This window comes from Chamaea fasciata, unplaced genomic scaffold, assembly GCF_029207755.1.
Source record: "Chamaea fasciata isolate MVZ Bird 193981 ecotype frontalis unplaced genomic scaffold, bChaFas1.0.hap1 SCAF_1, whole genome shotgun sequence".
NCBI classification, from domain to species: Eukaryota; Metazoa; Chordata; class Aves; order Passeriformes; family Sylviidae; genus Chamaea; species Chamaea fasciata.
In genome coordinates this window covers 84916035-85059320 of record NW_027094086.1, presented here as the reverse complement: position 1 = coordinate 85059320, position 143286 = coordinate 84916035, and the positions used below count along the sequence as shown (strand labels likewise).

Here is a 143286-nt window from a genome sequence, read left to right as displayed (position 1 = left end):
AATGCCAGGAGTTTAATCACCTAAACTTGGGCCTTTCTAGGTCTTTGACTGCCCCTGTTTTTCCTTTTTGAAAAGTATTTGGTTATTCTACAGCCATTTTTTTAGGATTAACAGGACCAAGCATGCTGCTGCAAGAGGCTAACCCATTCATTCACTCATTCATTCCTCTTACAACAATATGGCCTTTTAGGATTATAGTCGTCATCTCATTGCTTATTTTTGTTTCCTTTTGGCAGGAGTTGGAGATTGAGCATAGAACATGACTGAACTGTGTAGATTTTAAAAATGTGTCCATTTTACCTAATTTATTTGTAAGTTAAGGATTAAAAAAGAAAAATCTGGGTAGAGAAAAAGCCCAGAATTTATTTCTCCCCTACCCACATGGCAGTTTTTCCTGTTCCATGCAAGGTTTAAGGACTTGACCACAGGTGTGTTGTCTCAGTCTGAGGTGTATGCTTGAGATCATTAGGAGCAGAAGTAGAGCACTGGAAGACCTACAGGTTTTTATTTGAAATAAAATCCATACCAACAAAAAAGGCTAAGATAAACAGAAAAGCTAATCTTGTTTTCTCTTCTCATAGTATTTTTTCCCCAGACTTTTATTTCTGTAACTTGGCAATACTGCAGCCAATAAGGAAATCACAGTTTGAATCAAGCTATGGCCAAAAATATAAGACGCAGAATTCTGAAGACATTTGACATCACAGCGTTATTAACGTTTAGTTTCATTAAGACCTAGTGGATAACTATACTTCCAGGATTTTGCATATTGACACATATTTGGACAGCAGAACATGTAATTATAAATTTGTGCTTATACAAATGATTCCAGTGTATCAATCATCCCTTGGATGCTGTTTTATAGTGTCAGAAAGTTTAATGTTTATTAACCATGGGATGAAACAGAAATGTGGAAGCAATACTGCTTCTTGGTAGCTTCTCAGTTTACTGTGCAACATTCACAGGCTAAAATCCACCTGAAAAGAGAGGAAGGCTCATGCAGTATTCAGGATCCAGCACAGGTGAGAAATTACATGCACAACAAGCATGATAGCCTGCCTGAGTTTTGCACAGCGAGGCTTGGTTCACAAGAGCTATGCCTGATGTGGGATTTAATAAGGCAAGGGAAAGGAGGGGGTGATGGAGAACCTCACCTAAACCAGATTAGGATGCTGGGCTCATACTGCTCTGCAGACTGGCACAAAGCAGAGCACTGACCAGAGCCAGCAGAAACTTTTGTTTCGTTGGTGGTTGCCAGGTAGCGTAAGCCTTCCTGAAGGGTTTATTATCCAAGTAACAAAAGAGGAGGGTGAGTTTTCACTGACACACAAAGATTACATTGCTGAGGTTCATCTCTGCACGACAATTTTTTCCCTGTTGTTGCTTTTTTTCTGTCTTCCAAGTACAAAGAGAGCATGTCAGAAGTGGGAGAGGAAAAGCAAAGCTCAGCCTGCAAAAAGACTGGAAACTTGATTTTTAGAGTGATTTCAAGATATTTCAGAACTTTTCAGGGACCAGGAATCTGTAAGTTTGAGCTACTACCTCACACCAGGACTGCATTTAAGATTGCTAAAGTCAGTGAAGCTGTGGACTAGACTCTTATCTGTGGAGAAATATGCATCCCAGAGTAATTGCTTTAATGAAATAGTGCTTGACATGCGATCTCCCAGCTCAAAGTCCCAGTTTTCCAGAGTAAGGGAATGGCCAGCATCTGTATCTTTAGCAAGAGCAGGAAACTCATTTTTACTGCTGGTGCCATCAGTGCTTACAAGGTCATGAGCAAGTTCACCAGGGAAGGGAACGGATCAAAAGAGGTTTCTCTGGTTTTTTATCAACTCCTTGCATGACCCCTTGGCCCATCTATCTCCATTAAGGATCACATTTATAGTTGCAGCAATTTATTTGAGCTGCCTGCTCTCAAAATGCAGCCTCCAGCTCCCAGCTATTTTCGCCTTCACATAGCTCAAAGCAAATATTGGAGGTGGTAGGGATGAGTACAGTACTTAAACCTTACAAAAGGCTGGAAAAAGCCCAATTCTCTTTCAGTCTTGTTCCCCAAAACACCAAAGTTTCAAACTGTGGCTTTTACACAGACCACCTTCTTTATTCTGACTGTTTGCTGGAGTTCTGACCACAGCTGGACTCCTGCACTTCAGAAATGTTCACTCCAGAGCTCGACTGTGTGTTGGGTGAGACAGGATCTGACTGCTGTAGGAAGCAGCAGGGCAGAACAAGGCAGACACAAATGCTGAGCTGGTACCAAGGGCTGGAATGTAGAAATTAGTGCCATGTCTGGTCTAGGAATGTAAACAAGAAAGTTATAGCAGGAGAAATTACTGTAGCAAGCTAAGTAATTATGATGCAAATCAGGAATTTTTAAAAAACCCCAAACATTACCGCACCCCTCCACTAGTTAGTTTTACTTTTAGTTTCCTATCCTTCTTCTGTGCTACACAAGAGTTTCCCATAAAGAATTATTTTTACCGTTGTTATCAAAATTGTTAACAGGGGAGAGCCTAACTTACAAAATATTTTTCACTTCCTCCAGTGTCTTGTTTTGTTTTGTTTGTTGTTTTTTGTGGGGTTTTTTGGGTTTTTTTGGTTTGGGGTTTTTTTTTTGTCCCTTTATGTGTAACATCCCAGCCTGGCCACAGACTCCAGTATAAGCTTTCTGCTTCCAACAGGATTTTACTCTGCCTGGTGGCTACTCCTTCTACCCCTCAATAGCAAGCCATAGGCACTGAATGGCCAAAAGTGGCCCATGCTGCAGTTCATTCTCCTGAATAGATTATACTTGCCCTTGAAATGGTCAAAGGACTTTTGTCTTCAAAGCCCTCAAACCAGCAAGTCCATTTTGACCACAAGGCCCTGAGGGCAAGGCTGCCTCTTGACATTGTCAGATGGCATCCAGAGCTGCATGAGCACACCTGGCTGAGGGATTTCCTTCAGTATTGTGAATGAGTCCTGGGAGGAGAAGGGCTTTTTGAGGGATGAGAGAAAGAACTTGGAGATGCTATGTTCTCTGGGGTATTTTTGCCTGCTAAGAATACTTCCTATGCGGACTGCTTCTCACATTGTGTTTTTTCCTCTCCCTTGGGAGGAACACTGTTTTTCTGTACCAAAAGGAAGGATGTAGTTGCTTACAGACCTGGGGGAGAGGGAGCTTGCCTCTGCTGTCTTTGTTGTATTCATTTGTGGGGTTTGTAGCCTGTTTCTTAAGATAAGCAAAGCTTGAACAGTCATGTTTTCTGTCTGTCTTCCTACACAATTATTCTGGAATTTGTTGACAAATTCAATTTTAACTTGATAAATGTTTTTGAGATATCAATGATACAATATTTCTGTAAGTTTTCAGGATATAGATGGTAGCTCAGTAGGAAGGATTGTGTTAATATTCTAAGGTACAACAAGCTAATGAACTGATTCTTTTCAGCAGAGGATCCACATGGAAAAAAACAGGTGCCTGTAATTCCTCCATCTGTGGAGGAATTGACAGTTTTCTACTAGAGAAAACAGGCTTACATGCCAGAGGGCATACAAAAAACTAAATATTGTATAGTCAAGACATGACCAGCACTAATTTTTTTATATATATATATATATGTATATATGCAAGTGGAGCATACAGAGTATGCTTTGGAGACAGGGTGATGGTGCAGCCACTTCACTCAATGGGCAAGGGGAAACAGGCAGCATTCTGCAGCCCCTCTTGTTCATGCAATGGCCAGCAATGCTTCCTGAAAATGGGAAACCTGCTGAGGAATTTGGGGAAGGACTACTTGCTAATCTTAATGGAGAGCTGTGGGGAGGACTCACCAGCTTTCTGGCTTAGTTTTCGTATTTGAAAGCAAGCTCTGAGCTCTGGTGAGGGTGGTGCCAGAGCAGCATCTATGCTATGCCCAGGCTCCGTGTTGCAAATGTTAATCAAGAGCAACAGCATGAAGGGCAAAGGTACTAGTTGCAGAAAAAGACAGTGGGTCAAAATCATTTTTGTCGTCTCCTATAAATCTCACAGTTCCACCTCTAGGACTGAAATCTAAAACTGCTGAGTGTGCAACTTCTGTGTGTAAGAGCACAAACCTTAAATTGCTAACACTGCATTACCCTGCACTTGAAAAGCCACTGGCAGTATTTTTAACTACACTTAGGTTGCATGCTGTCAAGGAAAGTTAGAAATCCTATCTCTTTGAATTCAATGATATTGATGATCCTTTAAATATCAGCAAGGTAATTTCTCTGCAGTGTGGTAGCTTCTGGATTTTTGTGACTTTCCAGAACATGCAGATGAGGAAGCTCTGTGTGTTTGATTATCGTGGACTTATCACCAGTCATTACAGAATTAGTTCTCAATATTATTCCTCTAATTTGTAACAGTTTAGCTAAGCTAGCTGGAATGTTTTAAAAAATATTTTTTAAAAGAAAAAGGTCATACTGGTAGAATAATTTACCAGATGTCTGTAAATAACAGACAGTTATGAAAAAGCTACTTCAGGGCTGAAAGCAAGTTCTCCACTGAGACATGAGGAAAACGGGAACATCTGCCACTGTCCATGCAAATGGCAGGTCCCAGCTGTGTGTGACAGGGGAGGGAAGGGAAAGGCACCCTCAGAGGATGCACCTGGCTGAGGTGAAGTATCATACTGTTGCAATTAATAAAAGAACAGGCACACTTACTCTGTAGTAAATGTGCTGTGGTTTAAGTTACCTTCTTTGGCAGAGTAAAATACCTGCCCTACTCTGCTGCTCTTTGAATAAGACTATTAAAGCCACTGGAGTAGCTTAAATCTAAAATTCAAGGCTGCTTAATGGGTTGGGCCCCTTGCTGGCTTATGGGGAGACTGATATAGACTTCGATTCCCACCCTAAATCCCTGATCTTACCCCCTCAGGGATATCAGTTCACAATCCCATAGGTCACTTCTAATGAGATACTTGACCTGAGTGAGTGGAATGGGACTTGGCCCTATGGAAAATACTGCACAGGCAGCATAATGTCTGTCAGGGGAGGAAGTAAATCATGTTGTTCCTAAATGATCGCTATAGTCAATTTAATGAGTGCTTATATCCTGTAAAGTAATTGCTGTACAGTTTTGGGGCTTTTTTTGCCCAGCTATGACCAAGCACTTTCTCTCTAGGAGTAGCAGCGCAAGAGGAAGGGATTGCTTGTCAGACCTCCAGTGGGGAAATGGAAGGCTTGCAGAATAAATAATATCAAAAGCCTAATCAAAGTTGAGTTTTTCCTAGTAACACTTCAGGATCCTACTTCATTTTTTGCTGCTTCCAGCAGCACACAATTAGTGATCAAACCTGCCAGCCTCTGAGAGCTGGACCATTTGGATGGAATAAATGGGCTTTATTGGCTGTCTCTTGGGGACTCATTATTATGCTTACAAAAATGGACAGTACAGCACAGTCTGTATTCTCTACAAATATTCTATACAGTATATTTTACTGTAGTTCTACTGTAATTCCACAGCCACTGCACCAATTACAGACTCTTCATGAGTGGTGTGTGAGTACTAAAGTGGCCTGGGAGAAGGCTTTACTCAAACACAGTTCTTGGGTCTGGCAGTTCTTGACTTTCAGAGGGGAAATGAAGTTAGGGAAGGTAGATGGGTGAGGAGAGGCTTGTCTGGTGTGCCTTACACCCCTAGTACTGACAATCAGAATCTCTGCATCCTGTGCCAGACTTGAAACCATCATCGTGTGGGACCTTTGCAAATCATTGCTCTCTGCGCCTCCTCCATCACTCCCTCTGTGAAATGACCCTGGCGAATATATTGTCATGGCAAGCTGCAAAGAATAGGCTTTGAATGCAGGTTTATTATCTTGGAATGAAACTTGCAGTCCATGTAACATGTAATAGTAAGCAGAGTGGTGGTGTGGGGTTTATTTTGTAGTTGTGTGTGTGGTCTAACAGAGAAAGCTTTTATTAACATGAGTTTTGCCTAGTGGTAATTTATTCATGCACTTAACCTTGTTGTTGTAATTTCACACCTTTAGCTGCTGTCTCTGACAGACAATGGATGTCACCCAACTATTCCCCAGCTCACTGCTATGCACTAGTTAGCTCAGAATACAGCTCTGGGGAAACTAAAGCCTAGTCATATGTGGAGAAGGTAAAAAGTGAGCTGAGACAGAAGTCCAGGGGTGTGCCACAATGGGCTCTGCATCAAGGCACAAAACAGCCAGAATTTGTTTACAAAAGACTAGTATTCAGCTACTGAGGATTTAAACTCTTATACATTGTGTAACATACTGGTGCCAACTGCCTACCTGAAAGAGCAAACAACAGAATTCAGGGGCACAGAGACATATGCAATTTTCCTGCTCTACCTTAAAGAAAATAATTTCATGTTCCATTCAGAAAAAAATATTTCATAAAAATAATTGTCTTGTAAAACTGGAATTTAGGGCCAGACCACCACTGGATCTACCATGTTATATTAATATTCACTTGGTTGAAGATTCAAAACATTACATGAGCCTTTTTTACCCTTTTGTTTCAAGAGCTTTTCTCAATCTCCCCAGTATCCCGATCAAAGATGACAGCAATATTCAAAGTCTAATCTATTGAGCCAAATTTATCAGTTTACTTGTGCTGAACTGATAAGCTGCACTTATTAAGTTCTTATGTTTCAAGGAAACAATAGGAGCTTGCTCATACAATTGCATGAAACACCACCTGGCCTGTGGGGACACTCCTGCTGCGTCTACTCATATTGTTTTCATCTCATCTGTTTCAATGGTATCATCACCATTTGCAGACAGCTGATGACACCAGCCTCTTATCAGTCCATTTCTGCTCTTGCTGACAGCTCAGTGTAAGTTGTCTAAAGAAGGATGTGCTGATTTTCTTTGCATGTTGCACCAGCTGGAGAAGTTTAACACAGCCATACAATTACAACACACAGCTACATGCAGCTACTCGGTACATTTAAACATTGATAACACGTTCAGACTCAAACTCCAAAATGCATTTGTGCCCATTCCTTAACTATTTCACAAAATGCCAAAAGCTTGAGTGAGCTATGAAAGTATAAGCTGGGGATCCGTGGGAAGCATTGCTGGCCTTCTCTTAGTTTCAGCAAACAAACAGAGCTTGGAGTGCAATTCACTCCTGCAGAGAGTATCGGCACAAAACATATGCATCCTGAGAACCTATTCTGAGGACTCAGCTAGGACTTAACTGGCATGTTTTGTGGTAGATCATTACCAGTCAAGAATTTCACTTCAAGCAATACAGCTCCAAACTCAGGATTTTGTTTGTTGGATTTACTTTGTTTTAAGGCTTTTACTTTTGCTTTCAAGGAGAAAAGGCTGAGCTCTTTTCTCTGGCATAGCAGGAGAATTGTTCTCAAATTCCCAGTGAATTATGCTGTTCAAATCCTTTAGAAATCCCGAGGTTTCCATGGTGTCACTAAAAGGAAGGCATCATTAAAAGGAATATCATCGCTCTTGCATAAATAAGGGTAGAAATTACTCAAAGAAAATTCACTTTTACCCTCTTCCATAAGGAGTGAAAAAAAAAAAACCAAGAAAGTCCCCACTTGAGTGTAGTGACCTCAGACTATGTCTTTAGCAGTGGCAATAAGGGAAATTATCTTTCAATTTGCTGGGTTACACCATCCCGCTGCTATTTCTGCTGCAGAGTAGAATGATGCTTTCAGATACGAGCTCCAAAAAGAGAGGTGGACAGGATCCAGGGCACACTAAACTTCTATCCAGCTAGCACAAACTCCAGGTGCCCCACTCGCCTCAGGAAAGCTGAATGCACCTCTTTTTGCAGGCTGTGAATGTGTTGGTCCTCTACAGGTTGGCACTGAACCTCACAGGTGAGATAGCATAAGGAAAAGTGCCACTCCAGACCCTGTAGCTGAACTGAGGTTACTCTCAACAGGCCTCTGTGCCCAGCACAGCTCTCTGGAAAACCTGAAAATTCGTGCTTTTTTTTTTCTCATGGATGCCTGGAAGGCATCACTGCTGAAGGCAGTGACTGTCATGACTAGTTTAATTAGTACTTTTGCACTCTATTTCTACTAAATTTAGCACCTGTGTCTGCTAATCTACACTGCAGCTGGAGGGCATTGGATATCGATGGAAAATGGAAAATAATTTCTCTGGCCTGGGAGAGTAAGCATTATAATGATGACAGAATTTAGTAAATCGACACGTTCTTTCCCCTCTCAGAAAAGAAAACAAAGACATGATCAGAAATACCTGGAAACAACCAATGTGTTGTGTAACTGCATTCCTTTAGAGCCAGTAGAATACACAGTATTACTGAATAATTTTCAGATTGTGTCCCAGGCAGGATTGTAGAGACTGATCCTATTAATTACCACCTATTTGTTATCTGGAAGAAAGAACAAGGTGGGTTTTGTATGTGAACTCTGGTGGAAAGTGAAGATCCTTCAGTCCTTATTATCTTCTCATGCTGTACACAGGGACTGGAAATTCACTGTCAGAAGGTTCCTGTGAGTGGGAGGATAGACGTGTCCTCTTCCACTGCTCTCAGGGAGGACCATAGGGTTACATAGTTAAATGTTATTTTTTGCACCCTCTCCAGAGACTCATAAAACTTGTCTTCTTCAGGCCCAAAGGAGCACAGAGGAATTTCAGAGAGATTGTCTCCCCCCAGGGTATCAGCCAAGACTTAGTAGCACAGTCCAAGCTGAAGATCCCTGGGATGTGTCGTGATATTTCTCAACCCCCCCTGGAAAGTGAAGAGGAAAAAAATTAAAATCTGGAAGAGGTTGCCACATCAAATCTAAAAAAGGGCTAGTCTCTCCTTGCTGCACCCTCTCCTCCTGGACCTATGCTCTAAGGAAGGAGACGTGGCCACTTTTCTCCCCACAAATCCAAGGCAAAGTGAAAGGACTGCATATTCTCAGCTCTCCTGCTGCTCGGTGGGAGCCCTCATCTCACCAAGGAGAGTGGGGAAGGAAGGTCGGGTGGGAGTCCTGCTTCCCTGGGGCTTGATTTGGCAGATCGTTACCTAAGACTCACAGTGCCAAGACACAAGGCATGAAGGGCGTCACCTCACTGCCTTCTCGGTCTTTGGGGCATTCGCTTTGTGAAGAACTGCAGAAGTCACCTTTGCAGTACAATCCGTAGCTAAGGAACATGATTTTTGTACCTCATTACATCATAGACCTTGGGAAAAAAATTGTGTGTGTGTTTGCATGCACACACAAAGCCAACAAAAAAAATTCAATACTAGCTGGATATTGCAGATGTTTTAGAAAACACATTTTCCTTAAGATCCCGAAATCCTACGCAATTCTTACTGCTTAAAGAATATAGAGGAAAGCACATTCTTAAATGTGCCCCATGCTAACATGGCTGACTGAAAGGATTAGGGTGGGCAGACAAATAACAACGAATGCAAGGCAGCTTTGTGCACTCTGTGTAGCTCTCTGGAGGCATCCAACTCTTACCTTCAGTTGAAAAAAGTATAGGCTCCTATACTTCTAAGTGTAGAAAGCTCCCACCTTCAGGCATGTGTCTTGGATTTAAGCTAGATGCTGGAAAGGCAAGGGAGATTGGGAAATCAAGTCAAAATTTCCCCCACCACCAGCAATTACAAATGCCAATTGGCTATTGACTTTGAGGTACTTCATGGTACTTTGATGCTACTTTGTCAGCCATAATTTATGCTTTGCTTCATCTACAACTCTGGAAAACAACTTTTCTCTGTTTGCACTGGGGTCTTTTGTTTGGTTTGTTTGGGGTTTTTTTTTTTTCCCAACAATTCCACTATTCAGAAACTCAGTGATTTTTTTCTCTACCCGCAGATTTCGGGTGCAAATTGCTTGTAACCAAGTGCCCAGAAAAAGCTTTTATACTGTTTCTGTGCCTGGGGTTTTTTGGGGTTTTTTTTTTTGTTTTTTTTTGTTTAATTGCTTGAGGTAAATTCTAGAGGTGTTGAGCTTTTATATATCCCTACAAAATGGATGAGATTCTTCAAAATAAGCAAGAAAGTCAGTGATACTTTAAGTTTTCTGAATTCCAGAAAGGAAAAGGGAAACGGTAATGTCCTGAATGAAATACAATGCGCTTTATCTTGGGGGAAAAATAAAGAGAGAGAACAAAGAAAAATATCTTACTGGCACTGCCATTATATGCTGAGCAAGGCGAAAATACATCCTTAAGTAGAGATGTAGACTGGAAACTCTGTTCAGCAGCCTTGTATGCAAGCAGATTGTGACCCTGCTGTTCCAGAGAGTCTCAACAAATACCCAGCCTCATTTGTTTAAAATGAGATAATGGAAACCATGGCTCTTAAAACCACAAGGGAAGTTTTCCAAAAAAAAAGAGAAAGGACTAAACTGTGGTGGGCAAAATTATAGCACTTTATAACAAAGTACAAGTGATTCTGTGCCTGCTATATGAGAGTAACAGCATGAGTGCTCCCAGATCATGCACTGAGTATAGAAGGTGTTTTCAGGATCTGGATTATTCCTGCAAACACTAAGACTTACCAAATTATTGAGAATAATATATATTAAGAATAATAAAATAAAGGTTTTTTCAGTCAGGCTGTCAGGGAGGGCCGTACCCTGGGAATTTGGCATGCAAGGAAACAGTTGCAGAATGTATTTACCCAGTGGATTCTTTTGAAATTGTTAATAAAATCTGAATACAGAACGGACTTAAACATTTCAAGGAGAGGCTAAAAATTAGGACATGAAATGTAAAATGCTACACAGTTTGTTCCTCTCTACACAGTACAACATCCTGCCAGCAACAAAGAGGTTCCTCTTCTGAAAACTTTGTTGCACGCTACTTGTTGTGGGAGGTTAAAGGAGGTTCAGAAGTTCAGTAGATACCTACAGTCAATTCAGTAATGGAGTCCTTACACTCCCACCCTGGAAGAGTGTAAATTTCCCCAGGATATTGGATTAGAGTTAAAAAGGGGGTGGCAAGTACTATGGACTTCATCAAAACCATGTCAGATACCCTGAAAGAAATAGACATATAAATAAAAGAGAGTGAATTCACTCGTTGCCATCAACGATCTGATGGAACACATCCACCAGAACAGTGGGGATCCCAGAATTTCCTTCCTTCTGAGTAACTGTAAATTTCCCAGGAAAATGCATACAGAACAGCAGACCCCCAAATACCCAGATGTTACAGATATATGCCTAAATTCATCTCCTCCCAGAGATTAGGTGTTACATACAGTATCCAATCAAAATCCAATCAGAGGTTCTCCAAGTTCTTTTGAAGCCTGAGAATGTCACAACATCAATTACACTGGCTATATAAGATGTGCTACAGATGTATGGGTTGGATTTCAACCCCGTGCAAATGGTGACTCATCTTTGCCTGTTTCAGGCCAGCTATCAATTTGCAAAAGGTCACTGAGGTCCATTCCAAAATACTTTTTCTTCAGCCAAACCAAATGCTGACTATTTTGCAAAAAGGTGAAGCTGACATTAATGTTTTCCATGACAGTAGCAGCCAGCCCTTAAAACGGAAGGAATACAGATGCTTAGTATCAGTCACAACTCAGGAGCTGCACCTTATGCAATGAAAAGTCTGATTTAGAGTTCACTGGATTTTTAGGTAAATTCACTTAAAGAAAACAGCAGCCCCTGGACTTTGTCCAACTTGGACTCTGTTCTTCTTTTTCTGTTTTTTAAAGAAGTAATTATTAGCTTTGTACCCTTCCTACTTTGTCCACTTTTAATATGGTGAGGAAAAGAAACTTTGTCCTAAATTTTAAAAATTACTATTTGTAGTTCTCTTCACTTTTTAATAGAGGTCAATGCTCCTTAAGCATTGTAGTGGTTTGCTTGGAGGTTTTGGAGCTGTGTGTATGATGCTCCATTCCCAGAAGGGTGAACAACATCCTTTACATCTGCATTCACCAGCTGGATAAAGGTTTGTCCTCAAATCTGAGAATAGGGGAAGGATGTGTTTAAGTAACTAAGAAGAAAGCTTTAAAATAACCAACTCCAGAAGCATTTCCCCATAGCAACATGCTTTTAAAAATAATTGAGGGAGGTTAACAGAGAATTTCTGCATAATTACACAAATGCATCTTCAATTTTTCACCAGAGGGTTCTTAATCACAAAAGGATGTTGCAGAGAAGTTGAAAGGGGCACCAGTCAAGTGCTCTATCTGCTCCAGGTAGGCTTATGAAACTAAGCAGGAGCCAGTGAGGTGCCTCGTCAGGGTAACAGTCTGACACTGGATAAGGAGATTGTGAGTAGGACAACACAACAGCGAAACTAACCTTATAATCTCCCCCCTGCCTAAAGTCCTGGAATAGTGTTACAGCTAATAGCCATACAGAGCCTTTTTTCAAAAGCCAAATGACCAGGAACACTTGATCCTTATGGAAAAGAACTGGAGATAAGAAATGTCCTGCTTAAGATACCTGGCAGGACAGCTAAGCTGCACAACACTGAAGGCTTTTGCCAAGGTAGGTTTGGGCTCACTGCCTATCTCATTCCGACCAGCCACTAAACTGATGGAAGCCTTTGATGTTTTCCCATAGGCTATCACAAGTAGAAACAATTTGCAACATCTGCAATCACCAGTACAGACTTCTTACTTTGTAAATGCTAGTTACTTAAAACTCATTGCCCAGCTGATGTCTTCCTGAGGCAGATGACTGAACCCCTGCCGTGGCAGAAAAGAATGTTTGCTTGACACCAAACACAGGTTTGCCAGCAAGACTCAGCCTCCTTCTTGCTGATTGAGGCCATCAGGATTTTCTGTTGTGCTGACTGGCTATCCATTGACCAGCTGAGTGGGCAGTGGGAAGCAGGGAAAGGCCAAAGGAAAAGCTGCTCATAATAATTCTTTGTTACCTCTTAATTACAAACAGAAAGCTTGTGTGGGTGAAAGTCTAATTTCTTTTTCTAACATCATCCTATACTAGGTTTGCTTCTTCATGCTATTGTTTATAATCTGCTGTTTTCTTTGGGGCTTTTTTAAGCCTGGGGTTTGGGGTTGTTTTTTGCTGTTTGTTCATTTTTTAAGCCAAACCTCTCCAAGCCAGGCATTTATTTCCAGCTGACTCATCCCTTGTAACATTTCTTCTTGATCCAGGTGTAACATCTCATTCTCCGCTTGCTGTTGGCAGGTTTTCCATCCTAGCAAAACTTTTCTAACTAGATGTCTGCAGTAGCAAAAGAACTTGAGTTTCCCGACTGTCTTCTGCATTTTCAGACTTCTCAGACTCAGCATCCTCACTGGGCAGCAGAAGGAAAAAAAAGCTGGGACAAGTCTGCAGTGGGTTATTTGCTGCAGTATACGTGGTATGACTAATGCTCCTTACCTTTCCTCAGCTAGCTGGGTGTGTGCTGAACAAACATCCTGGCAAAGCTGCATGTGTTAGCCAGACTCTACTGGTCCAGAACAAAATTAGCTGGAATTTCACCCTTCACTTCAGATGCACCAGCTCCTGGGCCTCTACTAATGTAAAACGTACAGCTCATTGGATGAACAAAAGGACCCACCTCTCTTCTTCTCTCCCTTTCTCCCTTTCTTTCTCTCTCTCTCTTTTTTTTTTTCTTTTTTTTTTTTTTTTTTTTTTTTTTTTTTTTTTTTAATTTATTTCAGGAGTCCTGAGACTCCTTGATTTCAAGCTGCATAAATTCAAGGGAAAAAAAAAAAAAAAAACAACAAAAACCAAACTCCATTATGATAGAAATGCTTGGCATTTCCAGGGTAGTGGTTAACAGCTCAAGACAACATTGCTAACATGCTGGAAAGTGGGTTTTGGCATTTATGGGGTAAGGTATAAATCAGTGGTTATGCCTGAAGAGACAAAGTCTGCCAGACTGACCACACTGCAGAGCTGTACTTGCACAGGCTGGCTTCCAGATAATTACAAACTATTTAACAGTAGCAGTGCAAGCCTCTTATCCCTCAAATCTTAAAATGTTTATAGAAAATACAACAAAAATATTAAATATCTTGTTATGATTTTTTTCTCCAACCACTTTTTTTTCTCTTTTGTTCTTAAGATCATTGTTTTGTTTCATGACAATTTTCTCAAGGAAAATCAACATGCTCTTTCCACAACTTAAACTAATTAATACTCTTATTTCCCCCTTAAGCCTTATCTGTGCTGCCATACTTGGTTTGCAAGTAGACAAGAGAGAATATGCTCTTCCCCTTGACATTTTGGAAAGGATTTATCAGGAGAACCATGAGCTAACCTGTGAGTACAGGTGTCCTCTGTGGATGGACAGTGGGAGAGTATAAAAGGCTGCAGGAGGAGAGAGGGGAGAGGTGCAAGTTTCTTATCTTCCCTTTCCTAACTGCTCATAGTACTCCAAAGGAGAAAGAGGAGAGGTGCAAGTTTCTTACCTTCCTTTTTACCTAAAAGCTCATCATACTCCACAAGAGAAAGAGAAGAGAGGTGCAAGTTTCTTACCTTCAATGTCCTAACAGCTCATCATACTCCACAAGAGAAAGAGAAGAGGAGTGGGAACACCTTACAACAGTCTGTCCATATCCACAGGGAAGTTAGCAAGAATGCAAATTCCTCTTATGTAGCAGCATGGTAGATGAATGAGAAACAATAGTCCCAGATTAAAAGAGGAAAAGTTCCAACTGGAACAAATTGTCCAAGGATCTCTGTGAGGACAGCAAAGCACTGGGACAGGCTGCCCAGGAAGTTGTGGAGTTTTTGCCATGGAGGCTTTAAACACCTGAGTCAACAAAGCCCTGAGCAACCTGGTCTAAATGCTGAATTCACTCTTCACTCTGAGCGGGATGTTAGAGGAGATGCTTATCTGAGATCACTTCCGACCTGAGAGACCCCATGGGAGGCCATCTTCCAAATTCTCTCATGATTACCTTTGGGTAATGCAAGCCACTGAATATATTCCCATTTTCTTAAGGAAGGTCTAAGTGCAGAACAAATCCATGAAAAGTATTACAAATTATAAGGTGGGAAAAAATGCAACAATTCTGACTGCAAAATTGTAATTGTGAATGTAATTTGTAACAGGATGTCTTGACTGCTAGGAGGAACACTTAAGATTGTGACTTTTAGAAAATCTCTAGCTCTTTTTATAGATCACACTTTCTTTAGGAGCCAGTGTTGATTAAGATTCAAACAGGAAGGGTCCAGGTCTTACAGTCTTGGTCTTCAGTTCATGTAGTCCATATTTTCATTTTAAAGGGCTGTATCTGATTAGCCCATTATGCATTTTTCTATATTCTCAAATGTTTAATCATAAACAATGGAGGAAGCTGCAGGTCAGATTAATTAGTCTTTCTCTCTGTCTGTGCATTAACATTACTGAATGCTCTGTTACTGCTTAATTAAGCCCACAACATAACTCTTTGCATTGATTAGGTACCATGCAGGTGCCTCAAGTTCAGCTATTCAAAGTTATGGCAGACATCTCTATCGGATGTTGCTGCTACTGCTCTTACATTTTAGCAAATGCCCCAACTAAAACAGGCCAGGATTTTTCTAATTAAATAGAATAGGCATGAGAGGTTTTGCTGGAAAAGTGCCACACACTTGATGAAATTCATCAGGCTGAATACTCTTTTTTATTTCCCCTGAAACATAGCAGGAAGACTTTCTGCATAGGGAGTTGGTTGGTACGCAGCAAACCTACTGAAGAGACAAAAGTCACAACAGTAGGCAAGGTGATGATGTGGACTCACTTACTAGAGGACAGACCTCTGCTGGAAGGTTGTGCACCCAAACCTTCCATTTCACCCAGAAGCTAATTTGTGTCGATAGATTGTGTACATTTTCCACAAAGACTGGAAGTGGATTTCATCTCAGGTAGCTTTAGACACTTACAACATGTATGGGATATATCAGAGCTGCTCTGTTAGATTCCCTTTATTGTCAGCAGGGAGAAGTAGGCACCAAGAAAAAGGATTCTTCTGATCTACCTTAAAAATCTACTGAAGGATGAGATGACTCATACTTCAGCAAACTGAGTTCCCTTATATTGATAGGAAAAGAAGTTCAGACAAGTAGCCTGACTGCAAGTAAAGCCCACACAAGAAAACGACACTGATCCATAAATCTGGGACCAAGAGAAGTCTTGTAGTAAAAGGGACAAACTGCCTCGTTCCTACAGAAGAGCCACATTTTCAGTGTACCTGCTTCAGACACCATTAAAATAAACCTAGATAAAGAAGTATTACAGGTTTTTTTATTATTTTATTTGATAGATATTATGATCCAAACTAAAAGTCATACAAGTTTGAAAATCAAACTTTTTCATATATTGAGGGCTTTTCACATTGATAAAGCCATGGGAGATGAGAATGATAGTTTCTTTTTCAGAATGTTTATATATCTGAACCATATTATATTAGCTTTATGTATCTAAACCTTTGTTTGGCCACCAAACAGTACAGTTTCTTCGAAGTATCATCAAGTGTAACTTGCAGCAAGTACCAAAAATAAGAAAAATTTCCTTAAAACTCCCCTTGTTTCTCTCTTGGAAAGTAAAGTTCCTCCAAATCTGCAATCTATCGGGTACCACTCTAACCAACAAAGAGTTCACAATGCGCTAACCACATTCTGTTCCTATTATTTCATCATTATAGATAACTATTTCCCAGAGCCTTATTTGAGGAATTATGTAATTTGATGAAAATCTGCCTAAATCTACCTCCTTTTGTCTTTGTTTCTTTTCCAAATTAAAAAAAACTCAGTTTTTTCTCTAATGACTGCATAAGAAAGTAAAAAAAAAGCTTGACTGGGAGAAAGTGCTCAGCCAGAATCAAAAGAAACAGGGACAGAAGTTCCAGGGCTGCCCTGATGGCCTGTTAAGGCTGCCAGGCAGTGTCCCAACCCCAGAGCTCAGCATCACGCCCTGCCTAAGCCCTCTGTCCTTCCTGGCAGTGCTCAGCTCTGCTGCGATTCCAGTTGCCCAGAGTGACTCTCTGAGTCATCACAATTTCAGCACCACATAATCCTGGAAGGGGTATGGAAAGAGTAAGTTGAGGCTGCAGGAGGAAATGCACACACTCCAAAAGAAAAGGGAAGTTAAAATGGTAGGGACACAGTGAGTGTGGCCACTGAACAAAAACATAACACAGGCAGAAAGTTGGGGAAAGGAAAAATTGTCCTGGGTGCCTCCACAGTAGCAATGCAGAGCCTGTTTTTTTTTTCCTCCTTTTAGCCTCACTTCCGTACTCTTAAGGAGCACACGCATGAAAAGAAACTGACTTCCTCATAGGAATGAAGCTATCAGTAAAACCTGCACTGTTTGCCATTCCAAGACAGTGTGCTCCTGATGGCACTGCACACCTGTATTTTGACATCTGACAATGTTAGTCAAACAGCTTGCCTCCAAGCACAAGAGTTGTAGGAAGAGGTTGAGGAAGACAGACTTGCAGAAGCGAATTACTGGATGGAGAGACAGTGAAGGCTGCACACTGATACTGCAGTTCTGACACTGAGCATCAACTCTTTCAAGGAGTTCTCTTCTTCCAGGTTCTATGTATAGAACAGCTTGCTCTTAGTCCTAGCCTTTGGTTTTTTGCACTTCACCATAAACCAGTTTACTTTGCAAATTATTTGAGAAGATGAGGTATGCCCAATTATAATGTGTGAATGCAGTATGGTTACAGCTGGCTTGAAACATTTGTCTCTGACAGCCAAGCCAAAATTCAGCTTATCAATTTAAATTCAAATAATAGGGGAGGGGAGGGGAGGGGAGGGGAGGGGAGGGGAGAGGAGAGGAGGGGAGAGGAGAGGAGAGGAGAGGAGAGGAGAGGAGAGGAGAGGAGAGGAGAGGAGAGGAGAGGAGAGGAGAGGAGAGGAGAGGAGAGGAGAGGAGAGGAGAGGAGAGGAGAGGAGAGGAGAGGAGAGGAGAGGAGAGGAGAGGAGAGGAGAGGAGAGGAGAGGAGAGGAGAGGCCAGCTAATCTAACTCCAGTCAGGTCTTCCAGGGTGCAAACAGCAATGAGTGCCAGATAGCACAAAAACAGATGAGTGAATATATGTCAACATCATGTGGCTACACAGCTTGGTTTAATTGAGACTTTGCCCCTTCTCAGCCTCTCCATGTGTAACATTCTGTTTGTGCCTGTGTTGAAGGATAGAAGAGGCTAAAGTCTTTCTGTTGTACCTTGAAGATAGCTGCCAGCCCATGTCTCAGCCCAGCATGGACTCAGGGGAAAAACCATTTGGATGCTAGGTGAGTCTGAGCTTGCATATACAATGCGGGAGCAAGCAGGGAAAGAACTCCCCATCAAGAATGCTTCTTAACCAGGAAAGAAGAGGAGAAAAAAATCAAAGGCAAATATTTGATGTGCAAAAAAGGTTCTTGATTATAGGTTCCATTTTTATTAGATATTCCAGTTAGATCCTGCAAGATTGGAAAACCTAGTGATTCATACATTTTAGACAATTAGTCTTTGAGTTGCCATCCTTATGTTTGTTAGGTTACTTTCTGTAGGATATACCTGTGCTTGCATAGTTAATCTTCAAGCGAGGCATAATTTATCTGTCTGAGGACTGCACTCTGAGTCACAGACTTCCCTCAGGGTGTCCTGATTCCTTTCCTTCAATAATCCTTAAGGAATGTTCTGGGTGCTGCTTGGTTTTTGCTTTCCCTTTAGAAACTGAGTTATACAGTGAAAGCGACGCTAGACATCTGCATTTCCCATTATAGGTGAAAACACACCCATCTTGCTCCTGAAAGAAGTATTACTATTTCAGCCTTGGTATTTCTGGTAAGAATCTGTCAGCAGCCTTAGAGGAGGATGCAGAAAATATATACATATATTTGCTCTAAGTGGTTTTTCAACATCAGATGTTCCGCTACCATGCTATGACCAAGGGAATGTAAAATGAATGTTGTTAGAGACTTTGGTCTTTCGAAGCAGAAATCCAGCTCAAAGCCTGTTTAATTTAATTTAATTTAATTGTTCATTTAATTTCATTTATTTATTTCTAGTATTTGAAGTCTGTTTAAAATGAAAAAGCCACTGGAGTGACTTAATTTCTACTTGATTTCACTGCATTCCATTGAAGCATTCAAACAAGCTGCATCTAAAAATTATGTACACTGTAGAACTTGTCTTGTGTAAGCACTCATTAGTTTTTTGCATTGTTTTAATGTATACACACAGACAAAAAGCCCTACATTTAAACATCATGAAGAATGTAAAATTAGGCACTTGAAAGTCAGAAATTACATAAGGCAAAACACCTTGTGTAGGTCTAATTTGGCTTCTCTGTGTCTTCACATGATGTCTGTGTGCTATACACACATGTATATATTTAAAGTGTATAATACTTGTGTATATACAGTGAGAAAAGCCTTTAATTATGTGACTATTTTTTTGTCCACAGAGTGTTTGCTTTACTGAGTGAACAGGATAGACCTGCTTTACATGTGGGTCACCTTACTGGGAAGGCAGCTGCTCCCTGTACGCCACTGCCTTGTTAATTGTGGAGGCAGGTGAATCACAAGTGAGATGGGAGACTGGATGAAGAGTCACTGCTTCTCCAGAAAACAAAACTCATAATTTAGAAAGTCAACTGGCTGGCTGCTGACAGGTATAGAGGTATCTGAGAGAGCTCCTGAACTCCCCTCAGGGAAAATTATCAGCACAAGGTTATGCAATTCAAGTCACTGTTCTGAGAGAACCCCGCTGATTTACACAACTCTAAAGCAGGGGGTCCAAGTGGGAACAGCCCTGAAGGCAGCTTGGAAGGGGAACTAAATTCTAGCTAAGAAATGGTCAGAGCAGCTGCTGGAGGTGAATTCTTCTCGTGGCACCAGTGAGAACATCTTGGTCCAGGTTGTGAATCTCTATCTTGCTGTACAGTCATTAAGGGTCCACATCAGTACCATTGTCTTCATTAGCCAAATTCATAAATTTGTTTTAAAAAAAAGGTAGTATAACAAAGTTTACTTTCTTAAATCCAGGTTAACTGACTCTAATTATCTTACCTAGTTTTAATTCTTTATTAATCCAGTGCCGCATCAGCTGCTCCATCACTTTGCTCAGGAGGGATCTCAGGCTTCTCTCTCCTCCTCAAAGCACTGTATGATGCTATTCCAGTTGCATTTGTCTAATTTTGTGAGTGCATGCCTTGAGGATCTGGGATCTGATTTGCAAAAACAGTGCACAATCACAGTTGCCAACAGAATCTGGGCTTCAAAAATGCAAAATGCTGCACCACACTCTACAGTGTTAAACTGCTGCAAGCTGCAACCAAAACATCAAGGTTTTTACCTTAACCTATCTTCCTCTGAGATTACCAATATGAAAAGAAGGTGATAAACCTTCCCCTTACAGAGACACCACAAAAACAAATGCATTGGTATTTCTGAAACACTTGGATACTTCAAAGGGGAGAATTAAAAGAAGTCCCATGAGGACATTAATCATTAGTTTTTGAGAGCAGGGTAGAAGGTAGTACACTAAATGAGTCATGGGACCCCATACCAAACAAGGAGAAAACAAAGTACTGAAATGCTTCTCATTAAGACACACACTCCCAAAGGCATTTTAAGTGCTGAGAATCAAGCTTCTTAGGTGAGTATCTATTTTCTTTTCATTTATTTTTATTTTTAACTGAACAAAACAGGAGATCTGCAAGAAAAATTGTCAGCAATTATGTAATTATAGGTTGTAGCATAATGTACTATTCATTAAAGTTTGCATCAGAATGCATGTGCACCAGATCTAGGGCACAAATTGGCATTGCCCAAGCAATCTTAGCCACAGCATTTACCAATGTCAGATTGCTTGACTTTGCAACACATACAATTTTTTTCCAATAATTAGTGTACAAATAATTTTCTTTGGTTTTAGGACAAAACATAAAGCCATCCACATTCTTCAGTGCACTCACATCCATAGGAGACAGGAGATAGGAACCCTTCTCCTGCTTCATCCCGACCCATATGGGGTACATACATCTGCCAGCAGAGTAAATGACACAAATAATTGGTTATCATCTTTTATGAATCAGCAACAGGAGGGACAAAACATTTTGCCACTGAGTTTCATCAATGTTTGCTGACATCAGAACAATGGTGAAAGTCAAGCATTGTTGGTTCAATCAGGATCATAAGAGAGCACACTGAAATAAGCACAGACTTTTCTACCTGTTCCCCAGGTGGCTTAGTGCCTTTTACCACTTTCATCTCATTCTTTTTTTTTTTTTCTTTCTGGTTTATCTTACCTCACTTCCAGCTTTGACAGTACTCACCTGACCTTTCTGAGCTGAAAGATTCCTTATAGCATTTTAATAAAGCACTGCACATCCAGATCCAACCCCACAGCCAATCCTGCTTCAGGAGGAGGGGAGACTAGAGACTACCTGATCCTTTGTAAGTTGAATTTTCATATGTTTTTCTCCTGTATATAAATAGTCTTCATTTCAATAGGTAAGTTTATTAATCAGACTTTGTACCAAGTAGCTTTGGTTTATTACACTGTCATAATTTCACCTCTACAGTACAGGATTCCTTTAGACAAAAAAGGCAATGAAGCATGCATCCCATAAAAAAATGAAATATAGCTAGGGTGGTTGCTATGGTATGAAGTTGCTGCAAATTCCACATAAACCAGGAATTTATGCCAGGAGTTCTTCAAAGTACTGTGGCTGGCCTTCCAAGAATGTGAAAATGTTAACACCAAGGATAAGAGAGCTTGATTTTTTTTTTTCCTTCCTTTGTGTAAACATGATAATATTTCTCTGGGTCCTGGCTTGAAACCCTCTTGAGCTGCAATGGGTGCCAATAGACAGGATGTTTGTTCTGCAGCAGGAGGCTTGTTCTGCAACATGGCAATCAAACTGCTCCTGTCAGAGTAGGTCAGAGTCACCTTCTCTGTTCCTCCACCCCAAACAGTTGATGACCCAGGACATAATGGTGCACAATTTTTCTAATGCAACTCAATGAAACTGGATAAAATAAATCAAAATACATTGATTTGTTCTCTTCTTGAATATAACTTATCTTTTAAACTGTATTTTTTTGTATTTCTGTGAAGGATTACCCCAAATACCCTGTTACTTCTCTCTCTGAGGTCTAAGAGGCACTATCTGATGTGCAAATAAGGTTCTTGATTATAGGTTCCATTTTTATTAGATATTCCAGTTAGGTCCTGCAAGATTGGAAAAACTTGGTGATTCATACATTTTAGACAATTAGTCTTTGAGTTGTCATCCTTGTGTTTCTTAGGTTACTTTCTGTAGCATATACATGTGCTACATGTATATGGAGCTGCAGAAACCTTGCTTGATCACAAAATGTAGCTCCTCATGAAGCCTTGCTCAGGAGAGAGAGTCTTGATGCTTAACTTCAACATTTGTTCACATATAGGGACTACCACACATCTGGAATACTCCTTTAAAACAATTTTCATTTCCTCATTTAAACCAAAACAAATTTTTACAGGAATATATAAAGGCATTTCTCTTATTTGAAAGGGGTTTTTTTCCCATAATGTTTTGCTTCAGTAGTATTTATTTAATCAAAAAATTATTTCTTAGCTCATAGAAATGTGTTTTCTTTCCTCTTTTGTCTGCAACCTTCCACTCAGAAACAGTCTCTTGAGGATCACTGTTTCAAGGGCAGAACTCCTACTATGTAAAATATGTAACCCTCAGGAATATTCTACCTTCAAAATTTTTCAGTTCCAAACAAAAACTCAGGATGTAGAAGCAGCCCAGAAATGGTGTTTGGGATGAAAATGTTTGATCAGTTTGAGTAAGGGTTTTAACCTCTCATTACAGGCTTTTCATTGTACTGTATGGCTTTATTCTCTTTCTACAGATCTACTATACCTACTTGCTACTCTAAGGGCTCTTCCTTCCCATTTCTCCCCAGTTTTCAACTCTTATCTTTCTTCAGTCAAATTTCTCTTTCATCAGAACTTCAACTTGAGACCTCCAGTCCTAAAGTTCTCTTCTCAACATTTCATTCTGCCAGTCCCAAGTCATGACGAGGCCTTTTCCCCTTTGTGGGAAAAGACAGTGAGTGGTAGCTGGGAGTTTCCAGAAGACCTGTCACAAATGATCCCATTGCAGAAGAAATTTAGGTATGTTAGGAAGCAGGCAATTGGGCTAATCATGAGCTCACAAAAAGCAAGCACAGACAAATCAGAGATTTCCATGGGATGAATGCAGAAGTGCTGCTTGGCAAGAATGGGTAAGGACAAACACACACACACACACACACACACACACACATATACAAAAGCCAATATAACAAATAAAACTTAACTAGCAAGAGCATCCTAACTAATGAGAAATCGTTTGGTAAGTACATCAGTGGTAAGAGGAAGTCAAAAGCAAGTGGATTACTCATCAGAGAGAGAAAGATATTGACTGATGCCAGAGAGGGCTCAGACTACCTCAGGCCTTCTTTGCACCAGTCTTGGCTAAAAGAGGTCCCTTTTGGTCAGGTGACTAACATAGTGCATATTAATGATAAGGGAATAAGGCTTCAGCCCAGGCTGGGACAGAACCAGTTACAAGAGTACTTAGGTAACATCAAGATGTTCAAAGCAACAGTCTGTCTGCACTTTATGCCAGGGTAGTGAAGGCAGTGGCTCAAACAGCATTGGAAACATTAGTGTTTATCTCTGAGAATCCAGGGAAGATGGCCAAGAAATAAGCAAACAGATGCCTGTCTTTAAAAGTGGCATTTGAAAATAAATAAGCCAGATTTTTGCCCCAGAAAGTATCTAGTACAAATAGACACACAATTTGTAAACAGGTAGAAGGAAACAATAGGATAAGCAACTATTAATATGAACTTGTCAGCTAGAAACTGGGACAGTCTGGGCAAATGCTTCTTGGCAATGAGGAGCAGACCTTGTCATGGAAGAGGGGAGAATGGACTCCACTCATCTGTGCTGTGGTTAGGCTCTATGCACGTGCTTACAAGGAAGGGAGTTCAGTTTATATGAAAAATTTGGGCAGGGGATACAGAAGCTTGGAAACAGCAGTTATCAGTGGTTTTCAAGCAAGAGGGTGGGTTATAAATGCAGTTCCAAAGGGGGTGTTTCATTTGCAGCCTTCTGAGCTGGCATTAACTGGGGAGCAACTGCAAACACGTTGGAGGATGAAATAAGAATTCAAAATAACCCTACGAAGTTCCTTGGAAAGCAAAGAACATGACTGAAAAGCCATGAGAGGAATTGTTTTTGCAGGCAGGGTTGCCCCCTGCACGCACAGAGGCTGGGGCACTGCTCGGCACAGGCTGCAGACACTAGCTGAGGAGAAACCAGCGACCTGCAGGCAGTCAGTGGCCAAAGAGACTGCAGGAGAAGCGGACAAATTGCAGCTGGTCATCTTTAAGAAAGCACAGCACAGGGACGTGATAGCAGCCATCAGATGTAAAAGGACACTGCCACACAGAAAGAGGAGACTTCCCTTGGCAGGGACCACCACATTCACGTTTCAGCAAGCAATAGTTACAGTGGAGGATAAAGTGTCATCTGGAGAGGCTGTAGAGCCTCTGAAGCACTCAGCGTTCCTCAGAGCAGAACCCAGGGAAGCCCCACAAAGGGGACACAGAGCCACACTGAAGTTGTGTAGACGTGAAACCTTTCTGGTGTCCTCTGTAAGACAAAAAGCTAAAGAGAGGTAGATCTAAGGCATTAATGGTGTACGGTAATTTGCCAGCAGAGACCAGATCAAATACATGAAATTCCATCAACAACTTGCTCTTCCATTTATACTTGGCAGAGACACCCATCCTCTTCTAATGCATACAAGCATTTTCTGCTCACTAGCTGTGTTCATGTGTACAAGCGTATATTGATCTGTTTTCTCTCCTTCCCTTCTCACAAAGGAAAAAATAACCGCACAGTTCAGTAATGCACGGGCTGTGCTCCACGATGAAAATAGTCTGAGGCACTTACACGCTGAAGTAAATTTAGCTTAATATAAAAATAACCTTCACAAATTTGAAATGCCTGTTTTACAATTAACGTCAGGTGCTAACAGGATATAATTTTCTTCAAAGTGTGTACTAATGTGACAGGCTGACTGAAGCGATGCAGGCACGCCTCCTCGCCGCCTTCTAGGTCTCAGAAATGCCCCCTTCACCTCTCAGTTCTTCCCTCCGAGTCTCGTCCTTTCTTCAGCCACACAGGGTGCTCCTGCGGCTCGGCGATGCGGTGCACTCCCGCCCAGCCCGCCGCAGCCACGCTGCGTTATTAAAGGCACACACATAGCGTATAAATAATTGATAGGGAGCTAGCGCGCTGCGGAGCCGGAGCGCCTCCTCCTCTTCCCCAGCCCCGGCCCTGCCCGCCCCGCCGCCCTACCTGCCCCGGCCCGCCGGAGCGCAGCGCGGCCGCGGGGCGGCGCGGAGCCCCCGCGAAGCCGCCCCTCGCCCTGCCCGCCCCGCGGCGCCGGCCCGCCCCCGGCGGCGGCGGGTCCCTGGCGGGGGGGCCGGGCCGGGCCGGCGGCGCGGCGGGAGCAGGTGCGGCCGCCCGGCACCTCGGGGGCGGAGCGGGGAGCGGGGGGCGGCGGCGCCGGGCCGGCAGGTGGGGGCTGCCGGGAGGCGGAGGGCTAGGAGAGCCGGGCGGGTTTGCCTGCCCGCCCGCCTCTGGAGGTGCGGCCGGCGGCACGGCGCGGCGAGCGGGCTGCCGCGGGAGGCGCACGGCGGCGGCGGCAGCGGCGGTGGTGGCGGCGGTGACCGCGTCCGCAGCCCGGGCCGCGGAGGGGCCGGCGGGGCCCCTTGCTGCAGAGCCAGATGTACGGGACGCGGGGCTGCGAGGGGTCGGCGGGGAGGTGCTGGGGGCTGCCGCCGCCGCTGCTGCCGCGGCCGGGGGGGAGCCCTTAGCTGTGCGGGAAGCGGGGAAGCCGCGTCGGGAGCTGTTATTTGCTTCTCCTCCTTCCTTTGCCTTCCCTCTCGTTCCTCCTCCCCCTCCTCACCAAAACCGGGAGAGGAGGCGTGTTCGGTGCCTTGCTGCACCGGTTTTGCTTGGTTTGTTGTTGCAGGGTTTGGTTCGCGGGGTGGCTGGGTTTTTTCTTTTTTTCTCTTTTCTCTTCCAACCTCCCCGCCTTCTCCTTTCCTCTCCTTTGGCCCATCGCATGCTCGGATCCGGCTGGATCCTTCCTTTTATTTTCGGCAGTGCCTCTCGGAAGGGGGAAGGGAGAGCTGGGATGAGTGCAGCTTGACGCACAGGCGAGGAGAGGGGGGGCACCGCCGGCAGCTGCAGCGGTTCGTGGCCGCAGGGTGCGGGTGAGGAACGGAGCGAGCGAGGGGCTCCCTCGGTGCCTCCCCCTTTCTTCGCCCCTGCCCTTCCTCCCCTCCTCCCTCTCTCCCTCCCCCATCCGTCTCCTGCCGGGTCCGGCTGGGAGCGTGTGTGCAATATCTTACGTTGCAAGGTGTGCGTGTTGTGTGCGCGGAGCGGAGGGAGGGAAGGACTCGCGCGGGAGCCGGGGCTGCCCCGGCCCCCCCTATGTGAGCCTCCCCGGGCGGCTGGATGGCGATAGACCGACGCCGTGAGGCGGGCGGCGGGGGCCGGCCGCTGCCGGAGGAGAACGGCTCGGTGCCGGGGGCCGTGGGGGGGGGCGCCGCCGCCCCCCCGGGGCCGCCCCCCGCCAACGCCGCCGGGGCCGAGATCCAGGCGGTGCCGGTGCCGCCGCCCGCCGCTGCCTGCAGCCCGCTGCTCCTCGACTACGACGGCTCGGTGCTGCCCTTCCTCGGGGGGCTGGGCGGCCGGTACCAGCGGACCCTGGTGCTGCTCACCTGGGTCCCGGCGCTCGTCATCGGCTTCAGCAAGTTCTCGGACTCCTTCCTCCTGGACCAGCCCGACTTCTGGTGCCGGGAGGCGGACGGGCAGGGCAACTGGAGCGGGACCCTGGCGCCCATCCACGCCAACCACAGCGGCAACGGGAGCATATTCCTCCCGCCCGGGCTGCCCACCCCCGCGGGGGGCAACGCCAGCGAGTGCGGCTGCCGCGAGTGGCACTACCGCATCAGAGCCGGCCTCGTCCAAAACGTCGTGAGCAAGGTGAGAAAAGCGACTTCCCTCGGCCCACCTCCCTGTCCGGCCCTCGCGGACCCTCTCGGCACCCGCTCTTTCCAAGGCAAGGGGAGCAGCCAGACACGATACAGATCTGTCCTTGCGTGCTGCAGCTGGGTCAGTGAAGTCCCCGTGGAGAAAGTGAAGTCTCCCACCCGGAGAAAGTCAATCCCAAATCCGAGCAGCCCTTTCCCTCCCTGGGGTGTCACACCAGGTCTCCAGCCTAAGGACTTGTATTCACACACTGGTCGCAGCACTAAGCTGCAAAGTTATGTCCTGAAAGGGGATCCTGTGTGTCTCTTCGCGTTCCTGGTACTGTCCCTCTGTCTCTGGGTGTCTGTGGGAAAGATGGTGTAGGCATGTGCCCCAGCTGCTAAGGAGAAAGGGCTGCGGAGAGGGCTCCAGTTGATCTTTGTGCACGTATAGTAAAGCAGCCCTATAAGTCAAAAACCAGGTTGACTTTTTGGGGAAGGTGAAGAAGTGGTGACTGTTGTGAGTAAAATAAGACAAAAGTTCTCCTGAGTTCTTCCGGTTTTGTATTTAATCTCTTGAAAACTGTTTTGGCAGAGCAATTAAAGAAATGTCTCGCACAAGTTGCTTTACTCCAGAAGCAGAAAGTGCATTCTGCTGTGTTTTGTGTTTCTCCATGTAATAGCTAAAGTGGAAAATTTCTAGTGAAGAGACTGTGATGCTTTCTGCTCTTGCTTCATATTTGCTGAGTAGTGCAGATCAAAAAATCACCTTCCCTTTTCACCTGAAAGCTTTTGCTTGTTTATCTGGCTGCAGATGGGCCTTATTGATTTTAACAGGTAGCGGGTGCTCCTGGAAATGTACAATGAAATGGTTACACCAGGGAAGTAGTTCCCTTAGTCTCAAGACCCCCTCCTAAGATCAGCAAAAATTACTTCCTGCCTGGGAGCAGTGTTTTGGCTTAAATGTGTTTATCTAGTTGGGATAAAGAAACGAGGCAACAATCAAATGAGCAACAAAACTGCTTTGGTCATCCAGCACACACTTATATTGAATAATTGAAAATCATTTCGGTTTCCCTTTGTGTCCCTTGAAAGAACAGGGAAACAGGGAAAAAGCAAATCCCTCAGTACCTTGAACCCAGAATGGATTAAAAAGGAAGGTAGCCCAGCTACATTCCTTTCATGAGAGAAACATAGGCACATGTTGGATCTGAATGGTTTGTGACACAGAAATGTATAAGAAAATTAGACATTTAAGAAGGTCAGATTTTCTTCTGTTTATATCCAGAGACTGAGCTATTCATATGTTTGGGGGTTTAACACTGAAGTTTTAGCATGAAAAAATTATCGTGAATATTTTTTTTTTTTAGTCCAAACTTTACAAAGTTTTTTTTTGAAATGTTTGAATCTTTTGAAGGTCATCGTCAAGTTGGCCACAAAAGGTCAAGGGAGAGTTAGTTTGCTGTCTTGCATGCTTCTTTAGAGATAATAAAAAAAGTGTTCTTTGGAAGAACTTGCTGTAAAGGGCAGATCAATTTTAAGGGATAAACAAACATCTGTGGCCCCTGCTGTCTTGTTTTCTATTAGAAAGAATAATAATCATCTTTTGAGACTATGGGTTTTTCCAGTGTGGAGTTTTTATTTTTATTGCATGCTCACTTCCAAAAACCTGGCAGCTTTTTTGCTTTGATTTGTAATCCCATGTAATTATAATTAGATTGTTTTCTCGGGGTCAGGATTCCTCCTTAGTTTGTGCTTTGGTTTTGTTTTGGGGGTTTTCTGGGTGGGTGTGCTGCCCGTTTTTATTGTAATGAAGAAAGAGAGGAAAAACCCAGACAGAACATCATGATAGCTTGATTTGGACTTCATTTCTTATCAATCCCCAGGAGCTCTGATACTGTGGGAGCAATTCTTGTAATTGCTGACTCCTCTTACATGCATCTCACTGTCCTTTGTGAGAAAGAGCTGGTCTGGATGAATTCAAGAGACTGGATGTTCAGATCACCCTTAACTCTCCTCAAAAATACATTTGTTTCTGTAATGTATTATGCAATGTTCTCATCTTTCTAAATAGAGTTTTATTAAATCTTAGTCTAATATATGCTCATCTGTGTAGGAGCCAGGGGTTATATTGAAATATCATAAAGAGAGCCAAAAGTATATTAATAAAAAATATACTTTTGTTTGGCAAGTAAATCCTCTTGTTCTTACCTTCAGTGGTCTGAGCTAATAGCTGCTGGATGTTCCATCATTGCCTTGTACTCAGAAACAATCAAGCAATTCTGGTTATTTAGCACAAAGGTTATTTGGTGTATGTGCATGTGAGACAACACTGCTCCCCCCATTTCTCAGGGGTAGGATAGCTGTGCTTAAACTGTGTTAAGTTCCACTGTCTGCATAGCTTCTCTTCTAATAGTACACCTTTCATCAGATACTGAATCCCTGTCCAGGCTTTCTCAGCTGTCCCTTCCCTGGTGCACATTTTCTCCCAGCCTGCGTCATGCTTGGGATTGATGGAGTGGAGGTCTTGCTGTTTGGTGCTTTGTTTAGCCCCACTTCTCTGAGTGTTTGCTGGAGCCAGGGGTGGCCTTGCACCTTTCTTGAAGACTGGCATTGCCGTGTTAGACACTGTCATTACTCTGACCTGCTTGACTGAGTCACTGGGAACGCTGCTTTTTATAGTGCTGCCAGTTATTGGAACTGGAAATGGTAATAAAGGACATAGTGCTTACTATTTAACACTGCTGAAATACACGTAGTGAAGAGGTCAGATGCATAATTTAACCACAGGGATTCCAGTGGCCATATTAAATCATCCTTCTGAGCTAATGTCCTGACTTGGCACATAAATCTTGGTCTTTAGCTTGGTTTGTACATAAATATCTTCCCTTAGCACAATTGACTTGTAAGGCTTTTTCACTGCTAAATTATTCTTTGAAGATTTTCATCTATTCTTTATCACAGCATCAGCATCACCATACTGTTATAAAGAGTGCACCTGTATTTCTTAAAAGGTACATCCTAAACCAGCCCTTAAGCAAAAGGCTAGTTTTAAAAAAAGTCTTTTTAATGGTTCATGTATCATCTCACCAGTGTCCAGAGGAGGAATGCTGAGAAACACTTTCTTTTTTTTTTTTTCCTGTGGGAAAACCTGAGATCTCATTTTAGCCATTTGTGAAGTGGTGCTCCAGGTAAATTATTAACATTAACAAAATGAGCAACATAATGACAACTAAACATATGTAGCCATGAAGCTTAGCAGGAAGCTGGCATGTGTGCTCAGCAAGGACTTTTCTAACTCTTCCTAACTTTAGTGCCTGCATCTTCTGACCAACTGCAAAGCCAGATGTTATCTTGGGACAACAATTTCACAGAAGCTCTTAGTTACAGGATTGATGGTTGTTGGTTTTTTCACTCCTGTTACTAGGATGACCAGTCCTCTGTGTTTGATTGCATTAAGTGGTGGGGTTGTTTGCTGTTCTGCATGCTGATTTGTCTAATGGAGACCAAAAGCTGTTATGGGCAAGGACTGGGCTTGATTAGATTGCAGAGGTTGATGGCACAGCATCCCTCTGTGTGCACTTGTAACGTTCCAGATCATTCCACCTCTTGGGGTTGGCGTAAGAGGGAAGTAGTTAGTTGAAGGCTGCATTTTAATCACTTGGAGCAATTATGTAATAATATTTCATGTCTGGTCACAAGGGAATTCCTGTTGTCACTGCTTTTATGTTCCAGATGCCTTGTTTTCCTGCAATGCTGTTTACTTGGCTCTCAACTTCCCACTTGATTTGGGTTGAGTCATCTTCTTTCCAAAGTAACATGGCAATCATTTTACCAATTTGCCACTGGTTCGAACATTCTCATGCCAATTTGGCTGAGCCTCTAGCAAATTGTCCCTGCCAAAAACTGTGGAGCTGAAGTCAGAAGAGCCAAATGGTCCATGGGCAAGGATGTCTGAACTTGGATTGGTTTGGAATGTGACTGGTGCTCTTTGCTTCTGCAGTGGGGGGTGTCTATGCTTAACTGGTCTTCCTTCTCCTTGATTTTATTTGAGTTCTGGCACTTTTCTGAGCACACCTTCATCTGATTCAGCTTGTTAGCCTGGTAGAAAACTTCCTCTTAAAAGAAATTTTTTCTTCTTTTCCTGAGTGTTCTACTGGGTTAATTGAAGTCAAATTGTTCTGTGCAGTAACACGTGCTTTAGTCTGTGGTGTTTAGTCCGTGGGGTTATTTCTGGTATCTGCAAGTAGCCAGAAATGATAAACAAATTTCTTTGGGATAATAGTGGTGATGAATTTGGCACAGCTTGCAGAATAATATTTCTTGGGGTAGAGATAGGTGTACATTTTAAATGGACTTCCAGAATATAGTTATTAATTACTTTGAAGGGATTGCTCTGACAAGATCCTTCCCAAAATAAGATCTGTGCCACCCATATTTCCTCCCATTTGTGCCTGTAATCTCATTTGTTTCTGCATATTCTCCAGTTGGCTGGTCTCTGCAAAGAGACTTTAGAAATGCTGATGCTCCTTTTTTTTTTCCCTGCAACTGACAGGATTTGTCTTGTCAGTGTTAGTTTCTGGCTGACTGGCTTCTACCTTGTCCCAGATCAATGAAAACCTTGAGTTATTGTACTCACTGCAGTAGTTGGGTCAGAAGTGGCAACATTGAAACTGCTACATCATTTTGTTTCAACTGAACGGATTGAAGGGGGTGTAGGGACCTGCAAGGCAGAGACTTGCAATGGGCAGAAAGTCTGTTCTAAATTTCTTTAAGCCGATGCTTTGGAATGACTCTCAGCTTCTAATGGGTGCTGAAGGATTCAACAAGTCCCTGTGGTCAGAGGTATCCAGAAATACCGCCAGACCAGAGCAAACATCTATTTTATTTCATGGCTTCCTCAGCTACATGAGAGATCCCAAACTATTTTTTTTCCTTCTCCCCTCTGCAAGTTAGCTGATAAAGAGTCAGTGGTTACTGCTCTGAGCCTTCACAGACTTGAAAAATCTTTTTGTTAAAGAGGAGGCAAAGGGCCAGGCTGCAGCTGCCCTGGTGCCTGCTCTCACACACTGAGTGTGGTGACGGAGTCTCCCGATTATCAGGGTGCGAGTGAACAACACCCTGAAAGAACAGGGCAAGTTTCTGGCTGAGTAGCATCAAGGAAGAGGATGACTGTTTTGGGACAGCACCTGCAACTTCCCATGTGAAGACATGTCCTCGGTCTGCAAACAGTAAATTATCTGACATTTGAAATAACCAGGTATGATATCACAAGGCTACTTGCTTAGTGAGCCAAATACTTGGTTTTATTTATTTGGGGGTGTTATGTACTGGCCAAAGCCTTTTAAAGCAGTTGATCTAGATAACGGAGGCTGGAATCAGACCAATACTGATGTAGGAACTCAGGTAGTTTTGGGGTTTTGTCTGGCATGGATTCTTTTTCACTGCAGGAAGTGTACCTGCAGTTCATGTTTATTATCACCCTTAAGATAAAGCATCTCAGTTACAGGAATCTGATTTCAACTTACCATAAATAGTTTGTGGCATTGCTAGAACTAACAATGATCCTTCAGGAAGGTAATTCCGTATTGAAATCTCTTTAAGCTGTTCTCAGCTTTCTTGCTGTTGAACCTTTCATATCAGTCATTTTCTGTGCATATGTTAAAGAACTGTCTTTTTTTTTTCTTTTTTTTTTCTTTTTTTTTTCTTTTTTTTTTCTTTTTTTTTTCTTTTTTTTTTCTTTTTTTTTTCTTTTTTTTTTCTTTTTTTTTTCTTTTTTTTTTCTTTTTTTTTTCTTTTTTTTTTCTTTTTTTTTTCTTTTTTTTTTCTTTTTTTTTTCTTTTTTTTTTCTTTTTTTTTTCTTTTTTTTTTCTTTTTTTTTTCTTTTTTTTTTCTTTTTTTTTTCTTTTTTTTTTCTTTTTTTTTTTTTGTGTGTGTGTGTGTGTGTGTGTAAACCTCCTGGATGGATGTGATGTTTGAAATGCTTGGGGTTCTGTTTGTTTTTGTTTCCACTCCCTAATGTATCCTGTATCTGTATCACGTAATTTAAATATACCGACCCTGCCCATGTTGTGACAGAAATTGCTGGCTGTGATGAGTGTTTACCAGCTGTGCAGGCAGTCTAACCCCGAATTTCTGAGGTGCACTAACGGTTTTACCTCTTCATACCCTGGCTACAAGACTGCAGTTATAAAAGGTGACCTCATGTTTTTTTAAAGCATTTATCAAAGAAAGGAACAGGCACTCAGGAAGGCATGTAATTTGGAGCTAGTTCTGATGGTAGCGTTGATACGAGGTTTACAGGACAGCCAAACTTCAGGGGTTCATTTCTTAATGAAACAACATCTGGAATAGCAGAAGATTTATGATTTTCTTGAACTTCAAAACTTCGGCCATACTAATGGTGAAAAGCCTTAAATTAAATCTTAACAAATCAGTTCTAGAGAGCTGCTAAATTTAGAAAATGCTGAAAGAGATACAGTGCTTTTGTGTACCTCATCTTTTGTTTTCTTTGTCAGTCTATTTGTTCCTGCCTACCTGGCATTCCTGCTCAGGACAGCTACTCTCACTCCCTCCCTTTCATTTTCCTTCCTCTTCCCGCTCTTTCTCAGCTCAGCCAGGCTGACGCTGGCTTACCCGCAAGTAACTGTGGAATTAATTAGGCTGAGATCTTGCTACAGAACAAAGGGCCGGGGTTTGCTGCAGACAATATGTAGAAGATCAGAGTCGCCTGTTGAAGGAATATGCTGCAGCTTTGCAGCAGTACTGAGTGTTCAGTTCTTGCACCAAATTCCATCAAAACAGCTTCTCTCGGGTTTTGGTCACCTCAACTCAAACATGTGCTTAGCTCTTGTAATGTAATTTATTTTTATTTTTATTTTTTTTTACCAGCTCATTTTTGACAGCAGATAACTCTGTGTGTGTTCTGAAATCCTTATTGAAGTCAAAGGGGAAGGAAGTAACCTGAAGGAGGGAGAAAGGAGTTTCAACACCCTTTCAATCCATGTCATCGGGGTGTGTTGCAGAGGTTTCCAGGCAAACCCCATTTTATTGTCTGATAACTGCTCAGCACTGCTGGAGCTGCACTGGTCCACACCCAGTGTTGATGCTGGGAAGCCTGCCCCCACACTAGCCTGTGAAAACTGGCAGGCAACAGGGATTAATGTGTGTGTTGAGTTGTTCCTGCTGATTCATGCCATGTCATACCTGCTGGTAACGTGCAATAGGTTTGTAGCTATTCCCACAAAGAAGGATCAGTGCTGCGCTTGGTGCTGACTGACATGCTTGGGGTGGAACCACCTGCCTGTCCTGTGAGCTGATGAGGAGAGGGTAAATGTGCTCTGGGCATGATGGGCTGGGTAGGAAAGTTCAGTGTGTAGTACAAGGCTTTATTAGCCTTTTTTTTTTTTCTTATAATCTGGGAGAGCCCCAATTACCACTTGTTACACTGAAAAACAAGAACAAAAGATTAGGTAAGTGGATGTATCCTGATGCTCATTTCTGGGATGCCTATCTAGATCCCCTAGGAGCAAAGCCGTGAGAATCAGGAATGCTGCTTGTGAGAGGCAGGGAAGTGATATTTTTGCCTTCTCCAGTGGCAAGTGATTTATAGTTACCGTTGTGCATTGTCTTCAGAGCAGGGTGGTCTGGTTCCCCAAAAAAGGTTCTTTGCCTCCAGACAGTGGTGGAGGAATTCGTTTTGGCCCAAGTACTGTTTCCCTGCTACTCTGCAGCACTCTGGAGCTGCCTGCTATCCTCTTGGCCTTCAGGCCAAAGTCCATGATCATGCAGACAGTGTTTGCAGTGTCCACCCTACAAATATTATTAAGGATAGGGACTGTAAACCAAACTGTAAGACCTTTTCCCTGCTGTCTCTTCAAGGGCTGTGTTAAATGTTGTCTGCTTGAACAATACAAGCTTGACAGACGAGTTTCACCTTCTGATTTGTAAAGCAAGTGGAATATTTTTCTCCCTTCTTCCCTCCCTTAATATTCATTTAGGTCTAAATTAATTCCAGACCCTGAGGTTTTTTTCCCTCTCCTTTTCTTCTTGCCTGAGTTGCAATAGCTGTAGTTTGCAAATGATGAGAGGGCAAGGTCATGGCAGAATGATTGCATGTCAGACTTAAGGTGTCTGATCTTTTTATTTAAGGTGGCAAGTATTTCTCATGAGGAATGAGTTTCTCCTCTTGTCCACCACTTTACCCTTCTGCATTTCAGAGTTTTATGCCATGCATGAGTTTGTTTGGGTTTTTCCCCCCTGGATTTAAAAAAGCCCAGCAAGGTAGTAAGTTAGGTTTTGCCATGTCAGCCCTGTCAAGCCTACAACATATTTTGTGCATGCATGTTTTGGCAGCCTGAAAAATACCAGTCCACAAAGCATTAACTTATTTTTGATAATGAGATGATAGTGAATGTTAATATTTAACTACAATGTTGCAGGTTTTTTACATGTGACTTCTATTTACAGTGCTTAGACCAGTTCTAAATACAAATTTGATTGCTTGTTTAACTTTTTTTAGTTTGGTTGCAGAGTCAGTTGCAGCAGCACGTGCCTTGTCCAGAATAAACCTTTGTTGGCCGAAAACTCAGAAATGGTACTCCAATGCCACTTTTCAGTGTGTGTCTCTCAGTCTTAGGGATGGATGGGGTTGCTCATGGTCTTTTCATGCAACCAGAGGGAGGTAAACAGCTACAAGGTCTTACAGCAAAGACTAGATTGAAAATTGAAGTCAGTTTTGGGGTGAAGTCTTCTAATCATGTCAGAATACATTAGAAAAGTTACTTAGTTGCAGCACAGAGATGTAAAAGACATACTGAACTATCCTGATGCTGCTCTGTGGAAAATTACTAAAATAGTGTTATGAACACTGTGCAGGAAATCTGCAAGCAAGATTTTGTATTTCCCAACTCTTTGATGTTAGATGACATTATGAAGTTGGGAAAAACTAAACAGATCACATCAGCTGAGAAACAGGTTAGTTGACTAATCTGTGGATGGCAAAGGCTGGAAAAGATCTAAATGTCTCAGAATAAAGGGAACTCCTACTGAAAATAAAAGAAGTGGTGATGGAGAAGTGGGTGGTACATGGATGCTACTAAAGTTGATTTAATCATGATGAGTATTCGGAAGATTGTCATATGATTAACAAATCATTTTAATTGTTAGCATATTAGCGAATATTATTTACTTAGCAAACTTCCTTCTTCCCTCTCCCAGTGGGAAAATGAAACAGATCTGTGATGAGAGCAAGTTTGGGAATAGAAGAGCTAATTGCTCCTGACTAAAGTGTGAAGTTGAAGGGTAGAAGAAACTTTTCAGCTCCACGGTGTTTCAGGGGGTATTATCTTAGTCTTCTTTAGATGTGCTCAGTGGAGGGTTTGGAGGGTCTTTTTTGATTATGGCATAGACTAAGGAACAATTTAGTGCAGAACTAAACTAGGTTTAAAATCTTTTCCAAGTTAGTTTACTAGCATTGAAATGGAGTCAATGCGTGTCCTTTAGCATATTTGAAATTCTGAGCTTGTTTTGTGACTGCAGTGTTGCTTGAGCCTTCTCTTAATGCTGGGGATATGTCCCTTAAAGGTGAGCCATGACTGAAAGGCTTTAGAAAGGCCTTTCAGCTGCCTTGGGGGAATGGAGCCACGGACATCCTGCTTGTGAGCAGGACAGCATCTCTCTGTGGGGCACAGGGGGCACAGCCTGCTTACTCCGAGGGAATTACTGTAAGAGGCACTGTGTCTCTGCCTCTCCAGTTTCAAGCAGCTTGGGGGAACCTGTGCCTTAGGTTTCCCATTATGATGATGGAGTCAAAGTTTTCACACCAGGAGGAAGCGCTGTGTTCTGTATTGTTGCTCACGCAGTAATGCGTGGCACCGGGCCTTTGTGCTTTATTTTTACAGCTGAAATACCAGACTACAATTATATGCACTTAAAAAATTAATGCAGAAATTACACAGCTAAGACGTGCATATCAGAAAATTGTGGTTTTGAAGATGTATTTCAGCAATTTAAACTATGTTAAACTTCAGAAACTATTAAGGAAATTTGTGAAGTCCATGGTTATGGTGTCCTGTACTATTTTGTGGGGATGGAAGCTGTTTTCACAGGTTCATATTATGCTGCATAATCTAATTATATCTTTCTTGGAAGACAGCTAAGCACATGTCCCCTGGCTCATGTGCCACCCCCTCTTTTTCTCCCCATTCCTCTCCCTCCCCCATGTCCTCAAAACCTTTGTCCTTGTGGTAGTATCTAAAGTAGTTTCTTTGCTTTACTTTTCAAATGGTGCATTGCCCAGGTGGTCAGTCATGTCCATAGTTAAAACAATCTGACAATTTCTGTGTACATGACCTCGTGTTCACTGTTCACAAGTCATTTTTCTGGACTGCAGTTTTCCTTGCCAGGTGTGGTCAGAAATGGTTTACTGGTTTCTGAGAATGAAAAGTACAGAAAACATTGTTTCCACTGTTAGAAAATCTAACTGATTAAGAAGCTGAACTGCACAAGCCCTCGCATCTGCTGAATTATTACCAAGCTCCAGCATATGGAAATAGGGACCCCAGGTTTGCTAGGAGTGGGAAGAAGGCAGATGTTGAGCTAAAGTTCGTACTGTGGTGCAGCAATATTTCTCTTGACACCTAAGTAAAAGTTCTTGCAAATCTGGATGATTATAAACTCTCAAAATACCAGTGTGTACTTGCTCAGTAAAAATTTTGTTTTGAAGTATTGAGGTTCTAAGCGCTTAGGCACTGGTCAAAGATTTCAGCAAAAGCATCCACTTATGATAAAGCTGCACAGTATTAGATGTACTTGGCTTTTTGAGGTCTAGCATCATACAGAGAGGAAGAAGCTTGAATGTCAGGTGTTGACTGTGTGTTGGGTTGAGGCATTCCAGCGTAGGTGTGGTGTAGGCTTGAGTGGCTGTTCAAAGAAAACAAATAACAAAACTTCTCAATAGCTGGTTTGTTGTTTTTTCTTGTGTGTTGTGTTTTTAGTGACTCTTCTGGTTTCCAGTCCACTTGTGTCTGATTAAAAATGTAAGGAAAGTTGTTGCTTGGAGAGGTTTGGTTTCTGCATGTGGCTGGTAAAAAAAAAGATAAAATTATTAAATTTTATACCTTCTTCTCAAATCTTCCAGCATTAATTCTACTAGTTTTTTACTCTACTCAATGTTCTTATTTTCAAACATGATCTTGATATTTTCACCCAGCCGATTGTACTGATGGTCACAAAAATGCCACGTGTTCTCAAGAACATTTTATTGATGCTTAAAATACAGATGGGGAGTACTTTGCCCAGCTGTGATCTCAGAGGAGAGGTAGGTACCCTTACTCTGAACCCTGAAGGTTAAATAGTTTAAATGCTCTCATGTTGCCATGGCTGAGAAGGAGATACAGAGATATCTGTGGCACTAACACCCCCCCACCCCCCCTCCCCTCCCAGTTTTAAGTGTTGCAGTTGGGCTGGAGCATCCCTCTGGGAGGCTTCTTCTGCAACCTCCCTTGTGTGGTTTTACTGCACACTTATTTTCTGTAGAGTTGAGCATCACACCACTTTCTGGATCTCATGCACTTTCTCTAAGATTAAATGCTGCCAGAGTGTCATTTTTTCCTGGGGCATGAGAAAGGGAGGAGAGAAATTACGACCTTTAGCAGTCTAGAGGGAAATCTTGGTACAGTGGTGTCCTGTGGCTGTAATTATGAGCACTACTCAGATTATTCAGTTCTGTGAAAAGGAATTACTGGTAACTATATTGTATTAGTACTACTGTCTGCTTTGCTTTTCTATTTGTTTTGGGATTTTTTTTAATAGTGCTTGGTCTGCTGGCTTGGAGCTTTTCCTCCAGGAGTAAGTTCCTGGAGACTGTTCTGCCTTTTTTATGTATATTGTATGAGAAAGAGAACTGTATTTTTTATTATTTTATTCTTTTTAAAAATAACTTTGGTTGAGATTGTTGGGGTTTTTTAGAAAAAAACACTCTAAGGTAATATGAAGGCATCATAAATTAAAAGTCTCACTGGATAAGGTGTTTGTGTAAAAGATGGGTTCTAGTTCTGTGCAGGGTAAATTGACAGGATTTGGTTATAAAAAGATGAAACAGGAAGGAGAGGATTAAAGGAAAATGAGACCCAGCATACCTCAGTGATGAAGAATTTATTGGTCCTAAAAGCATTCCCTAATGAGCAGGCAAGCTCGTGGCTTTTCCCCTGGCAGGGTTTGATGCTGCTGTGGCACACATGTTACGTAGAGGGCAGGGCCTCCCAAGTGGGACCTTTACTCAAGGGATTGGGAGGGTATAGGTGCCGTGTGGTGGAGAGTGCAAAGGCTGACACAGCAGCCAGGTGCTGCCTGACTGGGGAGGACCAAGGCTGCAGCTTCATGCCTGGCTTAAGGCCTTCCAAGGCAGCAGTTCTGGTTGTCCTCTGGTCTCCTGTTGCTGAAACCACTGCAGAGAGCAGTCACAGCAAAGCTACAATCCACCTGCAGACTGTTTGGGGAAGGGGGTGCTTTCTTTCAGCAGCAATCTGGGCATTGAGTATTGGAAGCAGACTGTGAAGCCACATTGTGGGAAGAGGGTGTGTGTGTCCTGTTCCCCTCTCGTGGGCTTTTTGTGCCAGACTCTTGGGTTAGCATTGTACCAGAATCTCTCCTGCTTTCTCATTGCTTCGTTGGAGGACAGAAGGGTCAGCCTTGCATATGTCATGATATGGTGGTGAAGGTAGAACCAGCCAAATCCTCAACAGGCATCTTACCTTTTAGCAGTGGGTATTCAGTGTGCTTAGGCAGCACAGATAGCTTTATGGCCATTGGAGCATAAGGGCTTTTTGAGACAAGAGCCCTTAATTTAGACAGCTTGTGTTTGTAATTACAAACATGCAGCAGACTTTACTTTATAACTTATAGCAGTGCAAATACTGACACGACACATGAGCCCTGTCCAGATTTTCACCCCTTGTAAAGAAGTTACATGATGGTTACTATTTGGGTGTGTTACCTTTGGCCAGGTGTCTTCCCAAGCATCCCATGTTTTAAATAGCCCTCCATCTTGCCATGAATTACGGTGAGTCACAGCATGGGCGGTGACTCACGGATACCAGTTAAACATTAGGCTCCTGAAGGTGTGACTCCTTCAGCTTTGACCAAAATATCCTGTCACAACACGGAAAAAACACTTGCAATATATTGCACATCTGCATAGGTGGCAAATTCTCTATGTTGCTGTACTGCTATGAAGAAGAAGCTTTTGCTCTTTAATGTCCCTTTTTCACCAGCGTATTTTAAATATAGTTATTTTTGTTTTGGTGTAACAATAGAGTTCTTTTTGTTTAGCAAGTCTCTTTATCTGCTCTCTTTCTTGTATTGGGAGGATGAATGGAGGACAGAAAGACATACAAAATGCAGGGGCGAACTGAGAAATCCCAGGGAAAGTTTAGAAGTATTCTTTCTTCAGGCTTGGCCCTGTCAACTCCCAAGTGGAATACCAGGGGATTCAGCCAGAGCAGTTACGGGATTTAGTGGTTTCCCTGCTTGTAACAGATTAATCTACCCTTTGCAAGAGGTGGTAGAGGATTACTGTCCAGTCTCCAGCCAAAACAATCTTCCAGTGCAGATTTACTTGGAGTGCCACTTGAACTGTCATCAACTCTGCCCACCCCAGTGTTTTGTTCTGCAGGGCCGTGAGAACTTGTCACTCCTTTCTCCTCAGAGCAAATCTGAGTGTCATCTCTGCAGGATGAAACTACTGGCACTTGGAGCAGGACCTACCATGGCTCTGGGCACAGCTGTGCCGTGTGGGCACACGTCAGCTCTGTTCTGCTCTGCTGAGCCCAGCTGTATTGTAAGGGGAGAGGCAGCACTGATGTTGTTTAAAGGTTCCTGCTTTATTTCTGGCTCTTCAAAGCTGAGGCTTTTCCATGGGGAAGGGGCAACTCAGGTCTCTGGCAAAATCTCTGTGCTTTCAGCATGACAAAGCTTGGCTGGTTTGCTCTGCTGCTGTTAATATATGTGGAGATGATATGCTCACTATTAAATATGTATTTTGTCCTATTAATGTCATCTTTACCTGAGGCTGCTTTTGACTCCAGCATCCATTTTTCTTCTCCTTATTCTCATCTCCCTTTGCAAGTTGAATGCCCTGGTGGCACCTACCACTGTCCTGCCAAATTTATTTTGGGTAACTGCTTCATGGTGACCTCTCTCTGGTTTGTGACAGCTGCCAGAGGAGAAACCAGGATATAATTCAGCTCTTAGTACTGAGCAAGTAATTTGGGGTCACAGCAGATTCTCTGGAATTGTGTATTGATATATTTCACTCTTTGTGTACTTACAGATTTGGAAGGTTTTGCAGAGGGAGATATTTTGGGAAGGTCAGGGGCTGCCTGGTCTGTCAAGAGCCTGCCCGTGTGTGGGCTTGGGGGATTGACTCTGGTTTCTGCTGGCCTGCAGTGTGCGTTTAACAGAGGGCAGGAAAGGGCCAGATGCAGGGTTTGCAAGGAAATACATGTTTTTATTTTCAGAGCAGCTGGGGAGTTGGACAATAGCCTCAAAAACAAACAAACAAAGGATGACTTGCAGATAAGTTATCGAAAGGAGTGGGTGTGTTTTGGGCACCACTGAAGGACAAGCTGATAGACTGACTTTTCTCCTGCTTTTAAACTCTTGCTCTCTGTGCCAGTGTGCCAGAGGGGTTTGACATCTGCTGTCCTGGACTGAAATTTCACAACTGTCCTTCATGCGATTTTGGCTCTTCCAGCCACGATGTAATCTGGTACTGCACGTTCCCTGCCTGGGGCTTGCGTGAGGGCCAGCTATCATTGGCTAGCAGCAGCAAGCTGCAAAAATGGAAAGGCACCAGGATATCTCCTTTTTCTTTTTGCAGTTGAAGGACACTACTGTTCCTCTGACATCAATTAATATAAAAATGAATGATTGAATTTTTAAACCTGTTCTTGTATAAATAAGAATATTTTTAATAAACTTAATTTTTTATCTACAAACAAAAATGATTTCTCAATTTTAAGCAGCACCTACACCTTCTCTATTGTGAAAATGAGCCTGGAGAATTTTAAAGCCTGCCTCTGCCTCACATGTATCTTCTGAATTTTGTTTTGTTTGCAGCTTGTCTGGGCAGATATTTTTGTTTGCTAGCTGAAGATTGGTTCTAGAATTGCTAGTATTAGTAATTTCATTTCCTCGACTTGCTTCTGAAAAGTCAACATTTTTGGAGAGCAATCCGCAGTGCCTTGCTGAGTTCTTTGCTGCAAATTATTCATAGCTATTTAATGGAAAAAAAATCCTTGCTCATACTACTTGCTTACGGTTCTTTAGTGTCTCCGGTCTGTAAGGTGAAAGATGAGACATATACATCCCAGCTTCTACACATAGGTGAACTGAGGAACTCAAAATGCATTTAACTTAAACAAAAGGGCTGAGCCTGAGTGCTGGCACATTTCTTTCAGCCACAAAGTTGCTATACCTCTTGGTGAGATGGTATATTGTAGCGAGGACATCTGTGGTCTTGGACCAGAGGGCTGAGTCTTGCCTTGTTTTTGGAAGGGCTGTGTGTCATGGAAATGTTTAAAAATGCAGTGCACTAACTGAACTCTTTGGAGGGAAGTTGTTTTTTGAAGTTGCAGCTGACTTTTGCAAAGAAGTTGCATGCTTCTACTTTGTGTTTTTGGCTATGAAACTTCAGTCACTGGTGTCAAAAGGGCTGCTACTATTACATTACACATAAACAGCCATTTATTCTGCAAAGTTTCAATTCTGGAGTATCTGACTCTCCAAAGTTAGCTGTACTTATTTGTCATGGAAAGTGTGTGGCTGCCATTACCATCAATATTTGAACACTTCAAAAACCATGGGCAAGCATATCCTCTTACATTTATTCAAAGGTATAATAGTAACTATCCACACTTTACACATAAGAAAGATTACATTGCGTGTCTGAGGGCAATGAGGATGTTGGGCTGAAGCCAGGAATGCTGTCTGGTTCTTCTGGTTTCCTCTTTCTGAGGAAAATGGCTTGGAGTTTAGGGAAGCCTCACTGTTGCTCCTGTCTTTCTCATGGGAATGAAGCAGTGCCCTAGTGACAGGTTGCCTGAAATGGTTCATTTCCCCTTTCTTTGGACAGAAAGGTTAATTTCAGCATTAGCATAGCTTTAATGTGGAGGTTCAGATCCTGTCCAGTCTCTGAGGTGCGAAAATTCACTGTGAGGCTGCTGTCCCAAGAAGTTGCATGGCTCTACTGAGACTTCCTGGTGCTCTGTCTGGCTCCATGCCAGGACTTGTCCTGACAGGCTGTGCCTTTGTTCAGTCTTCATCTCCCTTCCACCACCTAGGGAAATCAAGATGTTTTTCTGAAGGTGAAAGCCTCTTGACACTGCGAGAGCCTGGAGTAAATGGCCATTAGGGGTCTGTGGGAAAGGAGTTAGCTTTTCCCCATGTTTCCAAGCAGCCCTGAGGAGATTAACTGGAGCACTTGCTCTTAAATTGTTGGACTTGCTGCTGGTGGTCTTCCCTAGGCTCTGGTAATAGGTGTCTGAGGCTGCAATGGTGAAGGTGCTCCAGCAGCCAAAGTGGTGCTGCCAGTGCCTCATGGAGATTTTCCCCTTAGGCTAACCTCCTGTGGCCTGGAGAGGGGGGACCAATTAAGTGTTGGATATTGTCATCTTATAATTAAGGATCTGATAAGACTCACTGAGACAAATGAGTCTTTGCTTTGCTTCTTGGGGTCTGGGTTTTGACTTGAGGGAGAAAGCTTTCCTCTGCCATTTTCTTGCACTTGTGCTAGGATTGACCTTTGGAAGAAACTCTGCACTGTATTAGTATGTTTAAACACATCTGAGATACCAATTTATTTCAATTTATCTTTTTTTCTTCCAGTGGGACCTTGTTTGTGATTCTGCCTGGAAAGTCCACATTGCTAAGTTCTCCCTGCTTGTAGGATTAATCTTCGGCCACTTGATAACAGGATGTATAGCCGACTGGTAAGTAAAAAATCTTTTAATGCAATGTAACGATATATAAATAACAGTATTAAATATTGTTTTGATTGCGTTCTGCTTTATATTCATTAAGAACCTTTGTATAATGATTTTTAAGGTTCTGAAAGAATCATGATGGATCAACAGTGTGAAAGTGTGTCAATTGGACCTGAGTAATTTATATCAAGCTAAGTAGCCCAAACTATTTGATATTTGGCTTACTTGTTTCCCACTGACACAATTTATTGCAGCTGTAAAACTAGTCTAGAATTAAGTATTTTCTAATTATACAAGCGAAGCCTTTAGTTAAGGGTTGGTTTTTGTTTTCTTAACCAAGCAAGAGGACCAAAAGAAATTGGAAGCTGCATTGATTTCACTGAATACATTACTAACGTAATGTCAACCCCATGCTTACATGGTAACTTTTGGTGAGCTGAAGGCTGTTTTTTGCAAACCTTTCAATTGTTCTTTTTTCAAGTTCTCGTTAGGCAAACGTTGTGATGTAGTGTAAAGGATTTGCTGACTTATGTGCTGCTAGTATTGGGGTATTAAAAAGAGTAATCACAGTTCCTTGAATTGAGGCAGTTAAAACATTATGGGATACCCCAATGATGCTGAGGGTTCAGCTTTAATTTAAAAAGATGGTCTTGTAGTGCAGAAGAGGGGGGGAAAATTACATGGATGACTCAAGTGATTTCAGTGGAAATTTGAAGCATCTGAAACAATAGCTCTACAATGCTGTCCCAGTCACTTCGGTGCCTTCCAGCACAGTTGCCAGTGTTAGTGCTTTTAATCACCCCACGTTAACTCTTTTACCATTCATTAAGACAGGAGAAGAAGAAGAGTTGCCTGTTAGGGAAACCTTATAAAACCTCAGCCACTCGCCAGTCAGCTGGGAGAGAAAAGGCCCCCTGCAGCTCTGCAGTAATTTGGATCAAGCATTCCTAGCAAAATTGCATCTTAATTCCTGAATAGTCACTGAAAATTTTTGGGCAAGAGACAAATCATGACTTTTCAGTGAAGTAGGGAACATGCATGAAATACAGTTGAATTTGATTAAAATACCACAGTAAAAGGGGGCTCTAAGAACCCATAGAAAGTATAGAGTGAAATGAATGAGGGATTTTGCTTGGCTTTCCTAAAATGGAATCAGTGTGGAGAAAGCAGGCTTATTACCAAGTTAGGAAAGTGCTGCTATAATTGACAAATAAGCCACAAATAAGTGAACAACTTGTTGCCTAAGGCACTGGCTTTAAGAGAGAACTGCAGCAAGAGGATTTAATAGCTCTCTGCCACAAAAAGGAGCATCCTGCACTTCCATCCATTTCTGCCCCCAGTGTGTTCTTTGTGCTGCCACATGAGTTTGTTGGACCCCTCTGCAAGCTGCTTAGCTGAGCTAATGCAGCATAAAATTACCCTGATTTTCAAATATCTAGAAATGTCTAGTGAATTTAGCAGAATTGGTTTCCAGCTGTGGTGCAAAGGAGAAAAAGGGTAACTTGGTGGCTGGAGGGAACAGTGGCCCTTTTGTGGATGACTGGAATGGACGTGATTTGCTGCCACTGAAGTTGGTCCTCATACTCCACTTTGGTCCACATTGCCAGCTAATGCACCTGACACAGCAGGACTCCTATAGGAGCTCAATAGGTTTTTTGCCATTTAGCAGTAGCATTTGGGGCTGGTAAAAGAAGACGTAAATGGAATTTACTTTGCTATTTAATCACAGCTTGAATTTCTGCTAAGGTGTGGGGTTGTGTAAAGAGATGGATAGAAAGGGGTTGTACAGATAGTACCTGGCAGAAAGAGAAAATGAAGGGAAAAGGATGTCAGTCCCAAGTAAGAGCCAGGGAGACCAAACAGGGTAATTCATAAAAAGTGTTATAAAAATTCAAAACCTGTTTTCATTTCACTTATATACCACTCTCCAGTTCAGATAATTAGAAGATGCTTTGGGGTTTTTGTGCCATTAGGGGCTTTGCTTTTCCTCTTTGAAAGAAGCTTTTAAAGCTGAATGAGGCAAAGGCATGGAGTGTATTAAGGCAATTTGCTAAGTAAACTGAGTGCTCCATGTTCAAAACACAGTAGGTGTGCACACTGGGACAGCTCTGTGTGGAAAATCTCTAGGAGGAAGGTCTGCAAACATGCTCGGCTGTGGGAAGACCAGCTGTGTCCAGTGCCTGAATAAGTTACTTGTTCCATAAGCTGAGAGTGCTGCTGGCAATTCTGCCTGTTGAGGTTTGTGTGGAAGGTTTCCTCGTGGAGCAGGTGGGCATGGTGTACATGTAGCACCAAGACAGTAGGTCTGTTCCTCTCATTGCCCTGTAGTGGCCCTGCTTCGCACCTGCTCTGATGCTTTTTGGAGCCTTTGAGTCCATTCCAATCCCAAAAGCAAGAGAGAGCCTGTGAGGAATGGCATGAGAAGAGCAATTTGATCAGCTGTGAGAGCAAAGCGTGGTTATCTCGGGGTGGCAAGGTACATGTGTTAGGAGTATGGGAAGAGCAGGTCCTGTCCTCAGCCCATTCACTCGCCCCCTGCGGTGCAACTCTAACATTAGGAATATCTTTTCAGTGTATTTGCTTATCATACCATGTGGGGGCTGCAGATTCTTCAAAAGCCTGGGGATGCTTGTATCCCTGGTTATTTACCTGTGCAAACAGCATTTAGCATTTGATCTAGATAATAGCATGCAGTGTAGGCTGAGACTTCTGTGATACAGTAATCTCTCTCTGGGACGGTTTGGATAGCAGCAGGATAGCATCCTGGGGCTGTTTTACCAGGGAAATTGTGTATGGTGTAATTTCTCACAAGCATTCCCATGTACTGTTAGACGGATAATTCTGTCTGCATATGAAAGGCTTTTTTTAAATGCTCCAAGACACCATCCTGTCAAAACACTGCTGGATCACCAAATATATGGCTGATAGCTGCCCTGGAGCTTTTTTTTTGGAGGAGTGTGCTGTATGCCTTGGTGAAGAAGATGACTAGTTTTGTGTTTGTGAGGAAATGCCTCTTACCAGAGGGCTTACCTGGCCTCAGTTGGTTTTTACAGGCTCAGGAGGCTCTTGGATTTTCTGATTTTTTTCATTAGCAGCAACCATTCATTTGCGTAACTTGTATAATGGTAGAAGAAATTCTGTGTCCTAATGATGGATAACCTTGAGTACAGAGGAGGGGAGGAAGGGAACTGAACGCTAAGCATGAGGTCTTTTTCAATCAACATCAGGGAATGGCAGGTCAGGCTTGTGATGAGAATTAAGTTCCTAATTCTATGTGTTTGCATAATGCCTTTCATCTGCAAAACACTTCCACAAATACTAATTGGTATGAATTACAGCTTGGCATAGCAAAAATGGGGCTGCGAAAGTCTGTGCAGATAGCTGGTAACACAAAGTTCATAGGCTTTTGTTTTTCCTGTATTCAAGGTTTTACAAGAGATATTTCCCTTCCCTGCCCAAGTGCTGTGTTCCGTAAATACAAAATCTGAAGTACAGACAGCAATCACTGCCCCCGTGTCCAGCGTGTCCCCAGTGTGTTGTGCATCACAGAGTCAGTGATACTGTGTTCACACCCTCAGCCTCACTGCAGCTCATCTTCCAGTGGGCTGTGCTTGTATCCTGCAAGAGAGCAAACTGCTTTGACCTTGCTTTCTTCAGCTTGCATGTTGATTCTGTTTTAAAAGCTTTGGGTGGCTAATGCCAACAAGCTAAATCTTTGAGGGGCCTCACAGGTGATATTATAGCTGAAAATAATAATAAACCTGCTTCTAGGCAAGGAGCTATGACAACACTTTGTTAGGTGTGACTTTGAAAAAGCCTGAATGATGACTAGTGCACTCTTCCAGTTCCCAAAAATGTTAAAAATTATAATGATGTCTTTTTTTCAGCCCTTCACTCCCTATTTTATTTTAAGTACTGCAAAATCCAAAGTTCTAATTGTGAATGCATATGTATAATGCATTTTATAACTGGTGGTGACAATCTGCTGAAATAATTGAATAGAAATGCTACAGCATGTGAAACTGGACTAAGTTGTGAGATTTAAATGCTCTTTATTGTGCTGACATTCAACCTGATGGCTGACTTGCAGCTGACAGTCTGCTTTGAATGGGTCTGTGAAAGCTGCCTACGAAAAGCAAGTTCATGTATTCTTTGTGAAAATGGCATATGGAGCTGACTAAAAGGGATCCTCAGTTCCACTGGAAAACTTGTGGGAGTTGACAAGTTGAAAAATTTTGGAAATCTCCACATAATGATCCAATTCTTGCTTAAAAATAGCCCTGTGCTCTGGTGCTTCATATCATTCTCCTTGCACAGAAAGAGGGGAGAGAAAGGGGAATTATAAACACTAAAAATATGAGTAAGAGGTGTTGAAAATCTCATGTTCCTTGGACATGAAAGAGCCAAACTCTGCAGCGGCTGCCCCCACATTCAGTGGTATCATAACTCTTCCTCCTTGTCACCACTGTCCCAATACATGCAACTACAGGCTGCAGCTGCAAAGGAGGATTGCAAGTCCTCTGCCCCTGTTGCCTGTAATGATTTTTGAAGTGGTTTATTCCTCACTCTACCCTCCAGTCAGGCTGGGTTTGTGGGTCTCTACAACTGCTATGGGGATACAAGCAGGAGGGACTTCGAGCTCACAATTTTCCTGTGAGTGTTATTATCGACTCTCCAAGGCTCCATAAAGTGAACTGAGCCCTATTTTGTGCTCAGTCCATGTTTGTTAGGCTTCCCCTCAACAAATGAGACCAAGAAAAGTAGTTTCCTGAACTGGCTGCTCTTGTGGATGAGATTGAAAAACACACGTCTCTTGGGAAGAGGAGACCTCTGCAGCTAAAAATATGTTATGCCATGCAGCGTATAATATCATATGTAGGAGAAGGGAATACAGGTGACCTCACCCCTGATAAGTAACAGCTGTGTTAATTACCCAGTAGTGCCTTGCCCCCGATGAGTAACAGCTACAGTCAATAAGGATGAGTGTGATAAAAGAGGGGTTTAGCTGGTAAGGGGAGGATCATCATGGAGGAGGAACTTTGAGAAGCATGAAGGAGAGAATTACTGCTGTGAGGTCAGTCTGGGTCTGTAGTTGGAGCCTGTTGTTGGAACCTGCAGTCATAGTCTAGCTAGGTAAAATCCTGCAGTCAGAGTCTGCAGACTAAAACATGCAGTCACAGTTTAGCAAGAAATAACCAGCAGTCAGAGGCTGTAAGGGAAACCTGCAGCAGGAGCTTGCTGCAGCCAGAGTCAGTGAATAGTTGGAGTTAAGATGACTAAACTGTAAAGAGGAATAAACCAGGACCCTTTCGATGCTGTGTTTAACAAGAACTCTGTGCCTGGGATCATTTTTACCCTCTAATAAGAGGGCTCCTGCAACACCATGTATCCCCCTGTGCTACTACAAAACACTCTGAGAAGTTGATTTTCATCTCCAAGGGACTTATTTATGGCCTTACAATAGTTCCTAGATGCTTCCTTGTTTATCTTTGTTGTTTTGAAAATGCTGGTTATATCACACACCAATACAATGTACTGTCTTTGCTTATTCCCTTCTGAGATGGACTTGTCAATGCAAAGCCGGCAGAGAAATCTGAGATTTAGTAAGGAAAAAAAAAAAAGAAGAATGGAACAAACATTAAAAATTGGTGTCAATATTTGGAAGGGATTGCCTGACTTGTTCCCTCTTTGCCAGTTTTAATGATCCATCACTATGTCCATCCTGGCTTTTAACACTGTTTCTCCATACCTCCTTATTTTTAGGGTTGGTCGACGGCCTGTACTGCTCTTCTCTGTCATATTCATTTTGATATTTGGACTGACTGTGGCACTCTCGGTGAATGTGACCATGTTCAGCACACTCAGGTTTTTCGAGGGATTTTGCCTGGCTGGAATTGTCCTCTCCCTGTACGCACTGCGTGAGTATTCCTTTATCGCCCTCACAAATGTGTTTTTATCGAGTATGTGGTTTGCTGTTTTCTGGCTTCCTGCTTTTGTTCAAACAGATCAAACCAGAATCATATTGATTGCAAAAGCTATAGCCTGAATTTTGGTAAGGAGGATTTTGCAGCTGTCTCTTCAGGTTACTACAAAGCAGTCTGTGAAGCTGTCTCAGAGTTAATTTTAAAAGTTACAAGGTGGTTTGGGTTTGTCTGTTGGTTTTTAAACCTAGAAGTTACCTGGGTCGTAACCATAATGTGTAATGGGAGTAGATTTCACCCTGCAATATTGAGCTCAGTGGGAGACTTACCACTTTGGCTGCCTCTTGCAGTTTGTACTCTGGCACTTTTTCAGAACTTCCTCTTTTATTTGCAGAAATATCCTGTGTCCCTGCATCAGGATTGTAAAGCAATGTCAAAAATATGTTAGAAGACCCTGAAGTCCTTTTTTCAACTCTCTTTATTTTTCGCTTTGGCAATTTTGATTTTTTGTTTGGGTGTTGTTGGTTTTGTCTGTTTCATGAGTGGGGGGAAAAATCTCCTAGAGAAACTTGAGGGAAAGCTTGTAAGAAATACCTACGTGCTCCCATCTGGGGTGACTAGTAAACTTGTAGCCGGAACACTTGAAAAGCCCCTCTGGAGGCCTTGCCTTTGGAAGGTGCATCCACGATGCCACCAGCCTAATCTGTGTCCCTTGGATATGTTCCAGAGAGCATCTTCTGCTTCCTTGGCTGTTTGTAATTAACAGGTAGCACCACACCAACTGAAGAAAACACAAAATTTCCTCCTCTTTATTATGGCTCTGGAAAAGTATGATCTAATTATATCCTGGAAGTTGCTGTACAGATCTTCATAAAATTTTATTTGCTTCCTGTTGTGGATGGTATCTAACTCATCAAGATTTAGCACTGTACCCTTACTTCGCACAGAGTATTTTGTAGTACTAAGTTCCACAGTTTTTGTTTTATTTTTGGTCTGTGCCAAGGGGAATGAGGCCTGACTGCAATGGACAAGAGTTTGTTCTGTATTGCACTTGATTGTTCTACCTGATGTGGTACCTGAGATACATGATTTTTTAATTCTCTTGCTTTTGCTCATGTAATCTCTAGCAAGAATCTTTCACCAAAAAATGAAACTACCACTGAAAACATTACACTTTTATTGGGAAGTAATTTAACCTGTGTGGCTCCCATGGGAGGGGGCTTCAGCAATTACCAGTGTGATGTTCAGCTGAATAATTGGCTTGTCAGGATTTTTCACAGCCCAGTTGCAGCATATTAGTTTTTCTTACATGATAAGGGTTTTTTTTAACTTTTAAGAGATTGCAACTGATGATTTTTGTGGGGAAATGCCAGCTAAGTAGAAGTTTGATTTTGGACATTTTTATGGTTGGAGTGAAAGAATGTATGTGTTGCTTTAGGCCAGACAGTACCTTGTCAGCCCAGGCTTTCATTCAGAAAATGGCATATTCTGGTTGTTTCATGCACTACTTGGTCTAGAACAGTGATTTGAATTGGATATTTTATCCCCACCCTCTCTAAAATTCAGGTGTTTGCAATAACCACTGCTGTCTGGATGGACAATGCCTAAACAGATCTAGTAGGTGTTAGGAGTGTGAAATTAGCTGCAGGCTGAACATCAGCACACTTCTGTAGAGGTGAGAAAATGTGAAAGATGCAGCACCTGTGCCTCTGATAAATCTTCTGACCTTCAGTTTCAAGAGATGAGGGGAGAGAGTCTTCACTGTATTAAATAATTCAAACAAAAAAGATGTTGTCACCTAGGTATAGAGTACTCAGAGAGAAGTAATCCCTAAAGTCTCAAGAGATTTGGTGTTGTAAGGTTTTCTCTTTGGTGGTGGTTTTGATTTTAGTCCTCATAATCTGTTTGGCTTCCTCTCAGTCTTTATTTACTGTCTTTTCTGCTAGAATCAGAAAAGTGTGTGGAGTATTCTTGTGATTCACAGACTCTCTTCGCTTTCCCTTAATGGCCTTGATTTCTTCCCCTCGAGGTTTGTTGCCCCTGAACTCCCAGCTGGCTGCCCTGAACAGAACAATGGAAAGTGGAAAGTTTGACCTGTTAGTGGCAGCCATTAGCCAAAATTTCCAAAGCTACTGTGCAGGAGAAAACTGCACAGGCTTGCATAGCCTGCAAAGGTAATTAGTCTGCCTCTGGGATCCTTTTACACTGTGTTGAGCTTGCTAGTTGTGCTTGGATTTATGGCTTGCCTGAGGGAAATTGTAAATAACAGTTCAGGATGCTTTGGGAGTGAGAAGAGCACCAAAGTGCTGTCTTTATAACACAGAGCTGCCAAGATTGAGTTCCCTTCATCCAAACCACACTCTCCTTCATCGGCTAGTGCTGTTTTCTGAGCTGTGTGCCCTACGGTGCAGAGGGCACCAGGGATGAGCCCTGCCTTGTGCGGAGGGACAGCATGGAGCTGCCTGCGCTCCTCGGTGGGCTTTCTTCCGTGCTGTGGGGAGCTCACGTCTTGCGGCCTCCAAGCACAGCCTCTGCCTGGAGCTGCTCAGGGCTTATCTGAAGGAACCACCTTGGGATGTTGATTTGTTAAACTGAAATTTTTTTCTGCAGCTGCCGTAGTTTTGTTGGAAGAGGTGTTTCAGGTGAAATTTTTAGTGAAGCTGCAGGAGGAGAGGCTTTGTGCAGGTGATGGTGCTTGCTGTGAGGAAGGGGAGCAGAGGACCATTAAGTCCAGGACTTTCCTCTCCTGGCTGCTGTGGGTCCTTGCATCTTCCAGGAGAATGAAAGGCAGCAAATCCTATTCCAGTGACCAAAACACATGCAGCTTTGAAAAGCTTTTCTTTCATGCTGATGTAGAACAGGAGCTTTTACTGTCTTCCAGAAGTTTTTCCTGCCTGGAAACAAGTTTTCCTACCAATCTTCAGTGGGTTTCTTTGCTTCTCAGTAATTAGCACCTGTCTTGTATGGTCAGAGACCAACAAGAATCCTCAGGAAGCTCTTCCCAGGAGGGTACAAGTGTCTCCCAGTATGCCACACTCAGCAGCAATGTGATGCACAGCTGGTGCTGCCTGCTGTGGTGTGCTGGGTGGGTCCCCTACTATCTTTGTTGAGCAGATTTCTGCGGTAATGCGCCACTCCTTGTTGGAAGATGGTGCTGGGACCAGTGACGAAATCTCCTGGAGAGAGAAATGGTGAAGGGATGCAAAGGAGCATTCTGACCACAGTGGTTGCAAGGGCATGTAGGCCTGCCCAGCAGCTAAATGTAGAAGAGAGTGTAGACTAGGGACTGGAGGAAGACCGGTCAGGAGAAGGCAGGGGGAAAGCTGTTTCTTCCTCTGGGTGCCTTTTGTTTGGTATTTGTTGCTGTGTGCACATCCAGAGAGGAAGGATGGGCATTCTGCCCCTGTTAGCTCAGCACAGATGGATGCACGGTGCCCCAGCCTGCTGCCCACTGAAGGACAGGAGGTTTGAGTTTAACCTTTGGGGTGGAAATCCCTAAGGTGGCCCTGAGAGGAATTCTCCTTTGGACAGGCTGAGAGGGAGAGGAAGAGGTGTGGGAGCCCTGAGCAGGGTCATGGGTGCCTGAGTAATGCCTCTGCTGGTATCTGTGGATTTGCAGCAGCAGGCGAGGCACGCCAGACTCACTGCAGATAGCTCTGCTTGCTGTTGCAACTCACGTGGGACCAAGTGCACTCAGCAAATGTGGAAGTCATGAGAGAAAGCAAATCTGATTACTCTGAGGTTGGGGAAGGTGTTGCATCTGGGTCATTGCCTTAGCCCTGGCCACGGGGCAGTCTTTTCCCGGGTGCTTGTGGAGAAGGGCAGATGCTGTGGCTGACTCAGCACAGCTCCCTTCCTTAGGGCTTCTTGCCATCAGCTGACACCAGAGCTCTCATGGCTGAGGTCAGGAGTTCCCCCTTCACCCCCTCTCCTCTCACGTGCTGCTGGCCCAAGTCAGGCTGGTGCCAGCACCTGCCTGAGCCCTCTGCCAGGCAGGCAATCCACCTTCCCTCCAGAGACCACCAAGTGTGCCACTGTCAGTGGGATGTGCCCTCTGATCTTGTCCCCTGCTTCCTTTGGGAGATCTACTGGGCACAGTGTCTCTTGTGCTGCCTGAACCTGGGGGGTAGTGTGGGAGCTCACACTGGGCAGGACCATTAAGTGGATGAAGGGAAAAAAGCCTTCCCTTCCAGCTGTTCATGTCCTATGCTGTATCTGTTTCCCTGTCAGGATCTTTGCTTTTGTCACTTTCTGGAGCCAAAGATAGGACTTTGGCATTAATTAAACTATTTAAGGGGAAGGTGAGGAAGGGAAGATATATTTTTCTGGCAAATGCTCCTGGCAGGTTTAAAAAGCTTCCCATTAAAATGCTGTATGCTGTTGCAAATGACTGTACCTGAGCTCAGGCAGCACAAGCCATGGTGTAGATTTGCACACAATTGCAGGCTGTTCAGCAGTTTCATGGGTGACTGAGCTACAGATTATGCTGCAAAATTAGAAAGTCTAGACTTGAATGAACTGGTAAATAAGCTCTGGAAATAGCTCTGCTGGAAAGAAGATGACATTTCAGGTTGGAGCAAGGAAGCAGGGGTGTCCCTCCAGTGCACAGTAGGAGAATGAGTGGGCATGTTGCTTCTCTTTGACTGTTGGGAGAAAAAAGGTAGAAACACTGTTGAAAATCATAGGTTGTGTTTCCAAACTCTATGGAAGCTTGGCAAAGCCTTTCAGACCAGCTAGTGTGTCCAGCTGTGATGTATCTCTCTCATTTGTAGCTAGGTCAATCTAACCTGTTACTCCTGAAAATTACACAGGCCATCAGCTGAGAGGCTAAATGTGGCTTAAGACTTTTTTTTTTTTTTTAAACATGTGTCCTGGAAAGCTAGAGCTGAGTGCTAGAAAGTTTGCTGCTGACTGAAGAATGAGCAAGTGCCAAAATGGAGTACCTCTGAGTGTTGAGCTGTAATGATGTCAAATTTGTAAAAATAATTTTGCTTCCAGTCAGATGTTAATAGAAAGGGTGAGATTTATCTCTTTGTCTTTTCCTTTTATATTTTTCAAAAGTGTATAGGCTCTGAAATCCTGAAGCATTTCAAGTTTATAATTGATTTTATTCTCAGTTTGCCTCTCATGACTCTTCAGTAGCAAGCATGGCCTTGGCAAGGCAGGTGAAGCACTGGAAACAGCAGGCTCTGAAGCTATTCTGTGTAATCTGAACTGGCTCAATAAATAACCCTGCAAAGCATTCCCAAATCAGAGGATGTGGAAAACATCTGATTGCTTTCCATTGCATTGACATGTGAGTTAGCTCTGCAGTAACGTGCAGTTCTCTCCACTGACAGGTTTGTGATAAGATCAAAGTTGTTAAGCCACCTACCTTCTGTTTATGTAACCAGCCTTCCTTTTTCTGAGTCACTTGATGCAGATCTGGTAGGAGTGATCACAGAGGGATCCACTGAACAAGAAATCTTAACTGGTTCACCTTAAAGTGACCATTAATTGTTAAATGATACAGAACCACTTTGTTTATAGAGCCACCACAGGCTGTTCTATCATTGAGCCGGGATGTGATTGTCTGGAAACAGCACTGCTACAATTTTCAATAGCTTTGTGGGAGAACTGCTTAAAAAAAAAAAAAAAGTATGCAGTAGCAGCTCTCCAGCTGCTCAAAAAAAAGTGCTGTGCATGCCTTTTATCAAGTGCCTGGGGGTTCAATTTATGCAAGAGTGGAAAAGGTTATTGGAATTGCAGTACTCTCCTTATAAGTATAAATTGTCCTTGTTCTACGTTGCTTCCCTCACTACAGTCAAATCACAACTCATGATAATCTGTTTGCTTCTTTTTCCTCACTACTTCTGCTGAATTTCCTTCCCTTTTCTCTGATGGTCAAAGTGAGTGTAGGCCCTTCAAGGGACACAATGTCTGCCATTAGGGCATGGACCCTCATCCTTATTTTAACCCCTACACACTGGCTTCTGGAGCAGAGGTGCCCTCGAAACATTGCTAACATATTGTCCTGAATCCCGGAAAAACTGTACCATTGAAGGCAGCCCATTTGAAATTAATTTATACCAAGTCTTCAAGTATGCCAAAGGAGACTAAAAGTAGGCTCTTTCTAAAGCTCCTTGGAAGGTTGAAAGATGTTTGTTTGATGCAGATACTGCAGCAGGATATAATTTTAATAGATTTTTTCCATTTAGGTTACTGAAAATCTTATGTGTTGTCAGTGTGACAAAAAGCCTAAGGAACTAATTTTATTTGAGATACTTTTTGTATGACTGATCAGTTGTGAATGCAATTAAGATGGAACACTGCAGTTGTTACACTTGTGATGATGACAATCAGATGAGATTAGAAGGCACTTGCAATTTCCCCAGGTCAGAACACAGCTTGCATTTTTACCATTTAAAAGGTCTCTCTTTTATATGTTCCAGACCAGCTCCAACGCTCTGGGTATGCTCAGTCTGCAAAATCTTACCTTCTGTCACACAAATACTTGTAACTGTTCAGAAGTGTAATTGCACTTCTAAGGATTTTTTTAACTGGTGTTTTTTTTATTCTGACCAATGTCAAATAGATTTGTAAGTCTGTTGCACAGCTGAAAGCTTGTTGCCACTGAAAGGAAATGAGAGGGGCTTTTTCTCTTCCTCTTCCAAATTCCTTTGCATTGTCTCAGCTGCTGGTACAACTGATGACTTTAGACTGTGAATGTTTAAAATGGATAACTAAATCCAAAAAGTTGCCTTTCACTTGCAACTCTTTGACTCAGCTGAAGTGGTGTTATAGCCTCACTGTAAGAATAAATTGTGAAGTGTCTGTTCCCTCTGCTGGTTTGTTGGGGTTTTTTTCCTCTTGCTGTAAGACAGCTGCTAAATGACTTTTCTTGCTACATAGATCCAGGCTAGTGTTCTGTGTTGTGTAGGCTGGCTGGTAGCAAAAGCTTCCCCCAACACATGTGCATGCATCCATGCAGGCCATGTCCAAGTGACTTTGGTTTTTTAAACCTTTTCATTTTTTCCTAGCAGGAAGCTAAGTTTTTTGCAGGGAGTATAAGGGAGAAGTTGTGCATATAAAGTTCGTTGTGCTGAGTCTGTTGGCTTACTGAGATTTAGCTGCCCTGTTCCTCATCTGTGTCCTGGCACTTGGCAGCACTTGAAAAGAGGATGGGCTAGTGTTGGAAAGAAGATGAGCAGTGACACTCTCAGGAGTTGCACTTCAGACAGACAGCATTCAGGGCTGGATTTGTTTTTCCCCCAGATGCTTCTTCCAATGAAGGCACAGACATGCACACATATTTTTGTGTGCGCGTGTGCCAGCTTTCTGCTGCAGAAGGAAGGACGCATAGGTTCATAAATCACCTAGGAATGAATAGTGCTTTACTTCCCTTTCCTGCCTATCCCTACAGGTTAGCTTGCCAGGAAAACAAACCAAGTTATAGAAACAGGATGTGCATAGAGGAAAAGCCATGTGTATGTAGAAGGTGCATTTAGAAGTTATCTGTAGTGACTTTGAATGTTCAAGTCCAGCAACAAATGTCAGTGCACAAATTCACATAAATATTTATGTGCCTTTCAAGAGGAACCATAATTAGACAATGCTAGCCAAATTCCCGTCCCCAGTCACGCAGACATGACTCCTATTTTTTCACTTACAAATAATATAACCCTGTGGGATTTTTACTAGTTCAAGTTAATTAAATTTCACTCAAAGCATGAAATTTGCAGGCAGTGCTCATTGCAGTAGTTCTGCAAGTGTGTATTATTTAGTCAGATACAATAAAAAAGTTCACTTTTGTTTTAATCCTTCATTTTAATTGTTGACAGTGTACAGAATTTAATCACGCACACCATACCAGTGCTCATAATGCTCATTTCTTTTTTTTTTTTTTAAAGAAAACTCCTTGATGTAGCATTGTGAATGAATTTGTTCATAAGTTATATGCTGCAATTACTGATGGACCTAAAAGTGTGAGCTATGTTTTTGTCTTTTGAGAACATTTGGTCCCTTCTTAAATCACTTGTACAGACACTTATGTAGTTTTTAGAGATAAGTTGAGACCTAAGTGCTTGCTAATATCTTGGAAAGTTGTTTGTTCACATTCTTTGAATTCTGGTTATGGTATGAATTGTGAGAGAAGAAATCAGTTTACTAAAGTCTAATGAATAATGTGCAAATCTTTGGACTACTCCAGTTTTGGATATATAAGCTGTATGTCTGCTTTAGTCACCTATACATTCAGTACAGAATTTTTCAACTTTTCTTGCAACAGTTCTTGAATTTAGGCCTGGTGAAAAAACCCAGCTAGTATCCTAAAGCAAAAGGATGTTTGAAGAAGGTTCAGTGGCTTGGAAATATAGCTATCCCTTGATAAAGTGCCTGTGCTGAACTGTGGAAGAAAGCACGGTCCAGTACTTGCATCTGAAATTCTGGATCCAAGTTCTTGCACCTCTCTGGGTCATGTCCCCAGCTCCTGGGTGTCCCAGCATTTCTCTCTAACTGGCCTGTGCTTGGAGGAATTCTTGGCAGGCTAACAGTTCTTGTGGCCTCTCCTTCCAGCTTTCTGACCTAGTGCCATGGCAGAGACCACTCTTTGTACAGCAATGCCACAGCCCTCTCCCTTGCAATCAGGCTTTTAAGTGCAAATACATCTCCATCAGTGGCTTAGCTCACATCATCAGTGTACTAGGTTAAGGACAAACGTTTCATTCTGCTGTTGTTTATTTTCTGAGGAGAATACTCTCTGGCAGAAGCAGCCAGGGGAGAGCAGTGTTTGCACATGCCCCGGCTGGACTAGGACCTGAGAAGTGCCGTGGAGGAGGGCAGGCTCTGCTGGAGCACTGTGCACTGTAATTGTGATTTTGTTAGAAATGCAGACTGGAGAACCTGTGTGTCCTGGTATGAAGACATGGGTAGGTTACTTTATGTTACTGTTATCCAGACACTTGAGATTAATTCCCTGGAGAAATGAGGAGGGCATTTTCTCTATGAAGCACTGAGTTCAGTGGATATTTAAGCACCAGAGTTGTTGTCCAAAGTAAACAGATGGATCCCTGGTTTTCTGCTTGATGTGAAACTGCTGTCCAGAAGGAACAAAGTGTCAGCCTGTCAGCTCTTCAGGGACTTTTTCCAGTTCCACTGTTGCTTCCACTCAGATTTCAGTCCTGTACTTATAGGCACTCTAGCTGTCTCCTGGATATGGAGCGCTCGATTAACATAGTCAGAAGAAAGAAAAATTACAAAAAAAGCACAGGAAGCAGAATCAATAATGTGGTGAGGCAAAAAGCAATACAAGGGAAGAATTTCTGTGGTTTGGGTTTTTTTTACTATTATTATAGCAAACAAAAATAAATTGAAGGCAGGAAGAAAAATAAGAGCACCTTAAAGATTGGGTAATGCTGGAAGTAGCTTATGTGGTGAAATTGCAACCAGTGTTCCTAATAACATTCAATTTTTGTTTCATTTATAGCTTTGACTTTGAAATGTTTGGTTGTGGTTCTTTGCCTAGAACTTGACTGACTTGTTTTTCAATGCAGAAAGCCAAATCTGTCTTTCTAGGAAGCTTGAGGAAAATTAATTAAAGAGCTTTTGAATTATAGATCCATTAAAAATGACTCTGCTTTGAAAGTTAAATAAATAAATAAAGCTGTCAGTGTTTGTCATCTGTTGAAAAAAACCTGTTTCTCTTGTATCTGTACAACAGAGAAACCCAATTAGTGAACTCCAATGCTTTGGAATTTGGGCAAGAGAAGTTTTGATTATATCAACCTTGACTCATAGGAGTCTTTTGGATGTCATGTGTGAGTTTCGAATAGTGAATCAGCCATTGTCCCATTCTGTCCAATCAGTTGTCCCATTCTGCTTTCTTTTTTTTTTTTTTTTTTAGTGTCTCTGCTAAGTCTGGAAGAAAGCATGCAAAATCCCATCTGCATCTTGTAAACCTTTAACCTGATGGATTTGACTTTTTCAGGAGATAGACTTCATCATTTTTAATTGAGTGTTGTATTTCAATAAAAAAACATTCATGCAGGTCCCTTTCCTCCCTTTCTGACCTTTTCTTTAAAGGTGGTCTTTCCCTGAGGATAAATGTTTTGTGTGGGTCTAGGGTTAGTAACATGTGCCAAAGCAGAGAAGAAGAATAGCTAATGCATGACCCAAAGAGGGAAAATAAAAAAACCCAGACTATACAGTATGTACCACAGCTGCCTTCTCTCTCATGCTGTGATAAAAGACAATGTGACAGAAATTTTTCTAAAATAAGAAATCTGCTCCAATCCAATGAAGAATAATAGCAGCAATTAAAGATTTTGTGTCCTAGTTGTTTTGGAAACAAAAAGATGGCCAGACAAAGCTGGCAGCATGTCGTGTTAGCATGTGTGAATGGGAGTAGCTCTGCTACCTCAGTGCTGTCCCTTGCTGGGATCCTGACTGGGAGGTTTTTAGTACCTGGTGGGACTTGCATTGGGCATACCAGTGCTTTGTCCTGCCAGGACAGCTTTGGATTTGACTTCTGACTAGGATACTTTAGTTTACCTATAATCTCTATCCCTCCTTCAGGCCACAGCAGCATGTCCTGCTTGCCCAGTGCTGCTCAGCTGCCAGCCAACACCTGCAGTGTGGCTCTGCCCATGGCAGTGCTGTGCAGGTGGAAAGCCTCACAGGAGTGGACTTCTGGGAGAAGTAACCCACCTGCCTGTGCAAGCAGGACAAGGCCTTTTGTTTATGTGTCTGACCCTTCCTGCCCTCACTCTGGGAGTAGTTAAAATCTCAAAATGACAATGCAGGAGGAACTGGCTGGAGCTTTTGTCCTGTAGGACAATCTGACAGCAGCTCAGGGACAGTCTAAGCTGCCCTGGCACTGCCTGTTCCGGGGATGTCCATCCTGCCCTGACTGGTGCTCTCACCTACTGCTGGCCCTACAGTGAACTGATTCAGCAGTGTAAACAAGCAGAAATCTGTTGATTTTTTTGTTTTCTTTGGTTTTTAGCCAGTTTTCCCCTGGTCTTTCCCTTACAAAAGCTCACTGCGGGGTGGAATAAGCATAGGCAGACAAAGGTGGAGAGAAGGAGCATGTGCCTGGGGAGTCAAGGAGAGAGGAGGGACTGCAAGGGCCATGATATAAATTTGCCTTGCCATAATGCCCTGCTGTAGAAGCAGTGTAAGAGACCTTGTGGCTTGCTTGTACTGCAAATGGATCAATTCTTGCAAGTTTACTGAAGCAACCTTGGGTCAGGAAATTCCCTTGGTGTAAACAGATTAGTCAGTTGCAAGTCGTGGTGAAGCTTGACTTAATTCAGTGTGGGTCATTCTTAAATGTGGGATTTAAAACTTATTTCTTGCAGGCTTTTTAAAGATTAGACAATGTTTAATTGCATCTTGACAGAGACAGCAGGTCTAATACATTGAGAAACATATGTCTTGGACAGGTTGATTCTTCCTTTCAGAATAGCTGTCTTTGAAGTAGTAGCAGATGGAAGTCCTTCCACCTTTTCTAGGCAGTGGCTAACTTTGAGAAGAGCAGATAAACTGGCAGCAGAGAAAACCAATTCTTAAAAATAATTTACAGAGATCTGTATGGCTTTAACTTTATTTATTTAAGCTTTCAGAGTAAGAAGCCTGGCTTTGGATTTATTGAAAACTTCTGAAGCTCAGTTGCAGAACCAAATATGATCAGGTCCTAGTTACGAGATTTCCACTTTTCTGGCTGGCTTTTCTTAGCAACATCCAAATTAGTGAATAAATAAAACCCTTCAGTCTGCTGATGACAACAAAAAATCTGTGATTCAGACCAAAACATCTTGATCATGAACTTGGCAGTGCTAACCTTGAAAAGCAGAAATGTAGACCATCAATCTGATATTTCAGTACTGGAAAGAGTTGCTTTGAAAAGGTCATTTTGTTGCTGTCCCATCAGTTTTACACAGTAAATTTTACCCTTCAATGAGACTAAATTTTATTTTTTGGCTTTGGAATAAGAAAAGGTTAGGTCTTGAACTGGGGGCAGAGATGATGATGTTTGTGTCTAGTATAAAGATGCTGAAAGATGTTCCCTGGGCTGAATTGTCTATCAAGCTCCTATAACCTTGGTCTTTTAATCAGAACATTTTCAAAGTCTTTGGGATTTCCAAAGTGTGTAGGTTTTTGTTTGGTTTGTTTGATTTTGGTGTTTGGGGGTTTTGTTTTTTTACTTTATTATTTCTGCTTTCTGAATTAATTTTGGATTGCTAATTAGGTGGCTGCCTGAGAATGTCTGACTACAGCTGCCCATTTCTATTTTAAAATGTACTGTGTAAAATAGCCAGTACAAAAGGAAGTTTCTGGATTTGTGTTTAGGCTTTAGCTGTGTCTCCTGTTTGTTTTGTTATAAATGGCAGTATTGAAAACTACTCACTGAAAAGTGAGTTTCACTTTCTCAACAGTGGAATGAAATAGTGCTTATTCTTTGGTGAAGGCATCTATGAGAAAGGCACACTACAGCACTTGCTATAATATATTAGGAGTGTTCACTGAGATTTATGTGAAAATAAGTTTTTCCTGATGATTCTGAACTGGAATACTGGTCTGCAAAATGTTATGCACAATTCTAATTTCAAACAGAATTTTAGTGATTTAAATTAAAGCTGCAACTGCAAGAAGGCTAAATGCCAAAGCAAACAATATTTAAGCTAATTTTTTTTTTTAATATACTGCATGGCAGTTACACTTGTGCAATGTTTAATTGGTATGAAATGGTACTTTTGAAATGTAAACCTTGAGACAATTTCAAGACAGGTATTCAGTGTAAAATTCATTATGTTTAATTCAACTGTAAATGTAAAATTATCACACATTTGAGTAACCTAAACATACAATTTATTGAAACTTCCATTTTCTGTTAGTTCTGCAAACTGGTGAATCAGGACAGGAACAGGGTGTGGTTCGCAAAGCCATTCCATGTTGTCTGTACCTGGAGGTCTTGGCAGCAGCAGAGGGTACCTCTGACACAACACAGCCTGATCCTACCCCGGTGCAGGTACCTGTTGAGAGAGGTGCTGTCAGCGTGGTGTGGGTCTGGGGCCCAGCAGAGCTGCTGCCTCTGCGGTCATGAGCCCATTTCTCAGGGTACTGGTGCTCCCCTGAAGGTCTTGAAGAAAAAGTCATACTCCATGGGAACTGTGCTGCAGCTATCATCCTATTAAGATAGTAATAGGATCGGTAATAAGTTCAGTAATTATTGGATGTAGTGTTCCAGTTAATGTGGTCACCATGCAGGAGAAATGTGTTTGCATTCCTGTAACTACTTCTTAACTCCCAGCCTGAGGGGATCCCAGCAGCTTCTGATGCAGGGAGGAGCAGCCCTGCTCACCTGCCTTCCTCTCTGCTGGCTTTGTTCAGCCACATAATCCAGCCAACAAATCAACAAAAATTCAATTCGCTGAGCCGATTTTCTGCTCTTTCGTTGAAATATCCATTTAGGGAGCAAGTGTTGGAGGTAAATGTCAGGGGAGGTGAGAATGCAGGAAAGTGGGATTTACGTGGTGAGGTGACAAACTGCATCCTGACCAGCATTATCTCCGGAAGCTTTGAAAACCAAGCAAAGGTGTGGCCACACATTACAGCTCTCAAAAAGCACTGCCAGCGTCAGAATTTTCTGCCACATATTGACACCTCCTGAATTTGGCCAGTTTGGCTGGTTTTGTAGCTGCACTCAAAATCCACTGTGCAAGGTGATATGGCTTAAATAAATCAAAAATACTTCTCAAAATATTACTCCCACCACTGTCAGTTTCTCTGCTCTGTTTTTTTGACAGATCCACCCTAGGGTTATTGTGTTTGCAACAGCAGTGGAATTGGTGCAGATAAGGGAACCATAACCAGTAACGTGCTCGTTCCTTCTCGTAGCACGATGTCTCTGTGCTCAGGATGAACTGTACTTAGATGAGTTTCTTGTGTACTACAGAGTACGCTTCAGATGGAGCAAAATCAAAAGGGGAAAAAATATGACCATCATTCTGTGAGGAAAATTGAACTCTTGAAGTGTGGATTTTCTAATGGCATCACAGCCTTGTTTGTCATGGTCTTTGGACCCCACTAAAGGAAGTTAAAGAAATAATGGGTGAGGAATGGTGCATGTATGGATTGTAGCTGGGCTGGCCACCCTCCCATGGAAAGGTCAGGGAGAAGAAGAGACTCTCACTCAACTGTTTTTAGTGGGAAGTTGTGGTCCTTTTTCATTTGGAATTCTGGAATACTAGCAGCAGACCTAGCAAAGATAGATGAGTGACTGAACACTCACTATCTATCATGGCAGCTAACAGGTCAAAGGCAAATGATGAAGCACTGGAAGGAAAGTATGGCATATGGGAGGATGTGTCTTAAAGGAGGGGAAGATTGCCCAAAAATAAATATATGTAAATAAAAATAAATATATATGTATATACATACACACACATTTCTTCTTTGGAAGCTATACAGTATTGTGATAGGAACTTTCCACAGAAAATATTTGACTTCTCTGGCATTTCCCTATGCTGGAGAAACGCTGGATGTTTTGTTTTGGGTCACATTCAATGTCTGTGGTCTCTGGAGATAATGTGTTACTTTCAAATGCAATAATGTGTTACTTTTAAAAGCTGTGTGTGTTTTATTCCTTATGTCTGCATTCCTCGACCACATTTTTGTTGCAGATTCTTTCCTTGCTAAACTAGTCCATTGTATCATGGGAATCCTTAAGCAGCAGAGACAGATTAGGTGAAAGCAGATGTCAAAATATTAAAATTTCTCATGGGATAGAAACTCCCCATCCCACAGACAGCATGTATAATATATTGTTGGCATAGTCTCCCATTCAATTCCTTTGTACCTTTTCATTGAGTTCTTAGTGACCAGAGATTGGCTTTCAGAAAACACTGTCATCCGGAGTGGCCTGAAACAGGCACATGGTCTGACTCTGGGGATTGTCCTGTACAGGGCTGAGTTGGGCTTGATCCTTGTGGGTCACTACCAGCTCAGTATGTTGTGTAATTTGGTGATACTTGTGTGCAGCATGGATGTTTGGTGGGAGAGGCAGTTGCTTCCCAGTTCTGCAGACATTACTCCTGGTGTCCTGCACACCGCTGGAATTTACTGAAACAAATTCCCAAGTGGCAGGGTCTGTGTTTTCTTCATTTCTATTGTATCCTTTCTGCGGGAGTTGGAAGTATTTGGTCTTTTTATGAACCTTATCCCCCTAGATAGTGTGGTGAAAAAGCACAGTGCAAACTTAGTTATTCATTAAATAACTTTGCGATGATAAAATTGATATGAGATCAGGCGATTAGTTTACAGGCAGTAAACGCAGGCTTTTTTAATTCTGGAATGCTTGAGTGCTTGGTTCCTTTTGTAATGTTAATGTGGTGCATGTGACATAAGAGGAGACTTTTGTGTATGTGTGTGATCTCTTAGGCTTGTCTGGAGTGATGGAAATTCCTTACTGTGGCACCAAGCAGCTTCTCTGTGAACCTGGAGCCTTTGACACTGACGCCTTGGCAAACTGTCCTGTCACTTGCATTGCTTCGAGCGCCTTGACGTTGCTCGTGGAGCTGTGGTGAGGGACACAGAGGGAGTTAGCCATGCTTCTGGGAATGCCTGTTTTCCAGATAACTGCAAAAATGGGGCTTGCACCCCAAAAATGTGTGTAAAGATGCGTGCTGTGCAGTGCCTGGCCAGCGAGTACACAGGCACGTGTGACACAGGAATGTTTCCTTGTACGATAGCCGCAGGCTATCGGGATGTGGCTAGGAAGAACAGGGAGCGTGTGGGTTGGTTGTGGGGGTGGTGTTTTGACCACTGGTCCAGTCTGTGGTCTGTCTTATGCTTTCCTAAAGTAGCATAATTGTTTTTTGTTTTCTGGTTTATTGTGTTAGCAAAGGATCTCATAAATTGTGCATTTGTGAGTGTTCAGTCATAAAATCATAATGAAAAGACACAACAAAATCAAAAGCAAAATCAAAAGTCCTAGAACCTCTGTTAATACAGTTTTCAAATTCCTGAGTTAGAATGGAAAATTATTTTTCAGCTTAGGGAAGTTTTCTTGTTTAAAAAACAAGAGAAAAAAAGGTGAAGTCCCAAACGGGGCTATTGCCTTTAACTTTTGGTATGGAAAACGATTATGGGATGCCCTGCAGTCAGCAAATCCGTTTTGATCTGGTTTGAATGCTCCTCAGCTGACCAAAAGCCCATAATGTGTGTGTGTGTGTATTACTATTGATCCTAATTTCCGGGCAGTGCCACTTAATGGCTTTTGCTCATTTGGAGACAGGCCTGGGCTGACTTTCCCAGCCGTGCCAGTGTCATCTGTCCCTGAAACGTCCCCCACTCCAGCAGTCACCGCTCCTCCCTGGAGCACCGCGCCACCGGCGTTAGCACTGCTCACCGCACTTGGTTTCTTCTTCCCTGACACAGCTCCTTAATGAAACACCTGATGAGTCAGTGTTAACTAATCTCACTTGGGTGTGTGGCTGTCACCTCCCTGGAGAAGCTCTGTCTGTGTCTTGAGAACGCCGTGAACCAAAGAGAGTCGGTTTGCATTCGGCTGCAGCTTCTTCCGCCCCATAATTTTAGAGTTCGGTACCTGTAGGGATAGCAAATTGGAAGTGAAACTGGCACAAGCAGAAGGAAATGTACGTGTCTCTTGCTCCCTCAGGCAGCACTTTTACGTAAGAGGGACACTTTAGAGATGCATATTGAAATTGATTTCATCTTTCTGCCCCATTAAACAAGCAATTGGTTTTCAACAGCAGCTCACAGATGAATCTGAGTCAAAAGCAGGATGATTAACTGGAGGACAGCCAGTTTGGCCAGTGTTTGTCCTCTCCTGTTTATTACTCGGTGTATAGTGATATACATATTAGAGACTTCAAACTCCTCCCTTCGAGGGACAATACAGTAGATTAATCTGTTGAGAAATTGCTGAGATTCCAGCCTCCCTACCAACTTTTTCATTTAACCATGTTTAATACTGCTAGCTGGAGTTGCTCAACTCAATGACTCACAGCCAAACACTGTAAAAGATTATTTTTGCTTTTTTGCATTTCCTGTCTACAAATGGGTGTTTTGGAGTTCAGTTGGGTTGAATACACTGAGGTGAAACTTAATTTCTGTCATCTGATAACAACAATTCTTCATTCAAACACAGAATACGCTCTGCTTTCACTCACAAAACTGGGTGATCTTTGCACGTACATACCAGCAACCCCAAAACTGCAATGTCTTGAGGGCACATGTGCTCGTCCCTATTCTGAGTACCTGGGTTTCGGGTGTTCCAGTGACTAACCTGACTTTAGACAGGCAAAGATGTTAAGGAGTGTCTCTTCAAACTCCAACAGGCCTAATCTCTCACATCCCAGTATTTGCCATCCCAATTACTTTATAGAAAAAATAGGTGTACTTAAAAGCTCTTAATCATTGTCATGATCCCTCTTTGGTTTGTTGGTCAGGGAAGCAAACATACTCTATTCTTATGGGTGCTGACAGGAGAGAAGACGGAAAGATGGAGGAAAATACTACTGCTGTGCACACTGTGCCTCTTAGCCAATTTAAACCACCATTTTCATCAATTTCTCTTTGTAAGGACAAATTAGAAAATATAACTGTTGCTATCTACAGGGAAGGAGGAGTGAATCTATAAATTGAGGTTCAAGGTTATTGGAGCTCTTATCTGTCCATAATAGAGGTATATGTCTCCGAGCTGCTGAATATTTTTATTGCTGCTGGTTTAATAATTAATCTACTCTTTGGAAGCTGCAGGCTTTTTGCCTAGGATTAATGCACTCTGAACATCTCCATGCCTACCACCTTGTCCTGAAAGCTAAGTGGTACCACAAGAATCTGCTGCAGAGGGCTTGTTCCATCTTTGATCGTGTGTTCATGTGTCTTCATAGAAAGCATTGTTAATCCCCTTCTGCTCCCAGATTCAGACTTAAAATCCATAAAATCTCCAGTGCTGTTCTGCAAATCTCTTCTACATTAGTTTAGAGGGCTGGTCCATTACCAACTAGCAATGGTAAATGGCAGGTTTCTCTGAACTAGGCTTTGAAAGGAGGTGTGTGCGTGACTGAAAGGGCTGTTACATGTCTGTCTCCAGCTTGCTGCCTAAGGGATAAACTCCATTCCCCATGTCAATCATTGAGTCAGTTCAGAGCCTTTCCATGCTTTCCTGGGGGAGACCTCTCTGGGTGAGGTGTTACTCGGATCTGTCAGCAGGCACTGCAGTTTTTTGGTGCCTGTGTGCTTTGTGTTTTTCCTGTCCTGTCAGTGTAGAAAAATGCTGAATTAGTGTGTAATGTCTGCCACAGTGAAAGTGGGGTGAAACAGGATGCTCATCTGCTCCTATTTGCTCATGAAGATCCCACTAGGTTTCCTGATGGCCGTTCCTCTGAAGTGAGGAGCTCTTGCTTTCATCAGGTGGGAGAATCAATACTGTGTGCCATGCTCTGCCCTGTTCACCCTTTTGATTTCTATTCTATGTAAGTGATTCCTGCCATGGATTGCGTGTTGTGCATGCTCCAATGTGTCGTTCAGGAGGAAGAATCTCCATCTGTATGTTGAGCATCATGCTAGGCAAGATGGGATGAAGGAAAATGTCTTTTATCCTTTAAGGTATGTTTGGTGTATTTCTGATCCCTGTGATGAAGGGGAGAAGTGAGGCTGGGATGTGGAATAACAGAAGTGTGGAGAGCAACAGAGGCAACACACTCAGGGGTCTCAAGGTAGCTTTTATAAGTCTAAGAAGCAAGTGTTTTGTTGAAGGCAATTGCTTTGGGGCAGCCAGTTATGCAAGTCCTCCTAACTATGAATGGAGGGATACCTCTGTGGGGGAGTGGATGAAGCAGAAGGAATGAAAATATGAGCTGCTGGAGCTGCATCTGTGCACTGGGGGGAGAGGGAAGGGCAAGGAAACTTAGGATAAAAACAAATAATAACAGAATTCTGACTCAATCATGTATTTCTGAAACACAAGGACTGGAAAGAGAGATGAAAACATGGAGTCCTTATTTTTAGCAGGATTTGTTTCCAGCTAGTGCAAAGAGTGACTTAGTGGTCAATATAGGCCTTTTGAATAGATCCCTTCCTTGTTGTGTTTGCACTTGATTTTTTTTATGTATGCAGAGCTTGAATTCTGAAGCTTTCTTCAGCAGAGCAGAATCTTCCTTGGTGGGTGGTGGGTTTTTTCCTATTTGTAGCAGCAGTCCATGCAGTTAAGAGAACATAATGTTTACCTTCATGGCTGAAGCTTTGGTTTTAACCCAGGTTTCCAGAGGCAAAAAAGTTATGTTTTTCTGCCTCATTGAACTGTTTTTAATTCAGTTAGAGCATTCTTCAGTCTCCAAACAACATCGTACAGGTTGTCTAGAAGTAATAGAACGGCATGTTGCACTGCCCAGCCTTGCTGGTGGGCAATTTTTCAGTTAAACCAGGCCTGTGCTGCTTTGCTCCCTGTGGAGCTCTATAACTGCACACACAAGGAGCACTGGCTACAGTTGATGGCTGGCAGAAACACTGGTACTATTTTTCAAGCTGAAGTGCTTCTTTCCTCTTTTCTGTCAGTCTGCAGAAGAATATCCACTACTAATACAAGGGTGCCTCATCAGAACAAAGTCATCACCATTCCCATGGCAAACATAGAAATACAATATTCTTAATTTTATTTTAACTGATTGAACACACAAACTTCTAGATTTGCAATGTTATATGATTTAGCTTGGTCGGTTGCTGTAGCAGTGACACTTTAAGTCATCAGAAATACTGCTTTTTTGTTGTAAGGCCATATGGATTTTACATTATAAACAGTGATTACTAATTTTATTCTCTGAAATCTAGCTTTCTGTAAGGAATAGTTGTATAAAATCAGACCAAAGCTCTAATAGCTCACAGTTAAGTTGTGTTGGTGATGTGAGTTGGTTAGCGCAGGTTCAAGTACTCTTCCTTCCAGGAGCTGAAGTGGATGGTTTTGTGCTGCAGTTAGACACAGCTTCTCTTAGGGAGCCAGTTCTCTGTACAGCATCCACAGATTCTCAAAGAGATTTGTTTGAAACAACAAACTATTTTTTTTATACTGCCCTGGCTGTAGCCCATCTGCATTGTAGGGGTAATAAGGTGTCGCCTCTTGCTTCCCTTTGCATTAGACACTTTATCCATTCTCCCTGTCTACTCCACATGCACCACACAACTTACTATTGTCTGTAATTACTATTTGAGCTGTTCTCAGCTTAGAGCTATTTGTTTGTCTTGGAAACTGGCCAGTGTTTTCCATGGGATTACTTCTCTTTGTTATAGTTGTTATAGTCAGGATGATTTAGGCAGAGCAATGCAATGGTTGGTTTCAGGGCACCAAAGGCTAATTCAGGTCTTAGAAACCTTGGTTTGCAGCCCGGAAGTGCATACTGCCCCATCCATGGCAGATAGTAAGTGCTATCTCTTGCACGAATGCAACTAATCTTTAGTCTTCCTTGAAAACATGAGGGTTTAACTTGCAGGGATCAATTCTGGTTGTGATTACAGAGTGTGCTGCGGGAGAGGATTGTACTAATTTTTGGTTAACTGACAGCAGAACAGAGTAAAGCAAATTTTTGTCTGGTGGAAGGGCAAAGCTGGCGTCGAAGGATTACCTTCAGTGGTCTGGAAATGCCTCCTTTATGCACGTGGGAAGTTATTTTCTCTGTAAGAGCGTGGGCAGACCTAATTAAGCAGTTCTTCCTGGACAATGTTTTTTTCTCAGGTCAGTGCAGTGGTTGTTTCAATCAGGTTTCTCACTTGTACTGAAACTGTCCTAGAGTGCCATGAGTGCAGGTGTCAAACTTTGTCCCTAGGCAATGATTTTGTTTATTTGAAGCCAAAGGAGTCCAAGAAGCTGAGTTAACTTAATATGGGCTTCACCCATGAGGTTTCTGCTGCTTTTTATTTTTTTCCCCATAGCAAAAGCTGGTAAAGTATAGAAAGAAGTCTCCGTGACCTCATAATTGAATAAAATGAGACTGCTAATTATGTCTGGGAGGATTGTTAGATTGTCATCAATATTTCTCATTGCATTTAGGCCCACAGACTTTCTTTTTTAAGAAGAGTAGAATTCAGGGTGGATGTCACTGCAGTCTATAGACTTACTGTTTTCTTCCTTTGTGTGTTTCTACATGGATTTATTTGGGAGGGTTAATTGCTGGGTGAAACTATCTGCCTTGACAATGAATGGTTCTGGGCAAACAAAGGGTTATAATTTTATTATCCCACAAATGAGACTTGAAAGGTTTTTGCCTTATCTGTGCTTCCCTTTCCCTCTGGACAGAGGCAGGAAGAGATGCTGCCCTTTGGGTGGTGCCTGCTTGTTCCCTGCCTCCAGGGGAGGGGGAGATCTCTTAGGAAGAGCACTAGAGCCCGTGGTACCGTGAAGGCCCCTCTTGCTGTGTTACAGCTTTTCAGCAACCCTGTTCAGGAATGCAGAGAGGGGAGGAAAGTGCTGTGCTTTGTGGGTATTTCGCTCAAACCAAGCTGGGGGGAGGAGGAGGCAGCTCGATCCGCATTGCCTGTTGTTCATCCTCATCTGGCTGCCTTCCTCTGCTTTTCTACCCCCTCATGCCTCTCCCTAACTTCCTGGCAGTCATATCCCATGGCATGCTCTTTTCACCCCATTTCAGGCCATGCAGCAGTAGCACAAGAGAGCCTTTGTTGAGCCGGAGCGCTGTATCTGAATGCTGTGAAAAGCATTGTGGCAGCTGCCTATGTTTGAGGCTGTGCTTGGGGACGATCTGTTTGGCCAGCACCCTCTGAGCTGAGCAGCAGTGCTGTAGGGAGGCTTTAGGGGTACAGGAAGGATGCTGTAATGTGAACTGCATGGAAACACACTGGCTGTCAGTGCCGTGGAAGTGTTTCTGCAGAGCAGCTTCTCTGTGTCGATGTCGCACCAAAGTGAGTCTAAGGATGTCCATGACACGGAAAAAACTTCTTTGACATCTGACCAGTGGTGTAGAGGCCAGAGAGGGCTGTGGTGGCAGCTGCATGTTCCACTTGCAGAAGGAATACCAGTTCCTGGGGAAATTCTCAGCTCTACCAGCAAGGTGTTTTCCTTCACAGCCCAGCTCCTTGGCCATGCTGTGCCCTGCAGCCAGCCCATGCCTGTATTATTGTGGCCCAGCATTCAGTACCAAGAGCCATCAAGAAGTCCTGGGGAGGCCACTGGCATTACAAGAAGCCCTATTTTGAATCAGCGTGTTGATGCTGTGCTGCAAGTGCATCTTGTTCAAAGGCTGTACTAATTATAAATTGGTCTTGGGAGATGAGGATAAAAATATCTTTAGTCAGCCTGTCTCTGTAAACAACCTGTGATGCTATTTGGAAATGTGGTATAGTTTTCATGTTGCAGGGAATGTGTGTGCTGCCTGTGAAAGACTTCAGCAGCCACAGTGCAGAGCTTCCTTGTGGTCAGGCTGACAAATAAAGCAGGGAAGGAATTTTTTGCATGCTAGAGATGGCAAAGTGGATATTCATGACATTCTTTTCTACACAGGGGAGAAATTCGAGTTTACTTCAGGATTGTAGGAGGAAGGGTGTTTATTATACCAAGCATATGCTATAGTAATACCTTCTTTTTAATAAACAAAAAAAATGCCCTTGAAACACCTTCTCTGTCACCTTCCATATGAATTTGGGTGGAATCTCTCCTGTACATTGCAGGAGAGGATTTGCTTCTGTGGTGCAAGAAATCAACTGGTTCACTGCTAAATTAAATGCTGATGTGTACTGTCATCTGCAAGGTAAGGTTCCCTAGTGGGAAGGGAGTGCCAGAGGCAAGAGGAAGAGCTGGGTGTCAGCTGCCAGCTACAGTCGCACAGGGAGCACTCATGAGCAGAAATAATGCTGGATCTCCATAGCAGGACCTGTCCGCACGGCTGGAAGCTGCTGCAAAGTGGTGGCGAGAGGAAACCCCACAGCCTCCTTTGGCTGCCTCGGGGCTGACCCTGACAAACCTGTCACTTGGCTCCTAGTGGAGCTGAGTCCCCTCTGAACACCCCCTGACCGTGTTTCAGGCAAACTTTCAAATGCACGCTGGGTGCTTGGGAAGATGAATTATGCGAGCATGTTTCTCAGGGAGGTAAAAGCACTTTGCTTTTCCTTTGTTCTTCAGCTCCACTGTGACTTAAACCAGGATGGTGCAGTGTTTCCAGTTTCCTTAGGATAATGCATCTTGCTGTAGGTCCCGGGCTGCCCTGTGTTCTGCATTCTGCTTTTTACAGAACAGGAAAATTACAGGAAGAGGAGGGAGGAACAGATATAGCCCCTTTTGGGTGTCTCCAGTTCAATACTTTGGAACCACATCGACAGGCTTGAGGAAAAAAAATGCCTGCATGTGAAAGGGCTTGCCATCAGAATTAAATTATTCATCAGAATATTAAAAGAAGAGTGTGCAAAGATGTAAACTGAGCACACCCCAATGCAGGCTGTAATGAGCTAAAATTATAGTTGTGGTCTTGGGAAAAGACCACACTCTCAATTAGCTCAGTGCTGGCAGCTGTCTGAGTGCACACAGCACCTTCTGAATAAGGATGATGCCAGGCATTTGTCAACTTTGTACTCGTTTTTCAGTAGCTTAAATAAAACAGGATTTAGTCTGTGTTGGCAATAGATAACAGCACTGCCAGTTAATAGGGTGCTGTAAATCTGGAACCTCTTTGCACCTGTTGTCTTTAACTCCCCCGGGTTTTCTCATTTGTTTTTTTCCTTGCTGTTTGTCCTGTAAATCTGTATATCAGGCTTTCCTGAGATGTCAGCCTCCTCTGTGTCCCCTTGTTGCATCAGCTCTGTTTTCAGCTGTTAATCATATATGCTTGAATCTGTCTCCATCAGTGTTTTAAAAATTGATGGCCTCCTCTTTTAGTTCAGAGCCTCTCTCTTTCTGGCCATCTCTATTCAACAGTCTATTTTCTGACTCTCTTTTAAAGGAGGTGACTGCCTTGCCTCTCTTGCTGGAGTGTGATCATTGGCACGCATCTTCTGCATTTCAAAGCAAGGGTGAATGATGCGTTGAGAGCTTTAGAATGACTGAGAGATAAGGCTTTCCTCCTGTTTATTTTGGTCTTTTAATGCTCTTGTGGAAAGGACGGGTTCAAGAACCAGGTCTTGCAGGGTTTTTTAAATCCTGTTAAGTCTGTTTTCTCTGTTTGTCACTAGTAGTGCTTCAGGCAATATTTTTCTCCTCATGAACATGAAGGTTTTGTCTTAACTGATGACAAGCTCAGATGTTGCAGCAGTGTGATTTAATTTTGAGAAGTGCTAGGGCTTCAGTGGAAGTCAGTCTGCATTCAGGGTAGTTAATATGCTTGAAGCTGTAAGGGGATGTGTTTGGCTAGGACGACGATGCTCTTCTGTGCCTTTCTCTGTTCTCCCCTCCTCCTGACCTCACTTGTCTCTCTCTTTGTCTTTTATATTAATTAATAATAATCACAGTGTGGATGGGGATTTGTAGAACCAGAAATGGAATGAACTAGAAATGACCCAGGAAACTTCTGCCATTGTGCATGTATATATAGCTCCTAGACAGCCACAACAAAGAAGATACTGCTAATTATTTTCCAAGTAACTTTGACAGAGACATGAATAGAAAAATGTATGTGAATATTTTTGGAAGATCATCTGAGCTAAAACTCTAAATTTAGAATTTGCTTGATCTGTTTTTAAAGTATGTCTAAGAAGTCTTAGAAACTTTAAAAAATGAGAAGGAACTTTTCTCTGAGGAATGAAGATCAATTTCTGTTTTAAATGAAAACCTGAAAAATCTGGACAGGATTTGTATTAGATATACTTGGGAGGGTCGGGGGAAGTGTGAAAGAAGCCTTTTCCCGATAAGTTGTTCTGTGTGTACTTGGTACAAATCACTCATATGCAGATGCGTGGTGCAGAGCTCATCTGAAGCACTAACAGGAAAAGAAAGCCATACAGGGAGCTGTAAAATATGCTGATTCAGGGATAAGAAATTCTTATTTGGAACATACAGGTTGTGATAGTATTTTAGGCTCCCTTCATTTTTGATAAATTCATTTATATTCAGTGATGCTTCTTGGCAGTATCTTGATTTCCACACTGCAGGAGAGCCTGACTGTCAACCAGAAAAATAACAGTGGAGGAGGGAGAGCAGGGAGGTGTAGGTAAGTGTACAAATAAAGTGTGAATGACTTTCTGCAAAAGAGGAAGGCTATCATCCAGGGCCTGCAATGGAAGCCACTGGTTTTTCTGTATATTATATCAAGCCCGGGAGACATTGCAGAGACTTCATGTGAAACTGGGAAAGCAAATGCACATTTCTTTCCCCAAAATGGTTATCGCTACCTACTTCTTCTGAGAAATGTGCTTGACTCTGTCAATAACTGAGTAGTTATCTTTGTCATCTTGTGTTGCTGCAGCTCTGAAGTGCTCTGGTTTTGGTGGAAGACCTTCTGTTTGTGTCCTTGGAACATCTTTCTGGTCCTTCTGCATTTTAATATCATCTTGTATCCTGGGACAATTCTCTAGTTGATTGCTCTAGCCTGGTCCATTTCTTGTATCTTTCAAGTCTCAGGAGGCTTCATTTATCTCTGTTCTCCATCTGCTGAGTTCAGGCACTTCCTTATCTGAGGTAGCTTCAGCTTCTAGCTCTTAGTTCATATTCCAGCTAATTTAGAAATGCTCTGGTTTTCTGTCACATTTAGTTCTTCTGCACAGGAGTCCGTTACTGTTCACGTGGCCCAAAGGAATGGGGTGAAAGAGAAGTGTCTGAATCCTAAGCTACATCCAGCTGGGCCAGAGCCCTTTATGGATGTAGGACTGTGACGCTGTGGCTGAAGGGGTGGATTTTCTGCCAGGATCTAAACTATTGATGTCCTCTTCCTCTTGTAGGAGGATAATGTTCCTGATTGTAGTGTCACTCAGATTTTTTTTTTTTTTTTAGGAGAGAATCAGTGGGATGTTGACCAAACTGAAGTAGTTTTGCTTAATGTTTACCTGTTCTTTAGGGTTTTTCCACTCCTTCAGAAAAACTGAGATGACCTTCTGAGGGAAGACTGCCATCTCAAACACAGAGCTATTCCTTAAATTTATGGGCCCTTTGTATGGACTGCCGTGCAGAAAAGGAAAGTTTTTTCTTTTGTTTTTTTTTCCTTCCTTCAGTTTAAGCTGTAGTCCAAGATTATGTGGGCAGGTTGACTGTGGGAACAGTTAATAGCTTTTATTCTTGTAACTTTAAAATTTACAGTGTAATCACACTAGTTTACACTAGTTTACGTGCTAGCGTGTAAGCCGTGATCTTACTCCCAGCAGCTTGGGCACTCTTTAGCAAATATGAGAGCCATCTGAAGTATTTGGATGCAAACTGGCAGGTTGCTTCATGTAGAACTGAGGTACACATAAACTGCAGTTTCATCATGCTCAGGGTGAGATTGTCTGCCCACTGGAAGTTTTTTTTATGCATGGGGAAGACAAGTAGCTCTGGATCAAAATTGAGAGGCATCAGCAAATTCTAATCTTCAGGTCTATTTACTTGCAACTGAGAAAGAAAAATCTCTTAAAAAAAACCCACAACAACCCAACCAAACAGAAAGAAAACCTACCAAAAAACCCTTACAAACCCCACATAAACACAGAAAAGCTTCCTGCTGCATGTGTGTTGGCTGTGTGTTTGTGGGGTTTTTCCTTGTTGCTGCAATATATACTTCTCTGTGTTTATTGTCATACAGTTTGCCTTGTGAAAAAACCAGCATGTTGCATACTGAGTCTCTGTTATTTAAAAGAATTTCCCATGTCTTTTTTATTAGTAACCATCATGGACCTGTGAGCAGGGAGGTGACACATTGGAATATGTGAAGTAAAAGTAACTGCAGTGAAATCAGATAATTGACAGTAAGGCGGGAGTGCAGGGAAGACAGCCAGCTTGGCTGCCAGCTTGACAAAGCATGGTAATTCGCTGGAGTTTTCTTTTGTTTTATTTGTTCTTGATTTTGATTCCCTATTTGAGCTCTGTCTCCACATGAAGTGTTCATTTTTTATGTAAGGCAGCACTGTTATTCCCTTAGGGTAAATGCACATAGCCTCTTGTACCAGTAGAAGGACTGGGCCTGACAGACTTGATGCAGAAATACAGATATCAGACTGCATTTGCCTTGTGCTATAGCTTCTCCATACTTTTTTGTGCATTCTCGCACCCAGCTTACTGCAAAGAGCACTGCTTCTCCAGTGTGTTATTGTAAAGTGTTCTACCTGAGCTGCTTCTCAGGTGCTGAAGTGAAATCCAGTGTGCTAGCTTGTCTGTACCACTTTGGAAAGGATGGGGAGAATACTTTGTTTCGCTTTCGTTTTGCCCTGTGCCAGACAGGACTGATAGACTGTGACAGTATTGAACAAACCCTGCAGAAGGCAGAGAACCCCTGCAGAAGCGAGGAGGAAAAAAGAGTTCTTCCCGGTGTTGTGTTTGCAGTGCTAAGAGTGTTGAGCAAACATGCTTGTAAGGATTCAGCAGTTCACAAGTAGTAAGTATAAAGGGGGGGGGGGGGGGGGAGGGGGGAGGGGGGTTCCCAGGCATTAAGTACTGCATAACTGAAACTTTGTTAAATTGTTGAACTAATTTATATATCCCTCTTAAAAGCAGGGGTCAAGCTTTCTTGGCACAGGCGAACATTCAACACTCCTTTTTATTTAATCCAAACAATCTTTCCTGCTGTCAGCCAAATTGTCCATATGATTTCTTGTTCTGTGCTGCCAACACACTCTCCCTTCTCCATAGTATATATGATCTCATATTGTGCGTAACTCCAGGTTTTTTCTGAAATATCAAACCAACTTGACCTGAAGGAAAAAGAATTTTCTTTTTGCTATATTGGAGCTTTCTATACATTTCCTATATGAACTGATTCTATACTCTTAAGGTGAAATCTGCCAGTAGAAAACAAGTAGAAAATGTAAGGAAAGCATCATGAGCAGCTTATGGTAACTGCTAGGACTAGGTGGACATCAGAGCATAATATCCACCTTGCTGCACCAAGCCTACATTATGGATATTTTTAATGGGTTGGTAGCTAATTTTAGCAGCACAGATCTTCAAATGAACTTTTTGCATGTGGTTCTTTCAGGCAAATTTTGTAGCTTAGTTGAGTTGGTGACAGAGTAAATTAGTGTTAATCAGAACCAAGCCATTTTAAATGCTCTGGCAGGCTTCTGTGTGCCAGGAAGGGCAGAGCACTCAGTTGAGAAGGTGTGACAGCTCCCTCAAAGGAATGAGCATTTCCTCTAGCAGTATCCTTTCCCTGGCTTTGTAGTTTAAAAGTAGCTTTGTAACCTGTCTCCTGTGGCTGCATCAGGTGGGGACTTGCCTTGTAAAATAAATATCCTGAATTAAGTTTTGCTGCATGCTTCTACCACAGACCACAGTCAGAAACACTACTCCAAATTTCCCAACTTCGCCTTAAATTTTCTATCTCTAAGCCAAGGTGCTTGTTGTTCCATTTAACTTTTTAAAAACTTGCTATTCTAAGAAAGATCAACTCATGTAGCCCATTAAGTCACAGTGTATCCTCTTCCTTGCCCCACTACTTTCTCCTCTTCCCTTTGCCTGCATCACGTTTGAGCCTGTTGACCAGATTCAGTCACACAAAATCAAACCAAAATCCTCAAGGTTTTTCCTCAGGGTGGAGGAAGGACCTGACACAGTTCAGGCTATGTTAGTGGCTCTGCTTACAGGTAGTCTCTTTGCTCAGCGGAAGCCATCCAGAGAGAAGGACAGGACTGGAGGACCAGCGCAGTTAGGGAGATGATGCCTACCTTCTTCTAAGCCCTAACTTGGAGCGGAAGCTAGGCTTACAGACAAGCCAATGTGGGCTGCCCCAAGTACCATTTATACCATGGTGAATCATGGATCCTTTCTGGGGATTTGGTCCAGCCTCCTTTTTTTACAAGGATATCTGCCAGCAGCACACCACAGACTTGGCATGCAGCTCCTCCTTGTTACCTTGGCCTTCTTTCTGAAGTCAAGCTTGACAACTGGGGAAGTCAGAAGGAGAAATCAAAGAGGAGATTCATCTGGAACCAGGGAGGTCAGCAGACTTACAGAGCAAGGTATATTGGCCCAGCTTTGCGTTTTGTTTTGGGGCAATACCGTCCCACGAAGTCCAACACTCTTGGCATTCAGCACCTTCAGAGAGCTTTCGGCTTCAGCTGAAGGGCAGGAGGAGGTATTTGCATGTGCTTTAAAAGTAGCTAGCTAAACAGGTAAAAGCTCAAAAGGCATTTAAGCTTTGCTCACCACTGCCAAGTTTCCACATGTTTAGAACATTGAGTGCTCCTGTAAACAAGTTCTCAGCCCACGCCCTTCTCCTGTGTAGTTGGCCACTGAGGTTTCACTGAGAACCCTGCACATGCCTGTGTGAAACCAAGGCAATGACTGACCTAATGACTCTGTGAACTAGACTCTAGTGATCAAGCTTTGTTGCACGGCTGACAAGGCTGGAAAATGCTATGGTGTCTCAGAGCTTCCTGGACAAACTGCTAGGATGTGAAATATTTCCTGCTTCTGTAGCAAAGGAGTCCCCTAAAGGCAACTGGATAAAAGAAGTAGCACAGCCTGGAGATGAAAGGAAGTGGCCTCTGCTTTTAGGTTAAATAAGTAAATGCAGAGCTCTGAGGCTGGTGTCAGTTCTGACTTGCTCCCAGGAGACTGAAACCCATGCTGGTAGCAGGCTCAAAGTCTTCTGGAGGTTTGGTGAGTGGTGCAGGTGGAGGTAATCTGTTGGTCAGAGGTGGGTGGTGCCTGTTGAAAAAATACATCCAAGCATGGCAGCTGAGTTGAGCCAGGGCAGCACAGCAGTCACTCTGAGGTGTCTCCATCCTCCAAGCAAAAACCATTGTCTGACAGGACTCCACATTTTTTCCTTCCTGAGCGGGCTGTTTGTGAAGATATGTAATCTTTGGACTTCCCCTTAAACAAGAGGATGAGAAGAATGAAGGATGTGTCATGATCATCAAACTGAGCTGAATTTATGTGTCTGGGACTAGGATTGTGTGTTGGGAAATGGCATGGATCTGCTTAGGGATATATTTAAAGAGGGAGACTGTAGTGAACCCACATGCAAGTGCATTTAAATGTTATTTAGTGTGTTTAAATATATTTGTCTAATCTCTCTGACAAACGTATAATTTGCTCTATAAATGCATTTTACCTGTTAGCTTGGTTTTGTGTGGTTTTATATGCGTGCTGTCATTTTTTGTGTCCGGGCCTGTTTCTTTTTTTTTTTTTTCCTTTAATCCACATTTAAAGCTTCATACAGAGTTGTTTCTGAACATTGTCTTTCTTATATCTCTAAACATTAAATGTCAAGCCAGTAAAAGAAACAGCCCCCCCTCATGCTCCTCTCCAAACTAATTGAGGGAGAGCTTTTCTAGTGGTAAAAAATTTTAAGAAGTTACATCAGTGGTCAGGCCTCCCCTTGCTGCCCCATAGCTGCACAGCTCTTTGTCTCAACAAAAATCACATTAGTAAAATATAGTTACAGAGGGCCTAAATATCAAGGTTGTGAGTTTATGATTCAGTAAATCTGGATTTAAGATGGCTTTTGTGGGATCAGAGGCACCCTGCAACCATGTGGGCTTGATAGGTTTATTCAAGACAGTTTCACACTGATAAGTCTCCTCTGCATGCACTAGAACATATGAAGTCTATTTTAATATTTTTAAAATCCCGTCTTCTCCTCAGAAGATGATTTTGATCCATTCTCATCTGTCTACCACCTTGACTCTACCTGTCAGATATTGCTGTTGTGCCTTGGACAATATTGTTCAAGCCTGTCCAGCACTGAACTTGGGTGGTTGTTGTAAGAGTGGTGTTGCATACCTGACTGTGATGTTGATGCTTTTTTAGGTTTTTTAAATTTTTTTTTTAACTTAGTGCTAAGACTAAGGCTTTGCTGGCTGAAGCAAGGTCTAAAGCTTAACTTGATTGGTTTTTAACATGGCTGGTGACAACCATCAACATCTGAGCCAGAAAACCTTCTTTTGTCTATAGTGAAAGGATGGCCAGAGCAGTTTTAAGATGCAAAGGTCTGGAATGTTTTGTGTGTCAGCCAGAATTCAAGAAGAAGTTGGTGGGAAAGGGAGGAAGTGAAGTAGGCAGAGTGCTTCTTGTAGTACCCAAAATTGCAGAGTGTCTGCTAGTCATTGCATGAGATGGTTCCTGTTCCTCCAAAATCCCAGCTTTGGATCTTAAAGTAGACAAGGTTTTGGTATGCATAAAGTCAAGGATTTGACTATAGATTTCATATTTTTGCCTTCAGACAGCGAAGATGAAACTTCTAAGGTAAAGTCGGAATTTCATGATTTAAGATGCTTTTCAAGAGGAAGTAGGTGGTCACTGGCTGGTAGTAATTCAAATGTGCTGACGTGTAATTAAATATGGTTGTCACATTCATTTGGCACTATTCCTGGAGAACTGGGTGGATGCATGCTGGATGTGTACACGTGCTCACTGAAGCACTTGTAGGGCTCAGCATACGCTTCCTCAAATCCCTCATTAATGGTTGTTTTTTCCCTTGTGATCTTTGCCAAGATGAGCTTGGATGGAAAATGGAATTAAAAAGCACTTCATTAATTATTAGTGAAACAAAAGCTTGTTCAAATGATCTTCTCTTTGAGCAAAATAGAAGTTTACCAAAATAGGGTTTTGCTCTTTCAAGTTCACATGTCATTAAACAAAGGAAGCATTGTGGTTTTTGTTTCTGGTCATCATGTCCTTCAGAGTTTAGATAGAGTAGATAACATAGTGGATGCTGGAGGGAAGAGAAGTATAAGCTTTCCACATCCTGAAACTTCCCAATTACCCATAGCTTGCTTTCAGTGGCAAGTTCAAAGCCCACAGAAATACAATAATTTAAACAAGCTCATATTTACAAACTGTGTTTTGGCCATTTGGGGAAAAGTTTAGCTGTCAGGAACTGAGTTAGACCTTCTGCAAGCTCTTGTTTCAGGGCATTGGTCTATGACTTTTGCAAGCTCAGTGTCTGCCTTGCTTGAAATCTTTGAGAAGCAAATCATTGTTTCTTTGAACAGTGTTTTGAATTAATATAGTTTTAATTTTTTAGAATTAATTTAATTTATTGTAAGGGTGTTGTTTTTCAGAAGTAGAATTTAAAGGATTTTATTTAGAGATTCAAATAGAGCTGATATAATTCCAGCTTTAAAAGTGCAGAAAACTGTGGTTTGTATTTAAAGGGCTCTCCCTCACTCCCTAAACCCCCACCCACCCTAGCAGCTCTTGCCTTTGCATGTTAACCTTTCCTTAAAAAAAAAAATCAGCCAACTGTCATACCTGAACTATCTCCAGATGAAAAGCCACACACCTGAACGAGTTTTCTAGAAAGGGAGACTAGTACTATATAGCGCAGTGCAGTATTGGAGATAAAAAGTAAGTGGCAGGGGGGTATGTCTGAAAATAAGGTGAGGTTTTCTTGGGCTGTCTGGTATCTCTGCAGTGCACTTAACTTGTCAGCAGGTTAAAACTGAAACCTGTCATCAACTGCTGCTTGTGTAAGAAGGAGCATCACTCACCCCATCTTGGGAATGCCCGGGTCATCTCAGAGTGTGGGAGAGCAGCAGCAAAAATGTCGTTTGATGTATTTGACTTTCTAAATTTACCTTTGTACTTTATCTGACTCCTGTGGTGTGCGGTAGTTCTTGCGCTGGGGAAGACTCTTTGAGTGGTGTTTGCAGGGAGATTGGCACAAATCCTCTGTCAGAAGTTTGGGAATGAGAAAGGTCAGTGTTTATCTGTGTAGGCGGGTGTGTGCCCAGTGGGGAAAGGGGAAGCAGGAGTTTGAGAAGAAATGATCAGGATATTTTATTTTATGCATTGAATTTCTCTGGGGGAAAGAGCCCAAGCGGTTTCAGTCTTAAGTGTTGTTCCCATTCTCTATCTCTTCCTTGATTTTTGATTTTTTGTTTTAATTTTTCGTGTGAGATGTCTGAATGAAATTGCCAAATCAAAGGTCACCAGCTTACTTCAGTGCACTTTAGGATTTCAGCAGGCTTTAGATATGATTTAAAAGCATTTCTATCAAAGTCTGCCTTGAAGATGCAATAGAATAAAAAGTGTTCTCAGGTGCTGCTGCTCAACTTAGCCATAGCTATTAAACTGGTACAAAGGATGGTGAGTCTATACCAGATTCAAGGAATGTCTGGGGTGTATGGTATTTGGTATGTGAGAAGGAGTTGGGTGCTAGGCTGGTTGGGATGCACTTCCTTTGGAGGAGAGAACCAGGATCTCTGAACAAGGATGCTTCCCTTTGCTCACTCCATATCTCTACTCAGTGCAGAGACCTGATACGCTGACTAGTTTTGGAAATAAGCAGGACTGCACCAATGAATAGGCAAATTTTGTATTTTGCTAATATCCCCAAGGAAGAGAAATGTCTTAATTCCTTCACATCATCACTTGTGTTCCTTGATTTCCCATGCGGAATACATCCTCTGTCTTTTTTCTGAGAAAGAAATTACTCTTCTCCATATTCTCACTTTAGTCACTTGCATTTGTGTGCTTATGATATGTAAGAGAGGAAGATCTTACTCTTGGAAAGAGCTATACCAGAGGGGACTCTGGCCTCTCTCAAAGAGGCATCTGATGGTGGCTGCTGAAGCATTTGAAATGCATGCAATGGCAAGGCTAGGTTTGGGAAGAAACATCATCAGGCATCTAACACAGAAGCAAATAGGAAGAGGGAAAAGAGGTCAGGTCAGGCTGCTTGTTTTGGGGGATTATTTATGAAGACTCAGATCTGTGCCTTTGGATCAGGAGCAGATTTGGCCCACAACACTAAGTCTGTAACACCACTGATCGATATACCTTTGTTTTCTAATATAAGATACAGAAATCTGCTGTGTTGCCAGCATTGTAAATGTGTTTAGAAATTATTTTTCTATTGCATCTCCTTATTTCATTCCAAAGATGTTAAATCCCTTAATGTCCCAGGCTGTTATGTTCACTCCAACAGACATTTGCATTTGGAGCTTATACAGCACTTTGTAGTGAGCTTTGCATGGGGAATGCAGAGAACTTAATTTTTTCAGCCATGGCTTTGCTTTTTTCCAGTCCTATATAAAGTGCATTAGATCTAGGGCTTTGGATCTTCATACCCTTCAGTGTGTAACTTATTGCAGGGATCAGTTAATTCAAGGAGAAGTATGTGTGGAAAACGCTGGTAGTATTAGACTCCTGTGATTTCTTTTATGAAGTGCTTCATCTAAAAATCTGTAACACTTGTAGACATCACTAGTTATCTTAAAGCATTATGGAAACCAGACCTCACCCAGCCCATCTCATCTACATTTGCACATGTATTTGGGAATTCAGTGCTTTGGTTGCTCACCTGACAAGGAGTGTGGTGAGGACCATATTTCAAGAACAGAAGTGTCTCCTCTGATATGCCTGTGGTGCTTTGGTGACAAACATAATGCCCCAGAGCTGCACAACCAGTATTCTTTCTGACATAATAGCTTGCTGTTGAGACAATAGTGACACGTGGCGTGGCAGGGTTAGCCCCAAACGGGCTTTTGTTTTTCTCTTTATATTTAGAGAAGTTGCCACTGATTGCTGCCATCCCTGCTCTCCCTGTTTCCTCTCCTGCTCCCGCTCTTGCTGTGTGCTCTGTTCCCCACATGGCCTCTATCCATCACCCCAGTATCAAAGCAGCCCTAAGATCTGGCGCAGGGATGAGAGCCCTGAGTGGGTTGGCATCTGTGCAAATACCCAAAAACTGCTGTGCAGTCATTGCACCATGGCTATGCATGGCTTCTTCGAGGCAACCTGTGGCCAGATCTAGTGTGCACAAGGTGTTCTCAGATATATGCATTTGCAGAAAGACCTGCCACCCCCTTGCTGGAGACTGCCCACTTTTGCTCTTACTTATCACTGCTTAAAGCATGCAGTAGTTTTGTGTTTGTTTTTATTAAAAAAAAGACAGCAGCAAAACCAACCAAATAAAAACGCCTCTTTAATGCCAAAATAATTTTCTGTTCTCACTGAAAAAAAAAAATTGAAAGAGGGGAGAAGTTCACTTAAGTGGAAGAACTGTAGTCCATTTTCCAGAAAAGGAGATCACACAGTACGAGTGTCCCAGCAGCAAATAGCACCTGTTAATCACACCCCAGAGAATTTTGCAGTTAGCTGTTTTCAGACATGTTTTTTAATTAATACGATATCTTAGTTCTGTTGAATTCAGAATGAAATCATGTCTCAAATATTGCTTGTTGCCCTCAACTTCTAGCCATCTGAACTTCAGAAAACTTGCTTCAAATGTTGTGGAGCCCAACTTGTAAATCTTTAGGAGACTGTATATTTTTGATTAACCTGTTTTTTGGAGAGTGCAATATAAGTCAGCTGCATTCTGATGCTTACTGATACTGAAGCATGTGTAGTTTCCCCTTTTTCTGAAGCATTATAAATTGTTTCCGAAATCCACGGGCCAGTTGTAGTTGCCCTGCTTGAGTCAGGACGTGAAGATGAAATACTCTTCCCTCAGCCCACCACCTTTCTGGCAAGATGTGGAAGAGAAACCCAGGCTACTCAATAGTGAAGCTGTGTTACGGGCCACGTTCGTACGTAGGTACAGTCACCATCTCATTTCACAGCATGGTGGGGGAGGGTTTGTGGGAGTTTTTTGGTTGGTTTTTTGGGGGTTTTTTGTTGTGTTTTGTTTTTTTAATTTGCTGCTTTTCTGAGCTGGAAAGAAAGCATTGCAGTGGACTTGTACAAAGCTGCACTACCCTGTCCCAGGAGCTGGCAGACCCTAAGCAAACAGGAAGACACTGATACATGTTTTGAGAGTCAGTAGTTTTTGTGTCAGGGTCCTTTGGTGATACAAGGTAGGCAGTGGAAGTGTGGATAAATATTAACTGACTCCATATGCTGCTGCACAGTCATTAAGTGGTTTATGTGTGAAACCATGGAAGGAAGAGGCTGGAACTGAAACACTTTCTCCTGTTTGTTGTGAAATACCTGATGGTGAGAGATATAATCAAGAGAAACATATTCTTAGAGTGGTTGGATATACACTGTACTCATTTTTTAATTAAGCCTTGTCTGTTGTACTTGGTAGTGCTTGCAGTGGTACAAATATCTGTTTGGCTTCTTTATCATCTGACATGTTTTGTTCAAGCAGAAATGGCATGGTCAGTCACTAAGTGGAAGCATAACCAAAGAGTTGGGTCCAGGCTAACTTGTTTCATAGGCTGTAGGAGTGGTTTTAATGTAAGACTTCTGCTGGGCATACTTTCATTAGCTGAAAATGTTTGCAGATGCTGTGATCATATGGGTCTTTCAATATCAAAAATCACACCCAAAGTTAATTTTCTGGGGCTCTTCTTGATGTTGGCCAGTTAGGTGTCATGTTGCTTCATGTTTCATCTCTATCATTAAAAAAAAAATTAAATTCCAGTATCTTTATAATTACACATTCCTATCTGTCTCTGAAATTAATTGTGCCTTCTTTGCATGTTTCTAGGATGTTAGTGAATAATTGACTACTGAGTAAAAGGGAAGATCCTTTTAACATGCAATTGAATCTGGTGTGATGTATGAAAATTAATGGTTAAGCTTAGAGCTTTAAATGTGATATAAATATTTTTAATATTTGGGCATGAAGATGTCCTTATTAGCAACATTTCAAGCATTGTTATTTATTTTGCATGCCTCTTAATGAATTCAGTTTCCCAGAAAATGAAGCTTAGAGTCTGTGTATTTAAGACCTGTACTTGAACGCAAGGACTCTTGTTACGTTATTTGTGATTAGGTGAAGAAGAGCAAGTCTGGGTTTGGGATTTTTTTCTTCCTCCTTAACATTTTTTCCCTCTTTGTTATGCTTGTGCAGGCATTTGTTCAAATTGAAAACTCAGCTCTGAGTCTTTGTACCTTCTAGGAAGGAAGAGCGTGCAATGATTTTTAAAATAGAAAATATTTTACATCTGCTGCTTGTGTAGTTGGTTTTATATGTTAGCTGCTGATGAGCCAGTAATAAGTCAGTGCAAACCCTGCACGCCTACACTTTTCCTTCTTTGAACACAGCTTGGATATTTTTTGCTCCCTGCTCTCCTCTCTGTGTGGTGAGCTGCGCAGGGAGTTTTCCCATGTTGCAGAAAGATTTGGAAATGAAGTTGCTGCCACACTTCAGATCTTAATCTTCCTTGCTGTTTGCAGATGATTCTTTGCCAGTCAGCTGGGTCAATATTAAAACCAAGCTATGCTGCCTAAAACCTATCAGTGTCTCCAATTTCTCATATCTAGGGTTCTGAAATTGGCTATAAATTGAGTTCCCTTAAAGGGAGGAAGGCCACAAGTGACAAGGCTCAGCCATCTCCAGCCTGCCAGTGAACTGCACTGCCAGCCTGGGGCAAGGCAGGGGCTGATGATTTGCTTTGTTCCGTTTTTGTTTACCAGTGTTTGTCTTCTCCTTTTAGGGGCTTGCATACCACTTTCTGCCAGTCAGGAGTGAATATAGTAATGTGGTTAAGTTGTCCCTGGGTGGTGGTGGTGTTGTTATATCAATGTGTTGTTCTCAGTTCTACACTCTCTAAAAATTAGTATATTTTTTCTGCTTTGATTTTTCTTTATGTGGTTATGCAGAAACGTTGCTGGTGGTACCAGGACAGCAATGGAGGTGGCAGCCTGACAATAAGCTCAGAAATTCTGTCAAATTTCCTCAGCCTGTCTTTGAAATTTTCTTTCAAATCCTCAGCCTTTCTGTATCCACTTGTTTCCATTTCAAAGGCGGCCTGCCTTTTAGTTGACTTTATTTTAATCAAATGCCTGTGAGTACAAGGCTGTGTTGTGGATGTGTTATTTATAGCCTTACAGCGTCAGGTGCAAAGTGATCTGAGCAACAGCTCCTGGTCAGGTTGAAACAAAAACCACCTCAGGGTGAAGGTTATAGGAATGACTTAACTCTGTGTAGACAAAGGTGCAAGAGTGTGATGTCTGGATTTTGGGCTGAGTGAAATTAATTACTGGTAGTGAAACTGTTGGGGGCTGGTTGTGTGCTGTTGGAGCACTCATCCTCTGTAGTTACTGACAATTTACCCTTGGGCAGTGAATGCTGGAAAATACAAGCAGGGAGGTGAGGGCAGGGGAGTGAGCTTTACTGTATGACAGCACGTCTCCATGCCCTGGGAGCTGCAAGCCTCTTGCTGGAGAGTGAAATAGAGGGCAAAAGCTAACAGCTGCTTTGAAAATTTTTTCATCATGGAAAGGTCATTTTTTTATTTCACCACAAGTGAACTGGTTCTGCACAATGGGTGCAAGAAGCAGAGCGAGGAAAATTACGGGACCCTTCCCCACTTGCTGCTCTGGGATAAGGTGGTACCTGTGTCCTCTCCCAGCAATGTGCTGAGATTGTGTACAAATCTCAGGTTCCGTGTGGCCAGGGCTGCTCCCACGTTTGTGATTTCTGATGCAGATGTCTGGCACCTCACTCATCTGAAGCAAGTCAGGGTGTTATGTCACCCAGCCTTTGTGAATGCCTGACATTTCCTCTCCTTTGAGCAAGAGCTGGAAAAGATGTTAGTTTATTTAGAAAAGAGGGGGTTTTTTTGTTGTCTTCTGTCAATTCATACTCTGTGTAGAAAAGATATTCTTGCCTCCTTGTGAAACATCTGACTAAATTATAAATGTGAGGGAGTGGCTGAAGAAATGGCTTAACTGAATTGTTACTTAGTTGTTAGTTTTGTACTCTGATTTCCAAATTCTGTATTTCATTGTAGCATAGCCATATATAGCCTCATATTGCTGTTAAAATAAGCAAGTAGTGATAATAACAGAAGGCCCCATTCTTAAAAACCCAAGCTTAAATTTGGTGTTCTGCATTGAGGCAGGCACTGCTGAAGGAAGGCGCTTTCGCCATGCAAGGCCCTCAGGAGCCGCCTGGAGCAGACCAAGTGCTCAGTGGTTCCAGCCTGAATTCCAAGTTTTCCAGTTCATCCAGCTCTGGCCCTGTTTTTAGATGAGAAAATGGTCGTTAAACCTTCCCTGTGTTTGAGAATGTCATGCAAGTGGACAGAGATGTGTAGAGACCTGCTTACTGTCCAGTGCCAGACAGCCTTGTGCAGAGAAAGCCTCAGCTTTCTTTTTGGGTCTGGAGAAATTCTAATTTTGGTTAGAAACATCACTCAGCAAGACAGGGGAGCAGTTTTTGTCTTCTCTGCTTCTGTAAATGTATGCAAATGTAAGAGAACATTAATTTTAATTTTTCAAATTATGTGTCCGCAGACTTTGTTTCTGCAAAAACAGATCTTTCAGATTTAGTTATGCTTACTTCCCACATAACCCAGAATACCTTTTGGATATAGCTCTTTAGCTGGTAACTTGGTAAAATCTGGATATAAGGTACAAGGTGGTTTTCCTAATTAGACTATGCAACCTGTTAGATAGGTTTGTAGCCAGGAATCAGTTCCTCCTTGGCCCCACAAGTGTTTGAGAAAGTAAGTTTGTAGGTTTGTGGTGTGAATGGTCTGCCCTCCTTTCCTGGGGTCTGCTTTGCCCTTGAGCCATGTGCCTGGTGCTTCTCTGGAGTGTGTTTTGTGTTCTGTTGGATGTGTGGTTACCTGCTCTGGGAAATAGTCAAGCCCCTGAGACGCTCCTGTGGTGCTTATGCCCACATGTTCCTCCCTCCTCCTGTGGGAGGAACAGGTGCCCACAGTGTGCTCAGGTTTGCTGTGTGCCTGCAGGTACAGGGACCTGTCCTGGGAGGTGGTGGTGTCTGAGCCCTGCGTGGGGGTGCTAAGGATCCACTGTCACACCAGGAAAGGCAGGATCAGCCACAAAGGATTTTTTTTCCTCCCATCTCTCAGCATTTTTCTCATGGATAGGAATTCTCATGTAGTTCACCACGTTCCTTTATGTGGTTGAATACGATTAGGAAGCAAACCAGTGTTTGAGTTGAAAATTGTTTCTCAACTCCTGTACTTTCCCAGTTCAGCCCTTTTTTATCCCCTTGCTGGCTCTGCAAGAAGACACAAAGGCAAATTTGGAGACAGTATCTGAATTATTTCTGTTGTGTCAAGCAATGGAATGATTTATTCAAAGCTGAGTGTGGGAAGGAAATCTGATATGATGAGCCAGGAGCAATCCTTCTGTTAATTATCTCTCTCCCCTTCCATGACCACAATATTCTTTCTGTCATTCTTTCTCACTCTCCCATCTTCTATATATTTTTTTCTTGCTACAAAGGGGTGGTAAAAATAGGTGGTTTTTTTGAAGTCCCTGAAGCTGTTCCCTGAGCAGGGATTATCTAACACCACACACCATGCAACCCTTGCATAATAATCAGTACATAAGATTCATGTTGCCATTTATGTGCTATTAGCAATCTAAGTATTGATGCATAAACAAAAATACAAATAATGGAGAAACTGCTTGCAGTGTGCATTTGTCTTCAAAGTCAGTAGCAGAACTTACTGCAGAGAGAACTCTCTAAGAGTTCTCTGACCTTAAGAGTTCCGCTTGACTGTACCTAGGCAAGGTGAAGTCTATACCAGTCTCTGCTGGGTGGTCTCCTAGACAGCGTTACCTCTGCCCACAGCTCTTATCTTTGGCTTTGTACCATCTTAGGTACAGCGAAGCACCACTTCACAGGAGCTTGCATTAGAAACAGAAAATCACAGGGAGAAATAGTTAGGTACTGCTAAGGGAAGTTTAACAATAATTCATTTCATATATCTTCACAATTTTAGCTGTAGCTGGGATGTGTACAAAGTCTATTGCTGCTGTAATCGAAACAAGTGAAATCCGCTTTCATGAATTGCAGCTGGATTCTTTCCAAGGAGCTTGGTTTCCTTTTAATGTTGCGTTATTAATTAGCTCAGCAATTCATTCCAGTTTTGTTTGGAACAACTCAGCAAGTGTTGCCATATTTGAACTCTTCTGTAAGTGGCAGGAGTTTTCTTGAAAGAGGTCTTTCACCGCAGAAAAGTGAGCATACCCATGGGAGGATGGCTTCTGCTCAGGAAGATCCATCTTGCCGGCCTCCATGGAAGGAAGATGTGAGGAAACATGGCCTTTCTCTTTTCCAAAGGTATTGCAAAGCAGTAGGAGGATTTCCATCCATTCAGCAAAAACATTTATCTCTTACCCCAGTTTTAACAGGATATATTAGTATTTGAAGCTGTTGAAGCTACATATTCATCTTGGCTGTGAGAAACTCTTGAATAAACTCACATTTTTCAGGGTTGATTCTGGATAAACTTTGAATCCCAGTGTATGTTTTTGGGTGGTCTGGTTTGGTATTGCACAGACATCCTTAGCACAGCAATTTACATGGAAATATGAGATGCTGGAGGCATTGTAATGCCAATTCCCTTTTTATTGTTCTTTGCTGTCTAATCAGGTTTTACCAAATCAAAGACTTCTGGTACTTAACAGGAAAAAAACTTTCACATGTGGTGTTTGTAAAGATAGCAAGGAAGAAATTTAACGAATATTTAAGCTTTAGCAATTATGAGGTCATTTTATGTTGTATGTGACAACAGCAAGTGAGGAAGGTTCCATTGTGTTCACTTCTCTGTGTGTGCACCTACAGGTGCTAGCCCGCTGAGTTACCCTTGGCTTGAAGCAAAGGTGTGCTTGGAGAGGGCTGGAAAGGAAATGCTCTTTCCCTGACAAGTTTTGTGCACTGTCACTGAGCCCATTGGATTACACTCTTAGCTGCAGAACTGCCCACAAACCAGCCACAGGCAAACCCCACCATACAGAGCACTCTGTGTGCACAGAGTGGTGGAAAGTGTTCTCTACAGCATAGAGAGGATGCATTTAGCATAAGGAATAAAAGCCTGTCACCAAATGCTTGAGACTTGACTTTGACTGAAAAATAGAATTTTCATTGCTTCAGGAAGCAGGTTTTTTCCCAAGGTTGGATGTCATATCTTTTTCACTTCAAAATCAATTGACCAAAAAGAAATTTTCACTGGTCCTTCCTCTTTTTTTCCCTAGAATTTATTTTTTTCTTTCCTTATGGGAATATTACTTGGAAGATAAAAACTCATTGGGAAATGAAAGAGGAAAAACAATATCTGTACTACTTCTAACTGTGCACCATCTGGTTTTGTATCAGGAGATGTTTTCTCACCATCTCTGCATTACCACAGCCTCATTTTTCTTTTTGTATCCTCATAGGATACAAATTAGAGGAGATCTGACCAGGGGCTGTCCTGCCTGTTCTTATTCAGGCCACAGTGGTTGTGTGCAGTGTTTGGCATGGTTCTCTCATGACTGGGTGGGTATCTCAATTCTGTCTGTCTGTCTTTGCCTTCCCCAGACCTGTGTCAGGGTTAATGATGAACCCTGGAGACAGAGAATTGTTAATGTAAAAGTCCCCTTAGTCTGAGTGGCACCTCCTTCTCCAGTGAATGCGTGTGCTGCTTAAGGCACCCGAAGTGTAGCAGTTCATTGGCTCTGCATCCCTGCAGTTCCCCTTTCACAGTGTTCATTAAATATCTATCCAGAGTGCGTGGCATAAATCTTTAAAAACGAGGGTGCCCTGGAGGCCAAATGTGTGACAGGCTCTCACAAAGAGGCTTGCTAATTGCCCTTGATTAAATCGCCTGCACTTCTGCTGGCCCTCGGTGCTGCTTTCAGCCAGTGCTGCAGAGTTCCAGGCTCTCTCCGATGTGGAGATGCCACCTGAGCAATTCGGGTCTCCTGAGATGGGATGGGTTATTCAGGGCATCACCCTAATTTCCACTGATTGCTTCTGACACACAGGGGGATCAGGGGAGGAAAAGGAGCTTAGGGCTTTTGCCTTTACAGTTATGTGAGTGTGTATATATACACATATCCATAAATATGTGTGCGTGTTTATATATTTGCACATGTATGGGGGGTTACAACTGTATTTATGACAGTTTAATAAACAGCACCCGATGTTTGCTCAGACTCTGTGTGTCTATATCCATGGAGGGCTTGTTATGAAATTGACACACGTGAAAGGAGCAAGGTGCTTGCCTGAAGTGCCTCTGGATGTGAGATGCTTCAGACAAGCTGTCTCCTTTTGATCTGAGGGAGGGGGGTGCAGGGCAAACAAAGCTTTATTACAACCTAAAAAGCACTAAGTACATTTCTTGGTCCTCCATTTAGTTTTCTTCCATGCTTGTCTTTTCTGTTTGATAAGCTAGGCTGCAACCAGCTCGAGTCTCCCATGTCAAATTCTTGTTAGCAATATGCAGTTCTGTTGACAACGTGCTCAAATCCAGGGCTCAGTGCATCTATTCACTCATCCAACAGCATGATGGTAATGGCAAAAAAAATCCTCCTTGGAGGAGGACCTCATGTGGGATCAGTGCTTGCAGAGAGAGGGGGCTGCCTTGCTGTCTCAGTGAGCTGGGAAGCGTTTAAAAGACTTGAAACAAGGTGTTAGGCTGTTATTTCTTTGTTCTTGCTTCTTTGAGGACCATCATCCATCTGGAGGTTGCAAACCGAGCTTTTGAAACAGCTGCTGTTGGAATATTGTTTGCCAGTTGGTAAATTAGGAGATGTGCAGACTTCCAGCTATTGAATTCTCTGTTCTTATTTTAAGTAGCTACAATATTGTTAAAAATTCGCTAACAAATACAGATGCAGATCCCTTTCAACTAAAGCATCAAAGAAAATGAGCTCGTCTGATACATCTCACATCAGTTTTTGTTTCAGTTCCTCTCATACACTCCTGTCAAAAAGATGTCAGTAATGATTTAGATCCTGCTAAGAGAAAAGGCGCCAGCTGTTGTGAACAGCAGAGGTGTTAGGTTTGCAAAACACTGCTGTGACCAATTGTACATTTCCTTTAGAGAAAGCCACCTTTTTGAATCAAGAAAGAGTTCCATATATTTCTGTGCAATCTTAGTTTTTTGCAAAAATAAACAAATATTTATATGGGTTTGGAGGGTATGTTAAGGGGGGTAGGAAATCTTAGACTGGAGGTGGATGAGAATTTTTTCTATAGGTGGCAATTAACATATAAAAATGTATGTCATGGTAAAGCTTTTCAATCAGTTTTTAATTGCATTTAAATTAAGTCGTCTTTATACTTAATACTGAATACATCTTTATATTTCTGTATCTACCCATTCCTTGTGGTCTTTGTCACTGCTCTTCAGGTTTCCAGGGGCATTCTCCTTGTGTTATTTCATAATGCTGTTATTCACATGCAGGAACTGTCACCAAAAGTCAATGTTGGCTGGGAGCTGCAGAGATGCTGCTGCTGCTTTCCTCTAGAAGTAGGATAGATGGCAACTGCAGTGCCTCAAATGAGATTTAACATTTCTTTGGGTTTATTACTTTGTGAATGGCAGACAGCGTGGTGTGTTAAAGGTTTCTTATGCAGTCAGCCTTCTGTTTTGTAAGAAGTTGTTTGTCTTGTGCAATGTAAAACTTGGCAAATACAGGTGTCGTGGGATGAAGGGAGGCATGACACGTGCTTCTTTCTCTGCCACCGATGCCCCTTGGGTGACAGCTTTCATCCAGGGCATGGTTGCAGACATCTCTGCATCCCACACACTGGTTAGGCAGCCTCTGCTTGGGATCTCCTGTCCCTGGAGGAGCTAAGGTCAGCTTTGCCCTGCCCTGCCACATATACATTGTGCCTGGGAAGTCCACAGCTCCTGCAGATGAGTTAATGAGGATTGAGTAAACACCCTGTATTGGATCCAGCCTGGCTCCCTGCTTGTGGTCCAAACCCTCTGCCTGTGGGTAGCTAAACACTGCAACTCAGAGGAGAGCTCCTCCTGAAATACCCTAATGCAGTTGAGCAGCACCAGGCCTGAAATAGGGAGGGTGTGTTACTCATTTGTGCCTTACAGGCGCAAGTCAGGCATGTGGAAAGTAAAGAGAGGAAAGGCTACACCTTGTGTTTTAGTTTGATTTTGCATGAGGGATGTAGCTATATTTACTTTTTCCATGCTGTGCCTCTCTGTGAGGCTCCATAGTGTATCTAAAGGGTATTTTGCCTGGCATCAGTTTTGGCACTGTCCCAGTCTTTGTATACCAAATGATCATCTGATCTAGTTTCGATAAGAAAGAGATCTGTTCTGATTAGATATTTCCCTATCAAGATAGCTCCATCCAGTAGATCCAGGCTATCTATTGAGGTCAGAAATTAAGTGTGCTGCTGCACATCTGGTGAGGTGTTGTGCTGGCTGCTTGCCCTGGTGCCAGCCTGATGGCTTTGTCAGCTCAGCTCATGTCAGTGCTCAGGCGACTGATTTGACACATATTAAATGTGTTAATTAAATGGTGGGCTAGCATGTGTTTGAAAGAACTCTCACCAAATTGATGATGTGTAGAAAAGTACCTTTGAAGGAGCACCTGTGTCACTTCACAGGTGTATTTTAGAGTAACTTCTGTCCTGATGTGCTGTTGGGGGAAAATAATGCTATTACTTGGCTGTTGGAGGTTCAGTCTATTACTGTTCTCTTTTCTTGGCAGCGGATTGGATTTCTCCAGAGAGGAAATTAGATTTTTCCTTCCCTTTCACTCTGTCTCTGTCCTGTGCTTACATCAATTGGTGATTGTCTGTGCACTGCAGAGTGTGTGATAACCTTTACTTCCACGAGTTACTTCATTTGCTGTTCCCTAATAAACTGTATTTACACATGATGCTTCTTTCCTTCTGGCGACAGCAAAGGCAATCAAGATGATGTACTCCTTGTCTAAATACATGCAGGAGTGAGTGCTGGCTTAGCCTGGGCCGTTTCAGCCAGGACTGAATCGGAATTGTGCTAATTGACAGCTGAGAAGTGTGCGGAGCCCGTGAATAGGGCTTGCAGCTCTTAGAAATTTGTGTCTAGTAATCAAGGGGAAATTTGTGTATCTAAGCAGATATGCTGGATTTTATTTTCCTGTCCCCCTAGCAGCCAGCTACAAACTTGTCCGGGAGGTACTGATAGTTTTCGCTGCAATTTTATCTGGTCAGCTAGCCAAAAGCTGGCATGGGGGCCATGTTATTCTAGGAGTATCCAGTGAGATGATTTGTTTACAGCAGAAGGCAAATCCCACAGAGAGTGTTGGAGGAAGACAAGGTCCCAGAGGTTTGAGAGAGCTTGGTGGGAATTAGGAAACCCAGCAGCAGCAGCAGGGACGGGGTCACCTCCCAGCAGTCTTCAAGATCACTGTGGCGGAGGTGGCAGAGCTCATGGTGCCAAAAGGGTGACCTCAGGGAGTACAGAGGTGGTGGGACATGCTGGAGGTGCTGAACTGCTTGGGAAACTAAATACTCTTAGAGGTTTTTTTCTTTCCTTTTGTGCTCTGATGAAAAGAGTCCAAATGCAAAATTCTTTCTCAAGGTCGCATCCTGTGCTTGACTTTTGGCTGAGCAGAGCAACTGCTGGAGCTGAGGCAAATACAGCCTTGGTGCTGTGGGCTGTTGCTGACACTGGGAATTTCTGGTGTCCCACATTTTACACCTAAAGTTATGTTGCCAGAGAATTCTCAAATTATCAGTGGTTTTCGCCTGAGTGTCATTTTTTTCCTCCCTTTTGAAGCAGGGGAACATCTCAGAGGTGCTTAGATGTAAGGAATTAAGAGTATTGCGTGTGCAGTAATATGGGGGAAAGTGACAGAAACTGGGGGATTTTGTTTGGGGTTTTTTTAATATAATGTGCAACTGTGAGTCTGAATCTAGAATCAGACTGTCTCCTTGGGGATTTTTCTCAGCGTGAATGCTGTTGGCCAGACTTCAGGTGCTTTGTCTTGGCCATTTTCTCCAAGGGATACTCCTATATAATTACAGTCTTGGTGGCTCACAGATGGAAACTGGGCAGGGAGAGAACACTGGGAAGGCACAAAAGGCTGCTACCTTGTGGTTTCAGATGGAGCTAAAATTTGGGCTGCAAAACAAGAATTTCTTTGTGCTTGGGGTCTGGAGGTGGGCGAGTGAACACTACAGAGTTGTTCAAGCAATGCAATGTAGCCTCTTTTTCCTCTTGATATGCTGTTTGCAAATGACTTAACTTCTTTATTTTTTTTTACATAGAAGTGTTTGCCTTTCATCCTTGTGCAAATATTCTGAGAACAAATGTCAGCGTTTTAAGACAAATGAGAGGGTTTCTGAAATCTGAAACAGATTGTTACTAGTGTGCAAGTGCAAGATCAAGTGAGAAAGGAGATACAAGATGTGCCTCTTAAGTCCTTCCATGGCGGTGACAGCTTGCCTGGTGGGATTTGGAGGAGGTGGGCTATGCAGGGCCGTGCTCAGTGGCTACATGAGCTGATGTTAACCTAGTAATACTACAGTTCTTCCCGGTCTCCTATCTCTATGTTCACAGACTGCTCCTTCCACAGCTGCAGGCGGAGAGGAGGGGAAAAAAAAAAAAAAAACAGTTGGAAAAGGGAGAGAGCAGCATTTCAGATGTCAGGCTGTGGTGTACTTAAATGATTTTACCTCGCTTTCCCATCTTCTTTTCAGAAAAGATTGCCTGAAAAACTGTTGCAAAGGATACCTCAGTTTGTCCATTCCAGTCCCAGGGAGAGAAGCTGTTAGCAAAGACATTTTGCCCTTTCTGATGTAAAGTCCTTGCGCCTTTGTCACCAGTGCCTGTTGCATTTGCATTGGTTAACCTGTTGTCTGACCTGTGGTTTTAGCACGCCTCCCTCTGCTGATGCCCAGGGCAGGGACCTCCTGCACAAGGTAGTGGAGCAGAGTCCCCAGGGCGCTGCAGAGGTTCTTCAGGAGCTCCCTCACTCACGCCCCAGAGCTCGTGGGCATAACAGATCTGGCCCTAGGACCCAGCTTCCACATCTCCCAGCCAGAGGTGCAATATGCTGAGTCTCATGTGTTCAGTGCCTTGTGCCTGGGATGCCTGTGGGGCCCAGCTCTGGGTCACACCTGCGGTAAGACAGCTGCCCTCAGGCTGGGTTGTGCTGCCAACAGTTTTGCCTTAGGGCTTGTCTGGCTTCGGCTTGTTTGTCCACTGCTGCTGAGCACCTACTGACTGTGAGAGAGTCTGTCCCATGTGTCCTGAGCATGCCTGATTTCACTGCCTGAGTACTGCAGGATGGATTTGCATGCAGGATTCAACTTGCCCGTAGGATCGCTCGCCTGACACTTAGGGAAATTAGGTCTCTGAGTTGGATCTGCTGCTCTGGCTGAGCTGCATAGAGTAGGAATGCTGGGCAAGGAAGCAAAATCCTTTACGTGCATGTCTCTTTGCCCACACAAAATTTTCCAAGTAAAGCAAATGGATGTATCTGGGAAGTTTTGGTATTGATGATAATTTCCGTGATTAGTGTGTATGACGAGGGTTTGCTCTGTGCTCCACCAAGTAATTGAGATGGAAACTTTTTCATTGATTCGGGGAGCTGGAGCTTGCTTGCTCCATTTGCCATGGGTGGGTAAAGCTCATCTCAGTCTTGTAGTGGGTTTGTCTGAGTCGGTAGTTTCATCATGTGAACGGGGTGGCAATTGTTGCAGCCACAGAGGCCCTGTGCCTGGGTGGCCCCAGTGTGAGCATCAGCTGAGTGCCTTTCTTGCTGCTAGGGCAAGGTTGCTGCGGAGGGTGGCTTTGCTGCAGAGGTGGGAAAGGGTTGACTGATAGATGCTGGCTAAAAACTGCAGTGCTGAATCTTTTATCATGTAAAATTGAAGCCAGATATGTTGGAAAGTCAGTAGACTGCCCTAATATGTAAAAGATTTCGACAGAGATGTGGTATATCATATGCTGCTGGTGTTGCTTGAAAGTCATGCCCACCCAGCTACAGCAGGGATTATTTTTTTGTCATCTCCAGCTTTTTTAGAGGAAAGAGCAGAAACTAATTATATGCATGTGATAATCCAGAGAAGAAAATAGATGCTAAACAATCTCTGAAGCTATTTTCTTTTTATACAATGAATAACTGCTGCATGTGGAGTTTCTTACTGTGCACCAGTGACTTAATAAAATACACTTTTATTATTTGGTCACTTCTTCCTGACTTTATATACAAGTTGATATCTCAGGGTTTTTTAGGTTTTTTGGGGGGTTTTTTTGTTTGGTTGGTTTTTTTTCACCTGATACTAACCTGAGCAATGCAATTAAAATGCCGAAGCCTTGCGTATCTAATGCAGACTTCCTGTTTCTATAGCAACAAAACTCGACCTTGTACTTAACGAAGGAATATTGGAGTGTGAGTAACTGTGACTTTAAGGTTTAGAAAAAACAAAGAGAAGCACTTCATATTTGGAGATTAGAGAAATAAAACGGAAGTGACCTCTTTGCATAGAAAAAAAATTCCTAGGCTTGGGATACTTCATCAGTAAGAATGAAACCATATTAATGTATTAAGGAGCTCTGTGTTTTAATCTTGTTTACCAAATTAAAATGTAAAAGCTGTTTATAGCATGTGAGAGTCTTTGAGGGCTTTTTCTCCCCCTTTCGTTTCCAAAGCTGCTGTGCTCGTGGTTAGGCTAATGAAAATTTGGGCTGCCTGACAGCAGATACATTTTCCTTTCGTATTGGCAAAAAATCCATTGGTAGTTTTTTTATTGGCTGAAAAGAAAGGGAGCAAAACGTGCGGTGTTTAATCCTACATTTGATCTACAAGCTAGTTCCTGGTCAGTTAGTTTAAATCTGTGTTACAGTGATAAATGCAAACTGCAGGTTAGAGAGTGAATGAAGGAGCAACTGTCATCTCTTCCTATTTTCTTACAGCTTTTCAGTTAAATTTTTAATAACCTTTAAATTCTAATTTAAAACCACCATAGGAAACACCCCATGCAAAAGCAACAGTGCTGACAGCAACAATCATGAATGTTTACAGGCCTCTTTCTGTATCAGCATTCCAATAAGTGCTACACAACAGTTGTGGCAGGTTTATTGAGCTCAAGCATTAGTCTGTGCAAGGGAATGTGGGCAAATGGGAAATACGAAATAGAGGCTTCTATTACAACCTTACTGGAGAAAAAGTTTCCACAGGCCAGTCCAATTTTTGTGTTTGCCATTTCTTCTGTGACTTATTAAAATTTTGTTGTTAGACTGTGATTCTGATAAATTCATCTTCGGACTGAATAAAGATAGCCAGAATTCAGGGTTTAAGGAAACATTTGACCTAGTAAGCTGAGTTTTATCTACTCACTTGTCACAAGACAGCTGAGGCAACCAAAGATGCCAGCGATGGTGGTAAATCACCCCGCAGCAAATGGAAGGATAGGGGGCAGGATAAGACAGATGGGAGGTTGGCTTGTTTGAAAGTTGATCAAGATAAGCTATTGAGAAAAGCAAACCCAGAAACAACATGCTCAGCAAAATCCAGCCTGGAATTGGCTGAGTCGGAGCATATTAAGCTGTGGGCAGGTGGCATCCCATTTGAGCTGGGAGCCTGCATCCTGCTGAGAGCTGTGCTCTTCCACCTCCCAGCAAACTGTTTGGAAAGGCAGGTGGTGTCTCTTAGAAGCGTGAAAAAGGCATCACCCAAGATCTTTGACTTGTGTTTAATTAAACATGCCCTTTTAAAAATAAACACCTTATTATTTGGTAAAATGCTTGTCTAGGCAGAGACTAAAGGAAATCTGGCAATGAGGATACAGTACTTATATGGAAGTTGCAATATTTGCAGCACAAGCACCTGTTAATGGGTTTCTCTAGAGCCTAAATATGGGAGGAAAAAAAATGTATTTGATTCTGCATAGGTTTGACCAAAGCTCCTGAAGGACATAAACTCCCTTCAGGTTTTCTAGAGATGCTCTGAGGGTGTCTCGGCTGGTGGGGGCTGATTGTCTGTGTGCTCTCTGTTTCAGGGATAGAGCTCTGTCCTCCCGGGCACCGGTTCATGATCACCATGGTGGCGAGCTTCATCGAGATGGCGGGGCAGTTCCTCATGCCAGGGCTGGCTGCCCTCTGCAGGGACTGGCAGGTCCTCCAGGCAGTCATCATCTGTCCCTTCCTGCTGATGCTGTTTTACTGGGTGTAAGTATTTCTTCCTCCTGCCAACGAGCTCCTGGTGTTGGACTTGGGAGATGTGCCGCTGTTGGGAAGTGTGTGTGCTTCACAATGCATATGAGCCTTTCCCTTTGTTCTTTCATTCACCTTGTGCAAAGGCTTGACTTTGAAATAAGAAAGAATAATTTCATAATCTGCTGTAGCATGCACATATGATACGCCCTGCAACACGATGGGCACTTGGGAGATGGTCCCCTTTCACTGAGGTGAAATTGTACTTTGTTATTATTCTGGCTGTCACTTCACCTTTAAAGACTAAAAGAGTTCTTGAGAGGATGCATCCCAGCCTTGCCGTTATCAGATTGTGACTGCATGGCTATATTTTCCCTTAATACCTATGTTGTGGCTTTGGACTGACACTGTTGGTTTCTTTGATTCAAGAAGAGTTACAAATAACATCTGACAGCCCTGGAACAAGCACACTTGGATGTTTTGTGTGCATGAGGTAGTCAGCCCTGAACTAGACTTGATTTTGCTCAAATTAGCACATGCTGTGCTGAAGTCTGGGTAGCTGGTCTATGCCAGGCAGTGGCTCGGGACTGTTCCTACAAGGAATTCCCCACTCCCAACTGGTCCCACTCCTCTCTGCCTGTGGCACTGTGGTGTTGGTATGGCTGTCCTGAGAGAAGTAGGATGGCTTTCACCTTGGGAATAGTGCCAGGTCCATCCCGACCACGACTTTGTAAACATTAAAAAAAATCCTTCTTTATTGTTCTGTCTTAATAGTGACACGCAGTGGCGGCATTAAACAGCAGAGGCTTATGACGGCAGTGTTGTAGAAAGCCATAACAATAAGAACACTAACCAGTCTAAAATATTTAGTTATTGTACACTGAGAAAAATGAAGAAAAAGGCCACTACTCTGTGCAGGACCAAGCTTGTTATGCACCATGGGGAGCTAGGCTGCTAGTTCAAATGCCTGACAAGTTACAGCATGTAAAAACTTGTTACAGTATATAACTGTTATATTTTTGTATTAACTTCTTACAGAGCCCTCCTGTGTGGACAGTGGTAACCCCCAGTGGGGATTTCACTGCTTATTCCCAAAGTAGATGTGCCTCAGCATGGGCAAAATATGCACTCAGGAGAGTTACAAGTTCCTTGCAAAATAATGGCAGTGGAGGTGGGGGGTTACCCCTGTATTCCAACATACAACATTAAAATAGCCTCATCTTGACAGTGGTAATCTTGATGAACAATGAAGGGTGTTTTTGTTAATCTGTGAAACTGTTCTTCCCTCCCTTACCTGTTGTATGTTATGCACATGCTGGTCTGCTCCAAAGCTTCATGTAATAATGCCTGCCTGCTGAAATACCTGATGTCCACCACTGGATAAAACACAATATCAAACAGAATATTTACAGACATTTGTGTCCAAAAGGATGGTACAGTAGTATGGAGATGCCTAATGTACATGGGGGATGACATGGAGAACAGGCATCCCTCACCAGTCTTCTGGAGGCCACATGTTTTCCAGGTGGCTTTGGCAGAGTCTTACACATTCCTGTTGAGAGTTCATTCCTGAGTGATAGTGAAAGGGTCGGGAAATGCTAAAAATTAATCTGTAATCTGCAAGAGCTCTGTGGCTTTTTAGCTGGGCAGGGCAGGCAAACCAAGTAAAAAAGTCCCCCTTATCTATTGTGGAACATAGCAGCTTGATAAATAGTGGTAATAGCCCTAGGATCAGGATTTGTGTTGCCCCGGGTTTTTGCATTTGCAGAAATGAACCTTGGTTGGGCTGCCTCTTTAATTATATTGTCAGTACAGTATGTACTTTTCTCCTAGGCTTTTTGCTTCCATCTGTTGCATATTCTCTGGGAAGTGTTACCATTTTATTACCTCTTTCTTTCCTTCCGAATGGAGCGTGGACCCACAGCATGTGTTACAGATGAAGGAAGAAAACTAACTGATTGGTGATAAAAGAAGAACTAGAAAACTGCACTGCTTGTTAATTCCCCATCATGTACTCAAAGCAGTGAGTCCAATAACAGATGCTGTAAATAGCCCCTCCACTGCCTCCTCCTTCCTTTGTACTCTCCTTACTTCCATCTCCTGCTATGTGAGTGCTGTTTGCCCCTCCGGGCTGGGGCTGAGCCCTCTTCCCAACTCTGATTTTGCTCTTCTGTTGGTCACATGCACGTGGCAGGTTAGACTGTCCCCAGGAGGTGCGTGGCTGAGTGCATTGGGAAGCTGGGCATGGATGGGGGAAAGGGGAGAGGCAGCAGATTTGTCTAGAAGGGATAGGCAGATGGGCTTGGATACAAAAGTACAGAGCAGAGGCCCCTACTGGGATCTTAGGTCATTCTGGAAGGGCAGAAAAGTACCCATGTAAGCCAGATGTGAGCCCAGGGGTTTCTGACAGGTGTATAAAGGTAATTTAATGGAAGTTAGACTCCTTTCAAGTGCATGTGTACTAGAGCCATAAGGGAAGGGGAGTTCCAGTTATACAGAGACCTTATTTCTTCTCCCTTGTACAAAGGAAGCTCCTGACAGCATGATGCCATGAATATCAGTAAAGGTATCAATAATTTGGAATAAACTCCTGCTTCACTCTAACCAAAACTGAAAGAAATAGGAGGAAGTGGCTGGTTCTTTTCTGATGCTTTTAGATAGGATTTACTCGCCCCAAGACACAAAGTTTCAATAACTGGGGCTTGTTGACCTGAGGCAGACCCCTGATTGACAACACATTGCAACCTTTCCCTGGGCATCCATTTTCCATCTGCATGGAATCACAGTTCTCCTTACATGTGGTACCTTCCTGGTCTTTGTCAAGGATTCTTCTCTCCTCTTAGGATTTCTTTAACTTAAGATCTTTTCTCCCCAGCATGCCTTCCACTCGTCCCTGTCTCCTCTCCTGTCCCAAGCAGCAGCAGCTGTGGAACAGGAGATGAAAGTTTAACTCTATCCCACCCTCTGTTCTTTTCCTTGACTGTAAAAGCATAGCCCCATGACCTGGAGGTAGCAGACTATCAACCAGCTATGCAAGGGAAATACTGAAGTTCAGCAGGAAGGAGTGCATGCGTTGGCTGTGGTTCACCAGGGACAAACTGTCTGCACACCTTGGAGCAGGAACACTGAAGGGGCTTGGTGTACTGCTCTAAGGGAGACAGGAAACAAAGGATGGAGTGGCACAGAGGAGTTGTGGTCATGCTCTGTTTAAAACAATGCAGCTGATGGGAACTGAAAGGCCAAGGCATGATCCAAAAAGGTGATCAAAAGCTGAACTTCGTCACATTGGCTCAAAAGTGTGGTACTCTTCACACCCCCACATGTGATAATGACTAAAAAATCACCCAAATTCCGATCTAAACATGAAATGACATCACCTGTAACTATAAGTTTTCCCTTCCCTCAAAGAAAACATCATAAATGTAGCTTAATTGAGGAAGGAGGCCGGAGGAGACTTCACCTTTGCATCCTGGGACTGTTGATGGGCTGTATCTATCTGCTCTCTCACCACCTGTTGTGAAAGACCCGAACACTCAGCAATACCAAGTGCTTCTTCAGGAAATTCAAAAAGCAATCTTGTGTTTGTGATCATATTTTCAGTGCTGCTTAGCCATCTCACAATTTAATGCATTTGTCAATGGCTGTAGTATTCATACTTTAAGTATTATTGGTGTGTACTTCTGCAGTCAGTGTATTTATCACCAGCAACCCAAGAACCTGCATTCCTGTTTCTCAATAACTGACACTTTTGCATCTGGCCGTGAGATTTATTGGATGTGACAGGACTTCTGCTCTGGCCGTGAGAGTCCATTGGGTGCAACCAGACTAAGTATGTCACACTGTTTGAGAATTTTTGACCATGGGAGTTCTTATTGAATGTGACTAGACTGATGACGTGAACTCAAGGCAGCTCATGGATTCTTAAGTGTCCCTAAGGAACCTCTCACTGCTCACACTGAGTGATGGAGCACCTGGAAGACGCTGGGCTTCAGCACTTCCAGTCTGAGAAACCTACAGGAGCCAGAAAATAAGAGACATGTTTGTCCCCAACCTGTGATGCCCATCCTGGTGGTTCCTTTCCTTTCCCTACATGTGGGTGGTCATCACAGGAGTTATTGTTTGGAACCTGTAAGCAGACTGTTGAAAATCTAAAACTTACAATCTGGGGACTGAGGCTATAACCTCTCCAAGGCCAAGGATGCAGAGATTTTGCATTCAAAAAATTCTTAGTACTTTTAAAAAATGTTTGTTTGTTTGTTTGTTTGTTTTTTACAAGACTTTCTGCTGGAAAATGTGCCAAATCATCTGTGCAGGATGAGGGGTAGTAAATGAGCTGTCAAGCTGAATGGCTGTCATCATAGTTGTTATATATTTTTATTGGCTGATATCATTTAGATTACAGTCTGCCTGATTTCTCTCCTTTTTATTTCTTCTTCCAAAAATACTTTCCCTGTCTCAGTTGGAGGCTTTGCTAAGGTGTCTTCCAAATTGTATCAGCCCTAAGAGATAGTACGATAATGATGCAATTGACTGCTTAGAGCTACAAGAACTGGGCAGCATCCGCAGCACAGATCAATGCTTTGTGAAGGAAATTTGAGGTTTTATTATGTATTTGAAGTTAAAATTAGTTGTTAAATTTGGTTTTGGTAAGGTCTTTTGGAAGAATAGTAAAAACGAGGTCTTAATATGAAAAAAAATACACTTAGAGTGAGATCTGAAATTTTTCTTGTCTCTAGAAGTATGGGAGGTTTGGGGAGTTTGTTCTAAGAGCTATGTATTTCTTTTGGTTTTGTATTAAAAGAAACAAATTTGCAACAGAAGGGAGAGTAACCACTAAAGCTCATTAATCTGGTTAATATCAGCACTTGAAAGAAACAACTGGATGGAAAATGGACTTTTTTAACTGTATGCCTGTATATATTTTTAAGGCGACTAACGAAATATTTTCTTTAGTAGGGGAAGCTTTTCATTCTAAGAAGTAATTCTTCTCTTTCATCTGTCTTTAAAAGAGAACCCAGATTACTTCTGTCAGCTGTTTTCTTTCTTTGGTCTGAATTACCACGTGTGAACTACGGATCTCATTCACTCCCTTCTTGGCAGCAAATATGTACTGCAGACAGCGCTACCTCTTCCTCTCATTTCTTTCAAGTTATATTAATGGACAAAGCACCTGTAATATGTTATAAAATTCCAGTGTGTCATATTTTCATGTGATAGGATACTTCCTCTATGATTTGTGAATCATGGTAAAAGGAAATATCATAAATTTGCACATTCTGAATCTGTTTTCCCTCTTTTTTGTTTCATAAGTTATTCTTCTGTATTTTGAAATAATTACATAGCTTCTGGGTGGTTAAATGAGCAGCTAAAACTCTACCAGTTCATCCTCTGACAGAAACTTGGAAGCAGCCCTAACCTATTTTCCCTCTTTAAAGTATTTTCCCAGAGTCTCTTCGGTGGTTGATGGCTACACAACAGTTTGAGGCATCCAAGGAACTGATCCTTCAGTTCACACACAAGAACAGGATGAACACAGAAAGCGACATCAAAGGAGTGGTGCCCGGTGAGTTGGATAGACCACTGCAAATCCCTCAGCTCTTCTCTAAAGGCTGCACGTAACATTACTGCTGAGAAATAAATTATCTATTTATTGCCTCTAAATCATCTCATTCATTCGTTCATTCATTCATTCATTCATTCATTCATTCATTCATTCATTCATTCTGCTTTTCTTGAAAATCCATTCCAAACTCCAGCACTGTGTTAAAAACTACATGGCCTGTTGAACAGTCCTAGTAATTATAGTCTTGTCTTGCAGTGCCGTGTGTCTTTAGAGACATCTCTTGAAGAATTTTACCATGGCTACAAGAGTGCGTCTTCAGCTCTGTGTGCCTCTGGAAACTGTGTTTTAAGGAAGCTGCTTGCTGGGATCCTGCCCATCACCCAACACTTACTCTGTTGGTTTGGAGAAGCAGCAGCACTCAAAACCCCTATTCTAAAGTGCCAGCCCCGTAGGAAACCTAAACCACATTAGAGTTTCTCTTTAAAGCTTTGCACCAAGAGCTGTTTTGCTTTCCTTTCCTGCATCACCTGAGTGATGTTGCTTTAGGGATGGGGGAATTGCTGCAAGTGACAGTGGTAGGATACAGTTTTTACTTGAGAGTTGAAAGTATCAATTCCTTGGTTTACTGATGCTTTTAGAAAGAGTCAGCTGCCCTCATCACCAAAATTGTCACTGAAATAGCCATGATCCTGTCTTGCAGGTTGCTGTGCAGAAGAGACTCTGAGCATGTGTGCACGTGTGCTTGTCTAATTACAACAAAGGCAAATGCCTTCTGGATCTTTATATCACCAGTGCTCCTGTCAAATTTGGTTCAGGCTTCCCTTTTCCTTCTCACAGGCTTGATTCTGCCCATAAACGCTCATTTTGCGCTGTCATTTGCAATCTGTATCAGACTACCCACTTGTCAGAAAATGGTGGACACATTTGCCCCACTTTTCCAACACTACCTGCTCTGACCCCAGGGGCTGCAGGGGAACCTCAGTAGCTCTGCCAGTGGGTGGAGGTGATGCTTCTGGACTTGTCTGATCCTTGTCAAAGTTCTCTGGGGTAACCGGAGTTTCTGTCAGTCAGTGTTAAAGGCATCAGTCAGCACTGGAACAGGCTTAATCCAGGCTAGAAAACTGTCACCATTAACATCAGTGCCTAGTGAATAAAGCAGTCTCCATCAGTGAGGGAAGAAAGGCACAGTTCAGGATCTCTGGTGTGCATGCCCAGGTCACCAGTGTGATTTTTGGTGCAGTCTGCACACTGGTGTTAATTAGCTGGCTTGCATGTATTTGTGTCTGGGGTTACAGTTCCTGGATCTGCATCGTGCAACATGGCTTTGCAGTGTAAATGCCATTTCTCTGGTAAAGTTCTCAGAAGCATGAGGGGTGTGTGAACCATCACTAACCTGTTGATCTGCATCCCCCACAGCTCATTTTTGCAAGTCTTCCTCAGAAAAAGTTACGGATCTTGAGAAGAGATGGGTCCCTGAGCCACCAACTGGCCTTGGAGTTTCCCATCCAATTCCTAAATTTGGCTTTTGTCAGTCAGTTTCTTGAATTTGCAGGTGAAATCAAATGTGTTTTAGGGAAAAGAAAAAACAAATTACCTGAGTTTCCTTTAAGGAAAATAATAAAGACACAACTGTGTGCTGGAGGAATTTATTTAAGCCATGTATAATGATATTACCCATGGAGGAATGCTAAATGTCAAAATGGTTTTTATGACTACTATTTGTGACTGATTACTTTTCTCAGCAGTTTCATGGTAGGAGTACACAGGAGTACACTCCTGTTTAAGGAGGCTGAAAAAACAGAGCATTATTTTGCATCTTGATACTGTGGATCCTCTGACTGCAAATACACTTAGACATAGCAGTTGTCAGTACAACACCATTTGCAATTTATAAATTATTCAGAACATGGCCATTTCTGCCTCCTTGTTGATGATGAGATTGTTGAGGTTTTTTATTATCTCTTCCCTCACTTTTTCTCGTTAAACTCTGGAACCCCACACTTCAAGGCTTTTCTGATGCAGCCCTGGAGGAGAGCTGCATTTCTGTAGGAAGAGTAAGAGAGGAACAGCACCAAAAGAATGAAATAAGATTAACTACAAACTACTGAGGGGAGGACCACCTCTCTTGTTCTGGGTGCATGGGGGACGTTGATGGTCTGAGTGAGGACAGGAGATAGTAGGATTCTTGAATTAAGAATGTGGTCAGGCTGCAGGCCTTGTATCTTGCAGTGGGTCAGGAAGGAGGAGGAGACCTTTCTCTGCTCTTGTGTGCTGTAATAAAATGCCCATAGTTGTTCTAGCATGGAATGGGTGAAAACCTGGTACTTGTCTGGGAGAAAGAATGCCATTGAGCCTGATGCAGATATCCCTTGTTTTCCCTTGATTCCATTGTTGAGCTTTCCAATCTGTGTGGAGAGATTTCTTTGTTTTCCATCTGAAAGGGCTGGAAACTGTTTTGCTCTAGTTAGGGGCCATTGTGTTGCTGTTTATTATTCCTTGCTGCATTGTTGTAACAGCCTCCTGTGACTGAATTACTCCCTATGCATTTAAATGATAAACTGCTCACTTGCAGTCCCTTCCAGCTGAAAATCCCACTGTAACTTTACTCATACATACCAGTCAAATTAGTGTATCTGATAGATCATTACAGGAGTTACAGGAATTTCATATATACCTATTCTGGCTCTTCACATGAGTTCCATAGCAAAAAGAAGACAAGTATTTCTGGGATGCAAGAAGATTTAATTTTGAATTGTTCTCCAAGCAATGAGCAGGCTGATTTTCCTTTCTGAAGAATCACACCATTTCCATTGCCTGCTGAAAGCTTTTGCTCGTCCATTTGGCTATGCTGCCTGTAGTGGGGAGTGCCACTAACCATGTGTAGGGCCTCTGCTCCATGGGGAGGTGGCCCATGTGGGGAAAAAAAAAAATGAAGCAAAATTTATCTGCTGTTTTTGACAGTCTTTGGGTTGGAGAGATTGCCAGTGCTCTCCTAGGGGATGTCTCTAAAGACAACAACTAAAAGTCCAGACAATGATGCAGCTGAAAGGTCCAGCAGCTGCCATAACAACCTGTGCCAGGAGAAAATGAGGGTGGGCAGCTGACGGGCAATGCCCAGCTAGAAAGGTGGAGTGGGAGTGTGCTTCCATGGGAAACAAATTAAAGTGAGACAAGGGATGTTGGTAGGAGTCTAGAGTGCTGTAAATTTACATTGCCCTTTTCTTCAGTAGCCTGTCCCAGGGCTGGTGTTGGTTGCATAAAGGGACCTTTCTCCTCAGAAGCTTTAAGTGGCTTTGTTTTTGAGTGCTTTGTGTACCTTGTGATTTTGGGCAGAAATAATTTGCCTTTATAGTGAGATTTTTGGGTTTATGTGGTTGCATTTTCTTCTTAAATGCTGAAGAAACATAGGTGAATTAGACTTGGTTAAATTACCCCTTGTATGTTTTGACTCAAAATTTCACCAGTTGGCTTCAAATTTTACCCTCTTTTAGAAATAAAAGTTTAAATCTGTTTTGGCATCAAGGAAATTATTTTTATTCTACTGTGTTTTGAAATGTCATTTCAAAAACAGGCTTGCTGAATTTTGTTGACAAATGTTTCAAAACATTACCCAAAAAAGTCAGCTTCAGTCATGAGCAAATTAAACATTTTGGTAATATTAATTCAGTATGGATTTTTCACTACCAACTTCTCTAGAACCATCACTTCCTTGATCCCCTGTAGAATGAGGACCTAAGATATATTTCAGTCTAGCTGCAGGACAGTCATTTTGACCTTAGTGTCATAAATGCTAAAGAAGTAAGAAGATTGTTTAACAAACAGGAGGAAAGAGTGTTTAGGGGAGATGGAAATCCTAAAGCACCAACCATCCTTACACCTTTTGAAGGTGTGTTACACTTTAGGTGGTTTTCATAATTTTGATAGAATGCATTCTTTTTCTTTGTGTGGGGTTGAAAGGTCTGTTTGTTGCCTGGAACAGATTGTCTGCTGCCAGCTGACCTTGGCTGCACCAGCACCCAGCCCTGCCGTGTTTGGGCATCCAGGAAATGCTCCACTTGAGACCCTGCTGTATCAGCAGCTACCCAAGTGTCACACGTGGTGCTTCCATGGAAACCCACCCCTGTGTGTTTCTCTTTGGTTTCCCCTGTATGGGGAGACATTTCAGGTGTTCCTTAACATGAATATAACTGCCTGGCCAGACTGAAAAACAAAGCTCCCTTTTTTCTCATCTCTGGATGGAAACACAAACCAATGGTGCTCCTGTGGGCAGAGAGGTTATAGCTGTTCCTTCCCAAAATTCCCTTCTAAGCTTAGAGAAATAATACTGATGTAATCATGAAAGGTGGACAGCAAAGGTAAAGCACTCAAATAGCTGCCAGTACTTTAGCATGCAGGACACAACATGAAGAAGATGAAGGGTTATGCTGGTGATAAGTACTCTGTGTGTGTATGTGCGTGGATTGCAGTTAGGAAGGCTGTGGTTTTCAGGGAGTTTCCCTCTGAAGAAAAAAATTATCTTTCACCTTTCTTGCTGCTGAACAACATGCTGCCATTGCTTTTCTTTAAACATAAGCTATTTTTCTGTTTTGTTCTGGTATATATATATATTTTTCCTAAGCATGATGCTTGAATCTATGTGATTATATGCATTTTCCTTTTCCACTGACTAAATAGCAGAAGGAAGGGTGAAAATGCCTTGCATTTGAAAATCTCTTTCTCTATCAAGCTTTACTCATAACCTTAGACCATCACACCTATCACTACACTACTGGTTTAGAGCTTGTGATAGATGAAGAGTGCATTAGCTGGAGAAGAAAAGCAAGTTTCCTGGCTCCATAATGTATTATGGAGATTCCATGGTGATAGTGAAGTACAAACCTACCAGATCTCCTCCTTTGCCAGATCCAGTTTCTTGGGTGTTTAATGGTGTTAAACTTAAATGCTCCATGCAGCTCACAGAGGGTGGTCAAGTAAACGTGGGAAATGTAGTTAAAACAGTTCAAGGTGCTGTTTGAAGGCTGTGTGTCAGCCACAGAGATTTCTATCTCAAAATTTAAAAAAAAAAAAAAAACCAGCCAGTGATTTCTGTTGTCCTCTTGTACGTTAAATCAGTTTCAGGAGGGTCTGGGTTTCTCTTGTTGTCCAGCAGCAGGAATTGATGGAGTTTGTGCAACTCTTTCAGGTTGTGCTGTACATGATAGTGATTAACAAGAATAAAACTGGTCAGTTAGGTCCTCTTCTCCTGGCTGGGTCTACAGTAATGGAAGAAGAGAGCCCATGCGTGTCTTGACTGTATCCTTAGCAGAGGTAGTAATGATATCTGACAGTATCAGGTTTTGGAGGGATCAGGGGGAAAAGGCTGCACTCTACTGAGAATGTGCCTTTTCATGCCACCAGAAAAAGCTAAATATGCTAGAAAATTTAAAGGGGAAAAAAAGAAAGACAGAAAGAAAGAAGAGGGACCTGTCAGCCCCTATTCCAGTTTGAATGACTCTCTCTCACTAGTTGAGTCCTCTGCAGAATTTCACTGGCTGCTTTCCAGCCTGTTGATTTGTGCCCTGCTGGCACACTGGCTCTTTGTGCACAGTGCTACCTATCCTCCCAGAAGAGCCAGCTTTACAGGGCAGGAACCATGTGCAGAGGACTGGCAGCAAGCCCTGGTGCTGCCAGCATTTCCCCAGCCCACAGGCACCAGAGAAGAGAGGACTGGTGAATCTGGATGTGGATGTGAAGTATAGGAGGGGAGACCTCAAGAACCAAGTGGAAGTGGAGAAGCACTAAGAGGGGACCAGTGGCCAGAGAATAGAGGAAATAAGAGTTTTCAAAAAGTTGTGGGAGCAAAGAATAAAGATAGTTGGAGGAGACTTTAGGGAGGTAAGGGCAACAAGGGACTGGAGGGAAGTAATGGAGGATGAACATTCCCTAAAGGAAGAACAGAGGAGAGCTAGAGCATATGGAGACCAAAGGGGCTGCAATCATTTGCTCCCCTCTCCTTCCAGAGCAAGCTCTCAAGCCCAAGGATTCAGTCTCAGAACTCTTTTGCAAAATCCACTCCTAAAATGTTTGCTTCACCCTTCCCTGCTGCCCAGCTCGCTTGCTGAGATTCCCTCCATAGCTCCCGCAACAGAAAGCAGCAGTGCATGTGTGGGTACCTTCAACCTCCTGATGGCCACAGCTCCACACAAGGACATTGGAGGTGCTCTTTGTGTTGTTGTTTTTTTGGGGTTTTTTTTTTGTTTTTTGGTTTTTTAACACTGATGATGTTAGAAGAATGTAAGCATTGACAAGTTGTGCTCTGGGAAATACAAGAAGTCAGGTTGCCTGGGCAACCCCTGCTTGGCCTCCTGGCATGAAGGCACGATGATGCAGCCTTTAATAACATGATTACGACCTATTTTTTCCACAGGGCATAGGATGGACGAATCAGTGCATAGGATGGACGATGATGTGGGAATGAAGCTGTTGTCTGTTCCTCATTTGTTGCAGAATTTGGAAGGTGTGTAGTGAATGAGGCAGAGGATTGCAGAAGGAAAGAGGACAGTGTTGGGGAAAAGAAGCTGAACACCTCCTGAAGAGCTGTACTCATTCTCCCGGTCTGTCAGGGATGTTCTTGTATGATGATGATTTCCCTGGAATCAGGCCCTTTCAGTGCTGTCACTAATCACAGTTTCTTCAGCGTCTGTCTCTAGTGTGTAATTCTGGGGCTTGATTTGCAGAAAGATGGGAGCTTTATATTAACACCTAAAAGGGATATTGCTGCACGATTTTTGCTCATTCCGGACACAAATCCCCTCTATTTTATCTCCCTGCCTGCAAAACAGGAGTAATCTTTGCCCTTACTCTTACAAGAAGGTGATAGAGATAATTTCATTTGCATTTATGAAATACATGTATATTCTGACAGCACTGTAGGAATGTCTCTAAAGAAATATATGATTTTTTTGTACTCACTGGGAAGTTTGGATAATGAGGCTGAGGGGTATGTGTTGAATGGGAAAGGCAGAGACCCCTTTAACACGTGCCCTTTGGATGACTGCAGTGAACATTCTGAGGGGAAAACTAATGTGTGATCATCTAAATGCTGTATCATAACGCACATGAGCAACTGAAGATTGCAACAGCAACCTTATATCTGACTTTTCAATCTTTTTTGAATGTAATTAGAAATACAGGATTGAAATAAATAATTGCTTAGCTGTTATAGTCTTAGAGTTATAGAGTTGCTCTCATGAAAAGAAGTTCATTTTAAATGCTGTTAGTATTTATGTCCAGTGCTTTTGTTAGAAGGCCATTCCAGTCTCCATATCACACTTGTACTGCAGGTACATTTTAGCATTCAATTCAAATACACTATAGCTGTCTGGGTTAGTTCTTTTTTCCCTTTCCCAATTGCTTCTGTCTGTGCGTATCTTAAATCTCTTTTTCCTCATGCTATATGAGAAGACAGCAGCCCTGTTCCTGTACTGAGATGAAGTTCTCCTCTATTTCCTCTCCTTTTATAAATGGGCTTGCCAGAGCTTTCGTTTCTCAAATATTGATGACTAGAATTGTGAAAGAATTCCAGTATTTATTTCATTGTCTGAATTGCAAATACATCATGGCTGCATTAAACTGATGCCATATAGTCACTTGTGTTCAAGTAGTAGATAACCAAATCCAACACAGGTTTTGCTTATCTTCCACCAGAAACATTTCCCCTTAATTACTGAGAATTTTGCCTTGTGTTTCACATTTTCACTTGCTTTTGCCCACACACTGGATCTTAAGCTCACCCAGTTCCCTCTGAAGGCCCATTTGCACTGTCCTTACCTTTGATAGTAAGGTGGTGCCTCACTTTGTCACCAGCAGACTTTATTGGTACATTTCTGAGGTGTTTTGCCAAGCTCCCTACACAGGTTATTAAACAAGATTTATTTTTTTTAAATAAGACAGGTCATCCCACTACTGATGTCCTGCCATCCAGTTATGATTTCTATTTTTCTATCCTGTATTGCTCTCTACCCATCAGTCAGTATTTTCTTACCTCATAATTTCTGTATATGACTTGAGAGCTGGACAAAAGTCCTGGAAGATATAAAAAAAACTTTGTACCAGTAATTCTGCCTGCCTGAGAGTAGACTGCTTCGTCTCTGTTTTGGACTGGTCCACCTCCTGCTGCAGAGCTGTCATGCTTCAGGGATTGATTGAGTCTCTCTGCTAGGCTTCCATAGATCTCTTCATGTTCAAAGAGCTACTGACAATATCTTTTGGCAGCCAGGAAAATCCGGCAGAAGTCCATCACCACAGGACACTTGTCATTTTGGACATAATTTTTCAGCGGCTTGATTTGGGCTTTTGTCTGTTTTGTCTATGCCAAGTGATGCAGAGATGGGTGGTTTCATCTGAAGGCTTTAAAGATACTTTCTGATTTTGAAAGGCATGCTCCTGTAATGCAGAGGGTCCCATGAGATTTCAGCAGCGTTGTGAGTTGGAAGCTGGTAGGGTTCCCCCTCCCATGAGACTTTTAAAGTCTGCCAGTGAGTAGTTCTAATTTCCACTGAGATATGAAGAGTTAGCTTGTTGACAGTTCTCCTACCGAGTCCCTGAATAGAAAGTCGTAGAGTGTGTGTGGGCTTTGGAGTATGGGAAAACTTATTAGGGGCTTCTGAATAAATGGTTAGAAATATTTTTCTATTCCACACTCTCCCTTTTGGTAAACCAAAAATGAAACGTTTATTGCAAATTCCTTCTGTACTAATGACTTCAATGTAAAATCAAAGAGTAAACTGGGTGTACAGGGAGTTTTTCTGGTGTTAGTCCTGAGAGAGCAATAGCTTGCTTCCATGAGGTTTTAATAGGCTTTTAATATCTTAACTTTGACCTATGAAATCAGTCAAGCTGGGAGCTGTCACTCTCCTGATGCTCATCAAAGTCAGTCAGAGCAGGTCCTTTCAGGAAGGCCACCTCCAAAGAGAGCAGGTCACTTACGTGAGAGCCGCTTCTGTAGCTGATGATTTTTTTGCAAGTCACATAGCTTATTTGTTCCTATTGGAATGATATTTTGGTTATTGCAAGTCATTGATTTTGCAGTGCAGTGGGGATTTTTGGTGAGTATCTCACTGGTATTCATAGAAACAAAGGAGGGAGAAAGCCATCAGAAAGATGGATTGTGTTGGAGACTTGGAGACAAGTCATTCATCTAAAGCCGGTGACTTAGATTTGGAGTTTTAATATCGTAGAGGGATGGAGGCATAAATAGCTGGTAGAGTCATAAGGCTCTCTATAAAAAGCCAGGTTCTGTTTGCTTTCTTTGGTGTAAGGTTTGAGGCCAGATTCTTTTTTCCCTTTTTTTTTTCCTTTTTTTCCCTTCCCTCCCTTCCCCCCCCCCGCCCCTTTTTTTAATGCTTGTAATGCTGCTACATCTGTAATTGAGTCATTTTTGTATAATGCTGTGATGTATCCATGGAATTAAACCTCCATGAGAGCTGAAGCATGGGTCCACTGCCTGAAGATTGCTCCATGAGTAGGGTAGAGAAGGGGTGAACTCCCCTGTCATGTCTGATCCTCACTGCAGCTGACACAGGAGGTGTTTGACAGTTCACATAACCAAGTGAGCCTTTGCTTGAGGGCAGAACAGCAGTTCAGTGAAAAAACACTGATGGGAACTAGTTCAGAAGTTGGGGGGAGGCCTGAGTGCACGTGAGAAGGATACGCGACAGTAAACAAAGTACACATGGATTATAGGAGCCCCTGATGTATGAACAAAGCAGGAGGGGAGGGCAAAATAATGTTTGGTTCCAAAGAAAAGCCTAGCCAATTTGAATGTTGCTTCTCTGAATTTTTTATTAAGTTGTGGCTCAAAACAGCATGTATTTTTACAAGTAAGTCTGCTCTCTGTCCTAAAAGAAAAAAGCAAAAATCTCTCTGAGAAACAAATAAACAAGAAACCATATCAGATTATGAAAACCTGAAGAATATTGAGTATGCACCTTCTGCTGACCGAGGATGAGATGTTTTACATTATAGGCCAGAACTGGTCATTCGTAGTTTGCGAGTGAACCCTTTTGCCCACATGAAATCTGTGCAATATGTGTTGTTCAGGTAGTGACTTTCATTGTTGCCCTTCAGCTGAAATAATAAACACCCAGCAGCCTTTCAAAACCCTTGTGCTTCTTCTAGTGCTTGCTTTGACTTTTTTTGCTGTAGAAGGTTTGGCCTGGGCTCAGTCATGGGCTTTACAATAACATTTTATCTAACTGCTTCCATTGTTCTGAATTATTTTGTTCCCACTTATTCCTTCCTAGAATCTTGCTACAAGAATTATTTTGACCTTTTTCTTTGAGATTAGGTTCCATTTTTTTTATTGCTTATATTTTAATATGGCCCTGATCCATTGCTGAGCCTGAAGAGGGCTTTTGTAATACAAGTATTAATTTAGCCAATTTCTTCTTTTGCTCTACCTTAGTTTTTCTGCTTTTGTGGGCTTCATACTGGATAGATTCTGGGCAGAAATGGCCATTATCAGGTTGCTAGGAAAGTAGTATAGCAATATTCTGCTTAAGTACAATCACTAACAATAAATACCCTTTTGCTGCTTTTGTCGGAAGCCTTCACAGTAGTTGTTCTAGAGAGAAGTCCAGGAGTGACCTGTGAGCTCAAGTATTTGCATGTAAATGGTGTTTGCTTGATTTATTATTTTTGCAATACACTTTTCAAATAATAGCTGGCAAATGTGGTTTTTTATTTAGTTTGTAAATTCAGGTGACTTTTTTTTTTTTAAACTTCCTCCCCCCCAGCTTGCTTTTATTTTCTCCTGTCTTGCATGTCTTTAGGAGGTTGCTATTCAGCAGAGTAAGGCAGAGGTCAGGGCAGGCCAGTGTGGGCGACTGAGGACACCCGAGCTCATTGTGTATGCACGAAGAGAACACGTGCACCCTTCACCACAGGGCCATGCTGCTGCCTTTGAAACACAGTCAGGCTAGAAAGCAGCAGTGAAAGCCTTTACCCCTAAAAACAGACCTAGTCTGTGCTCCTGGAGGGCATTATTTTTGTGATGCTTCTTTATAGCTACAGCTTCTCCTGCTTTTATTGGACTTGTGCTCACTGATCTGGTAGCTTGGAAACAGTGGCTGTTTTGGCATGCTTAGGTAGGTGTTCAAGCTCTAACTTAATGCTAAGTGGGAAATAAGCAGTGCCCTTCATCATCGTCCTCTACCAACAAGGGTATCAGACACAACATTTGTAAGGCTTTGTGTGTTATTTCAGCATTGCAAAGAAAAGTTCACTTGAAGCTGCCCAGCACTGAAAGGACATGGTGGGGTTTTAGTTCTGAAATGCAAAGACAGCACAGTTGCTGATTTAAGGAAATGTCTTAATATTCTGGACATCCATCAGAAAAAATTTAAATATTTCAAAAGGGAATGGAGTGGAAGATGGATGAGCTGACATAATGTCCTAGCCACTTCATTCTGAAACTTGCATTTGAACAAACTTCAAAAGATTATCCATGAAAAATGAGTTTGAGCTCCAGTCCTTTCCATGGCTTTTTAGGTATGCATTGCACAAAGGGAGCAGAGCCTGTAGCTGCACGAGTGCAGTCCTCCCTGAGGAGGGGTTTAAAAATTACCAGAATCCTGAAGTTCTTCAAGAAGTTTGCTATCATGCTTGTTGAGGTCAAGCTCCATACTGCTCCCACTTTACATACACATTTTTAACTGGGAGAAGGTTTGGAGTATGAAGGTGTTCTTAGTTCTTTGCCCCAAGAAGATGAAAGGAAGCCTGGAAGAAAAGGAGGAACCTATGCTGGACTTTAGGCAGGCAGTTCAGCATTTTTATGGTTCCTGTTAATGTAATCAATAGTGTTCTGCTCTCCAGAATATCCCCCAGAATATCTTAGTTCACAAGTAAATCTTCTCCTTCTCATTCTCCTCAGAGAAATGATAATTCTGATTTGGTTTGTTTCAGAGCTGGAAAAGGAAATCACCAGGAGACCGAAGAAAGTCTGCATTGTTAAAGTGGTGGGAACAAGGAACCTGTGGAAAAACATCGTAGTGTTGTGTGTGAACTCGTAAGTCCAGTCTCTTTGTTTCGATAGTTGTGTGGTCAGTGAACTGGAGCAGCAATGGGAAGTGATGAGGGACCTCCACTACTTCCTACTGTGGGACCCTTCACTAACATCTCTGATAAATGATCCTGGAAAAACACCAGCTCTTGCAGGGATCTATATTTTTTATGGCAAACGTGGACGAGCTCATTGACTGTTTCAGGCAGCAGAGCTGCATCCTCTCAGGTGCCATGCTGCAACTGCATTGCTGTCACCAGTGGTCTCCTGTGGCCACATGCTGAGAGCTGCTCATGCATGCAGGCATCTGCTTGGCATCCCAGGTGGGAGTTTTGAAACTGTTTATGCCCCAGGAGTGCAGGTTCAAGTTGTTTATGTCTGATAGGGCTGTGTTGCAGAGGAAAATGCTGCTTGGCAGTAGATACAAGTTGCTCCCTCATATAACAGCTGTGCTTGGTGGGTCTTCAAAGTCAGATTACAAACTGCCTCGGCACTCCCAAATTATTGCAGAGGGTCACAGGGAGAATGTGCTGTCTCCAACAGAACAATGTGATGCTTGCCTCCTAAGGCTTCAGGACATGCTCATGTGGGCAAAAACAAGCATCAGCCTGAGGGGTTTGCAGGTTATAGGCTCTGAGACCTTCTGTCCAGAACTGAACACCCTATAAAGAGGAAATACATTGGCTTCCAAATTCTGGAAGGGCACCAGCAGTGCATTTTCTAATTTTTCCAATTTGTAAAATGCCCATTTGAATTTTTCGTGGGGTTTTTTTCAAAGGGTAGGTGAGGATGGAGAAGACTGGGAATCCCCCTTCTCTGCTAGGTTTCAAAGCATGGAGCTCTCTTGTGGCTTTTTCTTCCTCAAGTCAGGGCACTACTCTGCAGCCCTCGCTCCTATTAGCAGGCTTATGGATCAGTCAACACCCAGAGAGGACAGCCCCTGTGCTGGGCAAATAGTCACCCAGGAGCACACAGACTTCAGGGGTCAGTCTCCAGTGTTATTTGTTGCAGAACCAACTCTGGTTTTACAAGGCTTGTGTCTCTCTTCCACCCACCAGTGAGGGACTCCCTCTGTTCTGAAAGAGAGCTTTCTCCTTAGGCTCACCACGTACGTTTAATAGACAGTGTTAAATGTATTTGTGAAAACTGTTTATATGGGGAATTCTCCCCTTCTCCCTCACCCACATTATTTGCATATTTGGAAATTCCCTAAATCAGAACTAGGCAGTCCAAAGAATAACTTCTGGCATTAGCACATGGAGGCTGTTTGCCATCCAAGCAGAGCATGAAGCAGATGTACGTCTCAGGAAATAGATTTCATGTTTGTTTTTAAGGGGTGAAAAGAAAATATTTAATTTTACTTCTGTTATTCCTGTTAGACAGGGCTGTGCTGAATTTTTAGTACACAGAGAAGGAACCTTTTGCAGGGAACAAAAAGAAATTAAGAGAGACAAGGATTTAGTTTTAAAAGTAACTATTCTGAGCTGCTCACCAAGTTAAGAGAATAGAGTAATTCTTAGGGAACAGGCTGGAAAGCAAAGTCCAGATGATTCAATAATTTAATTTATAGATCATGGCCTCAATAGAAACTTCTGCAATTGTGTTTGCATGCATAGAAAAGAAAGACAGAAGAAAAGCTGGTTAACTCTGCCCTTTTATTACTGCTGTTTTGCTGATTAATATTTCTCTAATGGGAGGAGTCAGTAATTGAAAGCAAATGCCATTTTTGTGTAACAGCAAGCACTTGTATTAGGTTTTTATCAAGGGCAGGGTGTTTGGTATTGAGGGTGGGGTTTTGAACTAGAGCATTGATTCACAAGTTTGCAAGAGAACCTCCTCAGACCCTGGGCTGTCATGTACTCAGCAACTACATTCCAGCCACCCCCAACCCCCCAGTTCTTTCTTATTCTTATTTTGATATCCAGTTTACACTAACAGAGCTTCAAATTCCTGACCTTCAGGAGGATAGAAGTGTATCAGTGTAATGTACCTGCCATTCTTTTTTTTTCTTTTTTTTCTTTTTTTTTTTTTTTAACCTGGATCTGTGCCTCCCACTCTCTCAGACACTGTTAATTTGTGCCATGAGATTTGTCTTGTGTAAGTGCCAGGGACAGGAGGTTCTTCCTGGCAGAGGTACTTGAGCTGTGATGGGTGCAGTTGAGAGCATTGACCTCTCTCCTGTTGCACCTCTGCTGCTATTTTGTACCGCATCAGGGGTGATGCTGGGCCTTCTCTTCTGACTTTTGTACCTCCAGCCCCCTTCTCTTTCCTCCTTTTTCTTTTTTTTTTTTTTTCTTTCCCATTTTTGGAGGCACAAGGTGAGACAGGAGAAAGAAGTGTGAAATGCAATGGTGAGATGTTGATCAGTGGCATCTCCAACTTTTTAAAGAGGAGGAGACATATTGCTATGAAGGGTGGTATTAACGTATAGACTGAAGTAGAGCTTATTGTTTTATAAGTGCAATAATCATTGCAGCACATACAACTTCGAATATTCCTTTCTCAGGGGCTTTCAGTTTTACAGGCTAGCTTGGGAAGTGAGGAGTAATGCTGGTGTTTAGTATGACCAAATGCCATAGGCGGGTGGGTGTTCCTGGTGTTTTGCTGTCCAAGCACAGAGGCTATGTTGACACAGCAGTGCTGGCTCTGTAGCTGTCAGCAGGTGCACTGGGAACAGAGAGTTGCGCTCTTCTGGGAACGGGATTTCTCAAATACAATGGGAAAACCTATCATGCACTAGGAGTTCTTGTAAAGTTCCCCATGCCTTGATCATTCCATGAGCAGCAGCTATATGAATAAAGTCAGCAAATATTTGGTTGAATAAATTTTTTTTGCTTTTGCTTCTTTTTATCAATGCTTATTTTCACAGTAGCACCTAGGGATAGGTTTCTTAACTTAAGGTGTTGCATTCCTGCATTAATGCCTCCCCACACTGAATTACACTGCAGTGTGTGTTCTGCCCTCTCAGCAATGGTCTCTCTTGCCCTCTGCTGTTTCCCCCAGGCTGACTGGCTATGGCATACACCACTGTTTTGCAAAAAGCATGATGGGGCATGAGGCGAAGATGGCGATTACCCACAACTTCTATGCGGACTACTACACCATGGCTGGGATTGCCCTGGCATCCTGCCTGGCCATGTGCCCTGTGGTCGGGTTCCTGGGGAGGAGAGGAGGACTCCTGCTCTTCATGATACTTACAGCTCTGGCATCACTTCTGCAGCTGGGTCTTCTCAACTGTAAGTTGGAGATGAGAGCTTTTCAGGACCACACAAGCCTGACATGCAAATAAGGGACTAGGAAATACTAGCATTTCCTTTGCCTTTCCAGACTTGTCATGTTATACACCTGCATAGTTTTAGAATCTGAATTTGTTTGAAGGTTTCCCCAAACACTTGTTTCTCAGGCTCATTAACAAAAGGCATTGTATTCTGGATGATTCCCATGGTGAAGTTTATTGAGTGTTGGTGCTGTATCTGGGGTAGTCACCAAGAAAACAAGAAACCCTTTCAATTTTATTTTAGTGAAATAGCCCCCAGGGAAAGAGCTGTATAGAGATGGAGAAAGGAAAATTTTCTCACTCGAGTCTGCTTCTCAAGTGGCCTCTAAACCATGCAGAAGTTAGAGCAGAAGGTGTATGTCCTCTGCCTGCTCTTAGTATCTTGCTATGAACAAGTAATATGCAGGAAATCGTGCAGCTGGAAGACCCCACTTTTAACACACTATGTATGTTCGTGTGAATGTATACACATGATTTCGGGAAGGGACACAGCATTTCAAATGGGTTGTTCCTGTGAAAAGTGAGTGTGTCCTACCTCTTCCTTTGCAGGTAGTAACTTTTGTCTGGCCCTTTTGAGCTGCTTTAGCTATTAAAACTGCTATAGAAATAGTCCCTTTCCTTTTTCGATTTTATTTCATTCTCTTTTTTTTGTTGGTTGAGGAGGTTGAACTTGATGAATCAGAGAGGTGTTGAAGCAGAGGGAATGTGGGATGTGCTTTGCCACTCTCACAGTTGCCAATCATTAGCCCTCTGTCCCATTAAACCCCACCCCAAGGAAGGGGGAAGAGGATTGAGACATACTTTGGACAAACTGGATGTGAGACGAACACCAGTACACTGCTTATTGCTGGTTTTTATTTCAAAGTTTAGAAATAATTGAGGGCCTTAATAAGAAAGAGCTTTTTGCATTGAGGATGGAAAGTTTTCACATTCTTACACACTGAAGGCAGCTCCGAGCCAACAGGAATTGTTCATATTTACAGACTGTGTTTCCTGGAGGCATTTACTAAGTTAACCTTTAGCAAACAAGCTATTTGTGGGAGTGTAGGAGGGAAACAGGGAACCTCTTTCATGACATGGAGGAAACTCCAGCATCGTGTGTGTTTGCTCCCAGCTTGGCACAGATGTTTACATTCCCTTTGAGCACATAATTACCATGTCCAGCAATCCCAGCTGAGAGTGGGAGAAGTCCCATGGCTGTTCCTTATCATGTCTGTTGATGGACCGAGCCCATTCATGTGCAGATTCATGCTGTGCATGTGTGCAACCTCCCAAAACTCCATCTGGGGGTGTCCATCAGGGTCTCTACACTGAATTTGTCAAATTTTTGTTTTGAGGACAAAAGATGTTTGCAGAGGCTGTTAATAAACACACACTTTCTTAGTTGAGAGACAATGTGTCAAAGCCTACAGTCTGCTCCAGAGCCACAAAAATCTGGTTGAATCTTTTCAAAATTGAGGGAGGTTGGAGGCAATACCCTGTAGGACTCATTACAACCTTTTCCATAACAGGTTAAGTGGGTTTGTGAGCCAAGTTGCCAAAACTAAGATCAGGCATGGCTTTAGGTGCTTTGTGCTACATTGGTGCTCTCAGTGCAGTGTCATTGTCAGCTTTTCTGACTCCACTCTTTTGTTTGTGAGAAGAGGGAAAGGCAGCCTCGGACTTCAGAACAGCTCTCCACACTCTTAACCGTGGCCACCTCTTCCTCAGAAGAACAAGACGTTGTTTGGAGAGAAGCAGTGACCCCTCTTTATTATGGAATCTGTCACGGCATCTTGCATGTTTTAATTTAGCATAATTTAGGTGTAATTGGAAAATGAAATCAGAATTTGAGAACGGTGTGAGAGAAAGAGAGAGGAGTATTCTCTACCAGCTACAAACCTGCAGCAGACCTTGAATGTCTCCTTATTTGACCCCTCCTTTGGACTCTGGAGTGTCACCTGGGAAGTCACAGAATCATGGTGGGAGATGACCAGCAGAGCTGTGCCCAGCTTGTGCTGATGCCTTTCCCCTTGCTGCCCAGTGCTGCTGTGTGCTCCTGTGTGGTTAGAATTGATGTCTAGTGTGACACATGGACCATCAGCTCTTGGTTTTGGAGAGGAATAGGTATTCCAGCACTCTGACAGCACTGATGCCCAGGTTTTGCTCTCTAACCCGAGAGCTTCTGTTGGCCATTCCCTCAGGGCTGCAGCAGGAGGGCATTTTCTGCTCTCCCCCTTCATTAACAACAAAGAGGCCTTTGTGTTAGTCCCAGTGGTAATTCTAGGGCTTTTAAACATGCTTTACTGCTGGTTTGTTATCACTGTCTCATTAGCATGCTGCCTTCCAGCTGAGATGTGCCTGGAAACAGCATGTCCTATCTGGTGGCCAGGGAAAAATGTGACAGTTTTGACATGGGAAAGAATTGGAAGTCAGAGGGTGGGGCTAGGGTGGTATGTGGGATTTACCTGTTGTTTTTTTTTTTTTTCTTTCAGATAAATTAACATATAACAACCATATGTTCTTGTTGTTTTGGTTTTTTTTTTCCTTTTCTCTTTTTTATCTTTCTCTGATTTCCATGGTCTTGGATCCAGTGATTGGAAAATACAGTCAACTTCCAGACTCAGGTATGGTTTACAGACAAATCTGCATCATGTGGGAAGCACTCCCCTAGGAACGGGTAGATCCAAAAGGCCTGGGCCAAAGCACCCAGAGCAGAGCTGCTGCCACAAAGGGGTGCAGGGGGAAAGTCCACTTGTCCACTTCTGTGCAGTTCCTTGAGACCCCACTCACAGGCATGTCTGCTCATTTATGTGCAGCCTCTTCATGTAGCATCCCTTCCACATAGGCTCACCTCTGCAGGTCAAGAGAGGGTGCAGAGGTCCCCCAGGGTTTGACATACAGGGTAAGGTTTTCTCAGGAAGTCCCCTTCTGAGAAGCAGCATTCCCAGTTCAGGAATCTCAGAGATAGATAGATAGATAGATAGATAGATAGATAGATAGATAGATAGATAGATAGATATTTTTTTTCCCCAGGAAAGAAAAGGTGACTAAAATACCTTAGGGATGCTTTTGGTAGGGGGACCTAAACACCTTAAAAAATACTTTCCCAAGCTTAAGAACTGTAAGAGCAATGCAGTGACAAACTACAGGGGAACAAAATTTACCTTTGTGTATCAGATTTGATGGATCTGTCCTTGCCCAGCTTTTCCAATGTCTGTTCTGCTGAGCACTCATGACTGCCTGAGGGGGTCAATGGTGTAGCCTCACCCACTATGCAAGAGTGACCAGAGACCCCTGGTTTGCAAGGTGCTGTGCTCACATCCTTATCAGCTGGCAGAATTTGCTCTCTCCCCCAGACTTGGGATGCATTGCAGAAAGGCCTTAGCCCTGAGCAGGCTGTAGTACATTTCAAAAGATATAACCAAAGAACTCCCAAATCCCTTTTGCTCTCCTGACAGCTGATATATTCAGCAAGAACAAAAGCAGGTGTTAATTTTCATTGGATCCAACCCAGACAGTATGCCTGCTTGGGACTGCACACAGCAGTTCTTTCTTTGGGCAGGCCTTGGGAAATGTGTGTAGAAAGGTGCGGGAGCATTGGCTGCAAAGTTCCAGTCCTTTCCCCAGTGCTCCTGTCAGGCATGATGTGTTCCCTTTGTATGGTGCAATAGTGTCTGTGAGTGATGTGGCCTCCTCGCTGGCCAGGACAGGCCACATGAGCTTGTACAACCCTGGTCAGAGATGCCACCCCTGCCCACAGAAGGTGGAGAGCAGGGGTCAAGTGAAAGATGTACTGTCATCATGGCCAGAGACAGTTTCCTTGAGCTTTGTTTAGATTTACTGGGGTTTCTGCAAGTGTTTGATAGACACTGTTTGCTCTGGAAACCTCGCTGCCATCCGGCCGTGAAATGATTGAGCAAACAGCCCTGACTTGAGGGAGTGCTTCACCGTCCTTGGCATCGGCTGTTCTTGCCCAGAGTTGTCTAGCTGGGAGTTACAACAGAGTTTGCAGACTGATTACATGCAGAGGCTTAGCACAGAGATGGGAGCACTTCTAGTTCTTTCCCCTCTTGTCCTGGAAGCCTCTCCAGTGCCCAAGCCCCACTCTACAAGATGTTTGGCAGCTTGAGAAATGCTGCCTGCCTCCACTTGTCTATCAAAAATGAGAGGGAAGAGGCTGGTGCCTAAAAGATTGCCCAAAGATTTGTTTTTTCATGACTTTTACTTTTTCTGCAGTGGCTGAGCATAAAAAAAGTCAGAGATCACTACCATTTTTGGCATGATGTTATGGTTTTGTTCATGTGTGTTTGTATCTCAGATGCATGGGGAGTAGATTTTATAAATACCAGTTCTAAATTAGTATTACAAAATTACTCAAATTCTTGTTGAGGGAGAAGAGTAATACAAACTTTTTAAATTGTTTTCTTCCTTAGAAGTTTTACCTCATTCTTACTTTTTATGAACACACTTGTCTTGCCAGGTATGAGTGACAGCGTCAAAGACAAATTCTCTGTTGCGTTTTCCATCGTGGGTATGTTTTCTTCGCATGCTGTTGGAAGCCTCAGCGTGTTCTTCTGTGCTGAAATCACACCCACAGTAATCAGGTGAGACTTTGGAGCCCCCCTCAAAAGATGGGGACAATATTATCCTCATTTAATTGATCATGGGCTGTGTAACTTAACACATTGTATGGGAGGGGAAGGCTCGCGTAGTTGGAGACCTGACAGCGACTTAAGGGCTGCCTTTTACAGTAGCTGCAGTCAGCCTGTGCCAGTAAATGCATGTCTGTGTATAGAGAGGCTTTGTTTTCCATGGCTCCACCTTGTGTCCCATCGTGGTGATGATCAGCAGGCCTGGCAGCACATGAATTGCAGCTTGGTAGGGATCTTAAATACTCAGCTGAACCAGTCTGTGTGGTTGAACATTGTCATTGCTTCACCAGCCCTGCGGGATTTGTTCAAGCAGCAATCGGATGAGTCCGCATCTTGATATTAAAGGAGAAGTTCCATGGCTGTGCAGAGGAGAACATAGGTGCCAGCAATCCCCGCCTCTATAGAGCAGGTTAACCAGGACAGCTGCAGGGGTGCTTCAGTGGAAGGGAGGTGTTGAAACATGTGATGTATATGCTTTTGGTGCACAGAGGTCCTCTGTAAGCCATTTATTGCAGATAAAGCTGTCTTTCTCTTCACATGGAGACCTAGCTTAGCAGAGGCTCAAAGTTTTTCTGAAGAGGAGCGCTTTCATCCTGGGAAATAGGAGAAATTAGACAAATGATCTTTGTTGGAGAGTTTCCTATAACACATCTTTGTATGGTCAGGGGTTTGTATCATTTTATACACGCAGTGTTATCTTTCACAGCACAAAGGTTGTGCTTCTGTGTTCTGGATTATGCTTTCAGCAATGCCACAGCAATTCAGGAGCTTGCTCTGACTTCGCTGAATTTCCCAGGAATGTAGGTCATGTGGGTGGGAGGGAGAGAGAGTGGAGGAAAGAGGATACTTTTTTTATTTGTGCCCTCCAAATTATATGCCTTTTCAATAACTTTGCAGAAATATTATTGCAAAACTGTCATCTGAGAAGCCAGAGTCTCCTTGCTCCATGGTCTTTTTCTTCAGGCTATCTAAATTTGTGGATGTATTTTACGGATAACATTATTTCCACAGGAAAAGGTAGTGTGAGGAGTGAGATTATACAGCAGCCTGAAACACTAACAGCTATTTGTTTATGTTTGTGTCTATCAGTTTGGTGTTTTTATGCCTTTTTAATTTTCTCCTTATCTCTGTCTGAAAGACACACAGATAAGGAATTGACCATGTCAGCCAGAAGAGAACATGCCAAGTAGGGTCAGATGTGCAGTCTGAACGTAGCAAGCTTTTTTCCCTTAAATCACTTCTGTTGCTACCAGGACAGAGGCAAAATCCTGGCTGGGAGATGAAATTCTGCTTCCCCTGGCTCTGCTGGGTGACATCAGGCAAGTGACAACAGCTAGATATCCCTCAGGGTCCCTGTTTATTTATAGAAATTATGACACTCTGCACTGCTTTGTGATCCTACCACCACGATAAGATCCAACTCAGGATTGTAATTAGGAGGTGTAGCTCAGGACAGTGCATAAATCTGTCTCATGCAGAGGTGTGCTTAAGCTGCCTTCTTTCTTGCCTTTTGGTCGGATCTGGCTACTCCCTCATAGCCTGCTCTCCAAAATGCCACTCTGCAAGCCCTTTGGGGTTTGGAACTAGATGATCTTAAGGTCTCTTCCAAACAAAACCATTGTATAATATTAATATACTTTTGGTTGGATCTCAAGGAACGTTCAGGAAAAGGAAGGCAAAGAGAGCACTGGGTTTGTCTCTGGGTTTCCCAGATCGAATCCATTGTCTACAAATCCCTGAGAGCGGAAAGCAGCATTGCCATTACCTGGGGTAGCAGTGGCATGATAGCAAACCCACAGCACCCATCCATCTCTGCTGCTGTGGTGTTGAGATGAGCAGCTCCAGGAGGAGAACAGCCAGATCTTCATCACCAAGAAGTGACAGCTGCTCCAGCAACATGTATTCCACACCATCACATGTCACGGAGAGGTCCTTCTGATTTGTGCATGCACCCCAGTCTCCTGGCAGTAGGCAGGGGGGCTTCATCAGGAGCTACACTTCTTTGTACCCAGGACTTCAGTACAGGCCTCCATCCAAATGCTGAATTAAAGCACCAAGTGTCACTGATATTCCATGTGAAATAATCTTCACACCACTACAGCCTGCATGTCTACTTAATCGGAATAGGCTAAACAAAATACAGCCTGTCCTCTCCTCATCCTCCACATACTCAGTTACTGTCAAGTGGAAGATAGTTCTTGCTTTTCCTCCCAGTGTCCTGTTTCTGTGCCCTCACAGCCAGAGTGGGTAGCAGTGGCTGAATTAGTCTTTTCGCATCAGTAGCTGCCCCAAGCCAAATTTCCAGTTGTTGAAGAAACTTTCCTGTCTGACCACCCAGGAGCCACTGGGCAGTCACATTCACTCAGAGGATCTGCACCAGTTCACAGCCTCTCGACTTGGGGTCCTGCCCCCCGGAGCCCAATCTGCAGCTGACACCACATCTTGCCCACCCAGCTACCTGCACTGAATGTATTGCTCAACACAGTGGGATGCAGAGCTGTTTATTGGGACCTGAATAAGGCCTGGCTTCTTCTCAAAGGTGGTGCTTGCTCCATGAGGCCAAGGGTATCCTGGTGTATTACTTGAATCTCTGGCCTAGGACCAAGTGCACAAAATATCCTTTATGTACAGGCAGGGAAAAGTTGTGGAGGTTTTCAGGGACTGACTTTAAGAAGTGGCTGAGCTGGAAAACCTGGTCTGATTTCAGTGCTGACCCTGCTTCTTGCAGGAGGCTGGACCAGATGCTTGCCCAAAGCCTCCTTTAGCCTGGGCACTTCCCTGGCTTGCTTGTACTCTGAGCCATGTTGTGTGTTGACCCATTTGCTCAATGCAGACATGGCTGTCTGAAGATGGGATTAACAATTCTCTGCTCTCCTGACGAGTGCTGAGAAGGACAAGACCCTTCCCTTAGCCATGGAAGGTGATTAAGGTGAATCCTTAGCAAGGATGTCTTGCTGCTCTCTGGTAAACACTGAGGTAGCAAGCAAGGAAATTCTACCCCATGAACAAGCACTACCTTTCTGAGGACAGAATTTTGAACCAAGGTCCCTTTGTGATTTGCCCACATAGGTTAGAACCATAAACCTCGTGCAAACCATCCCTCCCCAGTGTCAGTGGGTGAGCAGGGGTTGGGAAGGTGGCCCTGATCAATCATCCATGGGGGTCATGCCATAGGAAAGCCTCCCACGGCAGCCACTGGCAGGCAGAGATGTGAGGGAGAAATCTGGGACTCGCTGTGGGTGCCAGCAGCCCTCGCACTCCCTCTCCAGGCTCCACTCTGCATCTGGAGAGAGTTTGAAGTACAGATACTGGCCCTTGCCATGGAATTCCCCGTGCTGAGGAGGAGCAATGCCCCAAAGCACTCAGAATGTTTTTCTTTTCTACCTGCTGCCCCTTGTCACCTGCAAAGACAGCGTGAATCATGCGGGTGCTGCTTCTCTTGCACTGTACCTGATTTCCTGATGTGCACAGAAACAACAAAAAATTCCTGACAGTATTTTCAGTTTTCTCTGTTATTTCTTCCCTTCACATTTTCACATCTGCAGTGTAATTAAACCTTAAAGACAACCCTTTTTAGGACACACACCAAAATGTATTTTCAAGCCTTCTTCTGCCAGGTTTTGATGGCACTGGAAAAAGTAATGCCCACTCTAATTACTGACGTCATATGGAAAAACTTTTTTCCTCCCTTCAAATCTGAAGCCACTTGACCCATAAATGACAGAGCCGTCTTTGTTGTTGCCTTTTCCCGTTTTCTTTCAGCTTGCTTGGTGTCCTTCTACAGCAGCATTTAAAACTCACCTCAGGTCCTTCTCAGGGGGATTGAGATACAATTTAGCCATTGCAATCACTGATGTAAATGAGCCAGGCTTTTGTTGCTGCAGAGCCAGCTCGGAGGGAGATTTGCCATGCATTTGGGACTGGTTGTGTCGATTACTCATGTGAGTGTATTAATGAAGTTGCAGGGAGGCCAGTTGCACAATAGTTGCATTCAGCTGGGTTTCTAAATTGCCATCGGAAAGCTGGCAGGTTTTTAAAAAGGGCTTTTTGAAGCATTTGGGGAAGTCACCCTTGTCTATGAAAGATGCTCAGCTGAGTCTGAAGAACTGGAACATACATATGTGAATTTTTGATCCAGCCAGTGTCCCAAGAGCATCTTTTGAAACCTATGTTTGCTGTCCTTTGGCTGTCAAGTAAGCAGCAGTGGATTTTGGAAAGGATTGAGTGAAGATTAACACTGGTTGCCTGAGTGAATTTGGCATTTGTAGGTTTATTTGTACAGTGATTTCTAGCATGCTTAGTAGTCAGGGAAACTGTTTTTTCCCAAGTATTTGACATAAAGCAGTCCATTTGCCTTCTGCAAGTCATCTTCTGTAAGGGCCAGTTTTTTGCTGATAGTAACAGTTCTGCATTGGGCCAGGGACTGAACATCTGAGCCCCTCTGATCTCCAGAGGTTTTGGGAATAGATGACATCTCCCAGAGGAAGCGTAGGAAGTGTGTTGCCCTCACAGGCTTGGTAGGGAAGCAGAGGGCCAGTGATTAAACACACAGGGAGGTCTCCCTCTCCAGGCAGCAGGGTCTTTGGAAAATGAAGGAGGAGCTGCCACTCTCACAGATTTTGCAAAAATGAGTCATTTAAGGATGACACTGCTGGCAGGAGACCTCAGTCAGCAGGAGGAAATGGCCTGCCCCACAGAAACACCTGCAGTGCCACTTCTGTGTGGGGACACCCAGCAGAGCCAGACTCAGGACTGTGAGCTGGGCCAGGCCTCCTGCACCAGGGCCTGGAGGAATGCTGATGAGCAAGACAAGGAATTGCAAGAGAGTTTGCTTGCATAGCCAAGCATCAGGAGAGAGCACTGAACTGGTCTTTCACAAGCAGCCTCTGTGCCTGTAGCTAGAGGAAGATGAGTCTATTTTCACACCTTTTTTTTCTCCTGAAAATGATGCATTTTCTTACATCTCCAATGTGTTGAGAAGTTCCAGCCATAACATGATTTTATGTAGGAAATACTCCAGCACTCAATGTTTGGTATAATGGATCAAGGCAGTGGCTTGTAAAGTCTAATCTCCTGCCTCCACTGCTGAATGGTGCCAGATACTTCAGAAGCAGCCAAAATTGACTTCTACACTTACTGCTTCTTGGTGTGTCTTGTCTAAGTGGAGAAGGGTGGCTAAGCAAAATCTGCTTCTCCCTCACTGAATGTGGGAATACTTAGAACTGGAAATACTTTAGAGTGCTGTCTACACACTCACATGGTAAAGCTTCTCTTCTTCTTATGTGGGGGCAGTTAAATGGATGTGAAATCACACTTGAGTGTCATTATTTCCCCCTCTGCTTGTGTTTGCAGGGGAGGAGGGCTGGGGCTGGTCCTGGCCAGCGCAGGCTTCGGCCGCCTCACTGCCCCCATCATGGAGCTCCACAACCAGAAAGGCTACTTCCTCCACCACGTCATCTTTGCCTGCTGCACACTCATCTGCATCATCTGCATCCTGCTGCTGCCGGAGAGCAAGAACCAGAACCTGCCTGAGAACATCCCGGATGGGGAACATTACACCCGGCAGCCCCTCCTGCCACACAAGAAGGGGGAGCAGCCCTTGCTCCTGACAAACTCTGAACTCAAGGATTACTCTGGCCTCCATGACTCAGCAGCTGTGAGTGACGGCATCTCGGAGAACACCACTGCCAACGGGATGAAGTAGATGTAACTGGGTGGATTTTTTTCCTTCTCCTTTTTATTTTTTTAATTATTTTATTTCCCCTCCTTATATTTCTTCTCTTCCTTTTGTATTTTATTTGATGCTGTTGTGCGGGAGGAGTAGCACTTTGGGCAAAGGTGTTTTGCACAGATTTTACAAACCAGTGATGGAGCAGACACAAACTTAGAAGAATTCAACTCTGCTACTTAAGCAAATTTTGGCATCTCCAATGGATGTGCAGATTACTCTTGAAAAGTTTTGGGGGAAAAGACTCTTTTGAGAAAAGACCTGACTGGCGGTAGCCCTTCAGAACTCTTTTTTTTCCTGCCATTAAATATGTATATTTATTTTGATTTATTCTCAAGAAGCACTTTATTTCCTTTTCCTTTCATAGATCACAAAAATGAAGCCATCTTATAAGAGGTGCAGCCATTCCAAGAAAGAAACCATGGGGGGAGGGGGAGTGTTGTTTTCTGTTTTGTTTTTGTGTTTCTTTAAAGGAAAGAGGGATTTGCTGCAAAGTTGAATTGACTTAAACTTAGACTTGTGCAACATTCTTCTGCCTGTCTAGGAAGTCCAAGTGCCCAGATTGCCTGCTGTGTTTGTATACACTAAAAAAAAAAAAAAAAGGAAAAGAAAAAAAAGAAGAGAAAGCAAAGCAAAACCTGTTGTGACTCAAACTCTGACTGCATTTTATGCAGCTTATATTTGTCTTTGTAGCCCATGTGCACTTAAAAGTTACTTTCTAAATTAGTCCTTTTTTGTTTTCACTGAATGCATTGGAGAAAATCCTACCCAAACAAGCTGGTTTTTCAATGAGAATCAGCTTTCTGCATTTTAAGAGTATATTAATCTATTTTAGGTGGTTGCCACTGGTCCTTAATAGTAATGTAGATGATGCAAATGATTTGACTAATGATGCAAAAATGAATTTTGCCTAGAATGGCTATAATTATCAGGAGGCCCAGGATCTCTGATTGCTCCAGGAAAAAAGCATAGACCAGCAGTGATAAATAATAAGGAGCATGGGCAATGATCCATACCTTTATTCCAAAAGGTAGCATAGCCGGGATTTCTGCTCCTGGGAAATGAGCATCCTGGTATGGTCTTAAGTGTTTTTAGAACCAGGGTTTTCAATTTAAGTGGAAAAACTGCCTAAATGACTGTTGGAAAGGAATTAATTGATAGCCTGTGAATAATGATGTACTGAGCTGTCTTGGGCTCTTAGAGATGTGTTCTGGTTCTGACCCAAGAATATACAATGAGCTCACCCTTATTTCCCCACTTTCCCGACTGCTCTTGTAAGATTTTAGTTCAGGATAAAAGTTTACTTAAATTGGATTAATGCTAAACAACGTGAACATCCAGTTTACCTCCTGCTGTGCAGATGGCACTTTGATAGCAGCCACTTGACTTCTCTCCTCCAGCCCCCAAACCAACTATTTTCTTTGGCCTTTGGCTTTTGGTTCTCACTCAAGAGACTATCGTGAGGATCTAGTTCAATGCAAGGACTTTGTAAACAGCTTTCTTGCATTGTAGTTAACCCTCCCCTCTGTCCCTTCCTCTTCTCCTTTCTCACTCAGGCCATCCATTTGTGATTGCTCGGTAGTGCAGACGTTCAAACAGAGCAGCAGGATGTCAATGTTGTACTGAGTGTCCGTATGATTGCCACTTTGTTTGATGTACATCTCGCGTTCACATGCAGGGGGAGAAGTGCTCATTTGCACTTTCCTTCTCTACCTTCCCTCCCCCTTCCTCCCGTGCTGTATATATTGTCAATTAACTACTGTACCTAACGATTTCCATCCTTCATTAGGCTGCCGATGTCCTCTCACTGTCCCCAGTAAATCAGAGGTCCATGCTCCTCGGCAGGCCATGCAGTAAAGTAGCACAGCCCCAAAAACTGACAGATGCAAGGGGACAGGTAGACCTGCAGAAGCAACAGAGGTGGTTGTGTTGAGAGTAACAATGTTGTCCTAAAGCTGCTAATTTTTACAGAGGATGATGAGGACATTTGGGTTCTTCTTGAGCCTGGTAAGAAACACTGGACCAGTTGATGGTAGTTTCGCCCAGAGTTACACTACTGTTTTTTTTTCACCTTTTGCTAAACTTGCTGTGACAGCAAGAGCCTGATCTTCCTTACACTCAAGTTTTACTGTCAGGCTTGAGTGCAGCCGCTTCTTTTTGTTCTGTGCCGAGACTTTTGCAGTCTGTGTTCACCTGAGGAAAGGATCCAGTCCTTCCCCATTTGTGCAGTATTCACACCCCAAATTTGTGCAATACCTTTTACCTTCGACGTGAGACACTTGTTGCAAGCCACACACATTCGGGGACAAAAGAAATGGGCTCACGACAAAAAGCTGAAGAAGCAAAACAAGGCTTCAGGGAAGAGAAGGGCCTGAGAGAGGAGGAGGAGGCGTGAGCACAGAGGCAGAAAGCAGCATCCTGCCATCCATCGTGCCGTGGAGCCAGTGGCTCCTCCTTCGTGGTCTTCTTCGTGGCCCGTGTGCTCAAGCTGCGGTACAGCTCTTGCAGACCATCCACAAGCCTGTTAACCCGGCTGCTTCCAGTATTGCCAGTGGTCCTGGTGAGCCCACCACTGCTGTCCACAGCGCTTTATCGTTTCCTGTCCTCGTGGCTGCTCTCCGATGACAGGCACAGGGAAAAGAAAACTTGTTTAAACATATCAACATTTAGATAGTGAATACACTAGGTGACAGGAACATGCAGCAACTCTTTTTTTTTTTTTTTTTTTTTTTAAGAAAAATATCTTACGAGGTTGATTTGATTTGCTGCTTTTTCAGTTTTTTGCTTGAAACCAGGTAGTCGGTACTGATCTGCAATGAAGGGAACCCCAGCTTCTCTAGTCGGTCTGGCCCTCTGCCTCTGTCACGACAAAAAAGCAAAGACTATTTTCCTGCCTTGGCAGTTCCAGTTTTGCTCCTTTTCCTGAAAACACGAACACTTCTGTGATGATTATGTTCTTCCACACATGCTCACGGAGTTGGAAAGCTTTCACTTAAACCTATCTTGTGTGGGGGAGCCAGGTACCAGGTGATGCAGCAGGGCAGAAAGGAAGCATGGAGATGCTTGCCCTGCCTTGTCTCAGCCTGCAGCCGGACAGGGCTCCCTGCTGGAGTTCCCAGCCTGCTGCATCATTGGCTCCTCGGCCCTGTCTCCTCTGCAGCCATCACCAGGAAAGGTTTTTCTCAGGCAGCTCTTTCTGGCCACCACAACAGGGGAAACAGTCCAAGCTGTCTTGTCCATTTTTGGCCTTTTTCTGTGAACCTTCAGTAACCTCTAAGCCCACCAGTAGATTTTTCTTTGGGTTTACCATTTAAGGGCTTTCTCCATCTTTGCAAGTTCAAACAAAAATGTGAAGTGACATTATGCTTGATCTTGGGGGTTTTGTCCCCCTTTTAAGGTTTCAGTACTGCTTTTGTTGCCAGACACACTGCAAACGGATAAGGACAGTCACCTGTTTGCAAGTGTTCTGTGACCACTCTGAAAGGGGGTTGTGTGATTTACTTTTGGGTTTCACTGAGTAGGCTTTTTTTGTTGTCATTCTTTTTAGTGGAAGTATTTTACTTAACTGTTGCCACTTCCTGGAGCCACACACTTTATTGGTCACCAAATTGGAAGCAGAAGTGCCATTAACTGAACTCTGTGAATGTCAAATCAAGTCGCGCCTGTAGCTGGCACATAAGACAACACTATTGAGTGGGGGGATGATCTCCCCCACTGTAACTTTTTTTTATTTTATTTTTTAAGAAAAAAATGAAATTACAAACCTCATTTTAAATGTATTGTGTAAAATGTTTTGGGAAAGGAGTACGGTGTGTTTTGTCTAGTGGGTGAGATCTCCCTCCCCATTTCAGTTTCTGATGAAGTTTTAAAGAATCGTGTTACTGTATGTTTTGATCATGAATAGTCTGGTGGTGCTTCCTCATAGCACAAGCTTAAATCAAGTACTGAAAACAGTCTTACAAGCTAAATGTCTGCATGATGTTACATCTGTTGTACCTACTGAGAAGAACTTTGTATGTAAATGTACAGAATAAAATGACGTCGTCCCATCAGTTTGCTCTCCCTGGTCTGGCTCCCTTGCAGGGACTTCTCAAACACCCAGCAGCAGCTGATGCCCCAGCAAATAGCCCTACCCTGCTCTAAAAACAGAATGAGCTGTTTGTAAATCAGGCTAATTAAAACAGCACATTGATTTGCAACTAATTATCCTTTATAGTCAATTACAGAAGCATAGTTGACTGTTTCCTGGGTGGTGTAAATTAAAAAGAAAATACCCTTTAACAGTTGCTTTTTGCTATTCTGATCTTGAACCGTGGCCAAGGACAGGCAGCTATTCCCACCAGGTAAGGAGGGGCCCTCTGCACCCACACCAAATCTGAGACACTGAAGCTTCTGGGTGTTCAAACCCTTTTGGACAAGAGACTCAGCCGTTGTGCCTTCTACAGCAGCAGCCTCCTGGTTACAGTTTTTAATTCCTGATTGTGGCACCACAGCAAGGTAAATTCATCACTTTTCTGTAGGTGCCTAGGACAGTTGTCTAGAAGCAGCACCAGCAGTTTAGTTTTGGTTTATATCAGAAGCTGATGCTTAAGTTAGGGCTCAACTTGGAATGGGAGAAAAAAAAAAAACAAACCAACCTGGAAAACCTGGATAGTTAACTCCTAGCGGCCATCTCATTAAACAAAACAGTCCTTGGATGTGCTTCTGAAAGGATACCCATCCTATCTGAAAGCAAGTCCAGAGATATAGCAGCAGGATTCTTTTCACTGATGGTCATGGTAGTAGACCCCTCTGATTTTATGTATATGCTCAATTTACATGTGATGCTTTTCTAGCAGCCTGACAGATTTATCTATTGCTCCAGAACTCAGCTTGTGCTTTTTCCTTCTATGTAGTCCTCAGGGATGCATAAATAACCCTTTGTGAAATCCTTCTAGTAAAATCCATTGTTTAGCACCAGTACTACAATCAAGAGGGTTGCTAAAAGGACAAAAGTTCCACTCATGTCACAGCTTTACCATACAAAAATGTGGGGTTTCTTTATTTGAACACTAAAAGCTGCTATACTATGTTTAGTGCTAGTACACAGTAGATTAATTGTACAGAAAGCATTTGGAACTGATTTGCCATCAGATCCCAGTACTGCATGGAGGCCAGACACCACATGCACTTTTCCAATCATGTTCATCCACTGCAGCATCCATTTGCTATCCTACTTGGCAGGGTAGCAAAAAAAAAAAAAAACAATAAAAAAAAAGCTTTGAAAATTCAAATACTATTTGAAAAAAAGAAAATCCAAGTTAAGTGTATCTATATTTAATAACAACCACACATTCAATCAAAATAATACAAAAGAAACATACTAACTTAATGTCAGTGTGAAAATTGCAATCAGTTTTTCTGAAACAAAACCTCCATCTTCTTTTACAATGATGCACAATCAGAACTTCTCTGGAAAAGCTGTCATTTCTTCTTTGATCCTGTTTTCTATGAGTAAGGTGAAATTGCTGTCTGTGTTTTGAAGATTGTAGCTGACAAATATCTGCTTTTTGGTCTTGCTGGCTAAAACACAAAACAGAGTAGTCAGCCAGAGTTTATTCTTACGTAAAAGTGATGATGGTATTTGAGCAAGCCTCTTAAAAAGCCACATCATGCAGATTCCTAAGATGTTCTCCACTCCTGCTGTGCTGGGTGCAGTTATAAAGTAACAGCAGAACATGTCCCTGACCACTGGGGAGCTGGGCAAGATTTTGCACATCACAGAAGTGAACAATGTAAGACTGGTGGCTGTCAACTAGTTTTTCATCTGACACAAGACACCATTAGTCACTGGAAAGCCTTGCAGTGCTTGTAGTGGATTTTTGGACACTTCTTAAATATCTTACATTGTAAGTGAAACCACAGACTGTACTGAACTCTTACCACTGAAATTCAGCCTTAAAAGGCCCCAGAAAGCTATGCACCAGTTCTGTCTAAGCTTGCTGTCAATTTTGTTTCCTTTAACCTTTTTTCATGCAGTGTCCATGAATGCTCCAAGAGGCTGGAGAGTCTCTGCTGAACATGATGAAGCCAAGCACAAGTTCCAGGCTATTGTAATGACAAGTACCTAGAGAGAGGTGCTACAAAATTAAGAGCTGCCTTCCATGACAGAGCTAATTAACAGTGACAAAAAAACCTGTCCAGTGGGACAAGAAGACTTAATTATCAGAGTAGAAGAGATAACACCAAGAAGTGTTTTATAAATAAAATGCCATCCTACTTAGATTTTGCCACAGTAATATAGCAAAATTGTGGCTCTTTTTATATATTACTGAAATTAACTTTGTGAGAAATGTAAGCACCATATAGGAAAGAGGCACTAAATTTAAATTGAGTTGTGTAAAATAGAAGACAAAAAATAGTTTTTGGGTCATGAGATATTCTTGTCCAGAAATGAGCTGGGATCTAATGATCCCAGACGCAAATGAGACTGGCTCTGCTGAATATTCCAAAATGTCATCTGAATTTTTAAAACTTCAGAATATAGACACTAAGACTCCTAAGACCTCAATCCTTTCTAAATAGGAAACTAAATGGTTAAACACAGAAAACCCATATATATGTATGTAAAAAATGTGGTTAAACAACTCCTTTAATGCCTTTTCATTATGCAAATGAGTTTTTTATTATTTTCTATTCTAACAGGTTACCAGCTTCCTGACTCAGTAAGTAGAGCTGCTTTTGAAATGCAAGGTCTCATCTGCATTTTAAGACTTGGCAGTACAAAATGCTGATATAATGCAGCGTGGTGCTCTGATTGCAAAAATTAGCACCTGGCACTAGATTTTTGTGGTATGAAGCAGCATGTTTTGTAAGCACTAGTGCTTCATCATCATGCCCTAAATGAATGCAATGCTGATTCTGAACTAATTAATACCATTATCCTAGCTAACAAAACTTATATAGTGCACTGCAGTGTCAAAACTCGACGTCTTAATTATGTTTGCCTATAGAGTCTCTGGGATGCTGCTCCAGTTCCCAGGAACTGTGTGAATCTAGGAGTCCCTCTGGGCTGCCTGTGCCAAGGACCTCTGTTCCCAGGGCTCTGCCCCAGCTCTGAGGGGCAGGGGGACCTTTTCTGTCCCTGCTTCCTGAGGATTCAGTTGGACATGTGCGCTCCTGTGGAAAGGACAAAAGAGGGCAGATCTTATGCCTCGGTGGAAGACCATCTGCAGCTTCAGAGCAAAGCAGAAAACTGCAAAGGACAAGGCTTACCTAAAAAGCCCCCTGGCAGGTCTGCTCCCCATGCAGCCTGGTAAATAACCCTTGTTGCACTGTCTCTTCAAAGTGAAGGACAGCCATTGTCCGGGACGTGCTGAGTACCAGGAGAAACTACAGCAGCACAGGTCTGCTCCTACAACTCATGCACAGAGCAAAGGCCCAAATCAAAGCTTGAAGAAGATCCCAGCAGGAGCAGAAGAGGCAGGACAAATGTTAGACATGAGTTTGTACACTATTTATGCCGGAAAAGAGGTGACGAAAGTGACCAGTGCCCAGCTGTGAAATACGCAAAGAAAAGGTTGAGGTGATCTTCAAGAGTCTGCCAGTCCCTACAGAAAGAAGATTGAAGACATGGCACTAACCAGTACTGCAGCCCAAAGCACTGTGATTTCGGGATATGCAAGCGAGGGAGGCATTAATGGACAAGGACTTTCTCAAGAGCTGGCCTCCAGTATCATACAGGAAACATTCTTAGAATTTGGGTTTATTGACTAGTGAGACACATCTTGTGCCAAAGCAATCAGGCAGGGTGGTGGGAAACAGTCCCCGCACCTCATACAAGCAGATATAGATAGATATATGTAGAAAGAAGAATAAGAATGAAGCACACATGCGCTCAGCAACAGAAAAAAAAAATCAGAAATAAGGAAGGAGATAGAGCCAATACATGAAATGCAGCTGTTGTGGCTAGGACCCCTACCAAACTATAAATAAAACAAAAGGAGAATGCGTGCCCTGTGATGCACAGCAGCACTGAAACTCCTGCTCCAGGGCAGGAAACCTGACATTGCAGGAACACAGAGCAGACGATGGAATGTAACTGGCAAGTGTAAGAAATGGAAATAGTTATGTGCAAACGGCATCACGTGCTACTCCTGCTACTGCCTGTGGAGACAAGAAACTGCACAGAAAAAATGGTGACAAGTCAGACCTGGCTGTGAATAGCATCCCTACTACTACAGATATTGTGGGAGTAACAAGATTTAAATTCCCAAAGAAAAACTAAACACCAATAGCAGCAAAGCTGGGTATTTTTAGCTGAGGCTGAGCACACATTTCTTACCGAGCACACATTTCCTCACCAAGCACTTTTGTGAAACAAAGACACAGGGATGCTTGTTGATGATCTTGCAGATCCACTGGTCTCAGGATAAATAAATTTAAAAGTAGATAAATAAATAAATTTGGACTAAGTGACCATGAGTTGACCTAAATTGCTGGACTGTCAAAACCTGTCCTAAAGACCATGGTGTGAGATTTCAAAAAGATGTATTCCTTCTCCCAGAAGCTCAGGTAAAGAGCAAGCACATAATTATTCAAAGCCATAAGTGTATTATTAACTTTCCCCTTTAAACCAAAGGTGAACAAGGTCTGTAGACCTTCCTCAAAATAATACACCTTAATCAAGATCACACAAGCAAGAACAGTACATAAAAATAATATCAAAGGAGCTGACTGGCAAGGAAACCTGGAGCCCAGTGGATAGATGTCATGGAAACAGAGGAACATGGACCAAAAGCCTAGCTGGCTCAGAAGTTTAACATGAAATAACAAAAGACACCTAAAGCACACAAAGAAAAAGAAAACAGGAAGGTGCATTATACTCCAAGGATAAAGAGTAACCTATGGACCAGTACCAAGCAACAGTATCAGTTCTCAGTAACAAAGTATGGGAGATTAGCCATGGAAATAATAACAGCACCTTAAGGGGAAAAAAAAAAAAAAAAAAAAAAAAAAAAAAAAAAAAAAAAAAGGCAGCAAAACTGAGACAACTCACAAGGAGAAAGAAGTCAGGTGACTCAGGCAGCCTCTGTCCTAGAACACTGAATGAACTAATGGAAGAAATGGCAAGTTATTATGAACTTCAGCTATGAAACATGTAATCTTTTAAGACTGAAGATAGCAAGCACATGTACCAAAAAAAAAAAAAAAAAAAAAAAAAACAAAACCAAAAGAAGTATGAGAGTCACTTAAATAACTTAGAGCTGTCAGTTGGGTTGCAATGCTACACAGAAGATTAGAGCAAGATTCAGAAGAAATGAGTTACAAGGAGACCAAATGGCAAGTGGAATAAACTACTATACTTTATCCAAAGTAAATCCTCTCTGACTACATTTTTACTGACTTCCTAAGGATAAGGCACTAATTACACATAAAGAAGTCATGTTATACAGCACCCCATAAAATTATTACTTAGAGTGGAAAAGATTGAACTCAGTGTGTAGAGAAAATTGTGCCACCAGGGTCGACTAAAACAGCGTCTGTTAAAAGAGAAGTTACTGCGAAGAAGAAAAGATGCTAATACTGTTTTTCAGAGATCAGTCTCGTGAGCAACCCTTTTTTATATGTGACCATGGAGGAGAAGCAGGTGTAGATTCATGGAAGTGCCTGACAACACAAACTCAGAACATACTATCTGAAACGGTGATACACACACAGATCATTAATAATTCTGTGGCCTTTCCATCTGAAACAGAGGAAGTAAGGTGAGACTGAGCAGCTCAGCATGTTGCTTTTAAAACCTGGCAACAAGCGCATCAGCAGTTCACCAGCTGGAGCTGCATCGGCCACTGGTGGGTGATGATGAGTTACCATCACGATACAGCTGGCAGAGGTGAAGGTGCTAGGATGCATTAGGCCGTGTATTTTTAATCTTTTCAGTATGGACATGGGAGTTTGCAAGCTGTCATTAAGCGACATGTGATGAGGGTTGGCTTCATCTTCAGGTAAAATGCACGTACCTGGCATGACGGCCAGCTCGCCCACCAGCACAGCGGTGTCACAGAGGGGAGGTCACCTGAAACCCTACTCGACAGGCGCAGCATGGGCTGCCCCTGCCTCGCACCCAAAGCCAGGCTATCAAATAATTCACTTCTGATAGTGCACAGCGTGCCCAAGGCCGCTGACTCAGGTGCCGCAGACTCGTACACGGACGGCAATAAAAAGCGAATCGGTGGACTGGATGGAAGCTGTCGCAACCTGCAGCAGTGGAGGGAGGCTCTGCGGCCGGGGCAGCGCGCACCGCATCCCCCTGCGCCCACCCAGCCCGGGCTGCCGGCTCGGGGCCACCGGAGGGGCCCGGCCCGGGCCCGACCCGCGGCGTTCCCGGCGGGAGGCGGCTCCCCGCACCCCCGCACCTACCCAAGCGCTGCGCCAGGCAGGAGGAGGCGGTGTCCGAGGGGTCCCCCAGGAGCGAGGCGGCCACCGGGATGCTGTCCTGCAAGCGGAGCACAGCACAGGGCACGGCTTAGTCCCGGAAGAGCGGGCTGGGGGCGGCGGCGGGGCTCCGGCGGCGACACTCACACGGGGGCTGCACATGGCGACGGCCAGGCTGGCGAGGGCGGGCGCGGCGCCCACCCAGAGGAAGAGCGAGTCCCGCAGCCGCATGGCATGGAAATGCACCCGCTGCTCGCCCAGCTGCCCGCTGAAGTCGTGCAGGGCGATGCCGCCCGCCGCTCCGCCGCCGCCCGCCGCCTCCATCGCCGCTTCGCCAGGCGCGGCCAGGCCTGAGCGCGCAAGGCCCGAGCGGGAGGCCGGGCCCGGCCCAACCCGCCGCCCCGGGAGGCGGTGCTGGCTCCGCTCCGCCGCGCCCGCCCCGCCGGGAGGCACCGCCCCGTCCGGCCCCCGGGGATACGCGCTTCCCGCTCCCCCTGGAATAGCCGGACGCGCACACGGATGTGCACACCGGTGTCCGCACCCCGCTCCGTGCACGCCCCTCCGCCCGTGCACAGAGCCCCCGGCACGAACACGTACGCCCGGGTACAGCTCCCCCGGGAGCGCGCCTCCTCCGTGCCCGCTGCCTCCTGAACTTGCGCTCCCCCCGATCGCTGCACACCCCTCCGTTTCCCACTATTCCCCTTCCCATCCCAAAAGACAGAGACGCTCCCGGTGCGCGGGCACCCCGCCGGGGCACACCCCCTGCGTGGGAATACGCCCGCAGCCCCGGTGAGCGCCGTGCACGGCTCCCCGGCGCTCAAGCCTCCCCGGGGCTCAAGCCTCCCCGGGCTTTGCCCCGCTGCCCGCCAGGGATCGGGATAAAGCGGAGGCAGCCGCAG

At 43.1% G+C, this 143286-nt stretch overlaps 2 protein-coding genes across 5 annotated transcripts; one reads left to right on the top strand and one right to left on the bottom strand.

Moving 5' to 3' along the window:
- Window positions 1-25462: 25462 nt before the first annotated feature.
- Window positions 25463-136023, top strand: SLC22A23 (solute carrier family 22 member 23). Of its 4 annotated transcripts, XM_066187416.1 has the most exons (11): window positions 25471-26953; window positions 43825-43928; window positions 49686-49840; window positions 100576-100744; window positions 106165-106292; window positions 112699-112788; window positions 118236-118338; window positions 121336-121568; window positions 124183-124215; window positions 126072-126195; window positions 131596-136023. In XM_066187416.1, exons 1-11 carry the CDS (start codon window positions 26423-26425, stop codon window positions 131945-131947), a joined length of 2022 nt encoding a protein of 673 aa, XP_066043513.1. In that variant the 5' UTR covers window positions 25471-26422; the 3' UTR covers window positions 131948-136023. The 4 variants fall into 4 exon arrangements, with proteins under 4 accessions (XP_066043542.1, XP_066043531.1, XP_066043513.1 ...); XM_066187425.1 differs by lacking the exon at window positions 112699-112788; XM_066187434.1 differs by lacking the exons at window positions 112699-112788; window positions 131596-136023 and having other exon boundaries at window positions 25467-26953; window positions 126072-126199.
- Window positions 136024-136984: 961 nt separating this feature from the next.
- Window positions 136985-142793, bottom strand: PSMG4 (proteasome assembly chaperone 4). Its single transcript, XM_066187455.1, has 3 exons — window positions 142535-142793; window positions 142373-142448; window positions 136985-137533 (listed from the first exon to the last, which is right to left on the bottom strand). Exons 1-3 carry the CDS (start codon window positions 142709-142711, stop codon window positions 137412-137414), a joined length of 375 nt encoding a protein of 124 aa, XP_066043552.1. The 5' UTR covers window positions 142712-142793; the 3' UTR covers window positions 136985-137411.
- Between the last annotated feature and the right edge of the window lie 493 nt (window positions 142794-143286).

Coding starts and splice junctions, on each gene's coding strand:
- SLC22A23 (XM_066187416.1), top strand. CDS start 26,423: ATGGCGATAGACCGACGCCGTGAGGCGGGCGGCGGGGGCCGGCCGCTG. Junction 100,745..106,164: donor CTGATGCTGTTTTACTGGGT/GTAAGTATTTCT, acceptor CCCTCTTTAAAG/TATTTTCCCAGAGTCTCTTC. Junction 126,196..131,595: donor ATCACACCCACAGTAATCAG/GTGAGACTTTGG, acceptor TTGTGTTTGCAG/GGGAGGAGGGCTGGGGCTGG.
- PSMG4 (XM_066187455.1), bottom strand. CDS start 142,711: ATGGAGGCGGCGGGCGGCGGCGGAGCGGCGGGCGGCATCGCCCTGCAC. Junction 142,449..142,534: donor TCGCCATGTGCAGCCCCCGT/GTGAGTGTCGCC, acceptor CTCCGCTTGCAG/GACAGCATCCCGGTGGCCGC. Junction 137,534..142,372: donor CTGCCTGGCGCAGCGCTTGG/GTAGGTGCGGGG, acceptor TTTGTGTTTTAG/CCAGCAAGACCAAAAAGCAG.